Source organism: Acipenser ruthenus, chromosome 32 (genome assembly GCF_902713425.1).
Source record: "Acipenser ruthenus chromosome 32, fAciRut3.2 maternal haplotype, whole genome shotgun sequence".
Taxonomy (NCBI): Eukaryota; Metazoa; Chordata; class Actinopteri; order Acipenseriformes; family Acipenseridae; genus Acipenser; species Acipenser ruthenus.
The window spans coordinates 11,331,957-11,476,135 of record NC_081220.1 but is presented as its reverse complement, the minus strand read 5'-3'; the positions used below and the strand labels follow the sequence as shown (position 1 = coordinate 11,476,135).

At 42.8% G+C, this 144,179-nt stretch overlaps 2 protein-coding genes, 20 non-coding genes and 5 pseudogenes across 25 annotated transcripts; 14 read left to right on the top strand and 13 right to left on the bottom strand.

Moving 5' to 3' along the window:
* Positions 1-5,344: 5,344 nt before the first annotated feature.
* Positions 5,345-5,417, bottom strand: trnav-uac (transfer RNA valine (anticodon UAC)). The gene has a single exon. It is a non-coding gene; the product is annotated as a tRNA-Val (tRNA).
* Positions 5,418-7,131: 1,714 nt separating this feature from the next.
* Positions 7,132-7,203, bottom strand: trnaw-cca (transfer RNA tryptophan (anticodon CCA)). Its single transcript has one exon. It is a non-coding gene; the product is annotated as a tRNA-Trp (tRNA).
* Positions 7,204-8,656: 1,453 nt separating this feature from the next.
* LOC131703301 (small nucleolar RNA U3) lies at positions 8,657-8,869 on the top strand. Its single transcript, XR_009309766.1, has one exon. It is a non-coding gene; the product is annotated as a small nucleolar RNA U3 (small nucleolar RNA).
* Positions 8,870-47,620: 38,751 nt separating this feature from the next.
* LOC131703130 (reticulon-4 receptor-like 2) lies at positions 47,621-67,216 on the top strand. Its single transcript, XM_059005995.1, has 4 exons — positions 47,621-47,634; positions 64,560-64,782; positions 65,258-65,505; positions 66,376-67,216. Exons 1-4 carry the CDS (start codon positions 47,621-47,623, stop codon positions 67,214-67,216), a joined length of 1,326 nt encoding a protein of 441 aa, XP_058861978.1.
* Positions 67,217-84,160: 16,944 nt separating this feature from the next.
* Positions 84,161-84,242, top strand: trnas-uga (transfer RNA serine (anticodon UGA)). The gene has a single exon. It is a non-coding gene; the product is annotated as a tRNA-Ser (tRNA).
* Positions 84,243-86,765: 2,523 nt separating this feature from the next.
* Positions 86,766-86,839, top strand: trnan-guu (transfer RNA asparagine (anticodon GUU)). The gene has a single exon. It is a non-coding gene; the product is annotated as a tRNA-Asn (tRNA).
* A 135-nt stretch (positions 86,840-86,974) lies between these two features.
* Positions 86,975-87,047, bottom strand: trnaf-gaa (transfer RNA phenylalanine (anticodon GAA)). The gene has a single exon. It is a non-coding gene; the product is annotated as a tRNA-Phe (tRNA).
* Positions 87,048-88,359: 1,312 nt separating this feature from the next.
* Positions 88,360-88,558, bottom strand: LOC131703475 (small nucleolar RNA U3; annotated as a pseudogene).
* A 137-nt stretch (positions 88,559-88,695) lies between these two features.
* On the top strand, positions 88,696-88,768 carry trnav-uac (transfer RNA valine (anticodon UAC)). The gene has a single exon. It is a non-coding gene; the product is annotated as a tRNA-Val (tRNA).
* A 2,312-nt stretch (positions 88,769-91,080) lies between these two features.
* On the top strand, positions 91,081-91,154 carry trnan-guu (transfer RNA asparagine (anticodon GUU)). The gene has a single exon. It is a non-coding gene; the product is annotated as a tRNA-Asn (tRNA).
* Positions 91,155-91,290: 136 nt separating this feature from the next.
* On the bottom strand, positions 91,291-91,363 carry trnaf-gaa (transfer RNA phenylalanine (anticodon GAA)). Its single transcript has one exon. It is a non-coding gene; the product is annotated as a tRNA-Phe (tRNA).
* A 1,313-nt stretch (positions 91,364-92,676) lies between these two features.
* On the bottom strand, positions 92,677-92,875 carry LOC131703474 (small nucleolar RNA U3; annotated as a pseudogene).
* Positions 92,876-93,012: 137 nt separating this feature from the next.
* trnav-uac (transfer RNA valine (anticodon UAC)) lies at positions 93,013-93,085 on the top strand. The gene has a single exon. It is a non-coding gene; the product is annotated as a tRNA-Val (tRNA).
* A 2,312-nt stretch (positions 93,086-95,397) lies between these two features.
* On the top strand, positions 95,398-95,471 carry trnan-guu (transfer RNA asparagine (anticodon GUU)). Its single transcript has one exon. It is a non-coding gene; the product is annotated as a tRNA-Asn (tRNA).
* Positions 95,472-95,607: 136 nt separating this feature from the next.
* On the bottom strand, positions 95,608-95,680 carry trnaf-gaa (transfer RNA phenylalanine (anticodon GAA)). Its single transcript has one exon. It is a non-coding gene; the product is annotated as a tRNA-Phe (tRNA).
* Positions 95,681-96,993: 1,313 nt separating this feature from the next.
* On the bottom strand, positions 96,994-97,192 carry LOC131703473 (small nucleolar RNA U3; annotated as a pseudogene).
* Positions 97,193-97,329: 137 nt separating this feature from the next.
* trnav-uac (transfer RNA valine (anticodon UAC)) lies at positions 97,330-97,402 on the top strand. Its single transcript has one exon. It is a non-coding gene; the product is annotated as a tRNA-Val (tRNA).
* A 2,312-nt stretch (positions 97,403-99,714) lies between these two features.
* On the top strand, positions 99,715-99,788 carry trnan-guu (transfer RNA asparagine (anticodon GUU)). The gene has a single exon. It is a non-coding gene; the product is annotated as a tRNA-Asn (tRNA).
* Positions 99,789-99,924: 136 nt separating this feature from the next.
* On the bottom strand, positions 99,925-99,997 carry trnaf-gaa (transfer RNA phenylalanine (anticodon GAA)). Its single transcript has one exon. It is a non-coding gene; the product is annotated as a tRNA-Phe (tRNA).
* A 1,316-nt stretch (positions 99,998-101,313) lies between these two features.
* LOC131703472 (small nucleolar RNA U3) lies at positions 101,314-101,512 on the bottom strand (annotated as a pseudogene).
* Positions 101,513-101,649: 137 nt separating this feature from the next.
* Positions 101,650-101,722, top strand: trnav-uac (transfer RNA valine (anticodon UAC)). Its single transcript has one exon. It is a non-coding gene; the product is annotated as a tRNA-Val (tRNA).
* A 2,310-nt stretch (positions 101,723-104,032) lies between these two features.
* On the top strand, positions 104,033-104,106 carry trnan-guu (transfer RNA asparagine (anticodon GUU)). The gene has a single exon. It is a non-coding gene; the product is annotated as a tRNA-Asn (tRNA).
* A 137-nt stretch (positions 104,107-104,243) lies between these two features.
* On the bottom strand, positions 104,244-104,316 carry trnaf-gaa (transfer RNA phenylalanine (anticodon GAA)). The gene has a single exon. It is a non-coding gene; the product is annotated as a tRNA-Phe (tRNA).
* Positions 104,317-105,628: 1,312 nt separating this feature from the next.
* Positions 105,629-105,829, bottom strand: LOC117965280 (small nucleolar RNA U3; annotated as a pseudogene).
* Positions 105,830-105,968: 139 nt separating this feature from the next.
* trnav-uac (transfer RNA valine (anticodon UAC)) lies at positions 105,969-106,041 on the top strand. Its single transcript has one exon. It is a non-coding gene; the product is annotated as a tRNA-Ile (tRNA).
* Positions 106,042-132,757: 26,716 nt separating this feature from the next.
* Positions 132,758-136,132, bottom strand: LOC131703295 (uncharacterized). 4 transcript variants are annotated; one of them, XM_059006430.1, is made up of 3 exons: positions 136,036-136,132; positions 134,960-135,223; positions 132,758-133,465 (listed from the first exon to the last, which is right to left on the bottom strand). In XM_059006430.1, the coding sequence occupies exons 2-3, from the start codon at positions 135,179-135,181 to the stop codon at positions 132,956-132,958; spliced, it is 732 nt and encodes a 243-aa protein (XP_058862413.1). In that variant the 5' UTR covers positions 135,182-135,223; positions 136,036-136,132; the 3' UTR covers positions 132,758-132,955. The 4 variants fall into 4 exon arrangements, with proteins under 4 accessions (XP_058862413.1, XP_058862411.1, XP_058862412.1 ...); XM_059006428.1 differs by lacking the exon at positions 136,036-136,132 and adding an exon at positions 135,747-135,929; XM_059006429.1 differs by lacking the exon at positions 136,036-136,132 and adding an exon at positions 135,775-135,929.
* A 959-nt stretch (positions 136,133-137,091) lies between these two features.
* Positions 137,092-137,210, top strand: LOC117968975 (5S ribosomal RNA). The gene has a single exon (XR_004662432.2). It is a non-coding gene; the product is annotated as a 5S ribosomal RNA (ribosomal RNA).
* Positions 137,211-144,179: the final 6,969 nt, after the last annotated feature.

Sequence of the window (144,179 nt, the reverse complement as noted above, 5' to 3'; positions counted from 1 at the left end):
CAGCAGTGTGTATTGGTTGGAAGGTCAGGGCAGTACTGTGCCAGTGAATCAGCAGTGTGTATTGGTTGTTAAGTCAGGGCAGTACTGTGCCAGTGAATCAGCAGTGTGTATTGGTTGTTAAGTCAGGGCAGTACTGTACCAGTGAATCAGCAGTGTGTATTGGTTGGAAGGTCAGGGCAGTACTGTGCCAGTGAATCAGCAGAGTGTATTGGTTGGAAGGTCAGGGCAGTACTGTGCCAGTGAATCAGCAGTGTGTATTGGTTGGAAGGTCAGGGCAGTACTGTGCCAGTGAATCAGCAGTGTGTATTGGTTGTTAAGTCAGGGCAGTACTGTACCAGTGAATCAGCAGTGTGTATTGGTTGGAAGGTCAGGGCAGTACTGTGCCAGTGAATCAGCAGTGTGTATTGGTTGGAAGGTCAGGGCAGTACTGTGCCAGTAAATCAGCAGTGTGTATTGGTTGGAAGGTCAGGGCAGTACTGTACCAGTGAATCAGCAGTGTGTATTGGTTGTTAAGTCAGGGCAGTACTGTGCCAGTGAATCAGCAGTGTGTATTGGTTGTTAGGTCAGGGCAGTACTGTGCCAGTGAATCAGCAGTGTGTATTGGTTGGAAGGTCAGGGCAGTACTGTACCAGTGAATCAGCAGTGTGTATTGGTTGGAAGGTCAGGGCAGTACTTTGCCAGTGAATCAGCAGTGTGTATTGGTTGGAAGGTCAGGGCAGTACTGTGCCAGTAAATCAGCAGTGTGTATTGGTTGGAAGGTCAGGGCAGTACTGTGCCAGTGAAACAGCAGTGTGTATTGGTTGGAAGGTCAGGGCAGTACTGTACCAGTGAATCAGCAGTGTGTATTGGTTGTTAAGTCAGGGCAGTACTGTGCCAGTGAATCAGCAGTGTGTATTGGTTGGAAAGTCAGGGCAGTACTGTGCCAGTAAATCAGCAGTGTGTATTGGTTGGAAGGTCAGGGCAGTACTGTGCCAGTGAATCAGCAGTGTGTATTGGTTGGAAGGTCAGGGCAGTACTGTACCAGTGAATCAGCAGTGTGTATTGGTTGGAAGGTCAGGGCAGTACTTTGCCAGTGAATCAGCAGTGTGTATTGGTTGGAAGGTCAGGGCAGTACTGTGCCAGTAAATCAGCAGTGTGTATTGGTTGGAAGGTCAGGGCAGTACTGTGCCAGTGAATCAGCAGTGTGTATTGGTTGGAAGGTCAGGGCAGTACTGTACCAGTGAATCAGCAGTGTGTATTGGTTGTTAAGTCAGGGCAGTACTGTGCCAGTGAATCAGCAGTGTGTATTGGTTGGAAAGTCAGGGCAGTACTGTGCCAGTGAATCAGCAGTGTGTATTGGTTGGAAGGTCAGGGCAGTACTGTGCCAGTGAATCAGCAGTGTGTATTGGTTGGTAGGTCAGGGCAGTACTGTGCCAGTGAATCAGAAGTGTGTATTGGTTGGAAGGTCAGGGCAGTACTGTGCCAGTGAATCAGCAATGTGTATTGGTTGGAAGGTCAGGGCAGTACTGTGCCAGTGAATCAGCAGTGTGTATTGGTTGGAAGGTCAGGGCAGTACTGTGCCAGTGAATCAGCAGTGTGTATTGGTTGGAAGGTCAGGGCAGTACTGTGCCAGTGAATCAGCAGTGTGTATTGGTTGGAAGGTCAGGGCAGTACTGTTCCAGTGAATCAGCAGTGTGTATTGGTTGGCAGGTCAGGGAAGTACTGTGGTAGGAGACGAGGGTTGGGGTCTGCTCCTGGGACCAGGTTGCAGAACTTCTGGATCTTGATGTAACTGTCTGTTTTGAAGTCCTGATGAATAGGAGAAAGTTATTTCAGGGGACTTGAGTGAGGTCAAAGTGCCGCAGGCTGATGGCTAGGGCTCTTGAGGATCTCTCCGAGTGTCAGCAAACTGATGGGATGGATAGGAGTGTTGGAGAAGGGACAGAGATGAGGCGGCAGAAATACTGAATTCCAGAGATGTAGGCTTTAAAGGTAGTGGGGGCTAAGTAAAGAGAATCCCTTGCATGGGCGATGGAGGCTAGAATCCGTTGCTTATTAAATCGGAATGGGATGTATTTTGTTTTGAGTGCAGAAAGTTGTAAATGTTTTCCATCCAGTGGTAAATGAAGATTTGGTCGCTGGAGCTAAGGGTGTGGCCATGTAGTGATGAGCAGATTGCAGAAGGTTGGAGAGTGTTGTATTTAGTTGAACGGCAGATGTTGGTGTTGCAGAGTTTGATGAGGGCTGAAGTGGCAGCTGGACCTGAACAAATAATATTATATGAAAATCGACTGCCGAGTTGTTTCTAAAAATGAAGGCAGAGAGATGAGATGCCAACCATCCTGTGTTAGTTAATACGGGATTGATCAGCGGTTTGTTATCATCATGTCTGTTTGGAATGGAAAAGGTGAACTCAAAAATCAGAGATTTTGGTTTCACAACTCCAGTCATTCTGCAAATAGTGGAACTCCTTAATTCATAAATCAAACACATTTCCAGTCTCGTACCATGTATTAAAGCTTGTAGTATCTGATAGGATGAGTGGACATATGACTAAATTGCTGAGGAAGTCAAGCTTTCCGTGTATATATATATATTTTAGATCCAGGTATTGGAAGAAAGCTGGAGAGTTGGAAGCTCTAGAGGAGAGCAGTTTCAGATTTAAACAGTAAACTAAAGCCACTTTTGTATGCTGCAATAGTGAGCAGATCTGAAGAGGGAGCCGAGATTTGCTGTAATGAGGCGATATTAACAGTAGAGGCAAGATCTGCTGAACGGGCAGAGATCTGAGGGGTAAACGATGGAATGCTGTCAGTAGTGTGCAGTGGCCGGCTGTAGAGAGCAGAGAGCTGCTGAATGCAGTGGAAATTGGTATTTGAGAGTTAAGGCGTTTAAGATGATGTCAGAGATGGGGCTGCCTTTGGTCAGAGATAAAGAATGCATAGATCTGAGGCCGCTGCAGAACCTGAGAGGATGAGAATGCGTTGCTCGGAGGCTGCTGCAAAACCTATTGATTTGATCAGGAGCAGTCTAAGAGTGTATTGTCTATTGCGGTGTAGGAGGACGCTTTGACTGAAATGTTGATAATCGTAGGACATAGTATCCTTATGTGCCTGGAAGCTCAAATTGAATAAAATGGACTTTGAAAGTTGTATTAAGTGCCTTGATGAAGTTGGGGGCAAGCGAGGAAGTGCAAATCCGGGAACAAGAAGGATGCAGGAATGGACTGATGCAGGGAAGCTGGAAAATTAATGTGACGGTGGATTCTTAACATCTCAGAAAGCTGATAAGCTTGGCTTCATGACCAGGTCCTCGAGGGGAGGGGTTTGGATTTGAAAAAATCAAGTTAATTTATGAAGCAAAAGAGGTTGAGGCAGGAGGGGACTGAGAATCCCTCGGAAAGACAACGAACTGCAGGAATTGATAGAAAGTTTGGAGTGTGCGAGATTCGCAGCGATAGCAAATCAGCTTCAATTATGTAGAGCTGGTGGTGTTATGCTGCCATCTAGAGGTTGTGATTGGAATTGAAACTATTGTCTTCACTGAAGCAGGGTAGCATATATTTGATTATTGCGATTAAAATCCTTGTCTATGTATAAAACATTTGCTTTACAACAGTTAGTGATGATATAAGTAAGTTAACATAGGTCTAGAAGAGGAGCCTGCAGTATATAGATATCTCAATTCGGCGAGTTGAAGCTCTCATGTTGCAAAAGCACAGCAGCAGGAACCAGAAGATTGCAGTAGTGAGGCACAGGCTCGCATTGCCTGTTAAAGCTGCCTGGTCGCCATGGCAACTTACCACTCCCAGTAGTCACTCGATGAGGCGTTGCCGTGGTAACCATGCTCTGTGTGGCGCCGGTGGGAGAGTTGCAGTACTGCGGTGACGTTGGAAGAGTCTTTCTGATGAAAACGCAGACCAAGTTGAGAATGACGCTGCGCTTTGAACGGCGCTGTAGCTGCGCTGGAGACTGGAGACTGGATGGAGCAGAAAGGACTAACGATGGATCTCCTGCTAATGGTTCGAGATGAGTCAAAGCGAGTGAGGCGTTGTACCCATCACTAGGGACTGACTTTTATGAGAAATCAGGGGAGTACTCTTTTAAATTGTTACACTATTGTTGTATTTCTACTTTCTAAATCTTCGTGTTTTATTGATCTTAGCAACACTAAATTCCAAACTGTTACACTGTATTTAAACACTGCGTGGATCTGCAGGGGACAGACACGCTCACTCCATTTCTTGGTGGAGGTGTATTTTGTGTATTTGAGTTTGTTTGTGTTATATGGTTATTGTCTATTTTGGGTTACTATTAATGATTTGATTGATCTGTTTATAGTTTTCTTTGAGCTACCTTGTTGTAGTTAATGTATTTTATCACTATTTTTGATTGTAGTGTGATTTGTGTTCACTAATGAATTATTGTATTTTCTTACTCTACGGGATTTGCAGTGGGTGTGTCTGCCCCCTTGCATTTCCTATTTCGCAGAGAATAATTAATCTAGTTTAATTGGTCATAATTTATTGGTAAGGTTTAAGATCGCTAACTGCTCTGTTTTAATTAACTATATTAATAAGTTATTTGCTCTGAGTTGCCGTTCCTGGTGTCTTTGTTTCGTGACTTCAGACACTCTCCCTTATTCTATAAATATATCTAACTACCGGACCCTCCGGTTAAACAGAGGTGGTGGCAGCGGCACGCTATTGCATATTTAATCCAATAGCCGTGAACGAGCAGGTTCATTACAATCCTGCACACAAAGTAGTCGTGGCCACGTGGTTAAGGTGATGGACTTGAAATCTGTTGGTGTTTCCCCTCGCGTGTTCACATCCTGCCGATTACGTGACCCTTTTTTATGTTTTCGTTGTTAATTCTTAAAGGTCTGTTAAGCTTAAAGGTATCAATCATTACTTGCTGTACTTTAAATGTCTTCAAAACTAGTATTTGTATAGCTATTTTCAAGACTGGCCAACATTAATTTGGGAGTCACTTTAATTTATTGTGCAGTATCAAATGAAACATAAAAAAGAATCACAATACAATAAATCTCTGTTTGTCGCTATACAATCAATATGTTGTGTAGGCTAAATTGTATGAATGAAATAGTGTGGAATAGAAACAAAGAAAGCTTTGACCTCGACGTGATTTGAACACGCAAATTTCTGATTTGGAGTCAGACGCGCTACCGTTGCGCCATGATGTCCCGGCATAGTTTGTTATGTAATGCTAGAGTGCACCGCAAGCATGCCAAACACATGGTAATGCCGCCGCTGATACTAGGAAAACACTCGGTATCGCCAGTGTCAGGGATTAATATATATATCAGTGACCAGGGATTAATATAATTTAAAAACAAACTGCAATGGTTCCACTTGGGATCGAATCCAGGGCCTTCTGCGTGTAAAGCAGACGTGATAACCACTACACTATGGAACCTTGTCAGAACGGATATGTTGCTCCTACATTATTGTCTACATGCAGCATCTCAAATAATTACAATGTCATTTATCAGACCCTTCGGCGTTGTCTTTTTAAGAATTAAACCTGCCAGACCGAACGCAGGCTAACATTCAATCAATCAATCAATCAATTAATTAATCATATATATTTTCTATAGCGCCCCATATGCGCTTCAAAAAATCTATTTGAAAACAATAAAATATCTAATTGTAAGGCTGGTCGAACAAAATAAGTCTTCAGTGTAATTTTACACAAAGAGCGCTTTCCGCGATTTAAGATGCTTTAGAGAGACAGAATATTGTAATTGGCAGCCGAAACTGGGGGATAAAACTGCCTGTGATCAAACTGGGCAGTAAAGTTGCATACTTTGCATACCGTATTTGGGAGAAAAGAAAACGGATCATCTCTGATTTCCAGCGTTTCCATTGTTTGGTCCGGCCACTGCCGTGTGACTGGTTAAAACGATGAGTTCCGTTTTTTTTTTTTTTCTGCTGCTTGGTAATTCAGTCATGAGGCAGCTGTAGCAGAGTGGCGCAGCGGAAGCGTGCTGGACCCATAACCCAGAGGTCGATGGATCGAAACCATCCTCTGCTAGCTTGTTTTTCTTCTGTTAGCAAAGTAGATTTTCTAAAATATTAACTGAAGGCAAGACTTTGTATTATATTCGCAATCAAGGAAATGTGCACATTACTGGACACATTTAAATCGACAATAGACCTGGAAAACGTTAGGTTTTCTATCAAATTCGTTTCTTTACTAATTACATTGCTTTCTTTTCTTTTTAAATTGTGCCCAGAAAGACCAAAAATAAAGCCCTTGGGAATAGGTCAATACTGCCAGCTCCTGCATATAAGTCAGCTCTGAACTCTCTTAAAAATTGAGCTCTAAACGTTTGCTTTGCAAGTTAATTAACAACTGTAACACTCAATAGCGGTTAATCCATGTGTTAATTAAATTCAGTGATTGATTTGTTCACATATTGCAATGCTGTTTTCAGGATTCCCGCATATTCTGAACATGCACAATGTAATATGGCAGTGGAATGACAGGGAAACCACTGCTTTCTTCCCTCTGGTCGTGTATTGTCACGCTGACTACTATCCATATGAAAGTGCCGCAGTCACCTAAAGGATAAGGCACTAGCCTCCTAAACCAGGGATTGTGGTTTCGTCAATGTTTTATTAAAAACGAACTGCGTGTATTTGTTATTGGTCTGCGATATGTTTATAGAACTTGGTTCGCTACACAAAATAGTTTTGGCAAAGTGGTTAAGGTGACGGACTTAAAAGACGATGGAGTTTCCCGCGCATGTTCACATCCTGTCGACTACATGCCCCTTTTTATGTCTTCTTTGTTAATTCTTAAAGGTCTGTTAAGCTTAAAGGCATCAATCATCACTTGCTGTACTTTAAGTTTCTTCAAAACTAGTATTTGTATAGCTATTTTCAATATCTCATGTAAGGAAGTGTTAATATGACTTTATTACCCAACTATGTCATTGAAGACTGGCCAACATTAATTTGGGAGTCACTTTAATTTATTGTCCAGTATCAAATGAAACATAAAAATGAATCGCAATACAATTAATCGATATGTTGTGTAGGCTAAGTTGTATAAATAAATGCACGGAAACATTCAAATCCAAACACGTTAAAAATGAAATAGTGCGGAATAAAAACAAAGAATGATTTGACCTCGACGTGATTTGAACACGCAACCTTCTGATCTGGAGTCAGACGCGCTACCGTTGCGCCACGAAGTCCTGGTGTAATGCAGGCTTGTTATCCAATGCTAGAGTGCACAGCAAGCATGCCAAACGCATGGTAATGCCGACGCTGATACTAGGAAAACACTCGGTAACACCAGGGTCATGGGAAACAGCCGACTCAATACTTGTTCGTAGCCAGCAGGGCTATGAAGTTGTCGGAAGTGTGTTTGATTCTCAGCTTTAAAAGTAAAGAAAACATAAAACAATGGGATTTGCTTTTATAAATTTCATTATTTGAAACGTGGGCATAAACACAGTTGGGCATGAACACAGACTAAGAATCATCTCGGGTCAATTACTTGGAAAGCAGCTATGCTGACCAATATATCACCGACGGGGGAAAGCTGGCAGTATTGAGTGACACAGAAGACGGATTCTCTCAGCGCGTCTCAATGCGCACTGGCACAAAGGGGCTTTGCTCGTCTAATGACGTGGCAGAATGCAAAAATGTATTGTATTAATTTACCAACTAAAGAAACATAAATAAAAGTTGCATACTTTGCATAACGTATTTGGGAGAAAAGAAAACGGATCATCTCTGATTTGCAACGTTTCCATGGTTCGGCCCGGCCACTGCCGTGTGACTGGTTAAAAACGATAAATTCAGTTTTTTTTCTGCTGCTTGGTAATTCAATCATGACGCAGCTGTAGCAAAGTGGCGCAGAGGAAGCGTGTTGGGCCCATAATCCAGAGGTCGATGACTCGAAACCATCCTCTGCTAGCTTGTTTTACTTCTGTTAAGAAAGTAGATTTTCTAAAATATTAACTGAAGGCAAGTCTTTGTGTTATTACATTTCAATTTAGTGTGTGTATTTTGTAAATGTTAATGTGTAGAAACGGCAGGTACGCAGCTTATCTGGACCGCTGCCTCTACCCATAGGAGACCAATACATTTATTTTTTGAAAAAAAAAACTGAACACAAGGTGTGTTTATGTAATCTGATACGTTACATCTAGATTTAACTGTTATGGTTAACACAATTAGAGTAAGTTATCATAACAATAGAGTTAAAATAACATTTAAATAAGATGCCAGTTAAAAAATGCGCCAAAAATGACAAAGTAGCCTCAGATTAGGACAATGGCACTTAAAGGGTAAGAAACACATTTGCAACAAAACCCTTGAAATGACCAGAGCCTTCCTCCTCCTGAATACTATGCAGGTGGGCAGGGACTGAAACCTCCCCCAGCTAGATAGATTGGTGATTGGTTGTTTCTTTAAATTATTCATAGATAGGTGCACCCTGGGTATTACTTAACTTCTCTTTTTTTACATTATACTTTAATTGAGTGGTTATTTCATTATGTGAATTTTGTGTTTGAAACGCATTGGCAAGTATTAACATTACTATGAACAAGTGTTATACTAGAAAGGAAACTGAACCAGACACCGTCACTGCAGTGATACATGCCGGGAGTAGGGAAATTGTTTTATCAGTATGCATTTAAGACTATACTTTCAGGGATCATTTCTATAGTTTCTTTCTAGTGAAATGCGTTTCTAAAGTGTCTGGTCTCGCTAACCATGGTGAGGAGTTACAGTGTTTTCTTCTGAGCGCTAAGCAGGTCTTGAATACTACTTCACTGTAGCTGTTCTTGATCATTGATGAACGTTTCGCTCTCTTTTGAGGGTGGAGGAAGAAAACACAGTCTGAGTGGTTCGTGACATTTTATAAATGGCAAATAAAAGATAAGAAAGCGTTTTGTATTTGTTACAAAAGAAAGTTTCATAAAGATAGGATATATTATCTAGTGTAGTGTTTGGAAAGCGGGTTATTAATATTAAATAACAGTGGATTTTGTGGAAGAAAAGTTCGTTACATGCATTTGCAGTCCGAAACTGGAACAAAATAATCTGTTACACTCACATTTTGGTGCATGTGGCGATTTAGCTGGAAACAGTATTTTCATATTAGAAATGACTGTTAGTATAACAAGGAAACTGCAAGCAAGGATTAAAAACACCAGCATGATTATGAGCTGGCTGAGGCTGAAGAAGAAGGGTGTCCTTTGTTGAGGGTAAAATGGATAAATGTCATTGTAGAATATCATCTTTCAATGAGCTGAAAACAAACACGGAACAGTGCAAACAGTTATTCAGTACTTCTCGCTGAACAGAACACTAACATGCTGTCTGCAAACGTTATTGTCTTTGTTAAAAATAAAGACAGGATAATCAAATAATGGTTTTTAGCTGGTTGACTAGTCATTAAAATGTGCGTCCTTGAACAGCTTCTAATGTGCTCAAACTTTATACTACTTTATCTTTATAATATTTTATATTTTATATTATTCTAGGCAAAATATGATAAACCATCACATTGTGGAAATCACATGGATTATATATATATATATATATATATATATATATATATATATATATATATATATATATATATATATATATATATATATATCATAAAACGACTAAAAACTTACCTAACTTTTATCCAGTGATCTCGGTATATTGAGCAACTGGAATTTATTAAGATCTCTCCGAGGATCAGAGATGTGCATGAAAAGAGGGTGAGTTTTGATCCTTTCTCTTTCTATAGCCCCCTCCAAGATATCATAAAGGAAATATCTGGGGAATTTTGGTTGCAAGATTTATGTAAATACTTTGTATTTACTTGGTGTTTTCTCATTTTAAGGTTGTAGAGAGATATTCTCATGCCATGAGATGTACTGGCATCTTTATGTATTCAGCGTTTTAATTGGTTTAGAGACTCTAATTGATTTATAGTGTCCTTTGAGCCACTTTGTGTGATTCAATGACCTAATAAATGTTTAGTCACCCCAACAAGTTAAACCAGTTGCTTCCAGATTGTTTTAATACATGCACTCCTTTTCCAGTAGACTCCAGAGTGTGGAACACTCTCTGTTTTTCACAGAACAGGACAGGTCTAGAAGCCTCTAACCTGTTCTTAAGAGCCTGATTATGCACATTTGCTTGCAGTTTCACAGGAAACCTGTCCCTGGAAGATGAATGGATGTGGTTTCAGCACCTGTTCCATAGGATAGCTGCAGACATAATACATTGAAACCGTTTCAAATAAAAGCAAAATTGACGAGAGTCCCAGCAATGGGGGACCTGTATGGATGGTTCCATGGTGTAATGGTTAGCACTCTGGACTCTGAATCCAGTGATCCGAGTTTAAAATAAAAGCAAAATTGATGAGCTACCAGGAGCAACCAGGATATTTCAGTATTAGAAATATGTGGAGAAATAGCGCCCCCTGCCGAAAGAAAAACTTACAGCACCTTGTGTTCCCAGGCAGTCTTCTATCCAAGTATTAAACAGGTCTGCCCTTCTGAGATCAGGCGTGCTCAAGGTTTAGTGTCTTTCATAGTAACTGATATCGGTATACCGATCTGTGAGAATAACAGAATAAGCAATAGTCTATATATATATGGAAAGACGCACACAACCCCCGCTTGCTAAACTGTTGTTATTTTAAATTCCATATATTCCCTAAAGCTGAACGAAATCTTTTAATATTACCGCTATGTTTTAAATGAGCGCTTCTTTATGATTGGTTATGCAAGCCATGCAGTCAGCATTATAAGAATCAATCAGAGTTCTTGAATTGCCACGTGATCTGTATGTCTACAGAAGTCGCTCAGTAGGTTGCTTGGAAAGCAGAGCCTGGCTCAACTTCAAGCAGCTGTCTGCATGGACATCCACATGTAATACCTTGTTTACACTGCTGGCCGGCCTAGCCAACAGAATTTACGTTTATGTGTTTTTTTTTTTTAATTGTACAATTGGCTCTTTGCGGACCGTTTGCTCAAAGATTTCATTCCGTTTGGCTCTTTTGCACTAAAAGGTTGCTGAGCCCTGGTGTAGGTGCTTAACAAGCGCTACTGTATCAACATTTGAAAAACGCATTATCAGACTGTGGGGGAATAGTTACAATTGTTTCACAGGACAAGCGAAAGGAATGTAGCGCGAGTAATATATACCTGTACACATTGTACTACAATGCTGCTGCATCGTGGCATCTCCAGAAAGCTACTATGCTATTGACAACACCATTCAGCTCATTCACTGGCCGGCACCACAAAATACTGTCCATTACGTCACAAAACGGAAACGTTTGAGGGCTGTTCTCGCTCCGATTATTGCTGTCTTTAATGTTCCTGTACACAGCATGCAGTTTTTTATTTATTTAATTTTGTCCCGGCATTGTTGTGGAGTTCATGAGAACCCGTTATTTTTTTTATAAAAACTCAAATATTTCGAACAGCACCCATTAACTGTTTTTGAATTTCTGAGTCAGCCCACTCTGAAAACAAAAATGTAGTTTCTTTGTTTTCCCACACACTGCAAACGGCAGCCATTGGAAAGGGTTAAACGGTTCTGTTTCCATGGCTACAAACGCACGCTCCCAGCTCTGTGATGACGAACTTCCTGTGTCTGCTGCCTGGCCAAGTCAGGTACAACAAAGCAAAGGGAGGCAGGAAGGCGGGCCGCGGCCAGCCAGGGCCACTGTGGCCAGCAGTGGAAACACACATTATCCGGTTGAGACGGGCCATGGCCAGCAGTGGAAACAAACATTATCCGGTTGAGACGGGCCATGGCCAGCAGTGGAAACACACATTTTCCGGTTGAGACGGGCCATGGCCAGCAGTGGAAACACACATTATCCGGTTGAGGCGAGCCATGGCCAACAGTGGAAACACACATTTTCCGGTTGAGGCGGGCCATGGCCAGCAGTGGAAACACACATTATCCTGTTGAGGCGGGTCATGGCCAGCAGTGGAAACACACATTTTCCGGTTGAGGCGGGTCATGTCCAGCAGTGGAAACACACATTATCCTGTTGAGGCGGGTCATGGCCAGCAGTGGAAACACACATTATCCTGTTGAGGCGGGTCATGGCCAGCAGTGGAAACACACATTTTCCGGTTGAGGCGGGTCATGTCCAGCAGTGGAAACACACATTATCCTGTTGAGGCGGGTCATGGCCAGCAGTGGAAACACACATTATCCTGTTGAGGCGGGTCATGTCCAGCAGTGGAAACACACATTATCCTGTTGAGGCGGGTCATGTCCAGCAGTGGAAACACACATTATCCTGTTGAGGCGGGTCATGGCCAGCAGTGGAAACACACATTATCCTGTTGAGGCGGGTCATGGCCAGCAGTGGAAACACACATTTTCCGGTTGAGGCAGGTCATGTCCAGCAGTGGAAACACACATTATCCTGTTGAGGCGGGTCATGGCCAGCAGTGGAAACACACATTTTCCGGTTGAGGCGGGTCATGGCCAGCAGTGGAAACACACATTATCCTGTTGAGGCGGGTCATGGCCAGCAGTGGAAACACACATTATCCTGTTGAGGCGGGTCATGTCCAGCAGTGGAAACACACATTATCCTGTTGAGGCGGGTCATGGCCAGCAGTGGAAACACACATTTTCCGGTTGAGGCGGGTCATGGCCAGCAGTGGAAACACACATTTTCCGGTTGAGGCGGGCCATGGCCACATGCGGCCGACAGTGGAAACGAGGCATAAGCCACTCAGCTGAATGAAAATACGTTGTGCAACTGATGGTTCAGGTGTGGACCCAGCTTAACACACACAGAACAGGGGGTGTTAGACAATTATGAGCAAGGATGTTCCATGCGAAAATTATAAATAAATACATACATACATTAATGAATACATTTTGTAATTAATACATTCATAAATTAGTTATTATATACACGGTTCTGGTGTGACGGATCGCTGCAATTGTATTTCTCATTTGAAAGTCGCACAGCTGTGCTTACACCATGTGTCCACTGTCTCCACATAAGGAAGACACTCCATGTGAGATTCTAGAGCTCCTTGCTGTGAGACTTTCTCTTGGAGTCAAAAGCAGTTCAATCAGCTGCCATGGTAATGGACGACACGACCTCGTGTACAGCGTGAGGTAAAACAATGGCAGCGTCACCCTCATCATCAGCAGTCATCGTTAACAAGGCCAGCAGGGGGCGGTAAAGGCGCAGTCTGCACAGTGTGGTACATTTCCTGTTGTGTGTTATTCCTTTTTAATATATAGTATATTTGATTTAATTGTACTTTGTTTTTAAATGCAGTGGTGCATTCTGTCTCGACCTGTGGAATAACAGCGGTGTATGTGGTTGTGACAAAGAGAGAGTGAATTCTTGTTTTAGATCTCCCTCCCGACCGGTGAGGACGCTGGGGAGGAGGAGCAGGCGGAGCCGCGGTGCGCAACGTCACAGACCCGGTCGGGAAACGCGGTGGCAATCACGCATTGGCTGACGGCGGTTGCCCTCGCTGACCAATGAGGACGGGACGGGGCATACAAAAGGGGGCGTGGCCCGGGGTTCTGTTCCTTCTGGCAAGGTACTGTGTGTGTGTGAGAGAGAGAGAGAGAGAGAGAGAGAGAGAGAGAGCGAGAGAGAGAGAGAAACGAGCAGAGAAACAGGGGAAGGGAATTGGAAGACGGGTCGTTTTCGCGATTGTGGATTTACTTGCTAACCCTTCTACTTCTTGTATTTATTAGAGCACTAACGGGACACTCCGGGATCACCCCTGTGTTTTTCCCATTCCCGGATTACAAAAGGGAAGACGGATTGTTTTTGTTGTTTGTTTATTTTGGGACTGCAACCCTGTTTCTCTTTATTTAGTCGCGTTACACATTGTTGTGTACCCCGGCTTCCTTATTGTTTATTTTCCCTATGGTTTTGAGTGCGTTTTGGTATTCTAATTGAAAAGAAATAAAACCAAGGCGCTTAATTGAATAGAGGACTGGGGTCTATTATTTTACACCACACTACGCCCATCCTGTCACAGTGGTACATTGAGAACTTAATATTGTATGGCTACTCCCTTTGTATGGAGGACATTCTACATCAAAATAAAAATAAATGAATGAATAACTACGTGCCTGTGAATGTATTTCTTTATGTCACTATATATTCATTTAGGGGTCTAGTCACACTGTAGTGTTTGATGACTGGTGTGAGGAGCCTTGTGTTAACAATGGGAGAACTGGGCTGACTGGGAGGTAACTGCTGCCTATTTCAATTGTCTTATTACTGTGTTATTACATTCTGGACAGCAGTGGTGCTCTGGCTCCCTCTTGTGGTCAGTGTGAATGATGGCAGTGTGTGCAGCTTGGCAGGACACTGATGCCTGTTTCCAGGCCATACAAACACAGAGAGGGATTCAATCAAACACTAAGTTCACAGTTTAATAGAAGGGTGGATTAGTTCTATTTGTGTCCTAAGCGCTGCACTTCTGTTTCAATAAGTGTCACAGACAGTTCTATGAGATCTGTTCTGTGAACACAGGTGGGACTTGATAAGGTTGGGTGACTCACAGTACAGTTAGATTATCCTTCCTGTAGTTTTATGTTTAGCCTCTCAGTGCTTTCCTGCTCTCTAGGAGGGGCATTAGAAATCTGCCTGTTCAGAATGAACTGGCCCATAAGTGTTGAGACATGTGTGCCAGGGAGCTGCTGCACACATAAGGAATGAAGAAGACCAGGTGGGTAACAAGGATGACACAGGAGGCAAGACAATGAAGAATAAACTGCCTTCAATAACACTGATGTGCTGCTCCTTAATAAAAAATAAGAATTCACTCAGGAAATTATTAATACCCCATTTATTTATTTTTATTTCAATTTAGATACATTGTTTTTTTAATGTAATAAGTTATAATCTGAGGTATATCAATAGAGTATTCATATCTTTTTCAGTAACTAAGAATAATGTGTAAAATTCTATTTCAAAAGAAGACATGGTTTGTTCATTGTAAGTAACAGTAATTTGTGTCTTGATTTTCATCTTAAGATATGTTAAAGTTCAATGTTATTCATTTATTTCATATTAGTTTTGAAAATACATTTAAACACATCAGATTGACACAATGAGAAATATCCAGCTGGACTCCACAGAGACAGAAAGTGTAAGTACACATCACTGCAATACTGGGCTTTGCTGTTTGCTGGACTTCTTTTTTAATATGTTTTCCAGTGGATCATAAATAAATCAATCTCAATATGCATACAGTTCAATTGTTTTAAAATATAAACATCATTCTGTTTGTATATAGAATGTGTTGCTGATGAAGTGGAATCATTAAAAGAGTAAAATGAAAAAAGTAAATAATACAATTTGAAGTATATATATATATATATATATATATATATATATATATATATATATATATATATATATATATATATATATATATATATATATACATTTACTGAAAGAGAAGTAAAATGTTTGGCTTACTTTATTTTCAGCTTGTATTTAAGTATCAGAAAATAAACAATGTTCACCTGCAGTCCAGCTGAGGGAGGTTTTTATACAGGTGTGTAGCACTGTGTGAACACCCAGCTACTGCTGGGGTTGTGTACACTCTGACAGTAGTAATCTGCTGCATCTTCAGCCTGGACTCCACTGATGGTCAGACTGAAGTCAGTCCCAGATCCACTGCCACTGAAACGAGTTGGGATCCCAGACTGAAGGGTACTTGCACCATAGATCAGGGGTTTGGGAGCTTCTCCAGGTTTCTGTTGGTACCAGGCTAGGTAGTTGTTACTGTACACTGCGCTGCTGACTTTACAGCTCAAAGCTACTGTGTCTCCTGGGAGAACAGATTTCACTGCTGGAGTCTGAATCACAGTATACTGTCCACTGGATTCTGAAAATAATAAATAATAATATAGAAAATTATAAGAAATGATTGAATTGAATGATGAAACATAATTTATTTCAGTTTCCCATTTTACTTTTAACACTTACACAAATAGTTTTTATTTTTCAAAAGTGTTTTTCTAAATGATTCTTACCCTGAGTGCAGATGACAAGTGCCCAGATGAAGATGCTGATAAAAGTCATTGTTGTTGTGGATTCTGTTGCCATGAAGGGCAGCTCTCAATCATGAAGTGTTGAACTCACAGGGCTATAAAACACTCCCTGAAGCATGTGCTGCCAATGCAAAGTGTCTTTTCTATGCAAATTGTCTTCCTTGGCACAGCAGCCACTTCTAGTCAAGCAGTGCTCTTAAGTTTAAACTCATTTTCAGCTGATGCAGTTTCTTTACAATTCAGAAGAAAAACTGAAAACAAATCTTGCAAGCAAAACAAATAAAAATAGCTTATAGTTTTCTTTGTGTTGAGTTTGTACAAACACAGTTATTTCTCTCTCTTCTCCTTTCTATCAGACAATTCATCTTAGCCACAGCTGTGATTATGTAGCTTTGTTACACAGTATAAATAATTATTAATTGTAAAATATTAAAATCAGAGCTGCAGGTTAACAGATCCATCATAAACTTTGTGAAATCAAATCCATTCAAGAAGCAAACATTTTGATTTTTCACATTGCTGATGTTGAGTGAAAAGTTTCCAGTTTTTTTCCTGTGGACCCCCTGGACTGTCTCTGAGGACCCTAGGTTAAGAACCACTGCTCTGGATTAAAAAGCATTATTTTATTACTCTCTCTGTCCCTCTTGTGGTCACAGAGTGTAGTGCAGGTAGTTCTGTTTTGTGTTTTGACGAAACATTGACGAGAGTCCCTGCAATGGAGGTCCTTTATGGGTGGTTCCATGGTGTAATGGCTAGCACTCTGAATCCAGCGAGCTGAGTTCAAATCTCGGTGCATTCGTGTTATATTTGTCTCACAAAAACACTTTATACTCTGGTTTTGGTTTAAATAACTAATGTTTTAAAATCTGGTTTAGTGTCTTTCATAGTAACTAATATTAGTACATACACTACTGATACTGCAGATTCCTCCCTCGCACCGCAGTGGAGGAGCGACCTTCCTACGGATGTCAGGACCGCCCAGTCCCTGACCACCTTCCGGCGTCTCCTCAAGACTCACCTCTTCAGACAGGACCTGTAAAACTCAACTCTCCCCTTCTGGGCAATATAGCACTCTGCCTTTAATGCACTTTAACTTGCACTTATCTGCTCCCTATTTTACTGTATTTAATCCTGCACTGAACCCAATCTGTAGGACCTTGTATTTCACTTGCACTCGTATCTATCCCTGATGTATCTATCAACACTGTTATCTGCTCTTGAACTGCCCCGATATCAAATTGTACTGGGTTTTGTATTTGTTCTTATATATTCTGCAGTGTCGTGTCGTGTAACGCACATGATCCCGTGGTTGTCCGGAGGCCGGTACTAAACCAGTACACAAGTTAATAGGTGCTGTCAAAAGCACGTTGTTCCAAATGTTAACTCGCTGCGCTGTCCGCTGCTTTCTGATGATGTAAAATCCTCAGCAGCTTTCAAACCCCACGCGCGCAGCAGCAGCGGCTTTGGAATTGAGCGCGCGCATGAGAACGCAGAGACAGTCGAAACTGGCGCCATTTCGGATCTCGCGCAGTGTCTGCATCGCATTGAACACAGCGCTGAAAGAGACAACATGGCGAACACGGGCATCCAGTCTCATAACCGTCTCGACAGGGAGGCCAGCCAATCAGGCTCACATGCTGGGGATAGAGTGTTTCTACAGCCAATAATACGCGATGGGTCCAACCAGACCCGCCTTCTGCTAGTGACGCTTTCATTTCAGTTCAGGAAATAGAGAGGTTTGTTTTGTTCATGTGTGGAGAGGTGGCTGCAGTCAGTGATGATTTTACAACACGCTGTCTCCTGCTGTTTAAAGTATTTAGGCTGGGATGAAATGTTTTCTAATAATTAGTGATTTTTGTGTTTGTTTATTACCTGCACGGAGTTCCGTGAAAAGGAAAGCATCCCTTTTCTGTGTTGAATTTCACACACAGAGCGGAGCGCGTCAGTCGCAGCTACAGACAAGTCGAGCTTTTCAATGAGATGATTTACTGAGAAACAAACGCGTTGAAGCTCCAGCAGAGCTCTGCGCGATTCTGAAAGACCAAAGTAAAGTTACTCCTTGCAAAGCCTGTTGTTTGTGTTCTTTCTTTATCACACCAGAAGAAGTGATGAATATATTTGAATGGGAAGGCTACAGTAAAAAATAAATATTACTAAATACAAACCGCAGCCGGTGTTTCTGTTTGAAAAGAGGATTCCGCTAGACCAGTGTGAAACTCAAACCAGTGAAGATGGACGCGTCAGTGTGTCCGTGTCGCTCAAGACGAGCTCGCCTCTACCATCGAGCACGCAGTGAAAGCGGCTCTACACACCGTCTTGTGCGCGATTACTAAAGCTGTCGTCAGCAAATTCACTGAATTCAGAGTGGAAATGTAACAAAAAGGAGAAAGAGAATGAAAGTCTGAAGCTGAGATTGGAAATATCAGAGAACGAGCTGAAAGCTGTGCGAGCGTGTATAAACGCTGCAGATGCAGACATTAAACAGCCTTTAATATTTCAAGGTAAGATTGATTTTATTGTGTGGTATTGCTTGGTCAATCCAGCACCTTAAACTACCTTCTGTTGGAAAGATCTTGGTTAGAATTTCTCTTCGGACACGTTTTAAAGTGTTTGATTATTATAAGCGTTGTTAATAACACAGTTCTGTCCTAATATTGGCTAGAAGGAGTCTAATCAAGACATTGTATTATTTTATATATTTAAATAGGTAGTCTAGAAATTAATAAAGTACTAGATTGGTAAATCTTAGCCAGTCTAATTTAAGAGCCTTCAATGGTATCCTTCTGGTAAAGTGATGTCTTGTATAGAGTCCCACTGAGACAGTCACAGACCATATTGCAGAGGGTTAGAATAATGATTTGTGATTTAATATCAACATACAGGCAGCAGCACATCGGGTTTCAGTGTTTGATTGAACTGTTTGACTGCGAATCTATTTTTAGATAAATGGTTTCATTGTATTCCGCTCCAGTGCTGTTGAGTTTGTCTTTGGTACAGTCGCGGCTCATTCGCTGCTCGTTCTTGTGCTTTAGTCCTGTTTCCTTCTTGTTCCACACACACACATTTACACGATCTTTCCAGACCTCACTGTGTGAATAAAGGGGGCAGCAGCAGCACCCTGCCTGCACCAATCCGCTGTAAGATTTTGGACCCGAGTGGTTCCACAAGTTCAATTAAGGGTTGAAGTTGGAGGAAGTAAATACAACACAGTAAGGTGTCAACTGAATTGTATCATTTTATTGAGTCTCTAGATTGAGTCTCTAAATAAAGTACTTTGTTCAGCTGATGGTAAGCAGAATTAGGAAACGATCGCTCATATTGCTTATAAACATTTACTAATCCAGGTTATTATTTAAGAGCAGAGATGAGTTTGCACAGGATACATACAATAGGGAGAGCCACACCATTACAAATGTATTTTAATACTACAAGGGATGTTATTGGATTTATATCTACAGGTCATGTGATGTTGCTCAAGTAAGCTTCCAATGTTCTGCCTAATGATTATTACACAGGTGGAGTTTGTACAAAAAACATATTGCGGCACTTGAAAAAGTTTGAGTTGTGTAAATCACCTGTTTAAGTGAAACTGCTTTGAGAATAAGCAGGTTATCCTGCTGCAGTCGCTTGTCTGCTCATTGTATTTGACACATTGAAACTTGTATTCTGCGTTGACCGTTTCCTTCAAAACCGTTCTCACAATACAGGATCAGGTAACAAAAAGACATTCCTCAGACACTTTGCTAAGACTGCAAGTCTCCAGGCTTGGTTTCTAAGCATGTTTGCAGTAGAGAAATGGATGTTTGCATTAGAACAATGCAAAGGCAGAACGGCAGTCATGATGGTGATTGACAGGGAGGTAGAAGTGGATGCAATGCTCCAGTGTGAGGCTACAGGAGGTGAGAAAGACCAGCAGCACTGAGTCTTGTACAGGACGTAGAATAAAAAGATGTTCATATGAAAATGCCTTTTCCTTCACTTTGTTCATAGGAACACAAACACAGCGTTAACCGATAATTGCAATGTAGAATAACAGGAATGGTATCAATGCCATCATGTACCTAAACCACCAAACTATTATACCGGCTCACCCCTATATGAAATAACTGAGGAACAGTAACTTTAAATCCCTGATCAAAGCAACTAACAAACCTAGCTGGTAAGTAAGAGATCTAATTGTATACAGTTTTGTTTCCCACAGATCCCAAAGAGAGCCACGCTATCCCTGAATCTGAAGCACAGGAAGGGCCAAAGATAGAAGCAGGAGTGGTGTGCAAGTCTAATGCAGGTTACAAAGCTGGCATGTGTTAAAGATGAAGAGGTCCCTCAACAGGAATGTGTTCCTATTAAAGAGGAATTCATAGAGCAGGAATGTGTCCCCATCGCAGAGGAACTTCCTCATGAAAATCATGTCTGTACACTTGAGGAGAACAAGAAGCTGGGATCCAACCTGTGTGGTGACTCTCCATCTGAATGTGAACTGGGATTTAGAGGTAATCCTACAAAACAAGCAGCATTGAGCTGCCTGTTCATCCTGCAGAACCTGGTACTGAACACCAGCAGTGTGCTTGAGATTCATATTTTAACCAAGGGGAGCTGCCCAACCATTATGTCAACAAGGACATCACTGTGCTTGCTCCTGAGGCACCTGCTAGATGTGCTGCCGCTGCCACGTCTCTTGAGAATGCTGTGAGATCAGCGGTGTCCAATCACGCTCCTGGAGGCCATTCCGCTGGGTAAGGAATGAAAGAATGAAAGAAAGAAAGAAAGAAAGAAAGAAAGAAAGAGCAAAAGAGAGAGAAAGAAAGAAAGAAAGAGAGAGAAAAAAAGAAAGAAAGAAAGAAAGAGCAAAAGAGAAAAAGAAAGAGAGAAAGAAAGAAAGAAAGAAAGAGAAAGAAAGAAAAAAAGAAAGAAAGAAAGAAAGAGAGAAAGAAAGAAAGAAAGAGCAAAAGAGAGAGAGAGAAAGAAAGAGAGAGAAAGAAAGAAAGAAAGAAAGAGAGAAAGAAAGAGAGAAAGAAAGAAAGAGAAAAAAAGAAAGAAAGAGAGAAAGAAAGAAAGAAAGAGAAAGAAAGAAAGAAAGAAAGAAAGAGAAAGAAAGAAAGAAAGAAAGAGAAAGAAAGAGAGAAAGAAAGAAAGAGCAAAAGAGAGAGAAAGAAAGAAACAAACAAAGAAAGAAAGAGAGAAAGAAAGAAACAAACAAAGAAAGAAAGAGAGAAAGAAAGAAAGAGAGAAAGAAAGAGAGAAAGAAAGAAAGAGAGAAAAAAGAAAGAAAGAAAGAGAGAGAAAGAAAGAGCAAAAGAGAGAGAAAGAGAGAAAGAAACAAACAAAGAATGAAAGAGAGAAAGAAAGAGAGAGAAAGAAAGAGCAAAAGAAAAAGAAAGAGAGAAAGAAAGAAAGAGAGAGAAAGAAAGAAAGAAAGAAAGAAAGAAAGAAAGAAAGAACAAAAGAGAAAGAAAGAAAGAGAGAGAAAGAAAAAAAGAGAGAAAGAAACAAACAAAGAAAGAAAGAGAGAAAGAGAGAAAAAAATAAAGAGAGAAAGAAAGAGAGAAAGAAAGAGAGAAAGAAACAAACAAAGAAAGAAAGAAAGAAAGAAAGAAAGAAAGAAAGAAAGAAAGAAAGTTTCTTATTTGCAGGATTTAAGTTAAGCAATGACAAAAAAGCACAGTCCTGCACAGACCACACAATTTGTTTAGAAACTCAACCTGACTAATCATCGCTAATCATGCATAACATCAAGGGCTACTGTATATCCAGAAATCTCCTGGTTAAACCTCACAGCTCTGCATTGCAATGTAATGGGGAACTCTCTGCCTCCCTGTGTTGAGTGTCCTATGAAGCTGTGCACTGCAGTCGAGGGAATCCTTCATTGCTTCATGAAGCTCTCTTCTCCCTGTTCCAGAGGCAGAGGATTCAGGCGACAGTGATGCTGAACTGGACAGTGATGGACTCAAAGGAGAGCGGGAGTTGGGTGAGTCCTTTGAAAAGCACGTCTGGGTAGTGTGTGGGTACAACGTTAAACCTTCAAGAGGAACACATTGTGAATTACAGATGATAGACTTAAGGCCAAACCCCAGTGAATCTGAGCACATTTAGCTGCTGTTTCTCTACTGGCACTAACACAAAGTGCCCAGATCTGTTTCCTAATGTACTTCTAACTGTATAAACCTATTTCTGTTTTACCTGATAGGAGACAATATGATGGAGAAAAGAGCTGACAGTGAGTACAGATGGCCTATAGCTTCTTCTGTTGAGTGTGTTTCTGCCTGCCTGTCTGTCTGTCTGTCTGTCTGTCTGCCCGTCTGTCTGTTACACTGAAGCAGAAGAGGAAAACACAAAGCTTGAGGGATATACACTTTGAAAATATTTCACCTGTTTGCATTTAACATGTGCATTTAAATGTGTTGATGCAGCACCTTTAATAAGACGTATTGTATTAATTGATCACCTTAAATGTCAGTAAGAAGGATCACCCAACTGAGATATAATAACTTGACTAAAAGGTTGTCCTGTTCCCTTACCTTTTTATCAATCAATGTTTCTTTTATATAGCGCCTTTCATAGTTGACCACAGTTGTTTTGTGCGATTGTTCTGTGTGATTCTTTTCATATGTAATGCAGACTGAAATATCTTTCTGTTAGTAAGTGCCATCACCATCTAGTGCATAGCAGTGAATTGAAAGCAGAAGGAAGCGTGATCCAGTCACTGGCTCTTCTATAAAGACACTTTGACTGATCCAGCCTACATTCTGTACATATATCTAAGACAGGCAACTAGAACTGAAGAGCAGCTCCTGAACTCAGGTGAAAACATTGTAACACACACTCTAACAAAATGAAATCTGAAGCTCCTTACTGTTCAGCAATATTCTTTAATGTACATTGAAATCCTAATCCAAATTTGGAGAGTTCCTCAACATGGTCTGTGTTTAAATAGAAGGGATGCAACCTACTGTTTGTTTAATGATCTTCACATGCTTTCTGTCTCCTGAAGTGGATTCTGAAGTGGTCCTGACACAGTCCATGGTAGTGAAGAAGGATGCCCTGTCCAAAAGATACTACAGAAGTAAGTGTGTGTCTCTCTGGAGCTGGCTCCTGGTTTGGGTGAACTGCATGGATTGTAGACTGAAGGTCAATTGATTGAAGACATTCCAGTAAATGGAACTCAAACATGAATATAAAGTGAACTATTAAATCCAATAACCACTGTTTCTGTTTTTCTTTTTCTTTGGAACAGCTTACTGTTGTAAGTATTTTATTTTATTATGGTACATTAATATGTAGAAATGAATTGTATATATATTTTTAAATTGTATTTAATGGTGTATGTTTATTTCATTTCCAGATTATAGCATCTGATATTTTAATAAAAATGTGACTGTACACTACAATACAATACACATGTACTGTGCGCGTCACAAGAAATGAATACATGTTAACAATGGGGCCTCCTACAGCTGATGTTGAGAATATGGAATGGGGTATTATTGTATAATAGTATGAATTAGCTGCTCTTAATATGAAATGCCATCTTTATTTAATACATACTCACATAGTGAGGTGTTCTGTATACTCTGGGAGGGGATATAAAGAAGGAGCCCTGTCTTTGGATTTTGCCAATAATAGAAATGTACAAATAGAGAGACACTCCTTTGAAATATATAGCTCTCTAATACGCTACTGAGGCCCCATTCTTGTATAAAGCAGCCACTGCAGTGACTTCAAATGGACTGAACTCAATATATCACTTGTATCTTTCACAGTAAGGTACAGATGCTACTATGGTAAGTAAATGGATTCTACTTTATTTTATGCAGCAATCAGTGGGTTTTATTTATTATTTTCAATCAGGGCATGAATTGTTTATCAGTGTAGCTTTGCTGAGAGGCTTCAGTGACACAGTGACTAGAGTGCAGAGCTGCAGTGTGGAAGGTAGTGGGTTTGAGCAGTATAGTGGTTAGTGCTGGGCTGTAGTATAGGAGTTAGTGGGTTTGATAGCTCAGTGTTTAGAGAAAGTGTTGCCTTGCACAGTGGAAGGCAATGTGCATGCTTGTGGATCTGAGTATTACTTTTTTATTCATTAGTCTTTTAGCAGTTGCTTTTCTCCAAAGTGCCTTCGAGACTAGGGGGTGTACTATGCATCAACAACTGCTGCTGCAGTCACTTACAATAGGACTCCAGTTTTACGTTTTGACTTGCTCAGGGTCACACACAGTGAGTGAGTGGCTGAGCCGGGATGTGAACCTCCTGGTATCAAGCCCTTTTCTTTAACCACTGGGCCACTGTCCCTGAGTAGCTCAGGGGGTTGAGTTCTGGGCTACAGTGTGGAAGGCAGTGGGTTTAAGAAGCTCTGTGTTAAAAATAGACTGTTCCTAATTATCTTTTCTTTTTTTGTGTAGCTCATCACTATCACTACTATTTCTACTACCATCATGGGTACCGCTGCACTCGCTGTGAGTATGCCTTATTATTTCTGTATACATTGGTTGAGGGATATATTAGAACAATTTGAAATAGAACACCAAGTGTCATTCCATATCAGTTTAGAACATGAGGTCGACCAGGTCAAATATGGATGGAACTCCAAGAGAGACACAGAATTGTTGGAATAAGTTTTATAACAGATGCCATCCATCATAATCCTTCAACTGGAAATATCAAGATGAGTTTATGATTCATCTTTCTACTGCATTGTCTCCAACTATTGATCGATTGAGGTCATTCGTAACTTATTGGAAAGAGGAAAGTCTAACCTGTCTCCTGCAATCCTAAAATGTATACTTAAACTTATTACATGTGTGTGATCTCATGCCGGAGTAACCAACTCCACAAATAATCCCAGGAGATCTGATGAATGGGATTGCTGCTGTTTTATGGTGTGTGTACAGTAGTTCTCTGTGGGAGGTCATTATGTCAGGGTTGGCTTTGAGTTGAGAAGAAGGGTCCACTGACCTCAATCTCATGTGGAACTTTTGTCATTTCAGTGAAACAAAATATAAAAGCAGGGGACAAAACAGAGGAGCTTTGATCTAGGATTGCTCTGAATAAAACCTCAGAAGCATGTTTGGCATTTGAACTAGTATAGAGGGTTTCCGTGTTTTTTATTGATAGGATTGTATTGAGAGGTTGTGGTGGCTCCACAGTTTAGCAGTTGATTCCATACCCTTTGGGATTGTGAAATTGCATGCTAAATTACACAAAGCTTTTTTTTTCAAATTTGTAATTCAAAGGAGTGCAATACAAAGAGTGTGGAGGATGCTATCTACACATGGGAGGGAGTTCAATTCTGCAGCTCAGTGTGACACTGATTGTCTATATTATTAGACAATGCTGACCATTACCACCCCACAATCTCATTACCTAGCTGTGCAATGCTCTGTAGGGTATGGATCAGAACAATAGCTTTTCTGCCCAGGTTGCTGATAATGTCTTCAATTGGTTTCAGACCGGCGTACCTACCGCTGCAGGCGATGCCAGCACTACTGAGCTGCAGCAGCACCCAGGGATCACAGTGCTGGAGTTTACCTGACAGCAGACCTGCAAGCAAAGCTTAAACACACCAGCAACCTTCTTTATAGCATCACTGCAACCTTTCTGTTCTGGTCCCTCTCCCCACACACAGCTACAGACCCATACTTATTTCTATCAGGCCATTCACAGCTTGTTTAAAACAGCTGCTCCCTGTTGTGCATTTGGTCAATCTCTTCAAGGATATATAATAGAGACAACATTATTTTTCTATTGGGTGATTCCCTGCCTCTCATGAAGCAGGTCTTTACATTGTATGGAATGGTGTCCTTATTTAACATGTAGTCTCAGATTCTCAGTGAGATCACATGCTCACACATGTTTGAATAGAAATACAACTCCACATGGGCACATATACAAAGAGTTACTTGGAGAGCCTGCTTGATTGATTTGCCCCAGCTCATAATCACTGCACCGAGTCAGGTTTGACCAGTAGACTCCTTTCTTCTCCCAGCTCCTTACAGCCACCCTGTGATGTCACAAGTGACCCGTGACAGACCTTGTTCACAGACTGACAAAAACATTGTGTTTATGTAGAGATTATCTTCATCTCTCACTTATTTTAAAATCTCTTTATTTGCATTCATGACAACAAATGCTCCAACTGTTGACCAGTATAAATGCTGTCCTGCCAAAACAACACTATCTGCTGTTACATGAAACTGGGTAAAAGCCTGTCTCTTTCTGTAAAGCTTTTTAAGCAATAAAACTATTAGCATCAATGTCTCGTTTTGGACTGGTTTATATCACATGACATGTATTCTTGTCAAACTGCCACCACTGAAATCATTCAAAAAACACTCTTTATTGACAACAAAGAACTCTTAACAGGCAAGGGAGGATTCATATATTTCCTCTTTCTTCTGCATTGCATATTTAGTAAAGGAGAAAGTGCCTGATTGTTTCTATAATGTCATCGGTTTAGCCGTTCAGAAGCACGTTGCTCTTTCACAGGTAATTGTTACTTGCATATTGTGGGTAAACCAAGAGGCATGATGAGATGCTGGAGGCGTTATGGCAAACCCTGCTTTTACTTTACTGTGTGCTCCCTACATTAAACTGGTTATTGAACCTGGACCATCTCTCATCTTTCACTTCTACTAATGAATTACTCTCCAACTCTGGGGAAACAAATCACAAATGTGTGTATTGTATTATCATGATGTGCTAGAATTGACCTTGCTCTAAAGACTCACTGTGCTGTCTGTATTAAATTGTATTATAACAAGGTCAAGTTTATCAATTAATGTCAGTGGGCTTGGACAGCATTTAAATACTCCCGCTTCTAGAACATAAGAAAGTTTACAAACAAAAGGAGGCCATTCGGCCCATCTTGCTTATTTGGTTGTTAGTAGCTTATTGATCCCAGAATCTCATCAAGCAGCTTCTTGAAGGATCCCAGGGTGTCAGCTTCAAAAATATTACTGGGGAGTTGGTTCCAGACCCTCACACTTCTCTGTGTAAAAAAGTGCCTCCTATTTTCTGTTCTGAATGCTTCTTTATCTAATCTCCACGTGTGACCCCTGGTCCTTGTTTCTTTTTTCAGGCTGAAAAAGTCCCTTGAGTCGACATTGTCAATACCTTTTAGGATTTTGAATGCTTGAATCAGATCGCCGCGTAGTCTTCTTTGTTCGACTGAATAGATTCAATTCTTTTAGCCTGTCTGCATACAACATGCCTTTTAAACCCGGGATAATTTTGGTCACTCTTCTTTGCACTCTTTCTAGAGCAGCAATATCATTTTTGTAATGTGGTGACCAGAAATGAACACAATATTCTAGGTGAGGTCTTACTAATGCATTGTAAAGTTTCAACATTACTTCCCTTGATTTAAATTCAACACTTCTCACAATATATCCGAGCATCTTGTTGGCCTTTTTTATAGCTTCCCCACATTGTCTAGATGAAGACATTTCTGAGTCAACATAAACTCCTTGGTATTTTTCATAAATTCCTTCTTCATTTTCAGTATTGCTCATATACAGACACAGACCACACTGTAGTGTTTAGATGACTGGATGTGAGGAGCTTTGTGTTAACAATGGGAGAACTGGGCTGACTGGGGAGGTAACTGATGCCTATGTCAATTGTCTTATTACTGTGTTATTACATTATGGACAACAGTGGTGCTCTGGCTCCCTCTTGTGGTCAGTCTGAATGATGGCAGTGTGTGCAGCTATGCAAGGCACTAATACAAACACAGAGATGGATTCAATCAAACACTAAGTTCACAGTTTAATAGAGGAGTGGATTAGTTCTATTTGTATATATGTTCTAAGCGCTGCACTTGTGTTTCAATAGGTGTCATATTATGATATTTATAATGCACATTTTTATTGCCTGCGTGCAGTACCTTACACTTTTCTGTATTAAATGTCAGTTGCCATGTGTTTGCCCAGTTCTGAATGCTGTCTAGATAATTTTGAATGACCTTTGCTGCTGCAACAGTGTTTGCCACTCCTCCTATTTTTTGTGTTGTTTGTAAATTTAACAAGTTTGCTTACTATACCAGAATCTAAATCATTAATGTAGATTAGTAGTAGCAGAGAACTCAATAATAATCCCTGTGGTACACCACTGGTTACCTCGCTCCATTTTGAGTTTCTCCTCTAATCTGTTTTCTACATGTTAACCACTCCCTAATCCATGTGCATGCATTTCCTTGAATCCCACCTGCATTCAATTTGAGAATTAATCTTTTATGCAGGACTTTGTCTAAAGCTTTCTGAAAATCTAAATAAACCATGGCATATGCTTTGCAATTATCCATTGTCGATGTTGCATCCTCAAAAAAATTCAAGCAGGTTAGTTAGACACGATCTCCCTTTCCTAAAACCATGCTGACTGTCTCCCAGGATACTTTTACCATATAGGTAATTTTCCATTTCGGATCTTATTATAGTTTCCATAAGTTTACATATAATAGAAGTCAGACTTATTGGTCTGTAGTTACCTGGCTCGGTTTTGTCTCCCTTTTTGTGGATCGGTATTATGTTTGCAATTTTCCAGTCTGTCAGTACAACCCCTGTGTCAAGAGACTGTTGCATGATCTTGGTTAGTGATTTGTAAATAACATCTTTCATTTCTTTGAGTACTATTGGGAGGATCTCATCCAGCCCAGTGGATTTGTTTATTTTAAGAGCTCCTAGTCCCTTTAACACTTCTGCCTCTGTTATGCTAAAGTTATTTAAAACTGGATAGGAACAGGTTGACATGTGGGGCATGTTGTCTGTATCCTCCTTTGTAAAAACCTGTGAAAAGTAATCATTTAATATATTTGCTATTTTTTATTTTTTCATCTATGATTTTGCCATTTGTATCACTTAGACATTTAACCTCCTCTTTGAATGTTCTCTTGCTGTTATAATATTGGAAAAAAAAATGGAATTGGTTTTAGCCCCCTTAGCAATGTTCATTTATATCTCTCTCTCTTGGCCTTTCTAACTTCCTTTTTGACTTGTGTTTGCAGTTCAAAATAGGAGGAGTGGCAAACACTGTTGCAGCAGCAGAGGACATTCAAAGTGATCTAGACAGCATTCAGAACTGGGCAGACACATTTCAAATGACATTTAATAGAGAAAAGTGTAAGGTACTGCACACAGGCAATACATTTCTCCCCCTTCCTTTCTATATTGGTTAATTGTGGGCTCTATTTTCTTTTTTTTAACATCACTGAGTCCCTTGTCCCTGTGCAACCACGATGTAGAAACATATAGAGAATGTATGGGAATGGTCAATAAACATCACTGCTGTTTCTCTTAAAGCGTGTTTATTTATTTATAATACTGGACCCTGTCAATACTGTATTACATTATGAATATGAATACAGCTGAATTATTCATTGTAGATAATACTTAGAATACCAAATACATATTTAGCATTAAAAAGCAATACATGTGATTTATTTAACAGTCGTTCATTATTTTGTGTATCAGCCGCCACACAAAGCTGAGCGCAGTGCGGTATACTGTAATGATGCTCCAGTCAGTCTGTCAGGACTGCACCTGAACCATCTTAAAAACACGAAGCCCCTAATAAGCTAAATTGAAAAAATTAGGAAAATATTGCGCAGATATAACGAAGCTAAATTTGAACTCCTAGCTGGAGCAACGAGAGAGGGCGAGAGGGCGGGGCAGAGAAGGAGGGGGAGACGCTGCTAGGCAACCGGATCGTGAACATTCCACTCAGCTGAGCAGAGACCGTTAGGATTTAAAAATGCGAATGTTCCGAGCGGCGTTAGGCGCTCCGTTAAATTAACACACCGTTGCTGATATTTTAATTTTGAAGAAAACAATATTTTAACTCAAATAACACTGTATTAAAAAAAATACTTTACTAGAAGTTCCAGACCGTTTTCCAACAAATAAAAGGTGATATGTATTTATAATAAGTATATTTGTTATGATATTAAGACTAAAGAAATGTGCTACAGTTTGGTGTATAATTTATTTATTTATTTATTTATTAAATGTTGTAGTGTTTATTTTTTTAATATTGTATTGTTTTCACAAAATAACATCCATACATTATCAGTTCATCTGCTAGAGTAATCAAATCACAAATATTACTCGTCAGTAATTCATACATAGAAGTTCAAATGTAAGGCTGGATTAAAGTTTAACCAAATAAATAAGTAAATACATTAATAACGACATGAAACAAAAATACGTTTTGGTAACTCATACGTAGGCCTATTTAAATTACAAAATGCGACCTGTTTTAGAAATTGATTTATATACTACCTGCCATTTAAATCTAAATTATATTTAAAACTGTTTGAGCGGCAGACTAGCATAGATGATTTCTAAAATCCATTAATATATTAAAGTATAACACCACAGTAGCACTCCGAGAAATATAGAAATTGATCATTTGTAAAGAATTAGCTCTGACATTATAATCAGAATTGTGGATGCATGGATTTTTGATTAAAATACACCCACATGTATTTTTGTTTCATGTCGTAATTTATTTATTAATTTCATTGTAACCCCTTGCTGGTGCCACGGCTTGTCTCTGTATCAATTCAGTGATATTGAGGTTTTGTTTAGTACACACTAGCAGGTGATCTGATAATCTTATTGATGTTATTTTGTGAAAACAATAACACGTTAATACTGTGCTACAAAAAATGACTCGACGTGTTGTAACTTGTGCGGGTGATGTCATGGGTTGCCATGGCAGCGCCGATCATCACGGGAGTGGTTATCAGTGGTTGTCAAAGAAACGCTGGAGTTCCGCTGTCTTCCGAGGTATCCAACTCGAATATCTAAATCATATCTAAAACATTTGATTTTAAACCGTTTTGTATAATATTTTCTTTTTCGGGGCTTCGCTAATAGCTTCTTGTTTAGTCTTTGTAGATATTGAACTGGATCATTGTTTCAACGTGCATGTCTGGGTTTTGTCCAGTAGATGGCGCTGCTGCTGCTGCTGTTGTGATGTTTTGTTTAGCAGAATGCAGTTCACGTACCGTGTTACAAACGGGTCGGCGCTGCACAGAGCGGTACAAACTGTGCAATTAAAATCTCCGGTAGTACTACAGACGGGCTGCCGATAGTCATCTCTGATTAACCCAACATGAATATAAATACAAACTCAGTGTGGTTCAAATAGCACTCAGAGTGACGGCGCCGGAGAGTCTGATAGCAGGTTTAATAATATGAATGTGCCTGTGTCTGATCGAGTCTCGCATCAAACTCTCCGTCCTCTTTATAATATAAACACATTACACCCCCCCGTACTACACACGGGGTTTCCAGTGTAGTGAATTCAGTTCCAATAACTCACACACTCAAACATGAAGAGAAAAACATGTTGTTAAGTAGCACTTTTTTGTGATGCTAAAACAAGGTATATATATAAGGAGTGTTGATAATTTCACCCTAAACTTGCATATTGAAAGTAGCATGTCAAAGCAAGAAGGAATCTAATACGTAGATTATGCCTGTGTAATCACAAATCAGAGGCTGCCAGACCTATGGCATCACACATAGGACTACAGAAACTGGTACGGGATTCTGGGAATTGTAGTTTGTTTGCAGTTTTACCGTTTTGTGGCTGAACGCTGGAGGCTGCATTAGCCACTGTATTCGATTTTTTTTTTATCTAACGGGAGTAATACAAACTACACTAAGCAAAAATGTAAGAGATATATTAATGTTTTATATTTTGCATGTATTTGGATTAATACTTAATATACTTAGTTTTTGTGAACACGATCACCCACAGAACTGTATAATAAAGTTTGTTTCTAGAATTCTGTTCTTTGCATGTGTGTGTTTTATAATATGTACACCTGTCAGCACTGAGCTTTCAAAATAAGGGAGACTGCATGGGGCAGGACTCTGAAACAGACCTTCACGGGCAGGGTTACCATATGACTTCATGCACACTAGAACACACTGGGATAGTTTAGGCTCTTCAACTCACATGCCAAAAGATTGTGGGAAGTGTAGTCCTGCTGTGAACAGTGACCAAGAGGTGTAGAATGTACCACAATGCATTGCAATTGGAAAAGCCTGAATTGTCCCAATGAACAAGGAGTCACATGGTAACCAGAATGCATGCCTGCCACAGGCTTCCCATGGGCCCTAAAGTATGACCAATGCACAGAGGAAGGAACTGCACTGCTGGAAATAGTGATTTTAGAACCTGAAATGTTAGCAAAAATAATTGCTTTTGCAAAAACGTATGTAGGAGCTGAACTGGAATTTTGATTATTAAAAAAAAGGAATTGTCACAGATAGCTGAGTTGGGTGGAGGTGTAAAAATAATCAAGCCCAGACAATGGTATGATGTGACACAAGTTGTTTTCTTTTCCTTTATTAGTGTCTGCAAACAGTGGTAATCAGGACAACAAACAAAAGAAAATGTCCAAGCAAAAGAGAAACACTAACTGAAATGTGGAGAGACAAAACAAACAAACAACAAAGTAAAATTATCCAGACTCTGGGTGGCTGTCCTTGCCTTTCTGGTGTCCACCCTCCTGGTTGGCTGTCTCTCTTTTGAATTAGTTTGTTTATGTCTGTCAAAAAAGTCACAGTGAGCATTTGTTTGGTTTTATCCCTCAGTACCTCTCCAACACTCCTTTGTGCTTTCAGATACCACCCTCGACTGCTACAACACGGCCCCTTTTATGTGCTGCGGAACGCCCCCTGATCAGCGGAACACCAATCAGCAATTGCCATTTTAATCTCCTCCCAATTCTGGGACTTTGCAGGACATTCCGTGTTGTTGCCCTCAACAAAGATGGTGACCGTCCTTTCGGGACTTCCACCCAAAGGTGGAACTGTCACGTCACACCATCTCCTTTGGGGCCTTCTAGGCTGGCTCACAGCCCGCTGGCGGCTGGGAGGATGGCTTACAGCACGGGATCACTTTATCTCATCACAGGAATGTTTTCTTATTTTAGTTTATTTAGGTATGTGTAATTATTATGGTTTATGGGTTGGTATGTGCGCCTTTTCTATGCACTGCACCCTCAAGTGGTAGTTTTCTTTATAGCTAATGAATTCTAGAATTCAGTGTGGAAAGTAAACAATAAAGAACACAGATGACAGAGTGAGGAGGAGCAGCAGCAAATACAGTTCACCTGAAGACAATTAGTTTGTACTTTTGAAAGGAGTTCCTGGTATGGAACATATTGCTGTATTGGAAGGATTTTCCACTAGTTTTATTATTGGATGTAAGTTAATAAAAGCTTACTGTATTCTGAAGATTGGAAAGTTTACACACCTGGAATTATTCTAGAAGTTAAGAGCTGGAAGTGATGTGAAGCACAGTGACTGTATGATGAGTCGTAATGTAGAGGATACCTAGCCTACAAAAACTAACAAGTGGGAAAATCATTTATGAAGCCACCACAATGTAAATTTAAAGAGACAAGAGAATCTGGTCAGGGAGAAGGGCCCAACATAAGGGAAAGTGGACAAGCCTGGCTTTGGTGGACAGCTTTTAACTTTACACCAGCTTTTGTTTTCAAATGAACCCTCCCCCCCCTTACTATTTCTACACACGAGGCTTCAAAATAATTAACAGTTAAACATATATTCTTAAATCAGTGAAGCAGGGCTCTAGTTTGTTTCTTGTTGAAGCCTGGTTCATGACAATATATAAATTGTATACTGAAATAGAATTTATATGAAAATTGTTACCCAATACATATTTAATAAAAGGGACAAATGAAGGGGGGTTTCTTCCTTAAATTTTATCATGCTAAATAACTGAAGGTATAGTAATTGCCCTGTTACTGTTCAATATAAAAATAGGGTTACAGCTCAATGGAGGAGGAAAGTCTTTGCTCCCAGGTTCAAACAGTGAATTACTCAAGGACCCGTCGCTAACACACCATATTGAGAATGGCCTGATCAGGGAAAATCAAAGCATTTGATACAGCAAGGAGGAGGAAATCCCATTGACATGGCCATTCTGACATATCAAGTGTAGAATTAGTCAAGCACAAAAAAATAAGCTTTTACAAGCAAGATTTTTATTTATCAACACACACTTTTTGGCAGTTTCCAGAAAGATACAACTCCAGCTAAGATAACCACTGAACACACACCCATTGCAGCTCCCAGAAGGGACCACACATTGAATTGGTCTGCAAGAGAAGAAAGAAATAGTTAGAGGAATATAAAGAGAGATATTTATAGATTTTACTTTAACTGCAATTGTGTTCACATCATGCATATTACCGCTTCTAGGCATAAAGTGAAGGGATCCATCTCTCTTCAGCTCAATTGGGCCAGAAGACACAAACACCTTTACTGCACCACCATCCATCCCTTCAGCACTGCGACCTACAGGAGGAATTAGGAGTCCATCAAAACAAATGGACAAAAATGCATGCTAAATGTCCCCCCCCCCTTCTTAGACAGAGCTCTTACCAAGCCTCGGTTTCCCTGGAATGCACCGTCTGCTACAGAGGCTGTCTGATGGCCGGTTTGAATCACATATCACAACACTGCAGTGGAAGTAAATCTGAAAGACAGCACACCTTGTCAAGTAAAACAAGCATCAATAGATCAGGCAGTACCATCATCCAATGAGGATTACTGAATTGAAAAACAAATATATTGCATCATAAGTGTTTCTTGCAAAAGTGCAGTTACATGTTTTCATTCCAACTCACTAAAGATTTGAGAACAGCGACTATTCGTTGCTTGCAAAGCAATCCAAACCATGCATTGTGGTACAAGATCCCCATCCCAACAGTCCACTTTACCTGTCCTTTCAGTGCATCCCGGCCGCTTGTGAAGGAAAACATTTTCACTTCAAACCTCTTCAGATGGGAAGGGAACAGCACTCTTGCATTGCTGGACACTGGGTGAAAGATAGTCAAGTACTCATCTGCAGAGTTCTCACAGCTAGAAAGAGAAAGTAGGTCAGGAGCACATCAGCCACAACTCCAATTCCTAGGTTTTGTAACAGCAATATCATATTCCAGCATCTTACCTGTCCACAACAACATCCCACTTTGGAGAGCTATTCCTGTCAACAGAATAGGTTGCCCAGCAGTTCTCCAAAAACAATTCAGCCTGTGGATCCCTGCTGTACAGGAGCTCTACCTCAAAATACATGGGTCTTCGCAAGTACTTCACAACAGGGTAATCCCGAGCTCCATAGAAGTCATTGTAGGTTGAATCTGCAGAGATGCAAGGGATCTATAGGTGGAAACACACTACTAGAGCATCTATATTACTTCAATTGCCAAGTCCTACCCAATGCAAGCCGCATGATGACTGCAAGGTCCCCCAAGCCAGGCTGGACTACAGGTGCAGGATTATTCTGGTACAAGAACTGTACTACCTTGGTGTCATTGACCAGGTAGTGACAGGCAACTCTCAACCTGGAAAGAGGAGATGGGGTTAGGAGAGTTTCAGGCTCAACCACAAGGATACTCAATTTGATTGCAATCCTTACCGGCAAGATGTGAACAACACTTCATTCTCATAAGTCAGGAGGTTGTTGTCAAATTGGAAGAGAATCACAAAAGGCTCAGGTTGCAATGAACTTGTAGATTTAGTATGGAGCTGCATACCAAGTTGCAGACTAGTTAATATGGTACTCAGGATCATCCCCAGCTGTGTACTAATTTTGTACCAATTTCACAATTTAAAAATAAAAAGTGTTGGTTATGAATATTGCAATTTCATAATTGAACACTTTTGGGACCTCATGTTTGTTACAGTTAGTATGATACCACAAGTCTGTCTACAGAAACTGCTAGACTAATTTGGTATTGTTTTAGTAACCTCTAGGAGGGCAACAGCAGTAAATTTTGGATTTGTTGCAAATACACATTTGAATACACAGCTGGCGACTCTTGAGCTGCAATTGGTATTAACTCGTGTACTAGTTTAGTCCCATCCTATGTACTAGCCACGGGATCTTCCCCAGTTAGTACGCTCCTTCCAGTTCACTGCCATTGACCCAAAAAGGTCTATAGGCAGCACATGCAATGCCATAACCAAGAGACATGTGTCGCAGCACCTTTGTCAACTGGACAAGCAGTTCAATACAAAAGGTGACATCCTTCAGACGTACACAATTCATGCAAGTAATTCAGCTGATAGAAACACTGGTCACCATGGCTCCCCAGAGTGATCCAGGGGTGTTGGTCAACTTGTCAATATGTTGAACCTCCTCAAAATATGGTTTTAAAAATGTGTCAATACTAACCCGTCTAGTTGTTCCACAGGAGTTGACATTGAAGTAGAAAACCGCATTGATAGCATCAGACTGAAGAGGCCGGCAACTCTGATCCCTTAGAGTTAGTTGACTTGGAGACAAGCTGGGGACAGATTCCACTTTCACAGCGAGAGCTGCCATAGTTCCATTGGTGAAGCAATCTGAAACACAGCATTTGGATCCAGGTTAAGGAAACAGATTATAGCTTCAATACCACTCCATGCAACCTTTGGCCAATCTCAAAAGCAGCTATTCTAAAAAAAAAAAATGCTTGGTCTGCAGGAGAGTTACCATTCATCTTTGTAGGGAAACTGCAGGACAGAGAAAAGTCAGCCACCACAACCATGGTGCCAACATCCTTCAAGGTCAAGTCAAGCCTGCTTCTGATGCCCGAAGAACTGATCACCTACAGGAGACAATACATCAGGTCAGTAATGTGTTGAACCCAAGACAACTAAAAACACATTAAAGTTCCATCACTTACTTCATATGTGGCATCAACTGAATTGTATGGCACAGTCATCCAGAAATTGGTAGCATTGGCATTATACTTGTACAGGGCAAGCAGACTTCCACCAAGTTCTCTTGAGCCCACAAAAGGAACCCAGTTGCGACCCATGTTGCCATATGTTACCATGATATAGAATGCAGCACCATCACAGTAGCCAGTTACTGTAGGTAGAACTGCAAGAGGAAAAGCAGTTGTCAGGGCAATGGACTGGATTGTCAGAAAAAAGTAGTAGACCACAAACAGTCAGGCACTTACTGATGTCTTTGAGAATGGCTTCAACTACAGCAGGATGAGTAAAGGGTGTATTCTCTGGCACTATATTCAGCAAGTAGGTCAGGGGCAGAATGTAGGTTCTGGTGTCTGGAGGAGTTACCTGAAAGAAACATGGGTTTGTAGGATTACACCCAAAGTCAGACAGCAAGCAAGTGTTTTCAAAATGGCAATAGGATGGCTGAACATGTGGGATATTACCTTTTGCTTCACATTGGGGTCCTCAAATGGCACCTGGAGAATGTAGGTCTTGGATCCATTGGGAAAGACATGCTCCTGGACATTATAACCTTTTAGGTTGGCTTCTGGCACAGTTAACGTCTCTGGTCCAACTATAATTTTGACCAGCTCCACATCAGGCAGGAATGTCCCCAGGGTCACATTGAACACTCTGGCTTTAGGAAGAGTGTCTGAAATTAAAGCATGCAGTTAAAATGAAGGCTATGAAGTGGAGCACTGCAACAAATCCCTTTGATTTACTGCATGTGGACAAGTTCTACATACTGTTTGTGACAACTGGTGGCCGAGGCATGAAAGGAGTGGTTATTGGATGAAGTACTGTGTACTTGGTCTTCTCAGGCCCATCTTGCCAGGTATGCTCCAGCATTGGTTCAATAGAGTAAGAGATCACATAGGTGTTGTCCAATACATGGCTCTGAAAGCACAGAAGCATCTTAGGAGGAAAGCTTTAAAATGAGAAGGATTTAGAAGTTGTTGAACTTCTACATACCTTGTAATATCCACCATCAGCTCCCACAGGAATTTTTACAGTGATTAGCTGGGGACCGACATCCAGTTTATAATCTCTACTATGAATCGTTGCAGGGTCAAGCTTGTGGCCATCAACTCCCATTTGAACATCAAGGGTAGTAATTTGTGGTGTTGGAACAAGGGGAGGTAGAACACGGGGAACATTCCATGTAATCATCTGTTCTGTGAAGGCTGTTCCATCTGACAGAAAGGAACACCATAGACTTGGTATAGAAAACTCACACTTAAACCTAGAACAGTTCTTGAGCACCATTGCCCTCTATAATCTTACTCACCAGTAGGACATGTAACTGCAGTGTCCACCATCATGACCATCCATCTTTGCTTATAAAAGGTGGTTGATCTTAGCACAGCCATTGGTACAGTTTGGATCTGTTGGAGAGGAGGGGGAACTTTTACTAAAATAAAAGACTAAATCTACCTTCATTGTCTGGATATACTGTACTAGACAACAATGAAGCCCAGACAACTTACCACCTGAGGCTGGCTTTCTGTGGAGTTGTATGCAGCTCTAACCAGAATTCGAGTTGGTGTAGTGTTTATGCCATAGCCATTTGTCATGGCCTGAGCAACAGTCATGGTTGTCTTTCTATTTGCTGGGAGATGGAACACAATTTTCCAGATGCTGTTGTCAGCAGCAGTTGCCTAGCAATGAGAAAACCCCATTAGAATAGGGAGTTTGAACACAAAGCATCCCCAGTCTAAACGATTTGTCACAGCAGATGGTCTGTTTAATAAAACATGAACTAAAACTGAAGGGTGAAATGTATCACTGAAACCGTTATATGATCAAACGTCTCTAATGGAACAGAGAATCCTCAAATACAACTGCATACGAAAGAGCCTACATGAAAGCATGTGGTCTGGATCGGATACAGGCAGAGTTTGTAGCCACTCATTTGTACTGGACCTTAATATCAGTGTACCAAAACTTTAGGATAATACTTGAAATTGCTCCTATACAGCAGACTTCAAAAAGGTATATCAGGACACATTTATCATGAAGGGTTTATAACCCTGCACATATGAAGCCACTAACTAAGTGGTTGAAATACAAAGCTTACACACTGACAAGAAAAGTGTTAACTTCACCACAATCATGTTTTACCACAACAAATCACAGAATACGTATACAAAGCCAATGCCTTAAATGTTACACAATTCCAATATGACCACCCTCTTGGGAGACAGGTTAAAGTTAAGGGGGCCGTTAGATTTTGCTTCAACTAGATGAGACAGTAGAGTAGACCTCAATTAGGCAAGACCACGGGGATGTGAATGAAGCAAATGCAAAGTCACATGATTCTACCTCAGGGTATGCAAGGGACCAATCAGGATCATCTTGAACAAAGTTTGGCTCAATAAGTGGCACCCCTCTTCTCACAGAAACCTAAAGAGAATTCACATTAGTCATGAGTGAAGCACTTCTGTAATGACAATTAAAATACCCACACAACCCAACAAGTTATACTGAACAGCATTATCACATCCTGATAGCCCTTACCTCCATGTAGTTTCTTTCACACAGAATCTCCCTCTCTGCCCATGGAGAATAGCGGCATGTCATGCTCTGAACATAGGAGGAAGCTGAAGTCATAGCACTGTTTGAGAAGACACTGATTTGTACTGTCAGCTTGTAGGTCTCATCATTCTGGAAACAAAGGCTAAAGTTAGTCCCAGCATGTCACCATTAGAAACACGTTTAAAAAGAAATATAATTAAAACTCACTGTGTTCTGAGCAAAGCAGCTCACCACAGAAGCAAGGAACTTGGCATTTCCCAAGAAGTCAACGGTTAAGCTATATCCACACTGTGCGGCCAGTCTTGGAGAGAGGGACACAACCGCCCCCTTATTGTCTATGGAAAATAAATTCAGTTGGCCTTTTAAGAAACTGTACACGTGATCAAGCAAGGTAGAGATATAACAAAGTGAACACCCCCACCGCCACGTTCCATAAGCAATTTTGTAAAAACGAGTTATATTAATATAATTATACGCCCATTCGGAACAGTATGTTTAGAGTAAATAATTTATATTTCGGCGTACTTGCAGTCAACAAATCTGACTAAGGTTGTAGCAGCACAGGTCTATTTAGGGTGATCAGCAACATGCTTTTAAAGTTAACGCAAGAGTTTCATACCCTGCATTTGAAAAAAACGAAGCCTTACAGCGCAGGAGTACTCTGTTCTTAATTCAGGTTATTACATTACGACTCAACAGGCTTTATACATCAAAAGCTTTCCATTCAAGAAAATTGATCACTCACCAATCACATTGATACGAAAATACTTTCCAACAAAAGACTTATCCAACATCATCATCATAACACTCCCTTGACAGTCTGTCCTCACCGAGCCTGCAGAAGACAACGATACATGAAAACACACAACCGGCAAATAAACAGCAAGCTAAAAGAACAGATGTGCTGAAGCGACCGTTATCGTACCTAGAGGGGGGTTCTGCGTCCAAACTTCAGTGACCAACACTGCTAACAGCAATGTTATTCTGCATTGGAAAAAAAAAACCACGCAAGTGAGAAACACACAATAAAATGAACGTTTCTAAAGTAGAGAAAAGATCAACAATTACCCAAATCTAAGACAACACGGCATCATTAAATCCAAGGCAGCCCCGACCGTGAACTTCTTTCACCGTTAGAAAGACACAATAATAAAGCAAACCCGCCAGTAGCTGAGTTTGGTGTTCCTTAGTGCGCAATGGGTTTATAAAGAGGTTCAGGTGCTAATGGGAGCTAATTAGCTGCAATTGATGCGCGCACCTCTTTCATATTAGTCCTCTAATTTTCAATCAGTATGTTAATTAAAATAAATAATAATAATAATAATAATAATAATAATAATAATAATAATAATAATAATAATAATAACCCATTTAGAAGATTGTACTTTGAATTAAAGTTTGGCAGAAGTACGTGCGGAACAAACTGGACTGTCACCGACAAGGACTGTCTGATTAAAGGCTCAGCTATGGAGGCATGTAGTAAACAAACCCCAATGAATAATAAAAAGCAGGCCGCGCAAATGAAGAAACACATTTATATCATGCAGGAATCCAGGCAGGTGTGTTGCCTGCGCCAGTTTGAGGGGACGAGAATGACAGCTCGAGTTCTGATGTTAACATTCACAAGTCAATTACACATTTTTACAATTTCACCAGACTGATAGGTAGGCTAAGCAGACATTAAAGGAGACAATTTATTTGAGGCCACTTGATTTAAGAAACAGTGCAAAGCATCTCTTTTGCATGTCAGATTTACCATGACAGGGGCAGTCCCGGGGAATAGAATGACCAAGAGGCAAATGGAAAGCACAGCGCTTAACCTGAAATACAACGCGCAGTATTGATTTAGAACAGACTAAACACAAATCGGATGACGTGTTGGAAATTTGAATTGTAATCAATTTATTTAAGATTTGAAGTTCCCATTTCAATTATTGAGCTTAATTACATTCATTATTTTATGTATAATTCATTCAATTAGTGTGTTGAGCATTTTCAATTTGGCATTTTATCTTCGAGTGTTGTGCTTTGTCTATTTGACAGCTGTTATTTCAATTCAAATGTTGAACTTTGTCGTTGATGTTTGACGCTCCGGCTTTTGCAGTTCACATTTTTGTTACATTCCACCTCTCATAGGTTTGAACACAAACGGTTTTATTTGTGAAATTGTCAGATTGTTTATTGTGTATCCAGCGCTCATCTGAACTAACTGCTTTAGTAGTCTGTTCCCGTGAATAGACAGCACATGCCTGAGGGGGTGTGTTCTGTACAGCTGTGCATTTGAGTAAAGTTTGTCGCGGAGTTTTAAACGTTCCCATGGCAACTGAGTCAACAAAACCAACATCATCACGCATTGAGACGCAAGCTAAGGGCTAAGAAGTAAATGGTAAAAAGTGAAAGCAGTGTGAGTCAGTGGAATTTTTTGATTGTTTGATTTTATCAAATGTTCACGATAATCATGTATGTTCTGTAAATGCGGAATGCAATTAGTTGATATGTAAAAGCATGAATAAATGAATGGTGTCTATTCCTAACGCATCGGTAAAGTTCAGTATAGTGCCGCTTTTGTAGCAGCAAGCAGGCTTGTTCCGTCGTCTTGATATCACTGTAACAGAGGACAGGGACCTCTTCAGGCTAGACTAGTTCTTTTGGTGAAGTTGAACAGATGCCTAAGGATAGGCTCACGGTCAGATGAGTAGACACGGGGAGACAGGTAATTCCAGAACGTGTGGGTTTATTCAGAACGTGCATCAAGTAAACAATCCGTGTTTATAATCACCAATGAGGAGATGATATTATCCGTGTTATACTAGTATCTGTGTTATACTAGTATCTGGGTAATGCTAGTATCTGTGGTATTTCGGCACTGATGCACAGATAGATGAATTATTCGTAAGAAAGGGCTTGCTGACTCTCAGCCATCTATGACAATACAGAAAAACCGACTTTCTAAGCTGACTCATAAGGAAACTGTCTCACTAAGATGACGTGTATAAAGAGAACAATATAACATTCATGAACACTAGAGGGCAGCATTTAACCGTAAATCAAAGACTTTCTAACACAGCCGCCCCCAAATTTGTATAGAAAATTTGCAAGTCAGGAGGAAAGTCTCTGGCTGTTCAGTTGGTCTGGATATCCTCATCCTCTTCCTTGAGAAAGGGAAGCCGGATCAGTCTGGCTACTGGACGGATGTAGGCCCGGTCCCGGACATGGACTTTGGCTGTTCGGATGCGACCATCTGGTCCTCGGTGGGTCTCTGTAACCTTGCCGGTCGGCCACAGAGCATGAGGTAGCTGGGGGTCAACGATCATGACAACCTGATCAACTGTCAAGTCTTTGCAGTCCTTGTGCCACTTCTGGCGTACCTGAAGATCTGGGAGATAATGTCTTACAAAGTTGGCCCAAAAGTGGTCTGCAAGAATCTGGCTGTGGCGCCAACGGCGTCGGCCTAACAGATCGTTTGATGGGTATATCACCTGAGGAAGGGATGCGTCCCGACGTCCCATTAGAAGCACATTGGGAGTAATTGGATCCGGATCAGCTACATCTGAAGACACGTATCCAAGGGGCTTAGAATTCAGAATCCCTTCAACTTCGATGAGGACGGTGCATAGAACAGGCTCAGTCACAGTACGGTCACCAAGCATCACGTGCAGAGCATTCTTCACCGACTTAATCTCACGTTCCCAGGTTCCACCGAAGTGCGGAGCGTTTGGCGGGTTGAATCGGAAGGTCACTTTCTGATCGGCAAGCTGCTGTTTAAGTGAAGGCTCCATGCTGGCGATAGCCTCTTGTAGTTCATTATCTCCACCACGAAAGTTGGTGCCTCGATCAGAAAGGATTTCAAAGGGCTTGCCCCGTCAAGAGACGAAGCGTCGGAATGCCATCAGGAAGGCATCCGTGTCGAGGTTCTCCAAGAGGTCAAGGTGGACGCAACGGGTCGTTAGGCACTTGAATATAATGCCCCAGCGTTTCTCTGTTCTCCGACCAATTTTGATGGTGAAAGGACCGAAGCAGTCTACTCCTGTAGACCAGAAAGGGGGCTTATAAAGGCGTAAGCGTGCAGGAGGCAAGTCTGCCATTTTCGGCACTTCAGGGTTGGCGCGCCACCTACGGCATTGTTGGCAGGTGTATTGGTGTCGGCGGATGGCCTCTCGGCCGCGTAGTATCCAATACTTACGCCTGATTTCAGCAAGGACTCGTTCTGGTCCAGGATGGAGAAGCCTTTCATCGTAGGCTTGTATGAGGAGCTTGTTATTGGATGGCTCGGGTCCAACACAATGGGATGGACTGAATCTGGATCCAGGCCCTCAGCTCGGCGTAGCCTACCCCCTACTCTAATGAGTCTGAGGCACTGGTCATACTCGGGTGAAAGAGTCCATAGACGGCTATTTGCTGGTATATCTTTGCCTGTCTCAAGGGCATTCAACTCCCCTGAAAAGCTATCTGCCTGAACTTGCTGTAAGAGGAGGATCTCGGCCTCCATCCGGCGTTCAGCTGTCTGTGTGGAACTTGTATCGCTGCTGGCCGCCCCATCAAGGGACTGCTGTGTGGCTACGATCAGGTCATTCCAGGTGCTGAACTGACTAGGATTGGGAAGGTTGATAGACTGTTGTATGGAGACATTTCCACAGAACACTGCTTTCTTCAATTCAGTGGGATCCTCTCCATACTCCGCAGATGGTATTGACGGCCATTTCTCTGGTGGCTGAGACAGAAAGGGAGGACCATGTCTCCAGCGGTTGTGCTGACCTAGTTCTCGCAGGGATTTACCTCGTGTTATGTCGTCTGCCGGATTATTGGCCGTGTCCACGTAACGCCATTTTCTGACATCGGTGAGATTCTGAATCTCTGACACTCGGGTGCCTACAAATACCTTGTACCTGCAGGAGTCGGATTTCAGCCAGGTGAGGACAGTTGTGGAGTCGCTCCATAAAAGCACCTGTGTGATAGGCAGAGTCAGTTCTGTGCAGAGCATTTGGGCGAGCTGGGCTCCGGTGAGCGCTGCGCAGAGTTCGAGGCGTGGCATGGAAAGCTGGCGTTTGGGAGCTACACGGGATCTAGCCATGACGAAGCTGACGTGGATGTGGCCATAATTGTCTTCCGTGCGAAGGTAAGCGACTGAGCCATATATGCGCTCAGCAGCATCACAGAAGATATGAAGATCCCTCTTTGAGGTTGATACGTTGGCACAAGGTGGGGTGTAGCACCTTGGCATTGTAACTCTCGGTAGGTCACTGAGCTCACTCTCCCAGGTAAGCCATCGCTCCAGCAGACTCTGAGGTTTGATAGGATCATCCCAACCTCTTTCTGTCTTCCATAGATCTTGGATGAGTACCTTGGCTCTGGCTGTATATGGAGTGATATAACCAAGGGGGTCATATTGACTGGCGAGAACCTTATAAATATTCCTCATGGTTGGCTCTGGGTACTCTACTGGGCGGTGTTTATAGCCTATCTCATCTGTACTGCAGTTCCAGCGTAGCCCAAGAGTAGGTTCTTGGGGGTCCCCACTGCTCTGAGAGAGCCACAATTCACAGCTTTCAGATCTCGCTTCGGGAGGTAGGTGTTCGACTACAGAGGGCAAGTTGCTGGCCCACTGTCTGATTTCAAAGCCGCCGGATGACAGTTGATCGTGCATCTTGTCGATGAGCTGTTTAGCGGCAGCTGCCGTAGTCAAACTTTGTAAGCAGTTGTCGACATAGAAGGCCTTGTCAATGGAGTCTAGGACATCTTCATTTCCATCACTGTTGTCATGTGCGTGCTTACGTAAGGCGAAAGTGGCACAGCAGGGGCTGCAGGTAGTGCCAAAGGGCAAGACTTGCCATTCGTAGACATTTGGGGGTTTGTCCCGTTCCATGCCTCTCCAAATGAATCTGAGCAGCGGCTTGTCTGCAGGCAGGAGGCGTACCTGGTGAAACATAGCTTTTATGTCACCACAGATTGCGACTTTGTGTTGTCTGAATCTGAGTAGTACTCCTAGCAGGGATGGACCGAGGGTAGGTCCCGGGAGCAGATGATTATTCAGCACTAGACCATCATGTTGGTAGGAGCAGTTGAACACCAGTCGGTTCTTGCCATTGTGCTGCACTACGTGATGCGGGAAATACCAAGATTCTTCTGAAGCTTCAACTTCTTCTTGACTCAGTATCTTTACATACCCTGCATCTACTAGCTGTTGGATTAGTTGGTTATGAACTTGAGCAAGTTGTGGATCCTTTGCAAGGCGTCGCTCCGTGCGTCGAAGGTTGGGGAGTACCGCCTCCTTCGTTGCTTGGAAGTGGGGGCTGTCTTGGACTCGAAGTAATGGTGTGGCGTAGCGCTGTACTCCTTTTTCGTCCACTCTGACGGTCTTTGCCTCCAGTAGTTCTATAGCCTGCTGATCTTGCTTTGATCGGGTTGCATGTTTCTCATTAATGAATGGTAGGGTGTCCACCTGCCAGAGTCTCTCAACATTCTTCAGCAGATCAGATGTTGAAGGCATAATAGCCGTCAGCAAACATTGCTGTTCACTGGTTTGTTGCTTGAGAAAACTAGCAGGACCCTGTAGCGCCCAGCCTAGGTTGGTACAAACTGCAACTGGAGCCCCAGGCGGGCCTAAATTCACTGGCTTTATGGGTATTACCAGATGTGGGAAGTCTGAACCAATTAGGACCATCGGATGAGCCTTGTCTATCTGGGGTAATGGGAGCCCACGAAGATGAGGGTAGCGCTTCTGTAGGACATTAGTTGGGTAAGAATACTCTGAAAGACCGAGAGTATCCGCTGTGAAGGCATGATGTATCTTGTACTTTGTGCTGGGATCATCAGCAGGGGATATGTCAAACGTGACTGAAGCACCACGAACTTGTACAATGTCCTGTCGCACTGTTCGGAGTGTCATCGTTTCTGGTTGTTTTTTTAACTTGAGCTGTTGGACTGCTGGAGTCAAGACGACTGTCCTCTCGGATCCATCATCCTGTACAGCATAAGTTTCGACGGTTTGGCCTGCATGGTGTAGAAGCACTTTCACCACCTTCAGCATCACATTGTGAGGGCGGTTTGGCCGGTCGAAGTAGATAGTTTCAGGCTCGATGCCAGTCATAAGAACGTTCTTGCATCCTTTCTGAACAGCATCATGCAGGACAGTAAGGTGCAGCTCCTTACATGTGTTGCAAGGCTTCTTGAGGGTGCAAAACTCTGGAGAGTGTGATCGTCCACATCTCCAACAGCGTTCTTTCTCTGTAATCCACTTGATAATCTGTTCCGTGGAGAGTTTCTTGAACTTTGCGCATGCATTGAGATAGTGTTCACTATTATCGCAACGGGGGCAGTATGGTTTCGGCTTGTCTTTCCTCTTTGTAGGTGATATCGGACTGGTTGAGGAGCGTGACGTTGGATTGGCTGGCATGGACTCTGTATTGTAGTACACTGATGTTGGTTGCTGTTTCTTCTTGAATGTACAGCATTGCTCCTTCTTATCTGGCTTTTGGGTCTCTCCCTTATAGAGGACGGCTGCCCGGTTAGAGATTCGTTTAGCACGTGACTTGGTCTGCAGCCAGGCGGACAAGTCACAGAGAGTGTAAGTTTGGTCTGCATCAGCACTCAGTATGCCACGGTTGATGCAGTACTCCACGAATCCATCACGGTAGCTTGCAGGTAGCTTGCTCATGAGTCGGTCGACGTGTGAGCCGCACTTTAGTTCGTATCCATTCTCTCCTTCGAGAGATTGCAGCATGCCAACCAGGGAGTGCACCGCTAGAGCGAAGTCATCAAAGTCATCAGCGTCTCCAAACTTAATTGGTGGAGCATTCATGATGGTACCTATCTCACACTGAACAAGTTGACGTAGCTGCCCATATTTATCCTTCAGGGCCTGGAGTGCAGCAGTGTATGGCTTGGGGTCGTGCATATAAGCCTTGGCTAACTTGTATGCACTGGGGAGTTTTAGGCGACCTAACAGCACTTGGTACTTGTACTGCTCGGTGAGGTGACTATGGTTGTTCATAAGGCTGTCTAGTGCCATCTTGAGGAGGGCAAAGTCACTCTCTTTACCATTCTCGAAGTAGGGAAGGGTAGGCTTTGGTATACCATGTGAGGAGGCAATTAGCAGGTCCATCAGGTTTGGTGCAGGAAGTACCCCAGGTGGATACATAGGTTGCATGTATGGTGATGCTGCTGGTAATGCCTGGTAGGCTACCGATGAACAGGGTGTTTCTCCTACTGAGGGGTGAAGAGGCGTATTGACAGGGTGAGGCTGTTGTAGGTTAGCTGCTCCAGGTATAAACGATGAGACTGTGTCATGGACAGCAGGTGGTAAGTTGGCTGGAGAAGCCTGATTGACTAGGTAAATAGGTACTGATCCCGTAGGTAGCACATTGTGGCCCGGGTCAGTCCCTGTGGTGGTGGGTGCTTGCCATATTGGACTTTGGATAGGTTGGGAAGGCTGGGCGACCGCAGAACTGTCTGTGGTGCAGTCCCATTGCAGTGATAGGCCTACAGCCTTGGGCTGACTGGCTGGAGGGTAGGGCGTTGCCTCAGCATTCAGAGTGCTCTGTTGGGCATTAGAACCAGTCTTGGTCTGCTGGGGGCCTGTAGGAGGCATTGCAGTGTTGCTCACTGAAGTAATGGTAAGCTGTTCTGCACAGGCATCACCTGAAAGTGACGTGATGCCCTCACTTTGTTCATTTTCTTTGATGAATGATGTAATCATCTGAGCTTCTTCTAGTTGTCTTTCTACCTTCCTGAGGCGCCGTTGTCTCAACAGTTGTTGTGTAATCATTTCTCTCTGTCGGAGGGCCTCACGGGCTTGATAATCTAGTTGTCTGTATTGTTCATCAGCCCTGTTGTCCTCAGCTATCTGACATTTCAGCTCTTCCAGTTCGGCTCGTTTTTGTTCTTCCCGGAGAATGGCTGACTGTGAATCCCTGAGTGATGTGCTTGAGGCATGGCTGCGTGCGGTGCGTGAGCTGAGCTGTGTGATACGGCTGCTTCGCTGAGATGCGATATCAAACTTTCTGCTCTGGCATGAGCGTGATCTGCTTTGGGTGCTTGACTCGCTCTGTGGTGCTCGGGCATGTTGTGTGGTGGAGGGTGCCCGTGACGGGTGGTATCCCATGTCATAGTCTGAAAGGTATTGCGGAATTTGTCTCTCCCGGTGGATACGGGCACGCACTGATGGTTGGCTGCCTGTACTGATGGTTGGGCCCAGTGGTTGGGATATTGTCACTGTACAGACAGTCGGGGTGTCCACTACGGTGGTGGTGGCAACAGCAGGATAAGGTAGGCTGGTAGTTAATGGGTTAACTGGGTTCACAGCACTGGAGATATCCATGCTGTCTGCACTGGCGCCGTGGGTGACAGGATTAGGTCCATCAGCGTTTTGCTTGTTATCCATTTTATCCTTAGGTCAGTCTGTTCAGTAAGCTCCGGCTCGAAGGACCATGTAACAGAGGACAGGGACCTCTTCAGGCTAGACTAGTTCTTTTGGTGAAGTTGAACAGATGCCTAAGGATAGGCTCACGGTCAGATGAGTAGACACGGGGAGACAGGTAATTCCAGAACGTGTGGGTTTATTCAGAACGTGCATCAAGTAAACAATCCGTGTTTATAATCACCAATGAGGAGATGATATTATCCGTGTTATACTAGTATCTGTGTTATACTAGTATCTGGGTAATGCTAGTATCTGTGGTATTTAGGCACTGATGCACAGATAGATGAATTATTCGTAAGAAAGGGCTTGCTGACTCTCAGCCATCTATGACAATACAGAAAAACCGACTTTCTAAGCTGACTCATAAGGAAACTGTCTCACTAAGATGACGTGTATAAAGAGAACAATATAACATTCATGAACACTAGAGGGCAGCATTTAACCGTAAATCAAAGACTTTCTAACAATCACTATGTAACACAATTTTTGTTCCAGGGTAGTAGGTGTTATTTCCTAATTGCTTATGCCTCAAAAGTATAGAAAATGGCTACTATTCCCCACAAACTTTGCTTTTGTGACCAGGACAGTGATATTTTGAAATTTACCTTTTTCCAATGAGAAAACGGACGAATTTGTGTCTTTTGGTTCACATAAGTCAGAAAAAAACAACATATGAATCCAAATTAACATGTATTTATACTAAAGTAATACAAAAATGACTACAAAAGATTTAGAAGCGAGTAGTTTTTCGAGATTTACGATTATACTGTAAATCACTTTCACGAATCAGCCCCCAGATGTAGTCTCCCATCATATTCTCGTTATACTGTCCTTGGTAGCGGCGTTCAAAGTCCATTATATCCTGGTGGAAGCGCTCGCCTCCAGAATATAATTGCACTCCAGGATCTTCTTTATCTGTGGTCCGACGAAGACACCGGCTTTGACCTTTGCCTCAGACAGCTTAGGGAAGAAGTCTTGAAGGTACCTGAGACCCTTCTCTTTACTTCTAAAGACGGCTGCTCTCTCTCCGGAGGAGTGGGTACGGGGAGCTCATGGCAGTGTGTCACCGGGGCGATGGATGAAGGAAGGTCCGGATACGTGATAGCAGATGCATTCTTGCCAGTCCGACATTTGGAAGGGTCCACCATGCAGAAGTAGCAGTTGCTTGAGTGGTCAGTGGGTTCCCGCCAAATTCTTGGGATAGCGAACTTCATGGCTCTCTTTTCCCCTCTGTACCATCCTACAAAAATACATTTATTTCACCCATGACTAATGTGTAAGAGATTCTCGCAACATTTTTCATATATGATATATTTATTCAATAACATTGAAAATTGTAAAACATTTTAAAATTAAAAACTTTTACAATTTTAAAAATTTTAACAAATTTTATAACATAAAATTCCGAGCAACAATTGTCCATCTTACCTTCCAGAGTTTTTTTGGAGTGCTCGCAGGTGTAATGAGGTGCCCAGAGTTTGTCTTGATCCCCGACAGGCATGCCGAAATATGCCTTGTAGGCCTCACACATCTTAGCAGATGATTCCACGGAGTACTTGTTCGCTCTTGTCTTGATAAATTGGCCGCAGACATAGCAAAATGCGTCTGACGGATGCTTGCAGCCTCTTGATGCCATCTCAGAAATATGCAGATATGTATCCACTTAGGCAGCTGGAACTAAACTGAACTGGTGGGCTTAAGGCCCCTGTATTTATTATTATTATTATTATTTATTTCTTAGCAGACGCCCTTATCCAGGGCGACTTACAATCGTAAGCAAAAACATTTCAAGCGTTACAATACAAGTAATACAATAAGAGCAAGAAATACAATAACTTTTGTTCAAGTAAAGTACAAGTTTGACAAACCACAATTCAATAATACAGCAGGTAATAGTGATAGTTACATCAGGATATGATTAAATAGTGATAGTTACATCAGGATGTGATTAAATACAAAGTACTACAGGTTAAAAACTTGGCAGATTACAGTATTCTGAAGTACAAGATTAAATGCAGTAAAATAGGGGCAGATAAGAGCAAAATAAAGCACATTTACATGAAGGGTGATAGTGTCTCAGGATACAAACAGAGGAGTTCTACAGGTGCTCTTTGAAGAGGTGAGTCTTAAGGAGGCGCCGGAATGTGGTCAGGGACTGGGCAGTCCTGACATCTGTAGGAAGGTCATTCCACCAGTGCGGAGCAAGGGTGGAGAAGGAGCGGGCTTTGGAGGCAGGGGAGCGTAGCGGTGGTAGAGCTAGTCTTCTAGTGCAGGCGGAGCGGAGAGGTCGAGTGGGGGTGTAGGGAGAGATGAGGGTCTGGAGGTAGCTGGGTGCAGACTGGTCAAGGCATCTGTAAGCTAGTACAAGAGTCTTGAACTGGATGCGAGCGGTGATCGGGAGCCAGTGGAGCGAGCGGAGTAGTGGAGTAGCGTGGGCGAAGCAAGGCAGAGAGAACACTAGGCGGGCAGCAGAGTTCTGGATGAGCTGGAGCGGACGGGTGGCGGACGCAGGGAGGCCAGCCAGGAGGGAGTTGCAGTAGTCTAGGCGGGAGAGTACCAGGGCCTGGACCAGGAGCTGGGTAGCATAGTTGGTGAGGAAGGGTCGGATTCTTCGGATGTTGCTCAGGAAGAATCGGCAAGTACGTGCCAGAGTGGAGATGTGCTGGGAATAAGAGAGGCAGGGGTCCAGGGTGACTCCAAGGTTCTTAGCTGAGGAAGAGGGAGAGAGTGTGGTAGATTCCAGAGGAATAGAGATAGAGAGATCAGAGGAGGGGGAGGAGGAGGGAAAGAAAAGGAGGTCAGATTTAGAGAGGTTGAGTTTGAGGTGATGCGAGTGCATCCAGGAGGAAATAGCAGACAGACAGGTAGAGATACGGGAGGAGATGGTGGAGTCAGAGGTGGGAAAGGAGAGGAAAATCTGAGCATCATCAGCATATAAATGGTATGAGAAACCATAGGATGCGATGAGGGGGCCCAGGGAGCGGGTGTAGAGAGAGTACAGGAGAGGACCCAAGACTGACCCTTGGGGGACTCCAGTTAAGAGAGGGTGAGGTGTGGAGGTTGCTCCATGTCAGGTTACCTGGTAAGTGCGGTTGGAGAGGTAGGAGGAGAACCAGGCCAGAGCAGTGCCAGAGATCCCCAGGTCAGCAAGAGATGATAGTAGAATAGAGTGATCAACAGTGTCAAAGGCAGCAGAGAGGTCGAGGAGAATTAGGACAGAGGAGAGAGAGGCAGCTCGGGCACATTTAAGTGAGTTGGTGACAGACAGGAGGGCGGTTTCAGTAGAGTGAGCAGAGCGGAAGCCAGATTGGAGAGGGTCAAGCAGAGAGTGGTTGGACAGGAAAGCAGAGAGCTACTACTATTTATATTACTGGAAAGTTCTAGAAAGTTCTAGAAGTTACTCCAAGTTTACTCAGCACTGAATCTATCTGGAATGTTCTGGAAAATAGGTACATTTCAAAATATCACTGTCCTGGTCACAAAAGCAAAGTTTGTGGGGAATAATAGCCATTTTCTATACTTTTGAGGCATAAGCAATTAGGAAATAACACTTACTACACAGGAACCAAAAAAAAAAAAATTATTGTTACACGGTGATATCTGCCTCCGGTGGCTTCTTTGAGGATTGCGAACAAATTATGACTGAAAAAAGATCAAGAATGTACCAATCTGGCGCGAAGAAGCGTAAAAAGAAAAAAAAAACAGAGGAAGAAAAACAACATGAGAAAGGTATTGTAAGAAGCCAACTCTTGGTAAGAATCAATGTTAAGTGAATTTGTCATTTATATTGTTGTTTTTCCCCTGCGCAATGTGATGTTTAGCTGCAATACGTTTTGATAAAGCCTTTTTTCATGTAGAATGTTTTGATGCCAGCAGAGCAAAAATACAATTACCTGTTTTTATGGTGACATTAAATGTGTAGCTAAACCGGGATAGCTAGCTGTATGTTTGTTTGTTTTTTTCTTGTCACTTTAACTGGACAGTCAGCTCGTCCAAGTATCCCCCTACCTGCCATAGCATAGCGTTTTATTACAGCATAGTGGCTGTGTATTTGCATGTATAGCAACCCGGCCTGTGCGCCAGGCAGCACCGGGACCTCTGCGACCGGTTTCCCCCACCTGAAGTACTGTACTACTTCCTATCATCGACTTATACAGACAAAAGAATATTAGAATTGAGAGAGAAACTGTGCTAAACTCGTTCAAAGCACGAGTCACAGTGTCAGCACCAGTCCCAGTGTCAGCACCAGTCCCAGCAGTATCAGCACCAGTCTTACCGATCAGCAGCAGTTACCAGTCCCAGCAGTGTAAGGCAACTTAAGTAGCAGTGAACCAAATGCAAGTCAATAAAGGTATGAACCCATCTACTTATTAATAGTGATGTTATATTCTTGTCCTTTTAAAATCACATATTTCTGACAGTGTGAATATGGTCATTGTAGGTTGCTGTGGTTTTGCTGGGAGACAATTCGTTTTAATCTTTGAAATAATATGGGTCATCAAATTTTAACATTAACATCACCATCCAAGAGACTTAATATTGCTTTGCAGTTTACATGAACAGTCTCCAGGCTTTGTAAGATGATAACTTTTACCTTTGTAACATGAACAGGATCTGCAAGAGGTTTGTTCAACTTTTTTTTTTTTGCCTCAGTAAAAATCTAAATGTTTATTTGTACATTGTATGTTTGCTCGTACATATGTGTGCTCATACAAACGTTTCAAGAAAGACAGTAGTCTTAAGCCTATGTTGCTTTGATGTCGTGCCAAGTGGAGTGGGCTAATTGGGGGGGGGGGGGTTCAAACCAAATCCTGCTTAGGGCCCCCAAAAGGCTAGAAACAGTCCTGTCTATTACCAGTACAAAACACACACACACACACACACACACACACACACACACACACACACACACACACAGAGGCAGCAGTTGTACAGTGTTATACAAGGAAAATAACAAGATATACTCATGACACATTAAGTGTTGAGATGACGATATCACATTATTTTTACATTAGTAGACTATTATTTATTTTACAGTTGTCACACACAGCCTACATAAAATAATAATAATAATACACATTTCAAGAATCACAAATGTATACAAATTCTGCCACCCTTTTATACAGTTGGGTTTTTACTGGAACAATCTAGGAGGTAAAGTACTTGCTAGCTGTCTGTCTGTCCATCCATCTAGTGCAGGAGTTGTTAACCCATGGTCCTAAAGAGAGCCTCAATCCTGCAGCGGCTCCCCTATAACTTTCCTGCCGTATCGGAGCGCCTGTCAGTCTGCGAGTGAACGGCGGTGTGAGCCGTGTCTTAGAGCGCATAACCTTCAAAGTAAAAAAAAAAATAAGATCCGTATTAATTTGGAATAGCATTAAAAATTGACGCAGACGTCTTCTTTTCATCCTTTCTTCATTCATCCCTTCCTCTTTTCTTTTGATATTTAGCAGAGAAATTGAACTTTTTATAGACCTCCTCGGAGTCTCCTCCCCACTCCCTCCCTCGCTTCTGAGCTCCGTCAGCGGGCACAGTGCCGGGTTTTGTCCCCCGCCTTTAGCGCACAATGCCCCGGCTTGGCCCGTGTGGGTTTCCCGTCGCAGCCCCCAAGTGCTTCGTAGGCAGTTGCCCTCTATAATAGGCGCAGTCGAGCCGAAAGAGAGCACCAGACTCCAGCGGAGAGATAGCAGCAGCAGCGCCGCACACGAATACACCCGGCACAGAGTAGAAATGGGGACTCGGTCGAATTTACGAAGCGGTTCCCGTACTCGAAATTTCAAAGGTAAGTAAAAATAAATACTGAATCTTATAGCAGTATGGATTTACATTGACAATGATGTGTTTTATTTATTTATTTATTGTCATTATTTTAAGTCTTTGTTAAGTTTAACACGCAGTGAGGAGCAACTTATAACATAAATGAGCAGATAGACTTCGTTTGTTTATTTATTTTTATCTCTTTTCAAATATTCATTTATGTACTTTGAAATGTTATATATTTGATCATTCACATATATATTCAACAAAATCTATATTATATTATTAAATATACGGGGTTGGTCTATGTATGTATTTCTTTGTATCGCTTGTTTTGAGTTTGCGAACATGGTCTTTTAGTATTCCTTATTTTTAGTCGTTTTTCCGTTTGATAGAAATGTCAGACATGCTCAATCCATATCAGGGTCTGCTGCTGTGTATTATAAAGAAATTTCAGACATGCTCAATGAATATCAGGGTCTGCTGCTGTGTATTATAAAGAGATTTCAGACATGCTCAATCAATATCAGGGTCTGCTGCTGTGTATTATAAAGAGATTTCAGACATGCTCAATCAATATCAGGGTCTGCTGCTGTGTATTATAAAGAGATTTCAGACATGCTCAATCAATATCAGGGTCTGCTGCTGTGTATTATAAAGATATTTCAGACATGCTCAATCAATATCAGGGTCTGCTGCTGTGTATTATAAAGTGATTTCAGACATGCTCAATCAATATCAGGGTCTGCTGCTGTGTATTATAAAGAGATTTCAGACATGCTCAATCAATATCAGTATCTGCTGCTGTGTATTATAAAGATATTTCAGACATGCTCAATCAATATCAGGGTCTGCTGCTGTGTATTATAAAGAGATTTCAGACATGCTTAATCAATATCAGGGTCTGCTGCTGTGTATTATAAATAGATTTCAGACATGCTCAATCCATATCAGTATCTGCTGCTGTGTATTATAAAGAGATTTCAGACATGCTCAATCAATATCAGTATCTGCTGCTGTGTATTATAAAGATATTTCAGATGTCTCAATCAATATCTGGAGCAGCAGTGTGGAGTAGTGGTCAGGGGGGCTCTGTACTCTTGACCGGAGGCTCTTGTGTGGGTTCAGTCCCAGGTGGGGACACACACACTGCTGCTGTACCCTTGAGCAAGCAGGTACTTTACGTAGATTGCTCCATTAAAAAACCCAACTGTATAAATGGGTAATTGTATGTAAATAATAATATCACAATTGTAAGTCACCCTGGATACGGGTGTCTGCTAAGAAATACAATATCAGAGTCTGCTAAACAGTAGAATGTATGCTGTGCCATAGGAGTCTCATTGAAACTGGCAGAGTCTTTTTTTACTGAAGTTTTGCCATAGGAGGGAGTCTCATTGAAACTGCTGTGCCATAGGAGTCTCATATAATCTGCTGTGCCATAGGAGTCTCATTGAAACTGCTGTGCAATGTGGAGTCTCATTGAAACTACTGTGCAATAGGGAGTCTTATTGAAACTGCTGTGCAATAGGGAGTCTCATTGAAACTGCTGTGTGATAGGGAGTCTCATTGAAACTGCTGTGCAATAGGGAGTCTTACTGAAACTGCTGTGCAATAGGGAATCTCATTGAAACTGCTGTGAAATAGGGAGTCTCATTAAAACTGCTGTGCAATAGGGAGTCTTATTGAAACTGGCATAGTCTTTTTTAACTGAAGTTTATGCCATAGGGCTTCATCAGCAGGTTACGAGCTGACAAGCTAATTATTAAGTTGTATACCCTCTGTGTGTGTGTGTGTGTTTGTGTGTGTTCGTGTCTCAGTGAGTGTGTGTGTGTTTCCCTGTGTGTACGCGTGTTCATGTCTCTCTGTGTGTCAGTGTGCGTATTTCTCTGTGCATGTGTCACTGTGTGCGTGTTTTAGAATGTGCACCTGTGTCTCTGCGTGTCTATGATGTAAACCAATCATTCTGGTTTTCAAACAGCTTGCAGGGCAATAGTGAATCACTCAAATTGTGAATGAATGTGTAAATAAATAAATTAAACAAACTAATGAGAGAGTGGGAGGGAGAGGGAGGGAGGAAAAGGAAGTGAGAGAAAGAACAGCAAGAGGGAAAGCGAGAACGAGTGACTCGTTTGGAAGTGTAAAGGGATGAACTAATGAATGAATCAACAAATTAATCACTGGAATTCTGGAGACTGAAAGATAGATAGAAGTTTATAACCGTTTGTCTGAGGGATGCTGTGACAGGAAATGACCGAGGTTGAGACTCAGAAACAGTTTAAACATTCAAAAATAAAGTTTTTAATAAACAAAAATACAAAATAAACCAGCACAAGGGCCAAACAAAAAGGTTTTAAACATAAAATAAACACAAAACAAAAAAAGCAAAACTTACAAAAATAAAGGTTTCCAGGCTGGGCGTTGCCTTCACTGGATTCAAAAACAAACAAACAGAAAAACAGCACACACAAACCAGTCTTGTTTCTTCTTCTAGAACACTCCCCCTAGCCAGGGCCTCTCCCCTGGCTTTTATCCCCTGTGGCTGGAGCCCAATTAATCAATAATTGCTGATTATTCAATTAGGGCTCCAGCCACATTACCACATGTTTTCCTGGCACGGAGGAATTTAACCCCCTCCCTGCCAGTCCCACCCACGTTCATAAAGACGAGGCAGTCCCCCGTCACAGATGCCTTTTCAAGCAGTCACCCCCTCAAATGTTAACATCAAAGCATATCAAAGTTTAGTTTCTTTTTTTTTTGGAATCGTCAATTATTTTTACCCCGTGATTTCTCCCCAATTTGGAATGCCCAATTGTTTTTAAGACAGCCCCTGTCTCACTGACAGCGGCTGTCTTAAAAACTTAAAAATCGTCAATTATTTTTACCCCGTGATTTCTCCCCAATTTGGAATGCCCAATTGTTTTTAAGACAGCCCCTGTCTCACTGATTCTACAACCCCCCACCCCACCTCCCCACCTCCCCCCCCCACACCCCACCCCCCACCCCCGCAGTGAAGCCTCCTCGGCTGGGAGAGGCTGGAGACAGACAAGCGCACTCAAGCTGTCAAGTCAAGCTGTCCACTTTCTTCTTTCTTTGTTTTTTTGTTTCTTTCTTTCACACTGCAAGCCCAGTGTAACACAGCCGGCTCACAGGCAGGCAGGCAGGCAGGCAGGCGGGCGTCTGGCCACCCACAGCAGTCACTGGTGTGCGGTGAGACCGTGATTACCCAGCTGACTTGAGCCCCCCTGCCTGGGTGGCACTCTGCTAATTGTGCACTGTCCCTGGGAGCCCCTTGGAAATCCTCTAGGAATCCCCTAGGTACCTACTAGGAGCTCATGGCCACAGCTGGCGATGGCATAGGCCCGGATTCGAAACAGTGCATTCTGCACTCCAGGGTGTGCCTTTACAGGATGCACCACTCGGGAGTCCCCTATTATTGTTAAAGATAATAAAATATTATAATCAGATTTGTAGATCAACAGATCCACCATAAATAAAGCAGATTCTTGTTCCTGATGAAGTCATTTCCACCGTGCTGCTGATGTGCTGCTGTGTGAGAGTGCTAATCTGGAGTGAAATGTGTTCAGGCTTTCACACACACACATTGAGAGAGAAACACACATATGCACAATGGAGCACACACACACACACACACACATTGAGAGAGACACACACTGAGACACACACACATTGAGAGACATACACTCACTGGAACACACACACATTGCAAGAGAAACACACTGAGACACACACATATTGAGAGAGAAACACACTGAGACACACACACACATTGAGAGAGAAACACACTGAGACACACATTGACACACACACACACACACACACACACACACATTGAGAGAGAAACACACTGAGACACACATTGGGACACACACACACACACACACACATATTGAGAGAGAAACACACTGAGGCACTGTGACAGAAATACAATGAGTTCTGGTGATAAATCTTCCTCCCGACCTGTGAGGGCGTTAAAGAACGGGAGGAGAAGTATCTGGAAGGGCTGGCCTGACAGTTCGTTTCCGGGACCGGGAAGTGGGTCAGCCTGGAAGGAAGCAAGACTCTGTTGTAAGACCGTATTGATTTGACAGGTAAACGAGGGGCAGCTGCAAGTAATAAGGCAGCTGCAACCGTTTACCTAGATATCATATAGGGGCCAGGGTAACGCTGTTCTTTTCCTTCATTTGGGTTAAACATGAGGAGAGAAGGACTGAGAGAGGAGCTCTCAGAAATATAAAAAGGGAATAAGTGTTACGTGTTGTGTGTTATTTCTGTCTGTCTATAATTGTCTGTCTTTTTGTCGCACTATTAGACAGTTAAAGCACACCTCCGGAGCTGTCGCCACAAAAGCACTATCCGGAGCACCACTGCACAGAGCACCTGCACGTTTGAATTCACCCAGGACTGATGACCGTGCCTTTGTTTTTCTGTTCAGGACTGTGTGGGATTATTCACGCTCCCCGTGCTTTACACATTGTTGTGTACTGCCGGGGATTTATTATTTGACGGTCGCCAGACCTGGAAACAGCACAATAAACACTTATTCACAAAATTACCGTTGTCTGCCTGTCACTCCTGCATCGCATCACCGCTACACCTGTTCCCCTTACCAGCCACTTTGCCACACTTGGTGTCAGATCCGGGATCATGGATCGCAACGCACTGGCGGAGCTGCTGCAGGCGCTGGAGAGCAGACGCAGCGCAGAGGAGAGGAGGAGGGAGGAGCGCTACACGGCGCTCATTGAACGGGTAGGGCTGGCCATTGCCGCAGCAACGACCCCTACCACAACACCGCTGATGTCGCCCCCGAAGGTGGCGTTCGAGCGGCTGGCTACCGCGGCGGCTTGGCTGCGGGAGTTCTGGGCCAGCCAGTTGGGACCCTGTCTGATTGGGTAGGCTCAGGCAGCCTACCAAGCCATGAGCGACCATCACGCCACCGAGTATGACCTGGTCAAGCAGGCTATCCTCCGCCGGCTGAACATCACCACAGAGACCCACCGGGCTCGGTTTAGGGAGTACCGGAGAGCCCTTGAGACACGCCCCAGGGTGGTTGCAGAGCGGTTGTGCGACTACATGGTGCATTGGCTGACCCCCGGGAAGAAGACCGCCCAGCAGATGGGGGAAGCCATTGTGGTAGAGCAATTTTGCCATGTGGTCGGCGCCGAAACCCAGGCGTGGATACGGCGCCACAATCCCGACACCCTGGAGGAGGCGGTCAAATTGGCTGAAGACTTCGAGGACTCCCTGACTTCTGCCCGGATCGGGATCCTGTCGGCCCCTGCCCTTCGGAGCAGCCGACCTCTCCCTCCCTCTCCTCCAACACCACCACCACCACCCCCCCGCGTTCCAGGGACCCAGACCTCCTAGAACACCGACCCCATTGGGCCCCCTTGCCTCCCCCCCATGGAGACCAAGGTTGGCCCCCAGCTGGGGTAGAGGTGCTGCCCCTGCCCCTTTGGTCCCACTGCCGATTATTTCCACTCCTTTTGAACGCATTGCAATGGACATAGTGGGCCCTTTGCTACCTTCTGACTCCGGGTATACGCATATATTAGTGGTGGTGGATTATGCAACGCGATACCCAGAGGCAGTTCCATTGAGGTCCACTAGTGCCGCTGCAATAGCCACCAAGTTAGTGCAGATTATGGCTAGAGTAGTGATCCCCAAGGAGATTTTGACCGATCACGGAACCAATTTTCTGTCAAATACGTTACAGCAGGTGTACAAAATATTGAAAATACGTCATCCACAATCGGACGGTCTGGTTGAACGTTTTAATCAGACCTTAAAGTCGATGCTGAGGCGATTTGTAACACAAGAGCAGAAACATTGGGCATCGCTTCTTCCCTACCTCCTTTTTGCGGTGAGAGAAGTGCCGCAGAGTTCCACGGGGTTCTCCCCCTTTGAGCTCCTGTACGGCCGGCAGCCTCGTGGCATTCTCGACCTGCTGAGAGAGGGGTGGGAGGAGCACAAAGGCTCGTCTAAAAATGTAGTGAAGTATGTGCTCCTACTAAGAGATCGCCTGGATTTGGTCGGTCGTTTGGCCCGAGACAACCTCAGATCGGCTCAGCACCGACAGCAGCAGCATTACAACAAAAATGCACGAATTCGAACCTTTCGACCAGGGGACAAGGTAATGTTGCTACTTCCCTCATCAGAATCAAAACTGTGTGCTAAATGGCAGGGGCCGTATGAGGTGATTCGGGCTATAGGGAAAGTAAATTATGAAATTAGACAGCCCGATCGCCGGAATGAACGTGAAATTTACCATGTTAATTTGTTAAAGCCCTGGCAGGCAAGGGAGGTCTTATTTATAGCCCCAGGCAATATGGAGGATGATTTAGGCCCCTCTCCAGAGACCCCGAGCACAAGAGCGATTTCGATGGGGGAACAGTTGGTTCCGGATCAGCAAAGAGAGCTGCGTAAGCTTATTGAAGAGTTCAGCGATGTTTTTTCTGACGTGCCTCGGCAGAACAAACTTAGTTGAATATGACATTATCTCTCCACCAGGTGTCACAGTGCGAGAGAGACCGTACCGGATCCCGGAAAGTCGACGAAGTGGCGTGCGCAAAGAGGTATGGGATATGCTCGAGCTTGGGGTAATTGAACCTTCCAGGAGCGAGTGGTGCAGCCCCATTGTCATAGTGGCTAAGAAAGACGGCACCAACCGCTTCTGCGTGGATTTCAGAAAGGTGAACGCTATTGCTAAGTTCGATGCGTATCCCATGCCTCGGGTCGACGAGCTTTTAGACAGACTGGGAAAAGCGAGGTTTATTTCCACTCTGGACCTGAAGAAGGGATACTGGCAAATCCCTTTAACCCGCAGCTCCAGAGAGAAAACTGCATTTTCAACACCAGAAGGGCTGTTCCACTTTAAAACCATGCCATTTGGGCTACATGGTGCGCCCGCTGCCTTTCAGAGACTGATGGACCAGGTTTTACGCCCACATCATGAATATGCAGCAGCGTATATTGATGATGTGGTGATTTACAGCTCCACCTGGCGAGAGCATTTGGCTAGGCTTGCAGCCGTTCTTCAGTCTCTAAGAGCAGCCCGGCTGACAGCTAACTTGAGAAAATGTGCGTTTGCCAAAATAGAGACTCAATATTTGGGATTTGTAATGGGAAATAGAAGGGTGAAACCTGTGGTCACCAAAATCCAGGCTTTGGTTGATGCAGCGATCCCCAAAATCAAGACTCAGGTGAGGTCACTACTGGGCTTAGCCGGTTATTACCGCCGCTTCATCCCCGAGTACGCCACAGTGGTTAACCCGTTAGTCGACCTCACCAAAAAGAGTGCTCCAAATTTAATTAAATGGTCAGCTGAGTGTCAGGGGGCGTTTGATACGATTAAGCGTAAACTTTGCCAGGCCCCCACTCTTATTACCCCAGATTTCACCAAGAGATTCATCCTCCACACCGACGCCTCGGATGTAGGTTTGGGTGCAGTCTTGTCCCAAAAAGTAGCTGGAGTAGAACACCCGATATTGTACCTGAGCAAAAAAATGTTACCTCGGGAACGTAACTATTCCATAGTCGAAAAAGAGTGTTTGGCCATTAAATGGGCTACTCACTCTTTACGATACTACCTGCTGGGACACTCATTTGATCTTGTCACAGACCACACCCCACTCAAGTGGTTAAGCACAATGAAGGACAGCAATGCCCGGATAACTCGGTGGTATCTGGCATTGCAGCCCTTCATGTACCATATGGTACACCGTGCGGGGAAAGACCACCAAAATGCGGATTATTTTTCCCGGGAGGGGGGAGCAATGGGAAAGGTAGATTCAGCCGAGTGTTCCTTCGGCTCCACTCTGAGCGGTGGGATATGTGACAGAAATACAATGAGTTCTGGTGATAAATCTACCTCCCGATCTGTGAGGGCGCTAAAGAACGGGAGGAGAAGTATCTGGAAGGGCTGGCCTGACAGTTCGTTTCCGGGACCGGGAAGTGGGTCAGCCTGGAAGGAAGCGAGACTCTGTTGTAAGACCGTATTGATTTGACAGGTAAATGAGGGGCAGCTGCAAGTAATAAGGCAGCTGCAACCGTTTACCTAGATATCATGCGGGATTACATATAGGGGCCAGGGTAACGCTGTTCTTTTCCTTCGTTTGGGTTAAACGTGAGGAGAGAAGGACTGAGAGAGGAGCTCTCAGAAATATAAAAAGAATTAAGTGTTACGTGTTGTGTGTTATTTCTGTCTGTCTATAATTGTCTGTCTTTTTGTCGCACTACTAGACAGTTAAAGCACACCTCCGGAGCTGTCGCCACAAAAGCACTATCCGGAGCACCACTGCACAGAGCACCTGCATGTTTGAATTCACCCAGGACTGATGACCGTGCCTTTGTTTTTCTGTTCAGGACTGTGTGGGATTATTCACGCTCCCCGTGCTTTACACATTGTTGTGTACTGCCGGGGATTTATTATTTGACGGTCGCCAGACCTGGAAACAGCACAATAAACACTTATTCACAAAATTACCGTTGTCTGCCTGTCACTCCTGCATCGCATCACCGCTACACCTGTTCCCCTTACCAGCCACTTTGCCACAGACACACACACACATTGAGAGAGAAACACACACACACACACACACACACACACACACATTGAGAGAGACACACACTGAGACACACACATATTGAGAGAGACACACACACACACACATTGAGAGAGAAACACACTGAGACACACACACACATTGAGAGAGACACACACACACACACATTGAGAGAGACACACACTGAGACACACACATATTGAGAAACACACTGAGACACACACACACATTGAGAGAGAAACACACTGAGACACACACATATTGAGAGAGAAACACACTGAGACACACACACACATTGAGAGAGAAACACACTGAGACACACACACACATTGAGAGAGAAACACACTGAGACACACATTGAGACACACACATTGAGAGAGAAACACACTGAGACACACATTGAGACACACACACACACACACATTGAGAGAGAAACACACTGAGACACACATTGAGACACACACACACACACATTGAGAGAGACACACACTGAGACACACACATTGAGAGAGAAACACACTGAGACACACACACACATTGAGAGAGAAACACACTGAGACACACACATATTGAGAGAGAAACACACTGAGACACACACACATTGAGAGAGAAACACACTGAGACACACACATATTGAGAGAGAAACACACTGAGACACACACACATTGAGAGAGAAACACACTGAGACACACATTGAGACACACACACACACACATTGAGAGAGACACACACTGAGACACACACACACACACACATTGAGAGAGACACACACTGAGACACACACATTGAGAGAGAAACACACTGAGACACACACACACATTGAGAGAGAAACACACTGAGACACACATTGAGACACACACACACACATTGAGAGAGACACACACTGAGACACACACACACACACACATTGAGAGAGACACACACTGAGACACACACATTGAGAGAGACACACACTGAGACACACACACATTGAGAGAGAAACACACTGAGACACACACACACACATACACACACTGGAGCACATACACACACATTGAGATAGAAACACACCGAGACACAGACACACATACACACACACACACACACACACATTGACAGTGTTCTCCTCTATTCATTGTCTTTCCTGAATTATAGAAGGCGTTCCTGTTTTTCCGAGTATTCAGGTTCTTCTATAAATGTCACCAAAGTTTCCGAGCCTCTCTCTGAGTGACTGTTTGCCCAGTCAGTTCTGTTATGTGCTGAGAACATTACATCATTGGGTCACTGGTGGTCAGGGGTCACTCTTAGAGAGATCTATGACAGACAACTGAATAAATGTTCATTGAGACATGACTTCAAATCTGTCTCTATATTGGTTTATCTGCCTTTCTGTCTTGTCTGTCATTCTGTTTATCTATCAGTCTATCTCTCTCCCCTCCCTTCTCCTCTCTCACACTCTCTCCTCTCTCTCCCCACGCAGGCTCGGTGTCTGTCTGGCTGTTGCTCTGGCTGGCAGTCTGCTCCCCTAGCCCTGCCTATTCCTGCCCCAGGCTGTGTGTCTGTTACCTCTCCCCGATGACGGTCAGCTGCCAGTCTCAGAACTTCTCGGCGGTGCCGGCCGGCATTCCCTACGACAGCCAGAGAGTGTTCCTCCAAAACAACCGCATCACAGAGCTGCGGGCGCAGTCCTTCGGCTTCCAGACACAGGTACCATCTTGCCCTGTTCACACTTCACAATTATTTGTAACCCCCTTTTCTCCCCCAATTTATAAATTGTTTTTAGACTATGTCTGCCTCACCACTGCTGCTGCTGCGATCTCCCCCGCAGTGACTCCTTCTCGGCTGGGAGAGGCTGGAGATAGACAAACGCACTCAAGCTTTTGTCCTCCGAAACAACAACGTGCAAGCCCACACAATAATCTAAATGTAATTCAATTCCAGTACTTATTTTGTTCATATATGTAGTCTTTTACAGAGTTTTTTAAACATACATATATAATTACAGGAAGGTAGGATGTCGGAGACAAATAGAAAATGTATGGGGGGGGTCCCTCTTTTAAGAGACACTATTTGACTGTCCCTTGAGTGCAGGTCTCTTAATACAGGTTTGACTGTAACTCGAAATTGAGCTTGAAAATGATCTTCCTCTCTCTCCCCCACCTCTCTCTCTCCCTCTCATCAGGTCCTGTGGCTCTACTCCAACAACATCTGCTCCATCAAACCAGATTCCTTCAGCGACATGCGAGATCTCGAGGAGCTGGACCTGGGGGATAACCCCTCCCTGCGCACCCTCCATCCTGACTCCTTCCGGGGGCTGGACAAGCTGCAGAGCCTGCACATATACCGCTGCCAGCTGGGGACCCTGCCCGGAAACATCTTCAAAAAACTCTACAGCCTGCAGTTCCTTTACCTGCAGGACAACCTGCTGCAACACATCCAGGAGAGAGAGAGAGAGAGAGAGAGAGAGAGAGAGAGAGAGAGAGAGAGAGAGAGAGAGAGAGAGAGAGAGAGAGAGAGAGAGAGAGAGAGAGAGAGAGAGAGAGAGAGAGAGAGAGAGAGAGAGAGAGAGAGAGAGAGAGAGAGAGAGAGAGAGAGAGACCTCCTATCTAATACAGTGCGCCTCCAACCCTGCTCCTGGAGCCCCCCCCCCATCCCCCCCATCCTATCTAATACAGTGCGTCTCCAACCCTGCTCCTGGAGAGCCCCCCATCCTATCTAATACAGTGCGTCTCCAACCCTGCTCCTGGAGCCCCCCCCCAATCCTATCTAATACAGTGTGTCTCAATCCTGCTCCCGGAGAGCCCCCTCTATCCTATTTAATACAGTGCGTCTCCAACCCTGCTCCTGGAGAGCCCCCTCTATCCTATCTAATACAATGTGTCTCAATCCTGCTCCTGGAGAGCCCCCTCTATCCTATCTAATACAGTGTGTCTCAATCCTGCTCTTGGAGAGCCCCCTCTATCCTATCTAATACAGTGTGTCTCAATCCTGCTCCTGGAGAGCTCCCTCTATCCTATCTAATACAGTCTGTCTCAACCCTGCTCCTGGAGAGCCCCCTCTATCCTATCTAATACAGTGTGTCTCAATCCTGCTCCTGGAGAGCCCCCTCTATCCTATCTAATACAGTCTGTCTCAACCCTGCTCCTGGGGGGGAGGGGTGACAGGAGGCAGATACATACAGGAGAGCTATAACACAAATAATTTTATTTTCATAATTTAACATACAACTTTTTGGTAGTACTGAATTTTCATGTGCCAAATACCAATCTCTGTCCCTCCCCTTCCCCCTCCCTCTCTCTCCCCCTCTCAGGACAATCTCTTCTCAGACCTGGTGAATCTCACTCACCTCTTCCTCCACGGCAACCGAATCCGAGTCCTGTCTGAAAATGTCTTCAGAGGGCTGGTAAACCTGGACAGGCTCCTCCTCCACGAGAACCGAGTGCGACAGGTCAACCGCAAAGCCTTCAGGGACCTGGGTCACCTCACCACCCTGTTCCTCTTCAACAACGCCCTAACAGACCTCCCTGCTTCGGCCCTCTCCGATCTCTCGTCCCTGCAGTTCCTCAGACTCAACGGAAACCCCTGGAGCTGCTCCTGCCAGGCCCGCCCTCTCTGGGAATGGTTCCGTCAGGTCCGGATCTCCAGCTCCGAGCTCCTCTGCGCCGGTCCCGAGGAGAGGAAAGGTCTAGATTTGAGGTTCTTGAGAGAAATCGATTTCGCTCCCTGCCCCATGATGCCTTACTATCCGAGAGCCCGCGTCACTTACACCTTCAGCACCAGAACGAGATGGTGGTTCCCCAAATCGGGCAAGGCAAGCGGGGGGAATTCGGACAAATCTAAAGGCTTGGATGGAAAGAAAGGACAACAGCAAGACAACAGTTACATCAGTCCAGATAAAAGTCAAACCAAAAGTTACGAAGCTGAGTCCACATTGACGAAAGTTAAAGAGCAAGACTACTGGGAGAAATATGAAAACAAAGACTCCACTATTCGTTGTTACAAGTTGGATTGTTTGAAAGAAGCAAACGGGAAATCCAGAGGCGTTTGTCCAGACGCGTCCCTCTTTCTCCTCTCTCTCTCCCTCACTCTCACCCTCTCCCTCTCTCTCACCCTTCACTTTCTTTTTCCTGAAACCATGTGAAGAGCATGTGTGAATTTCCCCTTAAAGTCTATATTGAAAAGATATTACGATTCAATTACTGCTCAGCAGTGTTGAGTTTCCTATAGACCAGCTCTGCTCTGAAACTGCTGTGCGATAATGAGTCTCATTGAAACTACTGTGCGATAATGAGTCTTATTAAAACTGCTGTGTGATAATGAGTCTTATTTAAACTGGTGTGCAATAGGGAGTCTTATTGAAACTGCTGTGCAATAGGGAGTCTCATTGAAAGTGTTGTGTGATAGGGAGTCTTATCGAAACTGTTGTGTGATAGGGAGTCTCATTGAAACTGCTGTGTGATAGGGAGTCTCATTGAAACTGCTGTGTGATAGGGAGTCTTATTGAAACTGCTGTGCAATAGGGAGTCTTATTGAAACTGCTGTGCAATAGGGAGTCTTATTGAAACTGCTGTGTGATAGGGAGTCTTATTGAAACTGCTGTGTGATAGGGAGTCTTATTGAAACTGCTGTGTGATAGGGAGTCTTATTGAAACTGCTGTGTGATAGGGAGTCTTATTGAAACTGCTTTGCAATAGGGAGTCTTATTGAAACTGCTGTGCAATAGGGAGTCTCATTGAAACTGCTGTGTGATAGGGAGTCTTATTGAAACTGCTGTGCAATAGGGAGTCTCATTGAAACTGCTGTGTGATAGGGAGTCTTATTGAAACTGCTGTGCAATAGGGAGTCTCATTAAAACTGCTGTGTGATAGGGAGTCTCATTAAAACAGTTGTGCAATAGGGAGTTCTATTGAAACTGCTCTGTAATAGGGAGTCTTACTGAAACTCCTGTGCTATAGGGAGTCTCATTGAAAGTGTTTGAGAGAGACCCAGGGAAAGCACTGTTTTAAAAGGAACTAATCTAAAAAGTTATATAAAAAAAATGAAATTTTGTCTTTCCTATAGACTCGCTCTGTACAGCTCTGCAGTGTTGATCTCTCTTTCCTTTTAACCTGCTCTGTACAGCTCTGCAGTGTTGAGTTTCCTATAGACCTGCTCTGTGCAGCTCTGCAGTGTTGATCTCTCTTTCCTTTTAACCTGCTCTGTGCAGCTCTGCAGTGTTGAGTTTCCTACACTGTGCAATAGGGAGTCTCATTGAAACTGCTGTGTGATAGTGAGTCTCATTGAAACTGCTGTGTGATAGGAAGTCTTATTGAAACTGCTGTGCAATAGGGAGTCTCATTGAAACTGCTGTGCGATAGGGAGTCTTATTGAAACTGCTGTGTGATAGGGAGTCTTATTGAAACTGCTGTGCAATTGGCAGTCTCATTGAAACTGCTGTGCAATAGGGAGTCTTATTGAAACTGCTGTGCGATAGGGAGTCTTATTGAAACTGCTGTGCAATTGGCAGTCTCATTGAAACTGCTGTGTGATAGGGAGTCTCATTAAAACAGTTGTGCAATAGGGAGTTCTATTGAAACTGCTCTGTAATAGGGAGTCTTACTGAAACTCCTGTGCGATAGGGAGTCTCATTGAAATTGCTGTGTAGTAGGGAGTCTCATTGAAACTGCTGTGCGATAGGGAGTCTCATTGAAAGTGTTTGAGAGAGACCCAGGGAAAGCACTGTTTTAAAAGGAACTAATCTAAAAAGTTATATAAAAAAAATAATTTTTGTCTTTCCTATAGACTCGCTCTGTACAGCTCTGCAGTGTTGATCTCTCTTTCCTTTTAACCTGCTCTGTGCAGCTCTGCAGTGTTGAGTTTCCTATAGACCTGCTCTGTGCAGCTCTGCAGTGTTGAGTTTCCTATAGACCTGCTCTGTGCAGCTCTGTTCATAATGAATTACAAATTACACTTCTTTTAAAGTATTTTGCCATTTTTTTCCCAGTTATGTCTCTCTCTCTCTCTTTGACTTTCTTAATTGCTATGAAAATCCCTACAAAATATTCTGCAACTGTTTTAAGATGTTTAAAGATTATATATATATATACAAAATGTGTTTCAGATTTTACAATGTGAAACTGTTTTCTTTTTAGTTTGAAATTGCGTGTATTTTATTTAATTTCAGTGGAAAATGACTTTTTTCTTTTTTTTTTAAGGGACTGGTCCATTTAGGTGCAGTCAAAGAGAGGGGTGAGGGAGTTTGGACTAGTAATAATACTATAATAATAATAATAATAATAATAATAATAATATGCACAATAGCCTTAGAACAATCACCCCCTATACTAAATATAATGGACTGTTCCGTGTTACTTTGTACTTTTTTTTTTTTTTAAAGGTGTTGGATTGACTGAATTTGTGTAATTTTAGGAATTTGTTTATAAAGTTGTGTATTGATTTTTTTCATTTATGTATTTTTATTTGTTTATTTTGTTCATTCATTTTCATAAGTGTTATTTCTCAGGAATTTAAGATTTACAACATTTTATGGATTTTAAAAACAGCACTGTACTGTACTGGGGATCTGAGAGCCAGCAAATTCAATACAGTCCAGTCTAATCTAACAGCACGGTACTGTACTGGAGATATGAGAGCCAGCTAATTCAATACAGTCCAGTCTAATCTAACAGCCCTGTACTGTACTGGAGATATGAGAGCCAGCTAATTCAATACAGTCCAGTCTAATCTAACAGCACTGTACTGTACTGGGGATCTGAGAGCCAGCTAATTCAATACATTCCAGTCTAATCTAACAGCACTGTACTATACTGGAGATATGAGAGCCAGCTAATGCAATACAGTCCAGTCTAATCTAACAGCACAGTACTGTACTGGTGATCTGAGTGCCAGCTAATTCAATACAGTCCAGTCTAATCTAACAGCACGCTTCTGTACTGGGGATCTGAGAGCCAGCTAATTCAATACAGTCCAGTCTAATCTAACAGCACGGTACTGTACTGGGGATCTGAGAGCCAGCTAATTCAATACAGTCCAGTCTAATCTAATAGCACGGTACTGTACTGGTGATCTGAGAGCCAGCTAATTCAATACAGTCCAGTCTAATCTAACAGCACTGTACTGTACTGGGGATCAGAGAGCCAGCTAATTCAATACAGTCCAGTCTAATCTAACAGCACGGTACTGTACTGGGGATCTGAGAGCCAGCTAATTCAATACAGTCCAGTCTAATCTAACAGCACGGTACTGTACTGTACTGGACATTTTGGTAGGGAATGTGTTCACATGCGACAATTGACAAGCTCTTACCAAGATGGCAGCCCAACAACAAACAGAAAAAAAACGAAAAAATGAAAAAACGAGGGGATATGGCAGGAAGACAAGTAAGAGAATAATCTTTATTTATTGTATTTTCTTAGTTAAACAGGAAATAGGAAACTTTTTTTTTCTCAGCGTCTTTTCTGTGTTTTCAATGTGTTGTGTTGTCAGGATACCGTACACACTTAACTCGCTCAGTCAAAAATAGATTTTTTGAAGCTTAACTATTTATTTTTTTTGTTGTAATATTTTTTAAAAAAAATCTCCCAATTTGGAATATCCAATTGTTTTTTATGGCGCTGCTGCAACTTCCCGTATCGACTCGGGAGAACGAAGACTCATCATGCGCATCCTCTGAAACAAACGCCGTCAGCCACCCTCCTCTTGTCACACTGCAACAGCAAAGACAACCGCACCTGGCTGTAGCGGTGTTGGAGGAAACGCAGTTCCGCCCACAACTCGCAGGCGACCGTTCGCCACAGGAGTCGCTGGAGCTTGTTGAGACAATGATTACCAAGCTGACCTAAGCCCTCCCAACCCGTGTGGCACTCGGCAAACTGTGTGCCGCCCCCTCGGCGTTTCTGTCGGTGATGGCATAGTCTGGATTGGAAACAGCGATCTCCAGGCTATAGGGCACACCCTGCATTTCAGATGAAGCGCCTCAGCTGGATGCGCCACTCTCCCCCAACAATTCAGCAATTCAGTAGTCTACATTTGACCCGTTCAGGTAATCAATGCAGTGTTTTTCACTAGTTTTCTGTTAGGTTCTCATCTGTTTTCTTTCTCAGTATTAGCCGTGATTTCCTGGAAAATGTGACAGTGGCGACCTGCAAGTTTGGTCCATCCATAATTAAATACTCTACTGCAGTTACTACTTGCTCTTAAATATAACTCTATTTAAGGGTGGGCATATAATAGTGGTCAGTCTACAGGAACCGGGGACTGAGGCAGATAGGCAAGTTCCTGCTTCAAGTAATTTTTAATTAACTACATTTGGTAACTTTGTAAAGTGGTGTGTGATTAGTACCAGGTGAGTGGTTTAATTGTATAGAAGTTGATTTGCTATCTGATTGGTTTCCACGCAGTTGTTCTTTATATATTAAGCAGCCTATTTCTGCGCCAGCCAGAAGCGCCTGCCAACAGAAGAGCCTCAACAAAAGAGCCGGGAGTCTAGCTGTGGGAGTCTATAGGTAACCAGTGTCTGAGGCAAGATAGGTAATTGGTCCTGCTCCTACTAATTTTTAATTATCAATTTAAGTATCATTATTAGTTGGTGTTTCAATTTAGGGAGGAGTGTGTGTATGTGATTTTAAACCAGGTAGTGTGGTTATTTGAATAATAAGGTGATTTGCAATTTGTAATTATCAGGGAGGGTGGTTTATTAACTTGAAGAGAGTTGTTTGCATTTGGATTGGTCTCCACACAGTCTCCTGTAGTGGTGTGATCCCCTTTGAAGTGTGTACAAGTATTGTCAATAGAGCAGTTAGCAGTTGTGCCAGTCCCCTTGCAAAGTGAGGTGGAACCCATTTAAGGGTGGGCATATAATAGTGGTCAGTCTACAGGAACCAGGGACTGAGGCAGATAGGCAAGTTCCTGCTTCAAGTAATTTTTAATTAACTACATTTGGTAACTTTGTAAGGTGGTGTTTAAATTAGCTGAGTTGGTGTGTGATTAGTACCAGGTGAGTGGTTTAATTGTACAGAAGTTGATTTGCTATCTGATTGGTTTCCACGCAGTTGTTCTTTTTATATTAAGCAGCCTATTTCTGCGCCAGCCAACAGAAGAGCCTCAACAAAAGAGCCGGGAGTCTAGCTGTGGGAGTCCAGCAAGGGGAGGCCTGCGCTGAGACGCTATTCCAATAGATCCAAACCTAACTGGGCTCTAGAAGAAGCTATCTACTAGTCAGGTCTGTACACTCCACCCTACTGCTCCTACTGTGCCTTTTGTCCTGCTTGCCCTGCTATGACTGTCTCTCACATCCCTGTTCTGTCCTCTCGTCCTCGTCCTCTGCCCTCCCTCCGCTGCTGCTCCTCCAACCCCTCTAACCTCATTTCTCTGCCTCTCCCCCCCCTCCCGCACACTCTCTGGTGCACTCTGGAACTGTCACTCTTCTGCTAACAAAGCTGATTTCATATCTGCCTTTGCCTCCCACCTCTCGCTCGATTTCCTTGCTCTCACTGAAACCTGGTTGTCCCCTGATAACACTGTTACTCCTGCTGCCCTGTCCTCTCTCTACGTCCTGACCCATACCCCGCGTCTCACTGGACGGGGAGGTGGGACGGGTCTTCTCCTCTCTCCCTCCTTACTCTTTTCTGTCCCCTCCGATCTCATCTCGCTCTCTGTCAATACCTTTGAATTTCATGCAGTCCAACTAACCTTTCCCTGTCAACTCCTGCTCGTTGTTCTGTACCGCCCCCCTGGGCCTCTCACTCACTTTCTGGATGAACTCGACTATCTACTCTCCTCCCTCCCCTCTCTGTCTACCCCGACTGTCCTGTTGGGTGACTTCAACATCCATCTCTCCAACCCCAGCCACTCTGCTGGATTCCTCCCTCTCCTGCACTCCTTCGACTTCTGTCTCTCTCCGTCCCCTCCTACCCACAAAGCTGGCCGTCAACTGGACCTCACCTTCTCCAGGGCCTGCTGCCCCTCCACCCTCTCTGTCACCCCCTGGACCTCTATGATCACTATTTCATCTCTTTTTCTCTGTCTCTCCCCCCTCTCCCTGCTCCTCCTACCCCCACTGTCACCTCTCGCCGTAACCTCCCTGCTGCCCTAGACCTTTACCGCACTCTCCTCTCCTCCTTCTCCTCTACTCTCTCCTCTGCTAAATGTGCTTATTTCCAATCTGTAATCCAAGCCTCCACTAACAACCCACGTAAACTATTCTCTACCTTCTCCTCCCTCCTAAACCCTCCCCCCTTCCTCCTCCCTCCTCTATCTCCCCTGATGACTTTGCCTCCTTCTTCTCTTCTAAAATCTCAGATATCCGCAAACTCTTTAACACCTCTCCCTCCCCCGCACCCTCTCCCGCTCCAACTCCTACACCCACTGCAACCCCTACTAACTCACCCTCCTTCTCCACCTTCTTGCCCCTCTCAGACTCTGACCTCTACTCCCTGCTCCAGGGTCACAAACCCACCACGTGTGCCTTGGACCCCCTCCCCACTCACCTCTTTCAAGCTGCTGCTCCTGCTCTACTCCCCTTCATCTCCTCCCTCCTCAACACATCTCTAGTTTCTGGTATCTTCCCCTCTGCCTTCAAAAAAGCCTCGATCACTCCCCTCCTCAAAAAACCTACCCTCGACCCCACCTCCATCCAGAGCTACCGTCCTGTCTCCCTCCTACCCTTCCTCTCCAAAACCCTCGAGCGGACTGTACACCGCCAGCTCTCTGCTTTCCTGTCCAACCACTCTCTGCTTGACCCTCTCCAATCTGGCTTCCGCTCTGCTCACTCCACTGAAACCGCCCTCCTGTCTTTCACCAACTCACTTAAATGTGCCCGAGCTGCCTCTCTCTCCTCTGTCCTAATTCTCCTCGACCTCTCTGCTGCCTTTGACACTGTTGATCACTCTATTCTACTATCATCTCTTGCTGACCTGGGGATCTCTGGCACTGCTCTGGCCTGGTTCTCCTCCTACCTCTCCAACCGCACTTACCAGGTAACCTGGCGTGGAGCAACCTCCACACCTCACCCTCTCTTAACTAGAGTCCCCCAAGGGTCAGTCTTGGGTCCTCTCCTGTTCTCTCTCTACACCTGCTCCCTGGGCCCCCTCATCGCATCCTATGGTTTCTCATACCATTTCTATGCTGATGATGCTCAGATTTTCCTCTCCTTCCCCACCTCTGACTCCACCATCTCCTCCCGTATCTCTACCTGTCTGTCTGCTATTTCCTCCTGGATGCACTTGCATCACCTCAAACTCAACCTCTCTAAATCTGACCTCCTTTTCTTTCCCTCCTCCTCCCCCTCCTCTGATCTCTCTATCTCTATTCCTCTGGAATCTACCACACTCTTCCTCAGCTAAGAACCTTGGAGTCACCCTGGACCCCTGCCTCTCTTATTCCCAGCACATCTCCACTCTGGCACGCATTTGACGATTCTTCCTCAGCAACATCCGAAGAATCCAACCCTTCCTCACCAACAATGCTACCCAGCTCCTGGTCCAGGCCCTGGTACTCTCCCGCCTAGACTACTGCAACTCCCTCCTGGCTGGCCTCCCTGCGTCCGCCACCCGTCCGCTCCAGCTCATCCAGAACTCTGCTGCCCGCCTGGTGTTCTCTCTGCCTCGCTTCGCCCATGCTAGTCCACTACTCCGCTCGCTCCACTGGCTCCCGATCACCACTCGCATCCAGTTCAAGACTCTTGTACTAGCCTACAGATGCCTTGACCAGACTGCACCCAGCTACCTCCAGACCCTCATCTCTCCCTACACCCCCACTCGACCTCTCCACTCCACCTGCACTAGAAGACTGGCTCTACCTCCGCTACGCTCCCCTGCCTCCAGAGCCCGCTCCTTCTCCAGACAGTTGTTTTGTATTTGCCAGCTCGGTCTATGTCACATACCGTACTGTACTCTCCATTCTCTTTTGGGAGCTATTCTTGCAGCACCAAGAATGCTTGCTTAGAAAAGTTAATAGTAGCCTAATGTTTCAGTCTGAAAGAGCGGTCGAGATAGCAGCTTCCTGCAGATTGTTTTTTAAACGTTTTTTTTTTTTAAAACAGTGAAGCAACTATCGCAATCGTTCTTTTGAATTCCTGTCCTGTAATCACCATATAATAGTCCCACTGTAGATGTGGATGGAGTCTTGTGCACTCGCGGGGTGTTTCCCATAGCGGTACCTTGGAAAGCTCCTGCTGTTCCGTGTTTGTGTGAGTCCTGGGGGGATGTGCGTGGAGTGAACGCTTGCTTTTTAAAAGCGTTATTTTATGCCTCGCAAAACTGGTTTTGTGCTTGGCACATACTTTTGAAAATAGCAGGATCACTCCCCCCATATTGTGCGATGCATACATTTTATTTCTGCACAGCGCAGAATGGATTGTGATGCGCAAAAGGACGTTTCAAATTTTGAAAATTATGCGCATTTGCACATAACGGCCGTTTAAGTGGTGCGCAAATCTATCCAAGATCGGGCTCAGTGACTTCAGTTCTAATAAGAGCAAGTACAAAACACAGCACGATTTTATAAATGAATAAATACATGAATGCAAATGTAAACAAATACACGTAGAAATACATACTTTTTTAAATATAGAAATTATTAAAATGTTTGAATAAATATTGCTATAAATGAATACATGTAGCACAACAATATTGATTTGGCTGATGCTGGTAAGTTAAATCCCACCACTAAAACACATAAGCATGTTAAAATAAGTTATTCACAGATGTAGAGATAATATTATTTGTGTAATAAATAAATGTAACCCAAGGGGTCATGAGTTCTAATCCGACGTGGGGTCCTAGAGGACCTCTGCGGAGGACCCTGAACCACTGACCTCATTCTCCCATGGCTTGGGGAGAGATACTCTGCTGGGGTTGGGGCTGCTCTCCTGCTTTCAGTTCTTTTGGAGAACTTCCTGCATGGAGAGCAGTCCAACTCACCTGCCAGTGCTTTGACCGCATGGTCTGCCCCTAAGCATCTGGCGCAGGACCGGTGCTCATCCTGACTGGGCAGCTTCGTCGCGCACTGGTCGCCCTGGTGGAACCAGCGGAGGACTCAGTTGACTGCACTGACATGGCGACTAGGCGGGATCGGCGCCGAGGAGAACGCTGTCGGTGCCGAACACTCGGTGCCGAGACAGTCGGTGCCGATGGTGGGTGCGGTCGGCACGGAGGTGGTTACACCGGTGCCAAGTCAATCGGGGCCGGGTAGGCGCTGTTCCAAGCCCGAAGGTCGGCGGGAGAACCACGGTGGATGCCGGGGTATGCAGCCGATTCAGCCGAGCTGCTAGGCCCGTGGGGTCTCCTTACAGCACCAGAACAGCTCTCCACACGGTATCTGCAACTACACGAGGCCTCATGTAGTAGAAAAGAGTAATGGCTGCTCGCCAATCTCACAAGAGGGATCGAAACGATAAGTTGCGGATGCAACCCCGGTTCCCTGAAAGAGAAAATAACCATCAAGGTATGGGACATTGCCGTCAGGCAGTAGGGATTGGCTGAGCTTTATGTCAAAGCTGCCGATAGGCCTCCGCGCAAGCTGCCATGTAAGCCCGCCCCCCTGGGAGCTTACTATACGCAGCGCGCGGAGAGTCACTTCCTCTTTTGCCCTTCAGGCCGTGAAGGCCTCCAGAGCGACCTGGCGGCTTGATGGTTATTTTCTCTTTCTGGGAACCGGGGTTGCATCCGCAACCTATCGTTCCCTTTCAAGTCGAAAATAACCATCAAGGTATGGGAACAGTGTACCCAAGCCGTCGCGAGGGAGGATTCTCGGCAGTAGGACAGCCTTACGTCATAACGCAACTGCGTTGGCAGTACATCTACACATATGCGGAGCTGCGCCTCAGCGTCTATGCTCGCAATGACACCTGTCCCAAGGTGGAATAGTCACACCATATTGTCAACCACTCTAGACGTCCGCAACCTGAGGCGTCATAGAGTGCAACACAGATGCTCCAAATGACGGAGCAAAGAATTCCAGTACATTTAACCGGTAGAACCTCATAAATGTATGCGGTGTAACCCAACTGGCTGCAGCGCAAATGTCAGACATCGGCACCCCTCTAAAGAGGGCCCAGGATGTTGCCATACCCCTAGTGGAATGTGCCTTCAACTGCCCTGGTGGCGGAAGGCCCATAGAATCATATGCTAACTGAATAGCATCCACTATCCAATGAGAAAGGCGTTGCTTAGACAACGGCTGACCCAAAATTTTAGAACCATGGCATATGAACAGCTGTTCTGTTTGCCTCACAGTCTTTGTGCTATCAATATAACACCTCAATGCCCGCACAGGGCAGAGCATGTGTAACCGCTCTTCCTCTGGGGAAGAAAAAGGAGGAGGATGGAACGCCATCAACTCGACTGGTTGGTTCATGTGAAACGGGGATATGACCTTAGGTAAAAAGGCCGGATTTGGACGCATGGAGACCTTAGAACCGTCTCCTGCGAAACGAGTACATGATGGATGCACCGAAAGTGCATGTAACTCGCCCACACGTTTTGCTGACACCACTGACAGCAAAAACGCAGTCTTAATAGACACGAACTTCATATCCACACTGTGGAGAGGCTCGAACGGTGCCTTGGTAAGGGCTTCTAGCACCACATCAAGGCTCCATGACGGTAAACTGGTCGACCTTGGAGGCCGCAAGCATCTTGCGCCCTTTAGGAACTGAGATGCCAGGAAATGGCAACCAGGTGATAACCCGTCAATGCATACATGGCAAGCCGAAATAGCGGCCAAATACACTTTAAGTGTAGAGGGAGACTTACCCTCATCTAACAGCTTCTGCAGAAACTGTAATATCACTGCCATAGGGCAGGAGACCGGGTCATGGCCCTCAGCCAGACACCAACTCTGAAATAATTGCCACTTATACGCATATTGCGACCGAGTAGAGGGCGCTCTCGCACTCTGAATGGTGGATATAACCACCGTCGAAAGCCCTAAGGCTGACAGGCGCTCCCGCTCAGGGGCCAAGCCCATAGCTGCATGAGCTTGGGTTTCGGGTGCCATAGCCCTCCTTGGGCTTGGGACAACAGGTCCGCTCGCAGAGGGAGCTCCCTCGGGCGACAGTGCAACAACTGCACTAGACTCGGGAACCATATCCTCCGAGGCCACTGAGGAGCGATCAGGATCACTGTCGCTTGCTCTACCCTGACCTTCTCCAAGAAGGCGGGGAGCATCGAAATCGGTGGAAATGCATACAGGAGCCCTGGCGGCCATTCGTGAGCCAGTGCATCGACTCCTAGGGGGCTGTCGAGGTCCTTCACCGAGAACCATAGGGGGCAGTGCGTGGTCTCTCGCGAAGCGAAGAGATCGACTTGCGCTGTGCCAAACCAGTCCCAAATGCGCTCCACCACCCGAGGGTGAAGACGCCATTCGCCTGCAAGAGGACCTCCTCTGGACAGGAGATTCGCTGCGTAATTGACTCTGCCCGGTAGGTGAACCGCCCGTAGAGTGGCTAAACGTGGTTGAGCCCAAAGCAACAGCCGTGTTACCATCCGGTGAAGACCGGGGGACCGCAAGCCGCCCTGGCGGTTGATATACGCCACTACCGTGGTGTTGTCTGACCGCACTAACACGTGCTTGCCTAGAAGCACTGGCAAGAAGTTCCAAAGTATTGATGTGGGCCGACCTCCAGGGTCCTGACCACACTCCGCGAGTCCCCGACCCGTTCCAGACTGCTCAACAACCCTGGTTGGAAGCGTCGGTCGTAATAACCTCCCTTCGGAAGATGGGACCCAAGCATACGCCCTGGCGGATGTTCGACGGAACTTTCCACCAGCGCAGTGCTTCCCAGCAGGTTCGGGATACCCTCAACCTGCGGTGTTTGTCTCTCCGCGGATGCAACGCGAAGGCATTGAAGCAGGCCTGCAGAGGTCTCTGGTGTAGTAAGCCCAAAGGAAGGGCTTGCGAGGCGGCAGCCATCAACCCCAGCATGCGCTGACACAGCTCCATGCTGACTGTTTCTCTCAACCTGAATAGGGTGAGACACCGCTCCAGTGAGGCAACTCTTTGTGTCGACAGGGTCGCTTCCATGGACACAGAGTCCAGATGCAGACCCAAGAATTCGGTCTGTTGGCCCGGCACAAGGCGGCTCTTTTCTGAATTGACCTTCAGACCTAGCCGCTGAAGATGGTCTGTAACCATCACTGTGTGCTGTGCCAACTGCTCCTTTGACTGCGCGCAGACGAGCCAGTCGTCCAGATAGTTCAGCAGTCAGATACCTTGAGCCCGCAAGGGGGCTAAAATGGCGTCCATACACTTCGAAAAGGTTAGAGGAGCTAGAGACAGGCCGAATGGCAGGACACAAAACTCGTAGACCCTGCTCTGAAATGCGAAACGTAGGTACTTCCTGTGACCCGGACAGATGGGAACGTGAAAGTATGCATCTGTGAGGTCTACCTTGCCGGACAGACTGGACAATGTGCCTGTGCGTAAGCATCTTGAACGACAACACCCATAGGTATTTGTTCAGTAGTCGCAGATCTAAAATAGGGCGGAGCCCGCCGTCCTTTTTTGGCACTAGGAAGTACTTGGAGTAGAACCCCTGGTCGGTCAGAGCAGGGTCTACTAGTTGAATGGCACGCTTCTTGAGCAATGACTGTATTTCTGCATTTAGAGCTGAGGACTGAACCGAGTCCTTCACTGCAGTTACCACCACTCCCCTGAAGGGGGGGGGGGGGTTAACCGGAATTGAAGGGTGTACCCGGTGAGTATAGTTTTGCGCACCCAGATGTCGTTGGTGCATTGTTGCCAGAACAGGAGCTGTGGAACAGTGTAGGGGTGGGTTAACGGCTGCCGGGGTTTCTCAGGGCTGCTTAGGCTGCGCTCGCTCACGAGGGGCCTGGCCAGAGCCACGAGGGCGTGGTCTGCTACCTCCTCTGGCACGCCACCCTCCGCGCTGCGGTCTTGCAAACGCGGGTTGGCTGCGTGCTTAAACCCCCAAAGGGACGGTTTTACTGCCCTGTGGGTGCGCTTGCTGCTGCGGCGGCGCCCTGCGCCATTGGCGCTCCTGCGGCCGCCTTGGCTGGAAAGGCTTGCTTGGCCACATCTTAGCCAACTGCTGCGACGCCTCACGCGCCTTGACGGAGCGTTGCAGCATCTCCTCCACCGCTGGGCCAAACGTGTGCCCCGGGGATATAGGAGCATCTAGCAACGGGGCCTTATCAGGCTCCAGTACCCTGGCCTGAGAGAGCCAGAGCTGCCTCCTTGCCACCACAAGGGAAGCAATGCTCCTGCCCTGTGCTCGCGCATTCAGCTGAGCCAGCTTAACCAAAAGCTGCGCAACTGCACCCAGCTCGGTTCTAAGTCCGACGGATGGGGACTCAGGCAGGTCGCGAATCAGCGCCGCCTGGTAGACTGTCAGGAGGCTGGCCACGTTAGACAGTCTAACTGCCTCTGTAGCCGCGGCATAACCCTTTTTTGGGTGGGCCTCCGTAGTCCTACACTGCCTGTTAGGGCAGGAAGGGTCCTTAGCCAGCCCCGATAATGTCGGCGCCTTTACTAGCGCGGCGAACGCGGCGCCCACTGGTGGAAAAGACGCTAACCCAGCTTCGCTCGCCCCGTGCATGGTGAAAGCCAAAGCCTTGCGAGAAGTCGCAGGGGCGGAGGCCGGAGCTCCCCAGGTGGACTGCACCTCCTTAATAAAATCCGGGAATGCCGGGAGCATCCTGGACTGAAGGGGCGGAGCCGATGGCAACTCAAATAGAGAGCGCCGTGTTGGCTCTAACGCAGGCCAGTCCACGCCCAAGTGACGGTCTGCCATCTCCACCACTGACCAGATAGGGTCATTAGTATCCAGCATTTCAGGGTCGTCCTGCCCAGAGTGCTGGGATGCCACCTCAGTGTCTTCAAAGAGCGGGTCTGTGTCAGATGCGTCCCTTGAGACAGCATCGGCGTCCCACTCTACTTCCTGGGGCACTGGTGGAGGAACCATCGGCTGACTAGCGCTGGGTCCGGTTACCATCTCTGGGGCCCGAGGCGCCACATTCGCTAGGGTCATGAGGAAGGATTATTGTCCCATCATGAGCTCCATAAACTGCGACATCTTGGAGGTGAGCTCAGCCACCCCAGATGTGTCCTGATAGCGCCTACCACTTCTCCGGCGAGGCGATCGAGATCTGGATCGAGACTCCCGACGGGGGCGAGCCCCGCGAGAGGAGGGACTGCGGGAACGTTCCCGAGCACGTCTAATTGGAGACCTCTGACCAGCTGTAAGCTGGGAAGATGGGCTCAGAGGGAGCTGAGACGTCGCCGGCAGCGACACGACAGATGATGGTGGGGCCGAGACGGTGTGGAACGAGCCCGAGGATGGGGAACGACCTCCAACCGCCTTCCTAGCTCTCTGGCGAAGGGTGCGTGTCTGAAACCCTGCACATAGCTGGCAGTATGCCCTATCTGCCAGGGCAGATGTGGCATGGTCCGGCCCCAAGCATGCGACGCAGTCCTCATGAGGGTCGCTAGCAGGCAACTTGGCCTGACAGGTCACGCAACGGTGGAACCCAGACATAGTAGAACGCCGAAGCATCTAGTATTGACGCCAAGCACCAAGAGTGTGCGTCGAGCACTGTCGCGTTAAACGCGAGGTGTGTGCGTCGAACGCCAAAGCGTCGGACACCAGCGTCAAGCACCTGAAGTGCGTGCGTCGAGCGCCGAAGCGTCGAGCACCGAGGTGCGTGCGTCAAACATCGAGGGTGCGCGCGTCGAGGCGTCGAGCGCCGAAGCGTCGAGTGCCGAGGTGCGTGCGTCGAGGTTGCGTGCATCGAGGCGCCGAGCACCGAGCGCCTAAGCATCGAGCACCGAGCGTCGAGCACCGAGCGTCGAGCACCGAGCGTCGAGCACCGAGCACCAACGTTGATGGAACGTGCACCGAGCGTCGAGCGTCGAGCACTGAGCCCCAAGTGCAGAAGCACTAAGCACCAAGCGCAGAAGCGCTGCACAAAGCGCCGAAGCGCTGCACCAAGCGCACAAGCGCTGACACCAAAAGCGCCGGAGCGCGAGCGCCGGAGCGCGAGCGCCGAAGCGCGAGTACCGAGTTTGGAACGCTAGCACGGACGCCTAAGCGTCAGCTGACCCGCCAAGCGGAGACGCTAAGTGCTGGTACGGCGTCTGATGCTGTGCAATACCTACCTGAAGGTGCTGGGGATTTTGCACGTTGGTGGTTGTCTTCCTCTGTATAGTGAAGGGAAATTTTTTTTTTTTTTTTTTTTGGACGCTGCAGAAGGTAAGAGGGTGTAGTGCAATACCACGTGGCGGGAACGCGCCGCGGGTGGGAACACTGCAGAGCAGACTACACGCACACACACACGGTCTAGCCTAAGCTAGACCGAGGATGCAAAATGCGCGTGGGCCAAGGCCAACGCAACACGCGTCCGAAAGACAAAATATATACAATATATATATAACAAATATATATATACACAATAAAATACAAAAACCCAGCACAATAAATTATAAGAAAAGAGGAAAGACGGGGAAACCACGAAGAACGTGATGCCGAAGCAAAGCGAGAAGGAATATATAAAGTAAAACAATATATAATCCTCAATAATAATACAATAACAATAATAATAATAATAATAACTCCGGAGAGTATAACTGAAATAAACTCGGAGAAGGGGATAAACCAGCTTCTCAAGCCTAAGCTTTAGTGAGTACAATCAGTTAAATAGCTCTAATTCCTACCGCTACTGAGGCTGAAGGCAAAAGAGGAAGTGACTCTCCGCGCGCTGCGTATAGTAAGCTCCCAGGGGGTCGGGCTTACACGGCAGCTTGCGCGGAGGCCTATCGGCAGCTTTGACATAAAGCTCAGCCAATCCCTACTACCTGACGGCAATGTCCAATACCTTGATGGTTATTTTCAACTTGAAAGGGAGCGTGTACATTAAAAGTCTATTAACATCTTTAACACAATCATCTGTGTTCCAATAGCGGTTAATCCAAATGGTGATCAATAAAGTGAATAATGGCTTTGTTCACATATTCGCAAGACGTTTTCACAATTCACACATATTCTGAACAAGCACACTAGAATATGGTAATGAAAGGACAGGAAAATAACTGCTTTATTGGCCCTGGTCTTGTATCGTCACCTTGATTACTGTCTGTAAGAAAGTGGCATTAATCAAAAACCTAATTATGTAAGGTTCCCAATGCGCAAATACGCAGCATATTTAAACTTCTTCACAATCTTAAATCTTCCCAAATGAATGTCAAATAAGTACTGACAAGTACGGCCCTTTCCCAATGTAACACTCTGCTGTGTTTGAACACCAACGATGGCTTGGATATGATGTATTAAACCACGATACTATTGTTCCCACTTTCTTTATTACTACCAAATGTGCTTTTCGTGTCAGCCATTGTGGCCTAATGGATAAGGCACTGGCTTTCTAAGCCATGGATTGTGGTTTTGAGTCCCATGTGGGGTGTGATTTTGTTATAGGTGGCTGTGTGGTCCAGTGGTTAAAGATAAAGGGCTTGTAACCAGGAGGTCCCCCGGTACAAATCTCACCTCAGCCACTGACTCATTGTGTGACCCTGAGCAAGTCACTTAACCTCCTTGTGCTCCGTTTTTTGGGTGAGATGTAAATGTAAGTGACTCTACAGCTGATGCATAGTTCACACACCCTAGTCTCTGTAAGTCGCCACGGATAAAGGCGTCTGCTAAATAAATAATAATAAAATGAACATAATTATGGTAAGTTTTATTGGCATGTGATATTTTGTAGATCTTGTTATCTGCTTAGTCCGCTCACGCTAGCCAGAACGTGCTCGAGTGCTCTGGCAGCAGCCATGAAGCAAGTCAGTTTTTCAGTTGAAATAAATAAATACTTTGTTTTTGTGGATGGGGGTGTTTTGAAAAGATCAGTTAAATAGCTACGTATTTTGAAATAAAGATGTATTCATTATTATGAACGTTAACAGAAAGTATATTGTATTTACTTTTCCCACGTGTGCTTGCCTTGTACAAATCTGACAGAGTTTCAACAAAGGCATTTGACTTGGGTTCATTAGTTAGCCTATACTGCCATCTACAACATTACTGCGGGAGCCATTTACATCTTTTGGATATTTTCACAACTAACCGTGCGAGCATGTAGTCGTGGCCGAGTGGTTAAGGCGATGGACTTGAAATCCATTGGGGTTTCCCCGCGCAGGTTCGAATCCTGCCGACTACGTAAGCTTTATTTTTAATTGATTGTATGTGTTCATTGTTAATACATGTTTAAAGCTCAGGAAGTCTGAAATATTACTGGTTGTACTTCATATCGCTTCGGTTCATTTTGTTAAAGAATGTTCATTTTGGCACCATTACAAATGCTGTGGTTTCTTTAAAGAAGAAAAGCCGTGGCCCGTACGGGGATCGAACCCGCGACCTTGGCGTTATTAGCCAAGGAAACCCGAGGAAAATAAATCCTGCGGACATTATGATTGTTCTACCAAGTTGTTCTCATGTTAAACTGAACAATAACACATTCAAAGTATTGGAAAGGCATAATTAGAGGCCTGGTCATAATGAGGCAGTTTTACAGTGTGAAGGATGTGGTGAGGTGCAGGCTTGCGGTGACTTTCATGTATTTCATGTCATTAGATGATCAAAGCCCCTTTGTGCCAGTGCGCATTCAGAGGAGACGCGCTGAGAAAATCCGTCATCTGTGTCACTCAGTACTGCCAGCTTTCCCTCGTTGGTGATATATTGGTCAGCATAGCTGCTTTCCAAGTAATTGACCCGAGACGATTCCCAGCCAGTACAACTGTGTTTATGCCCACGTTTCAAATAATAAACATCATAAAAGCAAATTGCATTATTTTATGTTTTCTTTACTTTTAAGCTGAGAATCAAACACACTTCTGACAACTTCATAGCCCTGCTGACTACGAACAAATATTGAGTCGGCTGTTTCCCTTGACCCTGGTGATACCGAGTGTTTTCCTAGTATCAGCATCGGAATTAGCATGCGTTTGGCATGCTTGCTGTGCACTCTAGCATTGCATAACAAGCATGCACTACTGCAGGAATTCGTGGCCCAACGGTAGCGCGTCTGACTCCAGATCAGAAGGTTGCGTGTTCAAATCACGTCGAGGTCAAAGCCTTCTTTGTTTCTATTCCACACCATTTAATTTTGTAATGTGTTTGCAAATACTAGTTTGGAAGAATTTAATGTACAGCAAGTAATAATTGATACCTTTAAGATGAACAGGCATTTAAGAATTAACAACGAAGACATAAAAAGGGACACAACACCAACAGAATTCAAGCCCATCACCTTAACCACTTGGCCACGACTACTTGGTGCAACGTGCCAAGATCTATAAACACAGACCACATATATCACAGACCAAGAACAAATACACACACACTGTTTTAAATAAAACTGACGAAACCATAATCCCTGGTTAAGGAGGCCAGTGCCTTATCCTTTAGGTGACTTCCAGATGGATAGCAGTCAGCGAGACAATACACGACCAGAGGAATAAATTTGTTGATTTTACTATAAAGATTGTTTCAATGAAATCAACAGCTGATACCAAACTCTTGCCAGCACTCAATACCATTTTAATTTCTTTTTTAAATCGGACTAAAATAGCGTTCCTAAGACGATTGTATTTTCTGTTGTAAACAGACTACTTGTTGAAGTCACTGAAAAATACTGTGTGTCCAAACATGTATTTAACTTGATTGTTTTAATATTCCAAATAACATATTACTTTGAAAAACATCTCCGTCGGCCAATGGATCGTGGTCTCAGGCTGGGATACGGACCATTGAGAACAGTATAAACGATCTATGACTGGAAGTAGCTTACATGAGAAATGCTCTCGTTAAACATGCTAGGATGATCGACTTCGGCATTCTCCAACTGCTGTTTACATTTTCTAACACGTTATGAGAACGAATACAAAGTTTGACCCTTTCCTTGTAAGTGGGGGTAAGCACAAGTTATTTTCAGATGTAATGTCTTTATTTAAGCACAATCAAGTCCTGCGTAGTGCAAATCACATTACTATATTTTTTATATTAGTCAAGTCCTATTGAAAGAGTTCTTAAATAGTTTCAACATTATCAATGATCAATTTGAAATTTGCTTATTGATTTAAACCAGTATGAGATGCACACTCAAAATGTGTCCCCTTCCTTCAACAACCCCCTGACTGAAGATTGGAGTGGTCATCACTAGCAGCCAGCAGGTGCCCGAAAACAACACTCATTGTCAGCTCGGTGCTGAGAAGTGGCAAGCTCTACTTCATTAATATGATACAATGACTGGGCAACAACGAGGTGTTACTTTAAGAATACCAACTAACTTGAGACAGCCAAGACGTTGAAGTATACCTTAAGTCTGTCATGTGATGCAATAACAGGTTTTAGCATTTTTGCATTTCCTGTTTCGTCAAACAAGCTCAATCCACAGCACACAGCGCTGATGCATCGGAACAGAGGTGGATTTTAAAGCGACTGAATCAACGAGCTGAGACTACTTTTTGAAGAAACTGAAAACATACCTCTCGTCGAAAAATGTGCTATTTAGTTAATTTATTTATTTATTGAATTTGCAAATGGCAGACTACATACATGGGAATAAATATAAAAGGCTTGAAGTTTGCTTGCATTGGGTTGCATACATTTAATTGTGATTACAGACTTTTCTGCCGTGTTGCTTTCTTCTTAGATGTGGTCTCAGGTTCGGTTGAGCCGATTTGTCTCTGTGGTGCAATTGGTTAGCGCGTTCGGCTGTTAACCGAAAGGTTGGTGGTTCAAGCCCACCCAGGGACGATGTTTTTGCATTTCTTAATCACATTAGAAAATGGCACTCTGATACGTTGTTATTTCTTCCAATTAAACAGAACAAAAAAAAACCGCTCTATTTTTCAGTTCAAAATAATACAAAACAAAAATAGTCTTGCTATTTGCCGAAACCCGGGATCGAACCAGGGACCTTTAGATCTTCAGTCTAACGCTCTCCCAACTGAGCTATTTCGGCTTGACAAGACTTGCGTTTTTTGTCACCCCAGTAAACCTGTGTATTATGAGAAACGATCAACAGCTCGGCCACACAATAGAATCCGATGCCTTTACAAATGCGTTTCGAAACACTTAAGTTTTCACCCAGATGCGGTTTTCAGCCGAAACGGGGGGATAAAACTGCCTATGATCAAAGTGGGCAGAAAAGTTGCATACTTTGCATACCGTATTGGGAGAAAAGAAAGCGGATCATCAAATTGATCAATGCTAATGTTAAAACAATTTAAGAACACTTTACATAGGCCTTGACTAATATAAAAATATAGTAATGTGATTTGCATTACGCAGGACTAGATTGAGCTTAAATAAAGACATTACATCTGAAAATAAATTGTGCTTACCCCCACTTACAAGGAAAGTGTCCAACTTTGTATTCGTACTCATAACGTGTTATAACATGTAAACAGCAGTTGGAGAATGCCGATGTCGATCATCCTAGCATGTTAAACGAGGGCATTTCTGATGTAAGCTTCTTCCACTAATAGATCGTTTATACTGTTCTCAAAGGTCCGCATCCCAGCCTGAGACCTCGATCCAGTGGCCGACGGAGATGTTATTCAATTTAATATATTATTTTTAATATTAAAACAAGTTAAATACATGTTTGGACAAAATATTTTTCATTGACTTCAACGAGTAGTCTGTTTACAACCAAATGCAATCTGTGTTAGGAACGCTATTTTAGTCTGAATTAAAATGGAAATTAAAATGGTATTGCGTTCTGACAAGAGTTTGGTATCAGCTGTTGATTTCCTTGAAACAATCTTTTATAGTAAAATGAACACATTTATTCCTTTTAAGAATAAATAAAATTGAACTGTCAGAGGAGGATTTGAACCGACACCTCCACTTGGAGACCAGAACACAGAATTCTTTGGAAAGACAGAGTCCTTAAGTCTAGCGCCTTAGACCACTCGACCATCCTGACAAACTGCATTCATTACAGCAGAAAACCGCATTATTTATTTCAGCACAGCCTAGGGTTATATCAAGGCCCGATCGGGTTTATTACGCACATACCAACTGTTGCTCCATGAATGATGTAATGACAAGTGTTAAAACAGAAACGGTTTGAAGCCAACCCACAAAAGTAAGACTATTTATTTCAATATCGTTATAACTATAAACGATGCACGCATTTTACAATAGCAATTGCTATATGACAACGACCAAAAAGTAATTTTGTTGCAATACTGTATACAGTGTGAACAGAATCAGATATTACTCTGTTGCCTCGAAGAAACATCTACATTTTGTATTTAAAAAGGAAGTCCAACGTGGGGCTCGATCCCAAAAGAGAGCGGAATGTTCATCAATGATCAAGAACAGCTAAAGTGAAATAGCATTCAAGTCCCGCTTCGCGCTCAGAAGAAAACACTGTAACTCCTCGTTATGGTTAGCGAGACCAGACACTAGCAACGCATTTCACTAGAAATAAACTATAGAAATGATCCCTGAAAGTATAGTCTTAACAAATATGTGGGTAAAACAACTTCCCTACTCCCGGCATGATGGTGTCTGATTCGGTTTCCTTTCTAGAATATTTTGTTCATAGTAATGTTAATAATTGCCAATGCGTTTCAAACACAAAACTCACGTTCGGACAAGGTTCCATAGTGTAGTGGTTATCACGTCTGCTTTACACGCAGAAGGTCCTGGGTTCGATCCCCAGTGGAACCACTTCAGTTTGTTTTTACAATATGACTCCCTGGTCAAGACAAAGTAGTTCTGGGTTTGGCCGATCATTAGATTGCGGATGTAAGGTCTCTGGTCCCATCGTAGAAGCAAGATAGTTTATTCACAAAAAATACATACACTTTTATTTATGTTTCTTTTGTTGGTAAATTAACCCAATACATTATTGCATTCTGTCACGTCATTAGATGATCAAAGCCCCTTTGTGCCAGTGCGCATTCAGAGGAGACGCGCTGAGAAAATCCGTCATCTGTGTCACTCAGTACTGCCAGCTTTCCCTCGTTGGTGATATATTGGTCAGCATAGCTGCTTTCCAAGTAATTGACCCGAGACGATTCCCAGCCAGTACAACTGTGTTTATGCCCACGTTTCAAATAATAAACATTATAAAAGCAAATCGCTTTGTTTTATGTTTTCTTTACTTTTAAGCTGAGAATCAAACACACTTCCGACAACTTCATAGCCCTGCAGACTACGAACAAATATTGAGTCGGCTGTTTCCCATGACCCTGGTGATACCGAGTGTTTTCCAAGTATCAGCATCGGCCTTAGCATGCCTTTGGCATGCTTGCTGTGCACTCTAGCATTGCATAACAAGCATGCACTACGGCAGGAATTCGTGGCGCAACGGTAGCGCGTCTGACTCCAGATCAGAAGGTTTATGTTCAAATCACGTCGAGGTCAAAGCCTTCTTTGTTTCTATTCCACACCATTTAATTTTGTAATGTGTTTGCAAATACTAGTTTGGACGAATTTAATGTACAGCAAGTAATAATTGATACCTTTAAGCTGAACAGGCATTTAAGAATTAACAACGAAGACATAAAAAGGGACACAACGCCAACAGAGTTCAAGCCCATCACCTTAACCACTTGGCCACGACTACTTGGTGCAACGTGCCAAGATCTATAAACACAGACCACATATATCACAGACCAAGAACAAATACACACACACTGTTTTAAATAAAACTGACGAAACCATAATCCCTGGTTTAGGAGGCCAGTGCCTTATCCTTTAGGTGACTTCCAGGTGGATAGCAGTCAGCGAGACAATACACGACCAGAGGAATAAATGTGTTCATTTTACTATAAAGATTGTTTCAATGAAATCAACAGCTGATACCAAACTCTTGTCAGCACTCAATACCATTTTAATTTCTTTTTTAAATCGGACTAAAATAGCGTTCCTAACACAGATTGTATTTTTGTTGTAAACAGACTACTTGTTGAAGTCACTGGAAAATACTGTGTGTACAAACATGTAATTAACTTGATTGTTTTAATATTCCAAATAACATATTACTTTGAAAAACATCTCCGTCGGCCACTGGATCGTGGTCTCAGGCTGGGATACGGACCATTGAGAACAGTATAAACGATCTATGACTGGAAGTAGCTTACATGAGAAATGCTCTCGTTAAACATGCTAGGATGATCGACTTCGGCATTCTCCAACTGCTGTTTACATTTTCTAACACGTTATGAGAACGAATACAAAGTTTGACCCTTTCCTTGTAAGTGGGGGTAAGCACAAGTTATTTTCAGATGTTATGTCTTTATTTAAGCACAATCAAGTCCTGCGTAGTGCAAATCACATTACTATATTTTTTATATTAGTCAAGTCCTATTGAAAGAGTTCTTAAATAGTTTCAACATTATCAATGATCAATTTGAAATTTGCTTATTGATTTAAACCAGTATGAGATGCACACTCAAAATGTGTCCCCTTCCTTCAACAACCCCCTGACTGAAGATTGGAGTGGTCATCACTAGCAGCCAGCAGGTGCCCGAAAACAACACTCATTGTCAGCTCGGTGCTGAGAAGTGGCAAGCTCTACTTCATTAATATGATACAATGACTGGGCAACAACGAGGTGTTACATTAACAATACCAACTAACTTGAGACAGCCAAGACGTTGAAGTATACCTTAAGTCTGTCATGTGATGCAATAACAGGTTTTAGCATTTTTGCATTTCCTGCTTCGTCAAACAAGCTCAAGCCACAGCACACAGCGCTGATGCATCGGAACAGAGGTGGATTTTAAAGCGACTGAATCAACGAGCTGAGACTACTTTTTGAAGAAACTGAAAACATACCTCTCGTCGAAAAATGTGCTATTTAGTTAATTTATTTATTTATTGAATTTGCAAATGGCAGACTACATACATGGGAATAAATATAAAAGGCTTGAAGTTTGCTTGCATTGGGTTGCATACATTTAATTGTGATTACAGACTTTTCTGCCGTGTTGCTTTCTTCTTAGATGTGGTCTCAGGTTCGGTTGAGCCGATTTGTCTCTGTGGCGCAATTGGTTAGCGCGTTCGGCTGTTAACCGAAAGGTTGGTGGTTCAAGCCCACCCAGGGACGATGTTTTTGCATTTCTTAATCACATTAGAAAATGGCACTCTGATACGTTGTTATTTCTTCCAATTAAACAGAACAAAAACAAAACCGCTCTATTTTTCAGTTCAAAATAATACAAAACAAAAATAGTCTTGCTATTTGCCGAAACCCGGGATCGAACCAGGGACCTTTAGATCTTCAGTCTAACGCTCTCCCAACTGAGCTATTTCGGCTTGACAAGACTTGCGTTTTTTGTCACCCCAGTAAACCTGTGTATTATGAGAAACGATCAACAGCTCGGCAACACAATAGAATCCGATGCCTTTACAAATGCGTTTCGAAACACTTTAAGTTTTCACCCAGATGCGGTTTTCAGCCGAAACGGGGGGATAAAACTGCCTATGATCAAAGTGGGCAGAAAAGTTGCATACTTTGCATACCGTATTGGGAGAAAAGAAAGCGGATCATCAAATTGATCAATGCTAATGTTAAAACAATTTAAGAACACTTTACATAGGCCTTGACTAATATAAAAATATAGTAATGTGATTTGCATTACGCAGGACTAGATTGAGCTTAAATAAAGACATTACATCTGAAAATAAATTGTGCTTACCCCCACTTACAAGGAAAGTGTCCAACTTTGTATTCGTACTCATAACGTGTTATAACATGTAAACAGCAATTGGAGAATGCCGATGTCGATCATCCTAGCATGTTAAACGAGGGCATTTCTGATGTAAGCTTCTTCCACTAATAGATCGTTTATACTGTTCTCAAAGGTCCGCATCCCAGCCTGAGACCTCGATCCAGTGGCCGACGGAGATGTTATTCAATTTAATATATTATTTTTAATATTAAAACAAGTTAAATACATGTTTGGACAAAATATTTTTCATTGACTTCAACGAGTAGTCTGTTTACAACCAAATGCAATCTGTGTTAGGAACGCTATTTTAGTCTGAATTAAAATGGAAATTAAAATGGTATTGCGTTCTGACAAGAGTTTGGTATCAGCTGTTGATTTCCTTGAAACAATCTTTTATAGTAAAATGAACACATTTATTCCTTTTAAGAATAAATAAAATTGAACTGTCAGAGGAGGATTTGAACCGACACCTCCACTTGGAGACCAGAACACAGAATTCTTTGGAAAGACAGAGTCCTTAAGTCTAGCGCCTTAGACCACTCGACCATCCTGACAAACTGCGTTCATTACAGCAGAAAACCGCATTATTTATTTCAGCACAGCCTAGGGTTATATCAAGGCCCGATCGGGTTTATTACGCACATACCAACTGTTGCTCCATGAATGATGTAATGACAAGTGTTAAAACAGAAACGGTTTAAAGCCAACCCACAAAAGTAAGACTATTTATTTCAATATCGTTATAACTATAAACGATGCACGCATTTTACAATAGCAATTGCTATATGACAACGACCAAAAAGTAATTTTGTTGCAATACTGTATACAGTGTGAACAGAATCAGATATTGCTCTGTTGCCTCGAAGAAACATCTACATTTTGTATTTAAAAAGGAAGTCCAACGTGGGGCTCGATCCCAAAAGAGAGCGGAATGTTCATCAATGATCAAGAACAGCTAAAGTGAAATAGCATTCAAGTCCCGCTTCGCGCTCAGAAGAAAACACTGTAACTCCTCGTTATGGTTAGCGAGACCAGACACTAGCAACGCATTTCACTAGAAATAAACTATAGAAATGATCCCTGAAAGTATAGTCTTAACAAATATGTGGGTAAAACAACTTCCCTACTCCCGGCATGATGGTGTCTGATTCGGTTTCCTTTCTAGAATATTTTGTTCATAGTAATGTTAATAATTGCCAATGCGTTTCAAACACAAAACTCACGTTCTGACAAGGTTCCATAGTGTAGTGGTTATCACGTCTGCTTTACACGCAGAAGGTCCTGGGTTCGATCCCCAGTGGAACCACTTCAGTTTGTTTTTACAATATGACTCCCTGGTCAAGACAAGGTAGTTCTGGGTTTGGCCGATCATTAGATTGCGGATGTAAGGTCTCTGGTCCCATCGTAGAAGCAAGATAGTTTATTCACAAAAAATACATACACTTTTATTTATGTTTCTTTTGTTGGTAAATTAACCCAATACATTATTGCATTCTGTCACGTCATTAGATGATCAAAGCCCCTTTGTGCCAGTGCGCATTCAGAGGAGACGCGCTGAGAAAATCCGTCATCTGTGTCACTCAGTACTGCCAGCTTTCCCTCGTTGGTGATATATTGGTCAGCATAGCTGCTTTCCAAGTAATTGACCCGAGACGATTCCCAGCCAGTACAACTGTGTTTATGCCCACGTTTCAAATAATAAACATTATAAAAGCAAATCGCTTTGTTTTATGTTTTCTTTACTTTTAAGCTGAGAATCAAACACACTTCCGACAACTTCATAGCCCTGCAGACTACGAACAAATATTGAGTCGGCTGTTTCCCATGACCCTGGTGATACCGAGTGTTTTCCAAGTATCAGCATCGGACTTAGCATGCCTTTGGCATGCTTGCTGTGCACTCTAGCATTGCATAACAAGCATGCACTACGGCAGGAATTCGTGGCGCAACGGTAGCGCGTCTGACTCCAGATCAGAAGGTTTATGTTCAAATCACGTCGAGGTCAAAGCCTTCTTTGTTTCTATTCCACACCATTTAATTTTGTAATGTGTTTGCAAATACTAGTTTGGACGAATTTAATGTACAGCAAGTAATAATTGATACCTTTAAGCTGAACAGGCATTTAAGAATTAACAACGAAGACATAAAAAGGGACACAACGCCAACAGAGTTCAAGCCCATCACCTTAACCACTTGGCCACGACTACTTGGTGCAACGTGCCAAGATCTATAAACACAGACCACATATATCACAGACCAAGAACAAATACACACACACTGTTTTAAATAAAACTGACGAAACCATAATCCCTGGTTTAGGAGGCCAGTGCCTTATCCTTTAGGTGACTTCCAGGTGGATAGCAGTCAGCGAGACAATACACGACCAGAGGAATAAATGTGTTCATTTTACTATAAAGATTGTTTCAATGAAATCAACAGCTGATACCAAACTCTTGTCAGCACTCAATACCATTTTAATTTCTTTTTTAAATCGGACTAAAATAGTGTTCCTAACACAGATTGTATTTTTGTTGTAAACAGACTACTTGTTGAAGTCACTGGAAAATACTGTGTGTACAAACATGTAATTAACTTGATTGTTTTAATATTCCAAATAACATATTACTTTGAAAAACATCTCCGTCGGCCACTGGATCGTGGTCTCAGGCTGGGATACGGACCATTGAGAACAGTATAAACGATCTATGACTGGAAGTAGCTTACATGAGAAATGCTCTCGTTAAACATGCTAGGATGATCGACTTCGGCATTCTCCAACTGCTGTTTACATTTTCTAACACGTTATGAGAACGAATACAAAGTTTGACCCTTTCCTTGTAAGTGGGGGTAAGCACAAGTTATTTTCAGATGTTATGTCTTTATTTAAGCACAATCAAGTCCTGCGTAGTGCAAATCACATTACTATATTTTTTATATTAGTCAAGTCCTATTGAAAGAGTTCTTAAATAGTTTCAACATTATCAATGATCAATTTGAAATTTGCTTATTGATTTAAACCAGTATGAGATGCACACTCAAAATGTGTCCCCTTCCTTCAACAACCCCCTGACTGAAGATTGGAGTGGTCATCACTAGCAGCCAGCAGGTGCCCGAAAACAACACTCATTGTCAGCTCGGTGCTGAGAAGTGGCAAGCTCTACTTCATTAATATGATACAATGACTGGGCAACAACGAGGTGTTACATTAACAATACCAACTAACTTGAGACAGCCAAGACGTTGAAGTATACCTTAAGTCTGTCATGTGATGCAATAACAGGTTTTAGCATTTTTGCATTTCCTGCTTCGTCAAACAAGCTCAAGCCACAGCACACAGCGCTGATGCATCGGAACAGAGGTGGATTTTAAAGCGACTGAATCAACGAGCTGAGACTACTTTTTGAAGAAACTGAAAACATACCTCTCGTCGAAAAATGTGCTATTTAGTTAATTTATTTATTTATTGAATTTGCAAATGGCAGACTACATACATGGGAATAAATATAAAAGGCTTGAAGTTTGCTTGCATTGGGTTGCATACATTTAATTGTGATTACAGACTTTTCTGCCGTGTTGCTTTCTTCTTAGATGTGGTCTCAGGTTCGGTCGAGCCGATTTGTCTCTGTGGCGCAATTGGTTAGCGCGTTCGGCTGTTAACCGAAAGGTTGGTGGTTCAAGCCCACCCAGGGACGATGTTTTTGCATTTCTTAATCACATTAGAAAATGGCACTCTGATACGTTGTTATTTCTTCCAATTAAACAGAACAAAAACAAAACCGCTCTATTTTTCAGTTCAAAATAATACAAAACAAAAATAGTCTTGCTATTTGCCGAAACCCGGGATCGAACCAGGGACCTTTAGATCTTCAGTCTAACGCTCTCCCAACTGAGCTATTTCGGCTTGACAAGACTTGCGTTTTTTGTCACCCCAGTAAACCTGTGTATTATGAGAAACGATCAACAGCTCGGCAACACAATAGAATCCGATGCCTTTACAAATGCGTTTCGAAACACTTTAAGTTTTCACCCAGATGCGGTTTTCAGCCGAAACGGGGGGATAAAACTGCCTATGATCAAAGTGGGCAGAAAAGTTGCATACTTTGCATACCGTATTGGGAGAAAAGAAAGCGGATCATCAAATTGATCAATGATAATGTTAAAACAATTTAAGAACACTTTACATAGGCCTTGACTAATATAAAAATATAGTAATGTGATTTGCATTACGCAGGACTAGATTGAGCTTAAATAAAGACATTACATCTGAAAATAAATTGTGCTTACCCCCACTTACAAGGAAAGTGTCCAACTTTGTATTCGTACTCATAACGTGTTATAACATGTAAACAGCAATTGGAGAATGCCGATGTCGATCATCCTAGCATGTTAAACGAGGGCATTTCTGATGTAAGCTTCTTCCACTAATAGATCGTTTATACTGTTCTCAAAGGTCCGCATCCCAGCCTGAGACCTCGATCCAGTGGCCGACGGAGATGTTATTCAATTTAATATATTATTTTTAATATTAAAACAAGTTAAATACATGTTTGGACAAAATATTTTTCATTGACTTCAACGAGTAGTCTGTTTACAACCAAATGCAATCTGTGTTAGGAACGCTATTTTAGTCTGAATTAAAATGGAAATTAAAATGGTATTGCGTTCTGACAAGAGTTTGGTATCAGCTGTTGATTTCCTTGAAACAATCTTTTATAGTAAAATGAACACATTTATTCCTTTTAAGAATAAATAAAATTGAACTGTCAGAGGAGGATTTGAACCGACACCTCCACTTGGAGACCAGAACACAGAATTCTTTGGAAAGACAGAGTCCTTAAGTCTAGCGCCTTAGACCACTCGACCATCCTGACAAACTGCGTTCATTACAGCAGAAAACCGCATTATTTATTTCAGCACAGCCTAGGGTTATATCAAGGCCCGATCGGGTTTATTACGCACATACCAACTGTTGCTCCATGAATGATGTAATGACAAGTGTTAAAACAGAAACGGTTTAAAGCCAACCCACAAAAGTAAGACTATTTATTTCAATATCGTTATAACTATAAACGATGCACGCATTTTACAATAGCAATTGCTATATGACAACGACCAAAAAGTAATTTTGTTGCAATACTGTATACAGTGTGAACAGAATCAGATATTGCTCTGTTGCCTCGAAGAAACATCTACATTTTGTATTTAAAAAGGAAGTCCAACGTGGGGCTCGATCCCAAAAGAGAGCGGAATGTTCATCAATGATCAAGAACAGCTAAAGTGAAATAGCATTCAAGTCCCGCTTCGCGCTCAGAAGAAAACACTGTAACTCCTCGTTATGGTTAGCGAGACCAGACACTAGCAACGCATTTCACTAGAAATAAACTATAGAAATGATCCCTGAAAGTATAGTCTTAACAAATATGTGGGTAAAACAACTTCCCTACTCCCGGCATGATGGTGTCTGATTCGGTTTCCTTTCTAGAATATTTTGTTCATAGTAATGTTAATAATTGCCAATGCGTTTCAAACACAAAACTCACGTTCTGACAAGGTTCCATAGTGTAGTGGTTATCACGTCTGCTTTACACGCAGAAGGTCCTGGGTTCGATCCCCAGTGGAACCACTTCAGTTTGTTTTTACAATATGACTCCCTGGTCAAGACAAGGTAGTTCTGGGTTTGGCCGATCATTAGATTGCGGATGTAAGGTCTCTGGTCCCATCGTAGAAGCAAGATAGTTTATTCACAAAAAATACATACACTTTTATTTATGTTTCTTTTGTTGGTAAATTAACCCAATACATTATTGCATTCTGTCACGTCATTAGATGATCAAAGCCCCTTTGTGCCAGTGCGCATTCAGAGGAGACGCGCTGAGAAAATCCGTCATCTGTGTCACTCAGTACTGCCAGCTTTCCCTCGTTGGTGATATATTGGTCAGCATAGCTGCTTTCCAAGTAATTGACCCGAGACGATTCCCAGCCAGTACAACTGTGTTTATGCCCACGTTTCAAATAATAAACATTATAAAAGCAAATCGCTTTGTTTTATGTTTTCTTTACTTTTAAGCTGAGAATCAAACACACTTCCGACAACTTCATAGCCCTGCAGACTACGAACAAATATTGAGTCGGCTGTTTCCCATGACCCTGGTGATACCGAGTGTTTTCCAAGTATCAGCATCGGACTTAGCATGCCTTTGGCATGCTTGCTGTGCACTCTAGCATTGCATAACAAGCATGCACTACGGCAGGAATTCGTGGCGCAACGGTAGCGCGTCTGACTCCAGATCAGAAGGTTTATGTTCAAATCACGTCGAGGTCAAAGCCTTCTTTGTTTCTATTCCACACCATTTAATTTTGTAATGTGTTTGCAAATACTAGTTTGGACGAATTTAATGTACAGCAAGTAATAATTGATACCTTTAAGCTGAACAGGCATTTAAGAATTAACAACGAAGACATAAAAAGGGACACAACGCCAACAGAGTTCAAGCCCATCACCTTAACCACTTGGCCACGACTACTTGGTGCAACGTGCCAAGATCTATAAACACAGACCACATATATCACAGACCAAGAACAAATACACACACACTGTTTTAAATAAAACTGACGAAACCATAATCCCTGGTTTAGGAGGCCAGTGCCTTATCCTTTAGGTGACTTCCAGGTGGATAGCAGTCAGCGAGACAATACACGACCAGAGGAATAAATGTGTTCATTTTACTATAAAGATTGTTTCAATGAAATCAACAGCTGATACCAAACTCTTGTCAGCACTCAATACCATTTTAATTTCTTTTTTAAATCGGACTAAAATAGTGTTCCTAACACAGATTGTATTTTTGTTGTAAACAGACTACTTGTTGAAGTCACTGGAAAATACTGTGTGTACAAACATGTAATTAACTTGATTGTTTTAATATTCCAAATAACATATTACTTTGAAAAACATCTCCGTCGGCCACTGGATCGTGGTCTCAGGCTGGGATACGGACCATTGAGAACAGTATAAACGATCTATGACTGGAAGTAGCTTACATGAGAAATGCTCTCGTTAAACATGCTAGGATGATCGACTTCGGCATTCTCCAACTGCTGTTTACATTTTCTAACACGTTATGAGAACGAATACAAAGTTTGACCCTTTCCTTGTAAGTGGGGGTAAGCACAAGTTATTTTCAGATGTTATGTCTTTATTTAAGCACAATCAAGTCCTGCGTAGTGCAAATCACATTACTATATTTTTTATATTAGTCAAGTCCTATTGAAAGAGTTCTTAAATAGTTTCAACATTATCAATGATCAATTTGAAATTTGCTTATTGATTTAAACCAGTATGAGATGCACACTCAAAATGTGTCCCCTTCCTTCAACAACCCCCTGACTGAAGATTGGAGTGGTCATCACTAGCAGCCAGCAGGTGCCCGAAAACAACACTCATTGTCAGCTCGGTGCTGAGAAGTGGCAAGCTCTACTTCATTAATATGATACAATGACTGGGCAACAACGAGGTGTTACATTAACAATACCAACTAACTTGAGACAGCCAAGACGTTGAAGTATACCTTAAGTCTGTCATGTGATGCAATAACAGGTTTTAGCATTTTTGCATTTCCTGCTTCGTCAAACAAGCTCAAGCCACAGCACACAGCGCTGATGCATCGGAACAGAGGTGGATTTTAAAGCGACTGAATCAACGAGCTGAGACTACTTTTTGAAGAAACTGAAAACATACCTCTCGTCGAAAAATGTGCTATTTAGTTAATTTATTTATTTATTGAATTTGCAAATGGCAGACTACATACATGGGAATAAATATAAAAGGCTTGAAGTTTGCTTGCATTGGGTTGCATACATTTAATTGTGATTACAGACTTTTCTGCCGTGTTGCTTTCTTCTTAGATGTGGTCTCAGGTTCGGTTGAGCCGATTTGTCTCTGTGGCGCAATTGGTTAGCGCGTTCGGCTGTTAACCGAAAGGTTGGTGGTTCAAGCCCACCCAGGGACGATGTTTTTGCATTTCTTAATCACATTAGAAAATGGCACTCTGATACGTTGTTATTTCTTCCAATTAAACAGAACAAAAACAAAACCGCTCTATTTTTCAGTTCAAAATAATACAAAACAAAAATAGTCTTGCTATTTGCCGAAACCCGGGATCGAACCAGGGACCTTTAGATCTTCAGTCTAACGCTCTCCCAACTGAGCTATTTCGGCTTGACAAGACTTGCGTTTTTTGTCACCCCAGTAAACCTGTGTATTATGAGAAACGATCAACAGCTCGGCAACACAATAGAATCCGATGCCTTTACAAATGCGTTTCGAAACACTTTAAGTTTTCACCCAGATGCGGTTTTCAGCCGAAACGGGGGGATAAAACTGCCTATGATCAAAGTGGGCAGAAAAGTTGCATACTTTGCATACCGTATTGGGAGAAAAGAAAGCGGATCATCAAATTGATCAATGGTAATGTTAAAACAATTTAAGAACACTTTACATAGGCCTTGACTAATATAAAAATATAGTAATGTGATTTGCATTACGCAGGACTAGATTGAGCTTAAATAAAGACATTACATCTGAAAATAAATTGTGCTTACCCCCACTTACAAGGAAAGTGTCCAACTTTGTATTCGTACTCATAACGTGTTATAACATGTAAACAGCAATTGGAGAATGCCGATGTCGATCATCCTAGCATGTTAAACGAGGGCATTTCTGATGTAAGCTTCTTCCACTAATAGATCGTTTATACTGTTCTCAAAGGTCCGCATCCCAGCCTGAGACCTCGATCCAGTGGCCGACGGAGATGTTATTCAATTTAATATATTATTTTTAATATTAAAACAAGTTAAATACATGTTTGGACAAAATATTTTTCATTGACTTCAACGAGTAGTCTGTTTACAACCAAATGCAATCTGTGTTAGGAACGCTATTTTAGTCTGAATTAAAATGGAAATTAAAATGGTATTGCGTTCTGACAAGAGTTTGGTATCAGCTGTTGATTTCCTTGAAACAATCTTTTATAGTAAAATGAACACATTTATTCCTTTTAAGAATAAATAAAATTGAACTGTCAGAGGAGGATTTGAACCGACACCTCCACTTGGAGACCAGAACACAGAATTCTTTGGAAAGACAGAGTCCTTAAGTCTAGCGCCTTAGACCACTCGACCATCCTGACAAACTGCGTTCATTACAGCAGAAAACCGCATTATTTATTTCTGCACAGCCTAGGGTTGTCATATCAAGGCCCGATCGGGTTTATTACGCACATACCAACTGTTGCTCCATGAATGATGTAATGACAAGTGTTAAAACAGAAACGGTTTGAAGCCAACCCACAAAAGTAAGACTATTTATTTCAATATCGTTATAACTATAAACGATGCACGCATTTTACAATAGCAATTGCTATATGACAACGACCAAAAAGTAATTTTGTTGCAATACTGTATACAGTGTGAACAGAATCAGATATTGCTCTGTTGCCTCGAAGAAACATCTACATTTTGTATTTAAAAAGGAAGTCCAACGTGGGGCTCGATCCCAAAAGAGAGCGGAATGTTCATCAATGATCAAGAACAGCTAAAGTGAAATAGCATTCAAGTCCCGCTTCGCGCTCAGAAGAAAACACTGTAACTCCTCGTTATGGTTAGCGAGACCAGACACTAGCAACGCATTTCACTAGAAATAAACTATAGAAATGATCCCTGAAAGTATAGTCTTAACAAATATGTGGGTAAAACAACTTCCCTACTCCCGGCATGATGGTGTCTGATTCGGTTTCCTTTCTAGAATATTTTGTTCATAGTAATGTTAATAATTGCCAATGCGTTTCAAACACAAAACTCACGTTCTGACAAGGTTCCATAGTGTAGTGGTTATCACGTCTGCTTTACACGCAGAAGGTCCTGGGTTCGATCCCCAGTGGAACCACTTCAGTTTGTTTTTACAATATGACTCCCTGGTCAAGACAAGGTAGTTCTGGGTTTGGCCGATCATTAGATTGCGGATGTAAGGTCTCTGGTCCCATCGTAGAAGCAAGATAGTTTATTCACAAAAAATACATACACTTTTATTTATGTTTCTTTTGTTGGTAAATTAACCCAATACATTATTGCATTCTGTCACGTCATTAGATGATCAAAGCCCCTTTGTGCCAGTGCGCATTCAGAGGAGACGCGCTGAGAAAATCCGTCATCTGTGTCACTCAGTACTGCCAGCTTTCCCTCGTTGGTGATATATTGGTCAGCATAGCTGCTTTCCAAGTAATTGACCCGAGACGATTCCCAGCCAGTACAACTGTGTTTATGCCCACGTTTCAAATAATAAACATTATAAAAGCAAATCGCTTTGTTTTATGTTTTCTTTACTTTTAAGCTGAGAATCAAACACACTTCCGACAACTTCATAGCACTGCAGACTACGAACAAATATTGAGTCGGCTGTTTCCCATGACCCTGGTGATACCGAGTGTTTTCCAAGTATCAGCATCGGACTTAGCATGCCTTTGGCATGCTTGCTGTGCACTCTAGCATTGCATAACAAGCATGCACTACGGCAGGAATTCGTGGCGCATCGGTAGCGCGTCTGACTCCAGATCAGAAGGTTTATGTTCAAATCACGTCGAGGTCAAAGCCTTCTTTGTTTCTATTCCACATCATTTAATTTTGTAATGTGTTTGCAAATACTAGTTTGGACGAATTTAATGTACAGCAAGTAATAATTGATACCTTTAAGCTGAACAGGCATTTAAGAATTAACAACGAAGACATAAAAAGGGACACAACGCCAACAGAGTTCAAGCCCATCACCTTAACCACTTGGCCACGACTACTTGGTGCAACGTGCCAAGATCTATAAACACAGACCACATATATCACAGACCAAGAACAAATACACACACACTGTTTTAAATAAAACTGACGAAACCATAATCCCTGGTTTAGGAGGCCAGTGCCTTATCCTTTAGGTGACTTCCAGGTGGATAGCAGTCAGCGAGACAATACACGACCAGAGGAATAAATGTGTTCATTTTACTATAAAGATTGTTTCAATGAAATCAACAGCTGATACCAAACTCTTGTCAGCACTCAATACCATTTTAATTTCTTTTTTAAATCGGACTAAAATAGCGTTCCTAACACAGATTGTATTTTTGTTGTAAACAGACTACTTGTTGAAGTCACTGGAAAATACTGTGTGTACAAACATGTAATTAACTTGATTGTTTTAATATTCCAAATAACATATTACTTTGAAAATCATCTCCGTCGGCCACTGGATCGTGGTCTCAGGCTGGGATACGGACCATTGAGAACAGTATAAACGATCTATGACTGGAAGTAGCTTACATGAGAAATGCTCTCGTTAAACATGCTAGGATGATCGACTTCGGCATTCTCCAACTGCTGTTTACATTTTCTAACACGTTATGAGAACGAATACAAAGTTTGACCCTTTCCTTGTAAGTGGGGGTAAGCACAAGTTATTTTCAGATGTTATGTCTTTATTTAAGCACAATCAAGTCCTGCGTAGTGCAAATCACATTACTATATTTTTTATATTAGTCAAGTCCTATTGAAAGAGTTCTTAAATAGTTTCAACATTATCAATGATCAATTTGAAATTTGCTTATTGATTTAAACCAGTATGAGATGCACACTCAAAATGTGTCCCCTTCCTTCAACAACCCCCTGACTGAAGATTGGAGTGGTCATCACTAGCAGCCAGCAGGTGCCCGAAAACAACACTCATTGTCAGCTCGGTGCTGAGAAGTGGCAAGCTCTACTTCATTAATATGATACAATGACTGGGCAACAACGAGGTGTTACATTAACAATACCAACTAACTTGAGACAGCCAAGACGTTGAAGTATACCTTGTCTGTCATGTGATGCAATAACAGGTTTTAGCATTTTTGCATTTCCTGCTTCGTCAAACAAGCTCAAGCCACAGCACACAGCGCTGATGCATCGGAACAGAGGTGGATTTTAAAGCGACTGAATCAACGAGCTGAGACTACTTTTTGAAGAAACTGAAAACATACCTCTCGTCGAAAAATGTGCTATTTAGTTAATTTATTTATTTATTGAATTTGCAAATGGCAGACTACATACATGGGAATAAATATAAAAGGCTTGAAGTTTGCTTGCATTGGGTTGCATACATTTAATTGTGATTACAGACTTTTCTGCCGTGTTGCTTTCTTCTTAGATGTGGTCTCAGGTTCGGTTGAGCCGATTTGTCTCTGTGGCGCAATTGGTTAGCGCGTTCGGCTGTTAACCGAAAGGTTGGTGGTTCAAGCCCACCCAGGGACGATGTTTTTGCATTTCTTAATCACATTAGAAAATGGCACTCTGATACGTTGTTAATTCTTCCAATTAAACAGAACAAAAAAAAAAACCGCTCTATTTTTCAGTTCAAAATAATACAAAACAAAAATAGTCTTGCTATTTGCCGAAACCCGGGATCGAACCAGGGACCTTTAGATCTTCAGTCTAACGCTCTCCCAACTGAGCTATTTCGGCTTGACAAGACTTGCGTTTTTTGTCACCCCAGTAAACCTGTGTATTATGAGAAACGATCAACAGCTCGGCAACACAATAGAATCCGATGCCTTTACAAATGCGTTTCGAAACACTTTAAGTTTTCACCCAGATGCGGTTTTCAGCCGAAACGGGGGGATAAAACTGCCTATGATCAAAGTGGGCAGAAAAGTTGCATACTTTGCATACCGTATTGGGAGAAAAGAAAGCGGATCATCAAATTGATCAATGCTAATGTTAAAACAATTTAAGAACACTTTACATAGGCCTTGACTAATATAAAAATATAGTAATGTGATTTGCATTACACAGGACTAGATTGAGCTTAAATAAAGACACTACATCTGAAAATAAATTGTGCTTACCCCCACTTACAAGGAAAGTGTCCAACTTTGTATTCGTACTCATAACGTGTTATAACATGTAAACAGCAATTGGAGAATGCCGATGTCGATCATCCTAGCATGTTAAACGAGGGCATTTCTGATGTAAGCTTCTTCCACTAATAGATCGTTTATACTGTTCTCAAAGGTCCGCATCCCAGCCTGAGACCTCGATCCAGTGGCCGACGGAGATGTTATTCAATTTAATATATTATTTTTAATATTAAAACAAGATAAATACATGTTTGGACAAAATATTTTTCATTGACTTCAACGAGTAGTCTGTTTACAACCAAATGCAATCTGTGTTAGGAACGCTATTTTAGTCTGAATTAAAATGGAAATTAAAATGGTATTGCGTTCTGACAAGAGTTTGGTATCAGCTGTTGATTTCCTTGAAACAATCTTTTATAGTAAAATGAACACATTTATTCCTTTTAAGAATAAATAAAATTGAACTGTCAGAGGAGGATTTGAACCGACACCTCCACTTGGAGACCAGAACACAGAATTCTTTGGAAAGACAGAGTCCTTAAGTCTAGCGCCTTAGACCACTCGACCATCCTGACAAACTGCGTTCATTACAGCAGAAAACCGCATTATTTATTTCAGCACAGCCTAGGGTTGTCATATCAAGGCCCGATCGGGTTTATTACGCACATACCAACTGTTGCTCCATGAATGATGTAATGACAAGTGTTAAAACAGAAACGGTTTGAAGCCAACCCACAAAAGTAAGACTATTTATTTCAATATCGTTATAACTAAACGATGCACGCATTTTACAATAACAATTGCTATATGACAACGACCAAAAAGTAATTTTGTTGCAATACTGTATACAGTGTGAACAGAATCAGATATTGCTCTGTTGCCTCGAAGAAACATCTACATTTTGTATTTAAAAAGGACATCCAACGTGGGGCTCGATCCCAAAAGAGAGCGGAATGTTCATCAATGATCAAGAACAGCTACAGTGAAGTAGCATTCAAGTCCCGCTACGCGCTCGGAAGAAAACACTGTAACTCCTCGTTATGGTTAGCGAGACCAGACACTAGAAACGCATTTCACTAGAAACAAACTATAGAAATGATCCCTGAAAGTATAGTCTTAACAAATATGTGGGTAAAACAACTTCCCTACTCCCGGCATGATGGTGTCTGATTCGGTTTCCTTTCTAGAATATTACTTGTTCATAGTAATGTTAATAATTGCCAATGCGTTTCAAACACAAAACTCACTTTCTGACCAGGTTCCATAGTGTAGTGGTTATCACGTCTGCTTTATACGCAGAAGGTCCTGGGTTCGATCCCCAGTGGAACCACTTCAGTTTGTTTTTACAATATGACTCCCTGGTCAAGACAAGGTAGTTCTGGGTTTGGCCGATCATTAGATTGCGGATGTAAGGTCTCTGGTCCCATCGTAGAAGCAAGATAGTTTATTCACAAAAAATACATGCACTTTTATTTATGTTTCTTTTGTTGGTAAATTAACCCAATACATTATTGCATTCTGTCACGTCATTAGATGAGCAAAGCCCCTTTGTGCCAGTGCGCATTCAGAGGAGACGCGCTGAGAAAATCCGTCATCTGTGTCACTCAGTACTGCCAGCTTTCCCTCGTTGGTGATATATTGGTCAGCATAGCTGCTTTCCAAGTAATTGACCCGAGACGATTCCCAGCCAGTACAACTGTGTTTATGCCCACGTTTCAAATAATAAACATTATAAAAGCAAATCGCTTTGTTTTATGTTTTCTTTACTTTTAAGCTGAGAATCAAACACACTTCCGACAACTTCATAGCCCTGCTGACTACGAACAAATATTGAGTCGTCTGTTTCCCATGACCCTGGTGATACTGAGTGTTTTCCAAGTATCAGCATCGGACTTAGCATGCCTTTGGCATGCTTGCTGTGCACTCTAGCATTGCATAACAAGCATGCACTACGGCAGGGATTCGTGGCGCAACGGTAGCGCGTCTGACTCCAAATCAGAAGGTTTCGTGTTCAAATCACGTCGAGGTCAAAGCCTTCATTGTTTCTATTCCACACCATTTAATTTTGTAATGTGTTTGCAAATACTAGTTTGGACGAATTTAATGTACAGCAAGTAATAATTGATACCTTTAAGCTGAACAGGCATTTAAGAATTAACAACGAAGACATAAAAAGGGACACAACGCCAACAGAGCCCATCACCTTAACCACTTGGCCACGACTACTTGGTGCAACGTGCCAAGATCTATAAACACAGACCACATATATCACAGACCAAGAACAAATACACACACACTGTTTTAAATAAAACTGACGAAACCATAATCCCTAGTTTAGGAGGCCATTGCCTTATCCTTTAGGTGACTTCCAGGTGGATAGCAGTCAGCGAGACAATACACGACCAGAGGAATAAATGTGTTCATTTTACTATAAAGATTGTTTCAATGAAATCAACAGCTGATACCAAACTCTTGTCAGCACTCAATACCATTTTAATTTCTTTTTTTAATCGGACTAAAATAGCGTTCCTAACACAGATTGTATTTTTGTTGTAAACAGACTACTTGTTGAAGTCACTACTTGTTGAAGGAATTGTGTGAAATGTCGTTTTAAGACCTTGAAATATACCTTTGCTTCTATACCTGATCCAACATTTCCCACAATTATTTTCAACGTCCCGTCCCTGCCTATTGGCTGAGCGTCGCAGAGCATGCAGGGGCGGCGCATTTAAATTTCAAACTTGTACAGACAGACACGGAGTATTTCGCTTATTTGTTTTTAAGATACTGACTGTCTGTTGAACAATACAAACTAACTTGAGACAGCCAAGCCGTTAAAGCATACCTTAAGTCTGCCATGTGATGCAATAACAAGTATTGGCATTTTTGCATTGTCTGCCTCGTCAAACAAGCTCGAGCCACAGCATACAGCGCTGCTGCATCGGGACACAGAGGTGGATTTTAAAGCGACTGAATCAACGAGCTGAGACTACTTTTTGAAGAAATTGAAAACATACCTCTCGTCAAAATATTTGCTATTTAGTTAATTTATTTATTTTTTGAATTTGCAATTGGCAGACTACATTGCCGACAATCTGAATTGCTCATATCAAGTTGCGTTGTAGCCTATGAGAATCGCTGGCATAGCTCAAGGGGTAATAGCTCTAATGGTAGAGCGCTCGCTTAGCATGCGAGAAGTAGCGGGATCGATGCCCGCATTCTCCAAATAGTTTTAATGTATCTGCGTATTTAGTCCCAACGCATTATGGAGATAAATACAAAGTGTGACAATTCTTTGTAACAGAGACGCCCGCCCTACATGTGTATTTTAAAGCACAGTCTCCTAATTTGTAATATTCCCCAGGCTGAAAAACTGCATTGCGCCCTCCATCGTATGCCTTCCGAGAAGCACAAAGGGAGATTTTTTATATATTTTTTTTTAACAATGGAAGAGTTTGTGTTTTTTGGGAATAATTATAAATGGCTTGAAATAACGCCTTGGCTGTGACTTATTGCTTTTATAAAACGGCTACACCAATATTTGTAACGTTAGTCACTTTTTGAGATCTAGTCAGCTATAACTATGCTAAGCTCCGCTAGCAAATCGACTAGCCGTCCTGTGCTAGCTAGCTAGCTGGGTTGCTAAAAAAAAAAATATATATATATATATATCAGCTCAAACATTTCCCAGGTCGCCTCTCTCTCTCTCTCTCTCTCTCTCTCTCTCTCTCTCTCTCTCTCTCTCTCTCTCTCTCTCTCTCTCTCTCTCTCTCTCTCTCTCTCTCTCTCTCTCTCTCTCTCTCTCTCTCTCTCTCTCTCTCTCTCTCTCTCTCTCTCTCTCTCTCTCTCACACACACACACACTCTCTAATTTTTTAAAAAAATAAGATACGATACTACCGGTTTAAATACAGTAAAATCGGGAGCAGATAAGTGCAAGTTAAAGTGCATTAAGGGCAGAGTGCTATATTGTCCAGAAGGGGAGAGCTGAGTTTTACAGGTCCTGTCTGAAGAGGTGTGTCTTGAGGAGGTGCCAGAAGGTGGTCAGGGACTGGGCAGTCCTGACATCTATAGGAAGGTCGCTCCTCCACTGCGGGGCGAGGGTGGAATCTGCAGTATCAGTAGTGTATCCTACAGATGTCAGGACTGCCCAGTCCCTGACCACATTCCGGCGCCTCCTTAAGACTCACCTCTTCAAACAGCACCTGTAGAACTCCTCTGTTTGTATCCTGGGACACTATCACCCTTCATTTAAATGTGCTTTATTTTGCTCTTATCTGCATTTAATCCTGTACTTCAGAATACTGTAATCTGTCAAGTGTTTAACCTGTAGTATTTTGTATTTAATCATATCCTGATGTAACTATCACTATTTAATCATATCCTGATGTAACTATCACTATTATCTTCTGTATTATAGAATTATGGTTTGTCACACTTGAACAAAAGTTATTGTATTTCTTGCTCTTATTGTATTACTTGTATTGCAACACTTGAAATGTATTTGCTTACGATTGTAAATTGCCCTGGATAAGGGCGTCTGCTAAGAAATAAATAATAATAATAATAATAATAATAATAATAATAATAATAATAATAATAATAATAGTTACTTTGAAAGACACTAAACCAGTTTAAAGCATTCGTTATTTAAACCAAAACCAGTGTATAAAGTGTTTTTGTAAGACAAATAAAACACAAATGCACCGAGATTTGAACTCAGCTCGCTAGATTCAGAGTGCTAGCCATTACACCATGAAACCACCCATACAGTTCCTCCATTGCAGGGACTCTCGTCAATGTTTCGTCAAAACACCAAACAGCACAAACTGCACTACACTCTGTGACCACAAGAGGGAGAGAGAGAGCGTAATAAAATGATGCTCTTTAATCCAGAGCAGTGGTTCTTAACCTGGGGTCCTCAGAGACAGTCCAGGAGGTCCACAGGAAAAAAACTTGAAACTTTTCACTCAACATTAATAATGTGCAAAATCAAAATGTTTGCTGCTTGAATTGATTTGATTTCACAAAGTTTATGATGGATCTGTTAACCTGCAGCTCTGATTTTAATATTTTACAATTAATAATTATTTATACTGTGTAACAAAGCTACATAATCACAGCCGTGGCTAAGATGAATGGTTTGAGAGAAGGGAGAAGAGAGAGAAATAGCTGTGTTTGTACAAACTCAACACAAAGAAAACTATATTCTATTTTTTCGTTTTGCTTGCAAGATCAACTTTTTTCAGTTTTTTTTCTGAATGGCAAAGAAACTGCATCAGCTGAAAATGAGTTTAAACATAAGTGCACTGCTTGACTACAAGTGGCTGTTGTGCCAAGGAAGACAATTTGCAAAGAAAAGACACTTTGCATTGGCAGCACATGCTTCAGTGCTCTGGGAGTGTTTATAGCCCTGTGAGTTTAACAAGTTGTCTGAATTTAACCTGTCTGGTCAGGCTCTGAAATGGATGGAGTCTGACTTGTTAGATAGAAAACAAAGTGTTAAAATAAGCAATAGTGAATCAGCGTTTAGGATCTGTACTATGGGGGTCCCACAGGGATCTATATTTGGGACTTTGTTATTTAGTCTCTACATTAATGATCTACCTTTGGTCTGTCCAGAAGATCAACCACAAGAGGAGACTGTAGTGTCTTGACATCACACTACGTTTGCACAAACAGCTTGCTCAATTAAGGGTGCCATGTTCTGGAATACGCTACCAGACTTTATGAAAAGTATATCAGACTACAAGAGTTTTTTTAATAGAACTGAAAAAATGGTTGAAACAGGACCAACTTTGTGACCATGTCTAGTCCCCCTCCATTTGTTGACATTAAATAATAATAATTAAATGTTTGAGAGCTGCCCTTCATGGCAACAGAATCCACAACAACAATGACTTTTATCAGCATCTTCATCTGGGCACTTGTCATCTGCACTCAGGGTAAGAATCATTTAGAAAAACACTTTCATCAATCAATTTGTGGGGCTATTCTTAATATATAAGTGTAAAACAGGGGCAAACTAATGGAAAATAAATTAAACTTCAATAGAAAAGGCTTTCATTTAAATGGGTATTCATTAGTTAATTCACTGATGTACTATATTTTCACAGACTCCCCACTAATTTAGTCTCATTCCAAATGAAAGAAAGCTGGTTTTTCCAATCTTTCTCAAAACAACATGTCAATACAAGAGCCATGTGTTTCTCAGTGAGCTGGAATCGCCATGGCAATGGAGTGTGATCAGTCACTGTGTGCGCCCTTTCACAAACATCAAACAAAATCAATCAATAAAGAAATCAATACACGAGTGTGATGGAAATATAATGAGTTCTGGTTGTAAATCTCCCTCTTGACCTGTGAGGATACAAAGTAGCGAAAGGGAAAGGCTTTGGACGGGTTGGCCTGACAGTTCATTCCCTGGATCGGGAAGTCAATCAGCCTGGAAAAAGACGAGACTCCAGTGCGGGAATGTATTGACCTGGAAGGTAAACGAGGTAGCAGCTGCAGGCAATAGAATCAGCTGCAATCGTTTACCAAGGGGTCATGCATAACCGCATAAAAGGGGCTGGAGAATCTTTTCCTTCGTTTTTGGTTTTGAAATAGACCCAGAAGGACCCGTGCACTGTGTATTAAGAATATTGTGAGTTTTTGTTTTGTTTGTCTTGTCTATAATTGCTATTTGTGTGTTTATAGACAGCTAACACGTTCTGGAGCTGTTAGTAAGAGCCAGCACTGAACCCGGAACAGCACTGCACTATTTGTCACTCTTTAACCTGTATCACCCACCACGAGCACTACAGCACGCACCCAGGACTGGTGACCGTGGTTGTATATTGTGGGAGAGATGCTGTGTTTATTGTTTAGGGCTGCAATCCCTGTTACTGTACTCCGTGTTTTACGCATCGCTTATTATTTGGTCACCAGACCTGGATTATAACTAAAAATAAAACGTATATTTTTCCATACCGGATTACAAATCTCGTCCGTTTATTCCTGCACTGCATCACCTCTGCACCTGTTCATAATCAGCAACCACTTTGCCACAAGGAGTTTGATACCTTTTCCCCTGGCTTGTTAAATATCATTCTGATTGACATAATGAAAACACACTCCTAGCAGCTTGCTCAAGGTACATCTTGAAAAGGCCTGTGAAAGACAGTGAAGTAGATGTCCAATTTATAACAGTAAGAAGCAGTCAAAATGTGACCAATGAAAAGAAAAATGACAGGTCCATTACTTCTACAGCAGCAGCAGCAGCACGTGGGAAGGTATACCACTAGGGGTAGGGCACTACATACCCTTTAATACACAATAGCATTGAAATGATGACAGAAACAGAAATATTACTGTCAGTTTAGACAAACAGATCAGTTATATTAGACAGCAGTGATATACTGATAGCTTTGACTGGGGGAAAAATAGAAGAAAACAGTCAAAGTGAACCCGACCCTATCAATTGCACTGGTGCTCACTCACGGCTCAGATCTCCTCTATCTGTGACAGCAGCAGCAGCAGCAGGATTTGTAGAAAGGAAGCTGCTTTGTATACCGGTGCCTGCCTCACTGCTCCAAACACTTTGAGACACACAGTATTGATGAGTCACTGCTCAGCCCTTTCAGAGTCACTGAAACACACAGTACAATGATGCCACTGCTTCTACTGCTGGGGACACGGGGGCTCTTTGCTCAAGGTGATAATTAAATAGTTATTTATAAATCTGAAAGCTTGACTGGAGTTCATTTTAAACAGAACTTTTCATTGAAGTAAATCTGTCTAGCCGCTTCTGTACATTTTGTTTGTATTCTAACACAACACTATTTAATTTGACTCTTGCATTATTATTTTATAATCATTTTTTGTTGTATTTTTTCTCCAGAGTCCAGTGCAGACGTTGTTCTGACTCCGTCTCCAACAGCTCAGTCTGTTCTCCAGGACACACGGTCTCTATCCGCTGTACAGCCAGCAGCTTTGTTAGTACCAGCTCCATCCACTGGTACCTGCAGAAACCTGACTCCTGATTTATTCTACTTCTAACCGTCACTCTGGGACTCCAGCTCCATTCAGTGGCAGTGGATCAGGGACACAGTTTACACTGAGCATCAGTGGAGTGCAGCCTGAAGATGCAGGAGATTATTACTGTCAGCAGGGCAATAGCTACACATTCACACAGTGATACACGTCCGTACAAAAACCTCCCTCAGCTCTGCAGGAACTGCTCTGGCTCATAGACAGTAACCACAGGGGCTGAGGCTGAGAGCAGCTGCAGAGCTGCTACAGTCGGACTGCACAGAGCTGGGTTTGATTAGGCTGTGTCAGTGGTATAGCCTGGATTCAAACCAGCGCTCTCCGGGCTATAGGGCACATCCTGCACTCCGGCACAGTGCCTTTGCTGAATGCTCCACTCAGGAGCCCCTGAATTTTATAATTTTTAGAAGATTTTTTTTTATTTTATTAAGTAAGCAATATTAATAAATCAATTTCAGTATGAATGTAAAATGTTGTTTAATGACAGTGATGACATTTGAATGTGTCCAACGTGAAAGATCATTTAAAGAAAGACCAGGTCAATGATCTAGTCTTAGAGCCCACCGTGGGGGACATTAGTGCTGCTATTACTTAACAATGTGAGGAAGTAAACAATAATCTATTTGCTTACTTCATTCTTTTTCTTGTTTTCATCATTTAAAAACCTGCATACAGAAGAGATGTGTTCATACTCAGAAAAGTAGTCCAAAGAGTTTGATGATAAAAACAGCATTTTAATGACAAAGAGCAATTAATTTGACCTCCGAGAACACACAGCAGATATTAATAGTGACCACAAGAGGGAGCCAGAGCACCACTGCTGTCCATAATGTAACAACACAGTAATAAGACTATTGAAATAGGCAGTAGCAGTTACCTCCCCAGTCAGCCCAGTTCTCCCATTGTTAACACAAGGCTCCTCGCACCCAGTCATCTAAACATTCCAGTGTGGGTCTGTGTCTGGAGGAAGGAGCTGCTCACAGTGATGCATGCAGGGAAACACTGACTCTAAAATCTCAACCTGCAACTTCCACCCCTGACACTTCTAGTATATTTGTTGTCTTACATTTGATTTCTATAAGAATCCAGACTGACGCAGATAGTCAAAGTAAACAGCTTTTATTTCCCTAATCAAATACAGCTCATCGCTTAGCTTGTGCCCTGCTTGTTGTGTTATCTGGTTTTACACTTTGAATTTGCACAGGGTGGGGCTAGCAGCAACACACAGTCTAAAAGCGCATCTACATTTACTCTATTACAGCTGCCTTGTGCCATTCTATGCAAAATAATTAACAATAGTAGTTTGTTTCCTCCTTCAAAGGGTTTACCAGGAGAGCTGCTCTGTGATACAGCTGTAGCTCATAGCAATCGATGGAGCTGAATTCAGCATTCCTGGACTTCCAATAAGAGCATTTACACTGTGTCCTAAATTTGCATTGCGCATTTTACTTTGTAGTTTGGACATATCATTTTTAATAGCTCTATTTATTAAAAAACAAACAAAAAAAAACAAAAAAAAAACAACAACAACACAGTGTTGAACATGAGCACTCAGATTCTGATCCAATCCGAAATTATGTCTTTCGTATTACAATGTGAGTGTGTGTCTCAGTCACTTCAATCATACAAAGAGCATTTCAAGAGGAGCGATGAAGTGGAGCGAAGCGATCAAAAAAAAGGCGCCAAGTTAGAAGCAAGAATTGTGTGAATCTTGGGCCCCAGCACCTTTCCAATTGTGCCTATTTGCTTGACAAGATTGGCCTAATTGCTTCTCCTAACTTGGATTTTTGCATTTGAGATCACCCCTTTAAACAGCTGTTTGTCGAATTTGTTTTTGTCATGGGATATATTTAATATAGGGAGGTAATCACTCCATAGTGGTTGGCTTTGTGCTAAGGGCGAGGTCGTTACACTAGTAAATTCCATTTAAGGATTTTTTCTTACTGTCTCCTCGGCTTGGGCAGCCACACTATTCAGCAGCACACTGCTGTGCTGAAATGCCAGGAAGCAAAATGGATAAAAGTTATTTTTATGCAGGAACATTATTTACATTTTCTTTTTTTTTTCTCTCCTGTGTGAATTTGCTGGTGTGTAACAAGGGATCTTGACTGACTGAAACTCTTCCCACAATCAGAGCAGCGGTACGGTTTCTCTCCTGTGTGAACGCGCCGGTGTGAAACAAGGTGTCCCGACCGTCTGAAAGTCTTTCCACAGTCAGAGCAGCGGTACGGTTTCTCTCCTGTGTGAATACGCTGGTGTGCAGCAAAGGATGCCAAGTGACCGAAACTCTTCCCACAGTGAGAGCAGTGATACGGTTTCTCTCCTGTGTGAATGCGCCGGTGTACAGCAAAGGATGCTGAGTGACGGAAACTTTTCCCACAGTTAGAGCAGTGATACGGTTTCTCTCCTGAGTGAATTCGCTGGTGTGAAACAAGGTTTGCTAACGAACTGAAACTCTTCCCACAGTCAGAGCAATGAAACGTTTTTTCTCCTGTGTGAATCCGCTGATGGTTTTCCAAGTTGTCCTGACTGACTGAAACTTTTACCACAGTCGGAGCAGTGATATGGCTTTACTCCTGTGTGAGTTCTCTGGTGTTTTACAAGGTCTGTTGAATCCCTGAAACTCTTCCCACAGTCAGAGCAGTAATATGGTTTCTCTCCTGTGTGAATTCGCTGGTGTGTTACAAGTTGTCCTGATCGACTGAAACTCTTCCCACAGTCAGTGCAGTGATACGGTCTCTCTCCAGTGTGTATTCGCTGATGTATTAATAGGTGTTCTGACCGACTGAAACTCTTCCCACAGTCAGAACAGTGATATGGTTTCTCTCCTTTGTGAGTTCGCTTATGCAATTCAAAATTTCCAGACCGACTGAAACGCTTCCCACAGTGAGAACAGCGATAAGGTTTCTCTCCTGTGTGAATTCGTTGGTGTTTTGAAAGGTCTCCTGAGTTCCTGAAACTCTTTCCACAGTCAGAGCAGCAATGCGGTTTCTCTCCTGTGTGAATTCGCTGGAGTGCTGTACGGTGTCCTGATGACTTGAACCTCTTTCCACAGTCAGAGCAGTGATAGGGTTTCTCTCCTGTGTGAATTCGCTAGTGTATCACAAGGTCTCCTGAGTGCCTGAAACTCTTTCCACAGTCAGAGCAGTGATACGGTTTCTCTCCTCTGGTATTTTTTTAATTTCTCTCCCCTCAGTATTTTTAAATTCCTTAACTGGGTCCTTGCTTTAACTGCTGGACTGGAAAAAACAAACAGGAGAGAAAAATCAGAGACGGTTTTAAGTAAGAAATGCAGCAAATGTTCCTTCCTCATTATGTCGTTTCATGGCCTTTTCTGGGTTAGGTAGTGTAGGTAACTGTAGTGTAGTCCGCACCAGGGAGGCTGCAAAACTGATTTGATTTCATCCATCTGAACGCATGAAGGAACCTTCTAACCTCTCTTTAACTGAACTTTAGAGGAATACTAAGGATGAGTTTAATTTATTCATCACAGGAATAGTAACCTACTATACTGTTTTTTCTGGTGTTGTTGATTATTGTTTATTATTTGTCAAAAAGGGTTGCAATGGGTACCTATCTGTTATTAATACTAGCCCGATCAGCTAGATTAGGATAGGGAGATTGTAGGAGGTAACAGAGCTGTACATTTCTACGAGGAATCTGTGCACTCTGATTCTGGGGCCCTGTGCCGATCTCGGAAGGTTTGATCAGGAGAGTCAGCCTAGAACTTTTAGTCTTTTTCGAAAAACAGATTTAAGGGGTGGTGTAAAGTAGACAGAATTGGGTGTTTGAAATACTATACCAGAGTTGCCAGGTCCGCGGTTTTCCTTTAAAAAGACAGCCGCAGGAAATATTTAGGAGTCGCTGGTTGCTACTTTTTGGGCTACTTTCAAGAGGTCTCGTGGTTTTTTGGGCTAGTTTACTTTATACATATAAAAAAGAATAACTTTATTAAAAATGTATAAACTTTTGCAGCCTACCCGCCGCAGTGCACACAAACTATGTAAAACTTTGTTTCCCAATAAAATAACATATTGCGCATGACCACAACCACCACTGCGCATGACCATGCGAGTGAACAGGAGTGAGAGACAAATGATTGTGTTAATTGACAGTGAAAAGCAGCCATTTTAAGAAACAGGGTAGAAACATCGAAACCGCTAAAAAGCAGGAAAAATAAAGAAGTAATCTAAATACTGAAAAAATACTGCAAAGACTGAGAAAGAAAAAGGGTTACAAGCATGGATTAGCCGTGTACCTGGCGATGACTCAAAAGCAGCGTGTAGGTACTGTAAATGTGAAGTGCGAGCGCATCACAGCGATCTGTTAGCTCACAGTAAGACAGAGAAACATATTAGAAATGCAGCTCCCTATTCAAATACAAGAAGCTTATTTGACACAGGATTTAAGAAACAAGTTGACAATGCCATTAAAATATGTGAGTTGAATCTGGCAGCCCATATTGCTTGCCTTTCCAGCATCCACACCGTAGATCATTTGGGATGCATAGTCAGGGAAGTTGTACAGAAGGATATTAGTCTTCATAGAACAAAATGCTCAGCACTTATAAAATGTGTCATCGGGCCCATTGTTCATCAGGAGATGCTTGAAGACATCGCCAAAGAGCCACACTCTCTAATTGTGGACGAAAGCACAGACATCAGTGCAAACAAGCAACTCTGTGTGGTGTTCAGGTACTTCAGCAGAAAACTTGAACGTATCGTGACATAATTTGCCGGGATTGTTAGCTTGCCAGCCGGTGATTCTCACAGCATTGCAACAGCCTTGTTCAAATTCTTAAAGGAAAACAAACGAAGTGGAAAGATGCATTGGTCTGGCAACAGACGGTTGCAATACAATGTGTGGGAAAAATAATTCGGTACTAACAAAGTTAAGGGAGGTGAATCCAAAAATTGTGTACATCAAGTGTGTTTGTCATTCACTGCAGCTCTGTGCATCAAAAGCAATGGACGTACTTCCTTGAAACATCGAGTACATGGTATCACAGACGTACTCGTGGTTTTCCCACAGCACTCAGCGTCAAAAGAAGTACCGCGATCTCTATGCCACCATTAATGTTGGAGAAGCCCCGCTGAAGATTTTGCAGCTTTCTGACACAAGATGGCTTGCAATTAGCCAGTGTGTTGATCGAGTGCTTTCTCAGTATGAAGAGCTAAAGTTGCACTTTCAGCTTACAAAGGACACTGAAAGGAATTACAATGCTGAACTGCTGTACCAGATGCATTCAGACCGCGTAAACAGAATGTATCTGGTTTTTTTTCAGCCCCTCGTCACTGAGGTCAACAGAATAAACAAGCTGTTTCAGCTTGACAGTGCCAATCCAGCGAAACCTCTTGCTGATTTAATGACATTTTACCGCAGTTTGATCCAATGAATCATGAAACCTCACGATTTTCCAACACGGTCATCTGTAATGGATTTTTACATAACGTCTGACAGAAACAGCTTGCCACTTTCAGCAGTGGACTTCGGGATCAAGTTCCAGTTAGAACTGTCAGAATCAAAGATTGAACCTCAGAAAGCAGAGGATATCAAATGCAGATGCAGAGATTACATGTTCGAGTTTCTGAAAGAGATCAAACAAAGATTGCCTCCTAATATCCAGCAACTTGAGTCACTTACCGTTCTCAGCCCAACTGTTGTACTCAGTTCCAAAAAGCCACAGCTGGCAAATTTATCATTTTTGCCACTTTACAATGGAGATCTTGGCAAACTCGAACAGCAATGGCGAGCTTTGAACAATGTACACTGGGAGCACACTGAAGACAGCCAAATTAAAGAGTTCTGGGTTGAAGTGGCTAAACACTCCGATGCAGCTGGTGATAAAGATTTCACTGAACTTGGTCTTTTTGCCTTATCTCTTTTAGCCCTACCATTTAGCAATGCATCAGTGGAACGTGCTTTTTCAAAACCAAACTAAGGACCCGCATGCAAGAGAAATTGTTGGAAAACATTCTTAGGGTCAGAGCATATATGCAGCGTAATAAGTGTTGCTGCAACCAATTTCAGCCATCCAAAGCAATGCTGTCACTGTTTACAGGCGACATATATGAAGCAAATAACGCAGAAGATGGTGCAGACTCAGAGGAGTTTTTTTGAAACTAATATATATAAAAGATCAAAAGTAAAAATGTTTTATTTAGTACATACTTTTTTCTTTGTACATTTAAAATTGACTTGAGATACACCTGCGTGATGATAACAGCTGGCCCTTACACGAGGAGTGTGAAGGTAAGAGGTTAAAAATGTTTTTTTATGTGTTATTTCAATGCATGGGGCATACTTTCAATTAACTTTTGTGTTTGCAAAAAAGAGCCAACAACTTGCCTTTTTTAATTTGTTAGGTGTATTTAATTGATGTGGATGTTTAATTGATTTAAATGATGTGATCATCTAATTAGATTGGTGGCATAACTTTAAAAGATTGAACTGTTTTCTTCTTTGGGAAACAGTAGCAGCATTGAAGGATAGGGCTACATGTTAATGGTAATAAGCTTGGTTTCAGTAAAAAAAAACAAATGAGGCTAGTTTTGAAGTGACTTTGGGCTATAAACACTGTAGAAATCTGGCAACCCTGTACTATACAGAGTATAATGGTCCTGATCCCATTCTGGTTGCGAAGACCAGGGAGTCAAGTTGTTATTGCTAATTTCCTGAGAGGGACTGTACATACAGTTAAGCTTGCCTATGCTGGGGGGTTCCCGAGTGGCGCATCCAGTAAAGGCGCTCCACGTGAGTGCAGGATGCGCTCTATAGTCTGCAAGTCACGAGTTTGAATCTAGGCTATTCCTTTGCCGATCGAGGACGGGAGCTTCCAAGGGGCGGCGCACAATTGGCCGAGCGTCGCCCGGGGGGAGGGAGGGCTTAGGTCGGTCAGGGTGTCTCGGCTCACCGCGCACCAGTGACCCCTGTATTCTGGCCGGGCGCCTGCGGGCTTGCCTGTAAGCTGACCGAGAGCTGCGTTGTCCTCCGACGCTGTAGCTCTTGGGTGGCTGCATGGTGAGTCTGCAGTGTGAAAAAAAGCGGTCGGCTTGACGGCACACGCTTCGGAGGACAGCGTGTGTTCATCTTCAACCTCCCGAGTCAGCGCAGGGGTGGTAGCGGTGAGCCAAGCGTAATAAAATAATTGGCCATTCCAAATTGGGAGAAAATAATAAATTACTGGCAACGACTAAGTTTATAAAAAATAAATAAAAAAAGCTTGCTTATGTTGAGAGTAATTGAACATGCAAATGGGAAAGGCTAGCCTAGGTTGCAAGAGAACCCAGAGAGTCATTTGTTAGATTGGGTTGCAGGAGAAACCAGAGAGCAGTTGAATGCACAATAAGCTTGTCAAGGTTACAGGAGTTTTCTGGGAGTAATTGTGTGTACGATAACCTTGTTTGTTGATTGTAAATGAGAGAGTAATTGGAAATAAACTCATTGATTATATGTTGATTCACAAATCTGCTGTATAAAAATAGAATAAATGAATAAGAGTGATTGAATATTAACTCCAATATATCGGAGGACAAACCCACCGATTAGCAATAAAGATCATTTTAAATCTGTGTATTAGAAATAAATGAATAAGAGTGATTGAATATTAAGTCTAGTATATTGGCGGGGGGGGGGGGGGGGGGGTAAGCCTGCCGATTCGGAATAAAGTCATATTCCCCAATAGATGTCATATTAACCCTGTAGACCCCAGATTAAATACAGAACCCTCCTGTAGATTCCTGAGAATTTTGACCAACAGTGGCGATTCCACCTAAGTTTGATTCAAATAAACATAACTAAAAAAAAACAAGTAAAATGTATAATTACAGGTTTTATTAATTCTAAACAGGACAAATTATTCTTTGAAACAACACCAGCCTTGACAGTTTGTGCAAAGCAGACAGCAGAGTGAAGAGATGGGTAAGACGAAAGGGCTTCCGGGTCGCGTCCGCCACTGAAAAGAAAGGAGACGAGAAGGAAGGAGGGGCTTCTGTTCCATTAGCCAGTAAAATGAGAAGAGGCAGAAAAGAAGGCGGGGCAGAAGAAGGCAGCTGCCATCCTGTTGGTCAGGAAAGAAGGAGCTCTCAGCCCAGCATTCTCAGTGGGAGGAGCTACCGCCAGCCCAGGAAGGGGGAATGGCAGTCATGTCAACCAGAGGGGGCGGAGCTATGGTTCCCACGGGGAGAGAAAGTGAGCCTGTCGGAGCGTCTGGAGCCGACAGCACCCGTGCCTGAGTGGCCGTTTGCCCCAGCAGCAGCAGAGGAGTGGCTGTTGTCACCACTAGCAGCAGTGTGGCCACTGCCACCACCACCACCGCCAGAGCGGGCGTTGCCGACCCTATGCCCTGCACTGCAGCCAGATGGGTTAGTGCTGCTACATGGGGACATGGGGCTTAAGGGAAAATGTGGTGGTTAAACGTGCGCCTTCTAACAGAAGCCCAGGGGGCAACAATAGGATAAAATTAGAGACAGCGGTTAGCAGACAGCAGGGCATCCAGGTTAGAAAAGGCAGCCATGTCCGTCTGGTATTTGACAGGTGTCAGGGTCAGGGTTGGCTGGACTCTAACTTTCCCACCCTCCTGCCCAGAGGTTAAACGTTATTAGGAGGGAAGGAAGGTAGCCTTTTCTGTCGGAACGGCTTTTGTGAAAGTGGGAGGAATATGATCAGGCTGTTGTCAAATGATTGGGCTTTTAAAAGAGAACCGAGTGCCAGTCAGTGCCAAAGTCATAGTCTTCAAAGTCAAGTGTCAAAATGCTTGAGTGATGTTATGGGAAACATATAAAAGTTCAAAATGTATGTGAATTGTTTTTGAAAAAAAAAAAAAAAGTACCAGAAAACTATGACTATTCAAAAAGGTCGCTGTAAGAGATAGCCGTCTCTTTTAAAGAAGAACATAACATTAAGTTTCATATTGCACACACTATAGCTTCTAGAGGGAGAGTGAATTAGAGGACTGGGAATGTTAATCAAATCTCTTAACTGTTTCATCGATTTTTACCTACATAATTGGGTACAATTTGGTTTCGACAAACAAACCTACAATAAATTGAACTGTGTTTGGGATCTCAAGCTGTGTTGTACGGACTGTGTGAGAATGGAGAGAAAGATGTCCAGCTGCATTCTGGGACTACAGGCTCTCACCACACAGACACACACACACTCATTTCAATGCCCACTTTTTAAATAATATACTTTGAATACTTAGAAGTGATTAGGAAGAAAATAACATGAATTTGGTGATTGATTTTGCATAGAATTAATTAACACATAAAGCATTTTGTTGTAAGAATCATTTAAATTGTTTATTTCTTACTTTTGATAAACACTGAAAGACTTTGGCTGTTAACTCAATCTGGTAGTTATGGACATGTTCATTAAATTACATTGAAGTTTTACCCAATTAGCCAAATTTGATAAATTACTGTGGATGGTCTTTAGGAGCAGATCCATTACGATGTTTATCTACCAGTTCCATTGAGAAAGATCCTTGAGAATAAATGCAATTCATATTACAAAAATTAAAAGTAATCTGAACATTTTAAAAGTAAGACACATTGACATTGTAATAAGAAAACAAGTTTTACTTTAGCCATTAACTAATTAATGGCTTGTAGACTGAGATTATGGAAAAGCTAATGATTAAAAACTTTTTACAAAAGTGGCCTTGGGCAGCAAATTGGACGGGACCACGTGAAATTATAGACACATGTGGCGAGGGGAATATGATGGTTTGTAAAAACAAGGAAACAGCCGACATATAAACGGTTTCATGTGGATTAGTGCAAATTGTTTAAAGGCTGATATTGTCTAGAATACATTCTAAATTAAAGTCTTAGACCTATATTTCAATGGGGAGGTTGGGGCAAAAGTCATGCAATATATATTTAAGGTTTTCAAATATTAACAAAGAATAAATCCTTCACTTGATTTTTCATTTCAGAAGCTGCTGTTCTGTGTGCATTGGTGAGCCTGCTAGCAGTCACTGAAATGCACCCTTGGCCAGATCCCTGTGTTCCCTCAATGAGAGATAAACAAGCCGATTACTGCTTTGCTATGAACTAAGATCTGGTGGAAGCAGTGATTAACAAACAAGGAGAACTCCACAGTGATGTTAACAGAGGGGAAGCGAGAACCCGCAATTGATACAGGCAGTACCTCCAGAACAAAATACTGATGAACAAAAACACATAAAACCTACTGCTTTGCCAAAGATTGGAGATGTCAAATCCCTAAAGAAAGAGGAACATGGAGGCTGGGTAATGACTTCATTCAAAGATTGGAGATGTCAAATCCCTAAAGAAAGAGGAACATGGAGGCTGGGTAATGACTTCATTCAAAGATTGGAGATGTCAAATCCCTAAAGAAAGACGAACATGGAGGCTGGGTAATGACTTCATTCAAAGATTGGAGATGTCAAATCCCTAAAGAAAGAGGAACATGGAGGCTGGGTAATGACTTCATTCAAAGATTGGAGATGTCAAATCCCTAAAGAAAGAGGAACATGGAGGCTGGGTAATGACTTCATTCAAAGATTGGAGATGTCAAATCCCTAAAGAAAGAGGAACATGGAGGCTGGATAACGACTTCATTCAAAGATTGGAGATGTCAAATCCCTAAAGAAAGACGAACATGGAGGCTGGGTAATGACTTCATTCAATATCCATTGTTGTTGAAAAATTCCTAATTGGGGGGGGGGATCGGACATTCCCTTTAAGGAGTTGCGAATTCATCCCTTCAATGCAAAACACACTGGAACTTACTGGTTGCAATATACCACACAATAAACTTGGACCACTCTCAATGTGTTTCAGCTTTCATTTCTGAAACAAAAACCCATTATTATTGCCACGACCATGACCAAAACCACTGATACCACATAGTCCACAGACTACTCCAGGATCCGCAAACAGACTTGTGTTTACTCGTTTCAAAAAGACTACTGTTGAAAATGTTCAAATAATCAATGTTGACTGTGCTTATTAATGTTGATAGTTGGAATAATATGCTAGAAATGTATTGTTTAAACGACATTAGGTCTAATTCGAAAGTTATCCAGGGTGCCGTTTCCCAAAAGTAACTCGACCATCGTAACAGCAACGTGTCAAATCTGATGTGTTTCCCAAACACCGTCGTTAGTCAAGTAGCTCATGAATAGCATTGTGGGTTCACGAGCGGTCTGGGGTAATTGCGAGGAGACTTTGTGAGCACACAAGGGCTGCGGAGCACCACTTGAAGTGTGTGTGTTGAGGGCATCAAACATATACATTCTGGTTTAAGTTTAATAATTCTTGCTTTGAACAGTATATCGCGTTGCTTTGTGTTGAATTTATTGCATTTATAACAAATAAAAAGGGTAATTTTATTAAGAATAAAAAAAGACCAGTATTTAATTGTATCGTTTTGAAGCCAGGTTACCTTCAATTGCAATGTGTAAAATAAAGACGCATTATATGAGGGCAGAAGTACAAAGTTTAGTAATACAAAGTGTACATAAGATCATGATTTAAATGGAAATTGAAATGATATCTGGAAGATGCTGTTATCACAATACATAATGGTTACTCCCCATGACCCTGTAAAGGATTAAGCGGTTATGGAAATGGTTACTTGGATATACTGAACGGAGACATCACCACCAGGGGCCATAAGAAAAAACAAACTATTATTATTATTGCGCTGTAAGCCTAACCTACCTGCATTCTATATCTGGGATGGATTGAACTTATTATTACCAGTATTAGACCTATTATTATTTCATTACTTATCTTTATTAATAGACAACATTGATCTATATTTATAAACAAAAGTGCTAGTAGTTTATATCTTTAATTTACTTATTTGTATATAGAGCTTGTTTTTACTGTACCGTCAGTTCAGGGGAGTCCAGATGAGAAGAGAAAGATTGAGTTTGGCACGGTTGTTTTGTATCCCTTTTCACTGTAATAAACCCTCCATGCTTGATTCAAGTGGCCTGTTCGCATTTATATAACCCATGCCTGGCTGTCTAATCTTTTTAAACCCTTACAATATTACAGTATATTAACAATACAAATTTTTATTTCTGCTTGTTCATTTTCCAAAGTTTCCTCGTCTATATAATCGCCAGGTCTCAAATAAATTGGCAGTCTCCAATAGGCGCTGGTCTGTAACCACACTTTTATTAAGGGTTCGTTTCTCAACACAAAAAGTTCTTCAGAGTCAATAATGGTTACTGTTTTATTTTTAAATAATCATATTGCATACAAAATCGACAGCCGGGTCTCCTTTCTATGTATGCTAACTGAATTCCAGAATGGGGTAATTGGTTCCTGCGTTTTATAGTAATCCCAGAAGAATGGTATTTAAGGACAACACGTCCTACCTAGGCTCAGTGGAATGGTGTTAGTCCTGAATCAGCGACAGCTCGCAAGCTTATAGTAGATGGGCAGTGTTAGCGATCTGCTCTCTGTTGTGTCTCAGTCCAAAGAGAGCGACTTCCTCCTCGCAGGCAGCTAAATGCTTTTAGAATTTCTCCCCCAGGGCGGGGCTTGCTAGCGAGCCCTCGCAAAGACTGGTCAATAGGGTGTGCCTATTACTGACGTGATCTACCCCCAATAACAGGAAATAATAAACTGCGTTACAACTCCCCTCCGCTAAGGTGGCTGTGCACAGTTACTCTAAGAATACAGTTACATCAAGTGACCTTGGCTGTCCACAAAACATTACATAACATTCTGAACGCTAAATATTAATAACATAAAATCTAAATATGTGACACACAAATAACTGAACAGTTTGTAGTGTCCCTTGTAGACAGGTTATCCTTTCATTGTTTTCTCCTTATGGTGCTGTCATGCTAATGCACAGGAAACTTCAGGCTGCAATTTTTTTTCAAGAACCCACGGCAAGGGCCCTATGGACCGGTTTGGCCCGGTTCCGCAGGTTGTAGGGTCTTCCCTGAATCCTTTTGGGGCTGCGCATCTTCGGTTCACCCTCCTTCAGTTTCTGAGTTGTTACATCAGAGGAACGTGTCTCTTCTCCAGCCAGTTTTCTGTGATTGAATGGTCGCAAGTTGTGTACAGGTTGAACTCCCAGATTGTTACCCGAGACAGGATCACAAAGTTCGTAGTTGAGTGGCGAAATAGCCTTTACAATGTTGTAGGGTCCAACCCACTTTTGAGACAGTTTTGCAGAGAATCGTTGTTCCTTTGAAGAGACGGGGTGTGCACGAAGAAGAACCTGATCTCCATCATTGAACTTTACATGTCTGCGCTTCCCGTCATAATACTTTTGCTGCTTTTGTTGAGCTTTTGCAATGTTATCTCTGGCTGTTTCATAATATCGATGTAGTTTTTCATAGAGAGCTTCTTGATACTCTCCTAGATCTTCTTCAACTGGGTCTTTGTTAGTGGCCAATGAACGATCAATTGGGAGAGCTATCTCTCGTCCAAGATTGAGCTGTGCTGGGCTATAGCCAGTGGTGTCTTGTACTGCTGTACGAATAGCAAGACCAAACTTTGCGAGGTCCTCATCCCATCTGGACTGATCTTGGTGGACATACGACTGAAGAATGATCTTGATTGTGCGGTTCATTCGCTCTGTCCAATTGGCCTGAGGATGGTAAGGAGAAGTATACTGAGGTTTTATTCCCCATCTTAGGCAAGCTTCCTTCCATTCCTTGGACGCAAACTGAGGCCCATTATCAGATAAGATAATTGCCGGTATACCCCAGCGACAGAACACTTCGTTTTCCAGCTTAACCAAGATTTTCTTTGTTGTAGCACGACGCATGGGAAATAATTCCACCCACTTAGTAAACTGATCCACAGCAACCAGAAGATACTCATTTCCACTAGAGCTCTTTGGCAGCGGTCCCATGAGGTCAACAGCTATCTTATACCAGGGTTCGACAGGCTTCTGAGGTACCATCAAACCTACTGGTTTCTGGTTGTCTGGCTTGACCTTTGGCAGATGTCACAACTTCTGACATAGTTTGCAACATCTCGCACCATGCCTCTCCAAAAGTACCGCTGCTGAAGACGATTTAACGTCTTGTGGAACCCCAAATGTGCAGCTGTCTCACAGTCATGAAATAACTTAAGCACTTCCTGCTTGAGAGAATGAGGAATTACCATCTTCCAATCCTCTTCTGATTCTGTGCGGTAAGGATCCCCATCCATTCGATAGAGGACATCATCTACAAGTGCATAATTTCGGTGAGTACCTCTGATTCTTGCTGCTTGCTCTTTGCAGGGGGGAACAGTTCCATGACTGAGGTACTCAATGATAGGCAACAGGTACCCATCCTTCTTTTGCTCCTCTTGAACAATATCTCGGCTTAAAAGGCGTGGAGGGTTCCCCTCCACTACGGTAGAGACAAGGACTGTTATGGCTTCTTCCGGTGGGAGCTGCAATTCAGGCAGCATCTTGTCATCTAGAGAACTATAATCAGAGCTGTCTTCCAGTACAGTGTTCCGAGACAGGGCATCTGATGCTTGATTTGAAGTTCCTGCACAGTGCTGCACTTCAAAATCAAATTCCTGAAGCTGTAAAGACCATCGTGCTAATTTACTGCTGGTATCTTTCATACTGGCTAGCCACTTCAGTGCACTGTTATCAGTGACTAGTGTAAAGCGACGTCCATCAAGGAAAGGACGAAACTTCTTTACAGCCCATACCACCGCTAGGCACTCCCTTTCAGTGGCATGGTAACACCGCTCTGTAGCATTGAGTGTCTTGCTTGCATACGTAATGATGCACTTTCTCTCCCCTTCCATCTGATAAAGGATTGCTCCTAGTCCTACACTACTGGCATCAGTTTGAAGGACAAAAGGCTTATGGAAGTTTGGATAGCTCAAATGCACAGCACTCTGTAGCTCTTCTTTAAGATGCTGGAAGGCTGCTTCTGCTTCTGTACTCCACTTCCAAGAGGTATTTTTCTTTAACAGTCTTGTCAGTGGCTCAGCAATGTCAGAGAGTCTCTCGATAAATCCTCCATACCAGTTACACATGCCCAAGTACTGTCGAATATGTTCTGGTTTGCTTGGTCTGGGATACTGATTCATTGCTTCCAACATTTTTGAGTCAGGGGCTACACCTTTGTCAGAAATAATGTGTCCTAGATATTTGAGTTCTTTCTGACCGAACACGCATTTCTCAAGCTTGCAGGTGAGTCCATGATCCTTGAGTCGCTGCAATACTTCAGTTAGATCTTGGAGATGCCGTTCCCAGCTTGACGAGAAGATGACAATGTCATCAAGATAAGCAAAGCAATTGCGATGGACTAGTCCCCGAAGTACCTCATTCATAAGCCTCTGGAACGTGGCTGGAGCATTCTTTAGCCCGAAAGGCATGACTTTGAACTGGTACAGTCCCATGTGTGTAATGAAAGCGGTCGCTTCCCGACTGTCTTGTGACATAGCTATCTGCCAATATCCACAGCGTAAGTCTAGAGTGCTGAAGTAGACTGCCCCATGAAGACTGTCAAGGACCTCCCGCATGTTCACCATAGGAAAGGCATCTGTTTGGGTTGCCTGATTAAGTCTCCTGTAGTCTACGCAGAAGCGATCACTGCCATCTTTCTTTTTAACGATGACTACAGGAGATGCCCAGGGTGACTTAGAGGGCTCAACCACACCTAACTTCAGCATTTCTTCAACTTGCTGCTGGATGGACATTCGCTTCTCTGGGCTGTATGGATAAGGTCTCTGCCGACAGGGTGGGGATCCATTTGTTGTAATATGGTGTTGAACAGTGTCACTTCTGCCCATATGGTCCCCTAAAACTTCTGAGAACCGTTGCAGTACATCCTGTAGCTGACTGTGCTTTTCCTTGGAGGATGAGCCTGTTGTGCTACTATTTTGCAAGGAGGTGGTTCCTTCCACTTCCAGAATTGGAGAATCACCCGCTGCCACAAGCACTGGAAGTTCTTGTGTCGTCTTGGTAGGTGGGATAGGCACCCCTTTGGCTGAGCTAGAATACCACACCTTCATGTGCTGGAGGTCTATTAACAATCCAGTTTCACGAATTAAGTCAACTCCAATGATCAGCTCTGTTGTGAGATCATCCATCACTAAAACCGTTCCCTCCCATAACCTTCCTACCATCTTCAGTCGAACCTTCAACAACCCCAAGGGTGAGCACTTGATGTCGGTAGCCAAGGTGACATCGTTCCCTTCCCACGCTGACAACATGTGGGGTGGCATGGAAAGTTTCCGCATTAGTTCACTGGACATCAAACATTTGGTCGCTCCAGAATCAACCAATGCCTGAGTCTTGTGGCCACCTACTTCTACCTCAAGGAGAGGCAGGCCTCCATATCTTGACCAAGCAGAGAGATTGGTGCCTTCGAATGAGTGCATGATTTCATGGACGTTTTGATCGTTGCTTGAGTGCTCAGATGTGTGCTGTAGGTCTTGGTGGGCAGAATACATTGCTGCCACGCCTTCTGCAGGAGCATGCTGTTCTAATAGGAAGGCCCCAGCTCCTGCTTCACGGCCTCCCCTCTGACGTTTCCCTGGTCCAGATGGTTGTCTGTGCCTGTAGAGATACCAGTAACAGCAGCAGTTACTTTATCAGGTGGGGTACGCTGGGACTTCCTCGGGCAGTTCCTCTGATAGTGTCCAAATTTATTGCATGACCTACACTGAACATCCATGCTGGACTGAGACTTTTCAGAGTAATATTTTTTTTGTTGGCCTTTCCCTTCAGGGGATTCCTGTCTGTCACTGGTGTTAGTAGTTTTGAATGCAAGGGGTTTTGACAAGGAGTTTTGCTGCCGTTTATACTCTCTCTCCTCCTTCAGGTCTTGTTGTAAGGTCTTGCCCCTCTGCACTAGCTGTTCAAGGGTGTTCAGTTCCATTGACCGCATTAAAACTTTGAGATCAGGATGCAGGAGACCAATAATATATTGAGTCACTTGCTCCTCAGAGCATTGTGGGTATATCTGAGAATGTAGTTCGTACTTTCTCCAGACAAATGCTTCTAGTGGCTCATCAGCGTGCTGGCGGACCTCCAGGTCCCTTTGTGTCTGTTCTCTGCTCATGAGACCTTCATGGTAGGTCAGAAACGCCTTCTTAAATTGTTCCCAGCTGCCGTTTATAACGCCACCATTGCTGTGCACTCCCTTTAAAATGGAAATCAGTCTGCATTAGCCACTGGTTCTCTGGAATACACTGTGCTTGGAAGTATCGTTCTAAAAGAGCAACAAACTCACGAGGTTTGGGGCCTCCCTTACTGCCATATTCAGGGGGCTGCATAACAGATGGAGGACGAAGCCATGGTGCAGGGCTTGCGCACCATGATGTGGATAGTGAAGACCTTTCATGTGATGGAGGTAAAGGGGTGCTGAATTGGAGCTCAGAAACTCTGGGGTTTAGTGCAGGAGAATCAGCTACAGCATTCTCAGTCTGAGACATTGTGGTCTGGGTGTGTCGTTTAGGCATGTCACCCCCACAAGCCATGGTCTCTTGAATGTGTCGGACCTCTAGGCGAAGGCTTCTCAGGTCCCCAATCACAGCAGAGTCAACCTTGCTTTGCAGGTTCTCTACCTTCTGGTTCAAAGCATCTACGTCCTGCTGTGTTCCCTGAAGACCTTTTTGCATGTAGCCTACGTCCGCTTGCATATTCTCCAAAGCAACATCATGCTTGGAAATAACACATTCACAAGATGCCATTTGGGCCATAAGATCATCTGTAGTCTTCCCAATGTCACTAACTTCTCTTCTAAGCACGTTTTGGAGGTCATTAAGGCCATTGGTAACCTTATGGAGATCGTTTTGCACTGACCCTAAATTCTTATTTATTTGTTGATTTTGGTTCTCCATTCTATCCAAAATACATTGCAGCATATCTTTGAAAAAAGAACAATTTGGTTCGTTTTCTTCATTGTAAGTATGCTTTTGCCCCTTTAAATTCGCAAGGGGGTCGGCTTCTCGTGCCTCATCTAACATTGCCAGTTCCAACTCAGCTGCTTTGCTTTCAATGACTTTGGGATTAGCTTGACAAGTAGTTGCTATACTGCCACCACCAGAGGTCGCTGCAGGCAGCAATTCCACTGTTCGCACACTAGCAACGTTTTCCATGGCTGAACCGGACGTATTCATGTCAGTTGAAATACAGGAAGTGTTTACTTCACAACACACGGTAAGAATTGGTTATTTTCTTATTTTTAACCAGCGGTTTTGTCCAGTGAAGCAAGCAAAGTTAGTTTTAATGAACAAACAAATGTATTTTTATATTATTTTCTTTTCTTGCTTCTCGCTTTTATTTTCTCAGATCGCTATTAAACGCAGGCCCCTCGTTTGGGCGCCAGTTGTAACCACACTTTTATTAAGGGTTCGTTTCTCAACACAAAAAGTTCTTCAGAGTCAATAATGGTTACTGTTTTATTTTTAAATAATCATATTGCATACAAAATCGACAGCCGGGTCTCCTTTCTATGTATGCTAACTGAATTCCAGAATGGGGTAATTGGTTCCTGCGTTTTATAGTAATCCCAGAAGAATGGTATTTAAGGACAACACGTCCTACCTAGGCTCAGTGGAATGGTGTTAGTCCCGAATCAGCGACAGCTCGCAAGCTTATAGTAGATGGGCAGTGTTAGCGATCTGCTCTCTGTTGTGTCTCAGTCCAAAGAGAGCGACTTCCTCCTCGCAGGCAGCTAAATGCTTTTAGAATTTCTCCCCCAGGGCGGGGCTTGCTAGCGAGCCCTCGCAAAGACTGGTCAATAGGGTGTGCCTATTACTGACGTGATCTACCCCCAATAACAGGAAATAATAAACTGCGTTACAGGTCTGCTTGTGAGTTTTGTAAATAAATGCCTGGCCGTTTAATAGAAGTTTCACGGTATGTGTTAATGTCCATTTAACTGCTGTTAAATACTTTTGTACATGTCCGGCTACAGAGATTAGCACTGTCTCTCAGAGCCGGCCTTAGGGCAAGGCAAGCAAGGTGACCGCCTAGGAGGGCCCCACCCTAAAATTGTGTATATGATGTCTTGAAATGAATCCCGATTCAGACTCTTCACAATAATCACCTCCAAAATATATTGATTTCTGCTGACCAATTTACTGTATGCACAGACTGATAAAGTGGATGTATTTCCTCATGTGTGTACTTGTTCTGCCATAACGCCATAACGGCCCTTTTATTGAAGGATGGGTCCTGATCATGACATGCTTTTATTAATTAGTAAAAAAAAATACTTTAAAAAAAAAAAAAAAAAACTCAAGCAAAAAAGTAAACCTACAAAAAGGACCCTTCAGTACGGCATTCACACAGCAATATTACAGGCTCAGCTGCAATTTGGCAGCATACCTCCATTTACATAGAAGGCAGATCATGCAGTGTTAAAACATGCTGCCGGTGTGTCACACTTCAAAAGAATATACTGTATGCTGCACACATTAAATAGGGATTCGTTTTTTAAAAAACAAAAACATTCTGTTCTTCAAATCTGCAAGAGCACAAAACATAAAGTCTACCGGTAACTCACATTTCAGTATGTTGCTTAGACAAGTTAAACTGATAGTTTGTTTCAAACTTTTTGTGCCAAGTAATCATACACATAAAACAGTAGGCTACAGTATTTTAATTAAAGAATAAACCATTTTAGCCAGAACTCTAACTTATTCTAATAAATTAAACTTTGTTTTATAATATAAAGCAGAAATGCTGTTAACATATGGTATTTTTAACAGTATTTGTGTTTTTATCATTTATATTCTGAGGTGAAATTAAATATTTAAGCTATTTATTACCCAACCTGTGACATAAAATATACAATATTGTAGCCTACGCTGGTCAGACAGTTGGTTTCGAACTTCAGCCCCGTGTCATCAGCTGCAGATGTGGGCAGGACCAGATTTCAGAACACGAAAAAATAAGGGGAGTTTTAGGACTGTACCAGTAACATCTATTACACACATTATAGGGTGTTACATACTGTCCTATATAAAATGTGGTGTCTGTTCACACTGAGAAAAATCTGCTTCACATCGGCACTGTGCCTCCACTGAACCACCTTGAGAGTGTCGCTGCATTTACCAGCATTTCCCATTGACACTGAAAGTGATTCCGCATCAGTGCCGCCACAGACACGGTGATTTGCTTCAGTGTAGACAAGTATGCGAAATGAACCTGGATGCTAATGTGGAGCCCTGCTATCTGTTCTCAGCCTCTCAGTCACATTGTGGCCATCACTCAGTGTAGAATGACAATGTCACAGCTAGTCAGTCACTCACCTGCTGGACTGCACTCTGAATGTGAGCTCTCGTCGTCCTGTCCACCTCCTTGCGTGCTGTTGGGAGAGCCTTCCTCTCCAGAGCCTTGCTTTCTCACATAGATTCTCTCCAGCACCACGCTACACTCCCGCAGGTGTACCGGACCCAGCTCAGTGGGGGCTGCTTTCAAGTCTTCGGATTCTTCCTTCCCTGGTTTCAAGAGTACCTCCTCTTTCAGGGGCTCCAGTTTAATACGCACCATTTCCAGCACCTCTTCTTTCATAGGAACTGGTTCTTCTGTCTGGGAGATCTCCAGTTCGTTGCGCTCAGCTTTAATTCCAGACACCACTGGCTTGATGCTGTCACAGGGCGTCTCACAGAGCTCCTGTTTAATGGGGAGGGAAGCCAGTCCAGTGAACTCCAGTCTAATGGGGACCAGTTCAAGTTTAGGGAGCTCCTCTTTAATCGGGACAGATTCCATCTTCACATTGTCCAAGGCATCAAACGTGGTTCTGCTTGGTAACTGTCAGAAAACAAAAGAAAAAAAGATTAAGGGCTGGTTTCATATCTGAATAGCACTAATCACCGTGTTTGTGGCGGCACTGATGCGGAATCACTTTCAGTGTCAATGGGACATGCTGGTAAAATGCAGAGACTCTTTATTCTGTCACTGACCCGTCTCTCGAGGTGGTTCAGTGGCGGCACAGTACCGGTTCTGAAGCAGATGTTTCTCAGTGTAAACTGCAATGCCACAACAGACACTGCATTTTACACAGAACAGTACGTAACACCCTATTATATTTGTAATGGACGTTAATGGTACAGTCCTAAAAAAACATTTTTTTGTGTTTTGAAATAGGGTTCAACCCATCTGCAGCAGGGAGCCGAAGTTCAAAACAAACAAACTGCAGTGTACAAAAATGAGGGTCGATAGAATAAAAGAAGTCATTTTTAAATTACTAAATGATGCTTTAATCATGTCAGACTTTGTGTAGATCAGCTTATTTAAAAAATGGATTGATTTGATCGATTGCTCAAAGTAGGTGTTAATCCCCAGGGATCCTAGAAATCTGTTTATAACAGAATACTGTGGAAAAATGCGCAATTTGCATTTTGGCAGAGAATTTGTATTTTTTACATTTTGTGAAGAATGCAAAGAACATCTATGAACCCCACCAACTGAATGAGTTGTAAATGTTTTAATGTAAGCACCAGTGACACTTCTGCAATGTGCACATCATCACCCTGTTGTGTTTGATCAACCGCTACACCTACACTCTACAAGAAGCCTGGGAAAGTACTGGATGCACTTCATTCATCCCGTGGGGATAAAATAAAATAAGGGTTTTGGAGGTTGCCTGTGCTTTGAAGTTTCGGTTAGGATTGTTAGGATTATGGTGAATTATAAAAAAAAAAAAATCATGTGATGAACGAATAGCAACTGCCCACCAGCATCGAGTATGTGAGACCTCAGCCCCCCTCAGGCAAAGTCAGCATTTTAAAAGGGGGCTCAACCCCCTCTGTGTTTTGAGACATGTCAGGGCATCCCTGCTGATCACAAATGAAAAGAAAAATGGTTTCACATTACTAGCGTGAAATACATTGAAAGCACTTAGATCAAAATACCTATACAGTTTGTATACACAGCAATGCAGTCGAATACGTTTGCCTAGAGATTTATTGGTAGAGAACTTCTGACAGATATATCTTATAGTCAGTCTGACATACATAACCAACCCATAAATAATTCTTTAAAAAAGAAAATCTTATAACTGCTGTGACTACATTTTCACCATTCTGGTTGTGGTCACGTTCATGGGTTCTTTGTTAAAGATCACTTAACTCTGTTATTTTACGGTCAAAACTACAGATATATATCTATAGATAGATCTAGAGCTACAATCAGCAGAGTTCAAGTGAGATTTTGGTCCATCATCTTGGGTGATGATAAGAACACGAGAGAGTACACATAGTTCTATATATGTCTCTGGAGGGGTTCCAGTTTAGTAATACACACCATTTCCAGCACCTCTTCATTCACAGGAAGGGGTTCTTCTGTCTGGGAGATCTCCAATTCATTGCGCTCAGCTTTAATCCCAGACACCTCCGACTTGATGCTGTCAGATGGCATCTCACAGAGCTTCTGTTTAATGGGGAGGGAAGACAGTCCAGAGAACTCCAGTCTAATGGGGACCAGTTCAAGTTTAGGGAGCTCCTCTTTAATCGGGACTGATTCCATCTTTAAACTGTCCACAGTATCAAATGGGGTTCTGCTCGGTAGCTGCCAAAAATAAAAAAAAAGAAAGATTATAAGTCCTGTCAAAGAGGTTTAAGTGGGGGCTCCTGACAGGCACACCCAGTAAAAGCGCTCGCCCGAGTGCAGTGGATTTGTATTTCACTTTCAGACTCCAGAATTTAAGGTGGACTTAAAAATACCAGAATTATTCTGATCTGACTCTTAAGGTGGATTTCACTTTTAAATCGCCACAAAACATGAAGATGTTTAATTTAAATTACTGATTGCGCGTGCGTCTATTCAAAAACACTCCTGCAAATTCGGCGATTTTTCGGTTTAACCCTGAAGCAGAAATCGTGTTAACCATTGACATACACACACAAACACACACACACACACACACACATATTAAACATGGATTACATTGTCAACGTGTAGTTTATACTAACGTTTCAGAAAATGCGCAAACATTTGACTACATGATGTATTCACACACAAACAGGAAACAGGCTGCTCTCGTACAAGCAGTGTTATAAATTATGGGGTTTCCACAAACGATTAGACTCACACTGTGTATTACTTCTAAATGAACACACTTTATTGAAAATCACACATCCGGTACCACGAACTCAGCTCTTCCCAGAATCCCGCTCTCCAACATCTTCCTACCAGACCCCATCTCCCTGTAACAAAGGTTCCCACCGAGTAAGCGCTACAATTCATTGAATCACCAGACTGTTACATTTGCTTAGTTGCAGGTTAGTATTATTACGAAAGCACACAATTACTTTAATTGCTTGTTCTTATATCACTGACCAATATAAATCCAGGATTTTATGAAATTGTTAACAACTCACCCGCTACTAATCTTCAAAACTCAAACCCGCCGCAAATCTTGCGCTTTAAAATGATGCGTCCGGTTCAGTTGAGTTTTTGGAAACGAAGCTTGTTCTGTGGGCAGAATGAATGCTTTGCTTCTGATTGGTTACTTGCGAGTCTAAAATGTTTAATGGAACATTTGATTGGCCAGATTATGTGACAAAAAGCTGGTGGGGAAAGACTGGGAAAAATTTAGGTGAGTCTGACTTTGCGGTTAGAACTACCCACTGAAATGCATAGAATTATATAAAATATTGTATAGAAGAACAGAGGCTGTATCAAACTACCGATATATATATATATATTTTTTTTTTAATTTTGCAAGATTCGTACATATACCATATTTTAATACCAGTGTTTCCAAAGATGGTTTATTCAAGTTTTTCATGGCAATGCAGTGTTGGTGATACAGAATGAGACTTGAGTTTAAAATATGTCTGCCTTGAGCAAGTGCAGGTCTGTGTCCATCCTGACCGAATCATCTGTCGAGCATAAACAAATAACCACTAAACCTACTGCTGCCCCTCGTCAGCGGAGTCCAATGACACATCTAGCCCTTTATCATTCATTACACAATACAACTGAGATCGGCTGTTTTAATAACGGTGTGTGGATTTCATTTCTGCTTCTTTACATGTTTGTTTTCCCTTCAGTATAATGTTTGCTTTTCAGGTTGTGTGTGTGCGTGTGTGTGTCGTTTTATGGCCGTGCATATGCGTTTCTTATTTTTTATTTGTTCTTACCCCGTGGTTAGTTTTGGTGTCGTTTAAATTTGGTATTTAGGCTACTGAAAGAACAATACAGACGATAATCTTGTAAGTTTGTCCGACCACCCGCAATTATCGAAATAAATAAAGTAATATGTAAATATTGGAATGAATAAATAAATACGTATGGGAATAAATACATTTATGTCGATATTTATGTATTTATTCATTCATTCATTCATTCATTTTAAGCAATGCTTATTTTTCTCGTGTAGCACTATTCCGGTATTAGTTACTATGAAACATACTAAACCACCACAGCTTTTCGCTTACGGCCATACCACCTTGAGAACGCCCGATCTCGTCTGATCTCGAAAACTAAGCAAGGTTGGGCCTGGTTAGTACTTGGATGGGAGACCCCCTGGGAATACCAGGTGCTGTAAGCTTTTCTACCTACAGCTTGAAAGGGGGCGCTATTTCCCCACATATTTCGAATAATATTCTCACACTTGCTCCAACTAGAAAAAAAAATTACATTTTATTTTAACATTTAACATGAAACTTTTAACATAAGTAAATGATATGAACTCAATCCATCCTGCCCTTTTCCCATGTGTGTGTGTGTTCGAGTTTGTTAAAACATAAAAAATTACATTATTTTTCAGTTTGATAAATAGACATTGCTGTGGAATTACGTGATTTCAAAGACATTGAGATTCAATGTATTATCAGTATATCAGCCTATATATGTACAGTAAAATGGTACATGGATATGTAAATATGTTTTTCTATTTTCTAGCTGCCATGAAAACTTACTGGTGTTCCTTAAAAAGAAAAAGCAACAAATCCAACATTTGGAACAGATGGCAGCTTGAGGAGAGAAGAAGAAAGTCAAAAAGAAATATAAGTGGTTTTACTATATGGTTGCAATTAAGGACAAATATTTTAACACATTGAAATGGTCTTTGTTTTTGTTAACTTTTTCTTAACTCAAATTTTGAAAGATAAAAGTCAAACCATGAGGTAAAATATTACGAATTAACAAATTGTCTTAAGAATTGTATAATTGTTGATGTAGACCTGACTTGGAACCTTAAAAGTTTTGCTGAATGTATCGGACACTACTTCAAATATTCCACATTTTATTGGACAGGATTAAGCAATATTAAAATGTCAGATGCATGGAGAGGTGTCATTCAATAGTTGAAATGCTTTGTCAAAGAAAATGTCAAAATGAAATTTGTTTATTGCTAATTTTTCCAGAAACTACAATGTCGTCTCCAAGTCCTGTCAACAGCTGAGAACAGTAGTTAGGCCCAGGCGATGGGCATCACCAGCATTTAAAGAGGTGAAGAAACACCTTGATTTACAATCCAGGGTGAGAAGCCCACAGGCAAAACCCCCCAAAAATGGGGTCATACTTAATTAGAGAGCATCCTGAATTTGAATCAGCCTGGATTACTCGGGAGAACTGAGCAGTATTCACTCAAATATGTCATGATAACAAAAAACTCCAAGTCCCATAAGCAAGTTGATAACTCCTCAGCTCCAAGCTAGTGCCACTGGAAGCAAACTCTGTCACTTGTTTGTCTAGATCTAACTCCGGACAATGCAAAATTGAAGAAACATGGCAGTTTGATTACAACATAATTTATCATTTTTTGTTGACCCTTGCAAGGTCATAGGTCGAAGGAGAAATAAAAAAAAAATAACAACCATAGTTTCTGCACTCAGCATGTCAGAAAAACCCCAGGTAATTTATTCTAGTAAAATCTGCACTGGTTGAGTTGGTATTGAATGCCCCATATATTAACATGGTGTGCACCTCAAATAGATGGAAGATTGGGTGTTTTAGTCTTCTTTTTCTAACTTGGATTATAACTTATAATAATAAAAATGATGTTATCTCAATTTCAGACACATTTTTAAATGAGGAACTCAGAAGTCCCTGAATGAATTTTTATTTTTTATTCAGGATCAGCACATCAGCGTTATTAAAGTCAGTTTATTCTTTATTGTCTTGCCTCCTGTGTCATCCTTGTTACCCACCTGGTCTCCTTCATTCCTTATGTGTGCAGCAGCTCCCTGGCACACATGTCTCAACACTTATGGGCCAGTTCATTCTGAACAGGCAGATTTCTAATGCCCCTCCTAGAGAGCAGGAAAGCACTGAGAGGCTAAACATAAAACTACTGGAAGGATAATCTAACTGTACTGTGAGTCATCCAACCCTATCAAGTCCCACCTGTGTTCACAGCTCAGATCTCATAGAACTGTCTGTGACACTTATTGAAACACAAGTGCAGCGCTTAGAACACATATACAAATAGAACTAATCCACTCTTCTATTAAACTGTGAATTTAGTGTTTGATTGAATCCCTCTCTGGAAACAGGCATCAGTGCCCTGCCAAGCTGCACACACTGCCATCACTCACACTGACCACAAGAGGGAGCCAGAGCACTACTGCTGCCCCATACTGTAACACAGTAATAAAACAATTGAAATAGGCAGCAGCAGTGAGCTCCCAAGTCAGTCCAGTTCTTCCGTTGTTAACACAAGGCTCCTCACACCCAGTAATCTAAACACTCCAGTGTGGTCTGTGTCTGGAGGAAGGAGCTGCTCACTGTGGTGTAGTTTACATGTATGTGTCACGGGTAGGGTGTCCACGGTAACCTGTATGATACCAAGAGATTTTGTCGACTACGCCACCTTGGGTTTGGGAAGGACAAGGACCTTTGTGGCCGAGAGGAAATAGAATTTGCCCCACGCGGCTTGGCAATTTTGAGTGAGTATTTAGGGTGCTGGCCTAAATCTTCTATGACGCTGGTTTGTGGACTGACCACGACCTGCGTTCGGTTACCTGCTGGTGTGCCCTGAGGGCGATGCCTTAGGTCACCCAGTGGAGCTGTGGGGACTGGGACTGTTCGTGTGACAGTCCGAGTCTGGGGAGCTCACCAGCGGCTCGACCTACCCCATGCAGAGGCAAGGGGAGGGAGCAATGCGGCCACCTGACTGGATGTCTCGCGTTCCTGGTGAGATCTTTGCAAAATCTCCTCCACTGCTGTCCCAAACGTATGACCTGGGGATATCGGCGCATCAAGCAGCGCAGCCTTATCCACATCAGGGACCCTGGCTTGAGACAGCCATAGCTGCCTACGAGCCACCACTAAGCTAGCCAGGCTCCAGCCAAGGGCTTGCCCTTGGAGACCGGAGACTTGCAGCCGTGTGCTGGACAGGAGGCGCAGCTCCGTGGCCACAGGCCCGGGGAGTGGGGCTTCACGCAATACACCATCTAAATACGTGGTCAGCACACTAGCTGTATTAGCCAAGTGAGTTGCCTGCGCTTCTGCTGCGTAGGCTCGCTTCAAATGTGTCTCCGTCACCCTGCATTGGGGGTTCGGGCACGCCGGGTCTTTAATAAGACCACCCACTGGCGGGGCCTTAACCAAGGCTGCAATGGTGGAGTCTACCAGGAGGCGAGCGATGCGGCCTGCTTCAGCACACTGAGTCCCGCGGCCGGGTGGTCCCAGGAGGAGTGTGCCTCCTCCAAAAAATCTGGGAAGGCCGGGAACCTCTGGGGGCGGGAAGCCAGCACCTGCGTCCAGAAAACGGACCAGCGTGGTTCTGATGCTGGCGTCCAGGGGAGCTGCAGGAAAGCTGCAGCACGTCCCACGAGTGCCAAAATGGAGCTGGACAGCGGGGTGGTACTGGCTTCTGAGACACTCTCAGAACCAGGCTCTTCCTCGGCAAGGGTCTCACCCACTTGCATCTCCGAGGAGAAAGAAGCCCCGTCACCTGAGGCCGCTATAGACAGCGTGTCCTCCTGTACCAGCTGAGATGACCCTGCCCACCCCTCCTGCACTCCAAAGGAAGAGGGGGGGGGGGTATGGCGACTGGGGCTGCGGGACCTGGACAGGGGAAGAGCTCCAGGACCTGGGTCATCTTGGCCTTGAGATCCATAATGTCCATACAGGGATGAGACCCCGACATAGGCCTGGCCTTGTGCATTAGCACTGAGGCACTGCTTGCACTGCGACGAACACTGGCAAGTGTTAGCATAGTGTATACAACCACTATTGTTGCAGCAAGGATATTAACCTTGTACACCTTGTGCCGAGTACCCTGTTTACACTGGGTACTGCGCAGCACTGTGAGCTATATGCTAGGTTGACCTGTGCCTACACAATTAGCGCAACGTGCACCACATGCACTGCTTGCACTGTGCATCCCAGGCACCGTATCTACGTGAACTGTGTACCGTGTGTAATCACACTAGAGTGGTAGAGGTATCAGCACGCGTGCACATGTGTTCTGTGTGATCCGAGCACTGCACACTCCGAGTACTGAGGGCACTAAGTGCACCGCGTATCGTGCAGCGTTGTTGTGCACTACCACTGAGGCGCTGGGCACCATGTGTCGCTTATATTAAGCACCTGTGCCCCGAGATAATAACATCACGGGCTATGCGTGCGCCGCGGTACCGCAGCACCAGGGAGGCCGCTACGCTATGTGCCGACCCTAACCGCGTGGTCAACACACACACCTGGTCAGCGCAGAGCGTGTACCGGGGGGGACGCAGGGCCGAAGCCGCGGTTGGCGAGTATAAGCAGACAATAAACACGGTGAAAAATAGTACACTGTTTGTTTACAGCATTGCAAACACCTTGCTGCCTAAAGAGCACACACACCACAAACAATACATTCAAAGTAATACCAATAAATATGACACACAAATAACATTAGTTTAAAATATTATTATTCAACATATACATCATTCAATAATAATAATAATAATAATAATAATAATAATAATAATAATAATAATAATAATAATAATAGGCTTGTAATCAATAAACTGCATTTCTATTATTACTTTGGAAGAGAATTCAATTGCTGAATATTTGTAGGAAGACACACAGAAAACAACAAGACACAGCAATTATTTGACACATGAAGGGAAGCAGGGATTCAGGATTTAACTGTGGAAAATTAGCAGAGAACAGAGCATACAGTGAAATAATGAAGTGCTTTCGAGAAACTCATCAATATAATGAGATCTGATTTGGACAAAGCAATTCCACACTCAGTGCAGTAATGAAGTGAACCTTTATACGCTTTGGATTCCAAACTAATCTCAACAGAAGACTTTGCTCTTGTTATTATTAAGTACGATTTCATCAACTCTACTTTACTTGTGTGTGCAGGCTAGCTTTAACCCTACCAGGACACCTGTCCTTGGCTGTAAGAATATGACTATAGTAGCTTATCCACCTGGCTGAAAACCAGAAAATCCAGCACTGTGATGGATTTTTTTCAGCTTTAGCACAAACCAGAGGTATTTACAGATACTGTAAAAAGATCACAGAATGAGTGCAATAAGGAGCCCAGTTAGAAGAAATTGAAAATCAACAAGATGAATAAACCTTGTTTGTTTGTTTATATTCTTTCATTATTTTTCTGTAATGGGGCAAGATTATCACTTTATTCCATCTTTCATTTTCTAATATTATTTAAGGTTGTTGTTTTTTGTTGTTGTTTTGTTTTTTGCTGATAGTAATCCTATACACACATTTACAAGTACAAGGAAAGCTCACCAGAGGGCACCAAAACATTACTTGTGTGGAAAAGGCCTCAACATGGCTGTCCAGGGTATTCTGTTGGGAATGGTAATGGACAGAATCCACCTGTCAGGAACTTCAGTATTAAAGCGACCACACTCCAGGATAAATTACCCTGAGAGGGAATACCTGCATCATAAATATACAGTAAAATAGACTATACAATTAAAAACAAACTCTAATACAATATATACTGTATACTATACAATAAAAATAAACTCAAATACAATATACTGTATGCTATACAATAAAAATAAACTCAAGTACAATATATACTGTATATTATACAATAAAAATAAACTCAAGTACAATATATACTGTATATTATACAATAAAAATAAACTCAAATACAATATATACTGTATACAGTATATACTTGTAATACAGTTTGCTATGATATAGAAAAAAGTGCTACACCATACAAACTCAGAGAAAAAAAAATTATCAGTGTTAATAGTATAAAATATATTCAGTATATGCTTTTTTCTATATTTTGTAGTTAAATACTTTCAAATGTATACAGCAAGATAATAGAAGCCAGGCTTAAATTGAGTCAAATAACAATTTGTATGAAGTGCTTATTTATTCAGCACTGCCATTGTCAATGTTTCACTCCAACATAAAGATATATTGAAAAACAAACAGAAGCTTGTAGATAACTAAACTAAACTAATAATCCATTCTGGCAACAAACAATCACACACTGACTAACCCCAGTCAGTGCAAGGAGGACACCTGTCTAAGGGTTCACTGTCATAATGAGGGTGCTTTTCATTCCTACTGGTTACATGGCTGAGCATGACGCTTCACTTCCAAGCACACTTATGCTCGTTTTTGGACCAATCGAGAACCCAGTTCCCAAGACCTTTGCCTCAATTCCCTCCACTCCCATAGAAGCCCCTGTGTCAACTACCAGCCCAAACTTCACACCTACAGGGCCTACTGATGCAGAGGCACTTGCCAGCTCGCCTCGGACCATTGCAGAAGCTCCCAAAGCACTGACTTCAGCACGTGCTTCTGCACTGCTGCCCTTGGCTTCTAATTGAATCTCATGGAAATCTACCTTGGTAGATTCAGCTTCCATTTCTATAAAACCTCAGATTTTAGGAATCGTCATGGTTTGTCCAAGTGTAACCCAAATGGACTATATTTCAATGAAGCTGGTTTATTGTGGATCACAATGCCTTCGTCGTGTTGCATATTAACATATTTAATTGAGATACTGCCTTCTTCGTCTGTAAAAAAAAGAGATAGTTATTTATTTTTTATCACATTTTTATTAGGTTTTAATGATAACAAACAAAATACACTCAATAATGCATGCAAAATGTGGTACAGTACATAGGGGGTTAACATAAGATGAGATAAAACAAATACATGAATACATCAATACATAATAGAATAAAATAAAACTTAGGGAGTGAGGGCTCCCACACTTAAAATAAAAACATGAATTATTTGGACCGCAGATGGCCCAAACATGACTTAATGTTATCCTGACTTTCGAATAACATTCTCATAACGTTCTGAAACATCACTGTGTTCGCGGGGTTACTATAAAATCTATTACTGACACCTTGTGGTCATGATACGCAACTGCACGTCATCACATTGCTTATCATTGAATTTCTGCAAGTGTGTCACGTGATTGTAGTTTCGTGTTGTTTGTATACTCTTGTATACAACAGCATTTATTTACTTTAACAACATAGAACAGCATAAACATTCTGCATGGACAGATGTGAACGCACAGTTTCGTTTTTCCAAAGCTGGTAAAGGATTTACTCGTGACTTA

Coding starts and splice junctions, on each gene's coding strand:
- LOC131703130 (XM_059005995.1), top strand. Junction 64,783..65,257: donor CCTTCGGCTTCCAGACACAG/GTACCATCTTGC, acceptor CCCTCTCATCAG/GTCCTGTGGCTCTACTCCAA. Junction 65,506..66,375: donor CTGCAGGACAACCTGCTGCA/ACACATCCAGGA, acceptor TCCCTCTCTCTC/CCCCTCTCAGGACAATCTCT.
- LOC131703295 (XM_059006430.1), bottom strand. CDS start 135,181: ATGGAATCAGTCCCGATTAAAGAGGAGCTCCCTAAACTTGAACTGGTC. Junction 133,466..134,959: donor ATGAAGAGGTGCTGGAAATG/GTGTGTATTACT, acceptor GTTTTCTGACAG/TTACCAAGCAGAACCACGTT.